The 144179-nt window shown below is 41.9% G+C and overlaps 5 protein-coding genes across 8 annotated transcripts in view; 2 read left to right on the top strand and 3 right to left on the bottom strand.

The window, feature by feature from the left end:
* Positions 1–10335: 10335 nt before the first annotated feature.
* Positions 10336–26000, bottom strand: wfs1b (Wolfram syndrome 1b (wolframin)). The gene is made up of 8 exons (XM_063000874.1): positions 25930–26000; positions 23314–23535; positions 21835–21911; positions 17679–17823; positions 17430–17603; positions 17272–17349; positions 15617–15774; positions 10336–13954 (listed from the first exon to the last, which is right to left on the bottom strand). The coding sequence occupies exons 2-8, from the start codon at positions 23531–23533 to the stop codon at positions 12119–12121; spliced, it is 2688 nt and encodes an 895-aa protein (XP_062856944.1). The 5' UTR covers positions 23534–23535; positions 25930–26000; the 3' UTR covers positions 10336–12118.
* A 24210-nt stretch (positions 26001–50210) lies between these two features.
* On the top strand, positions 50211–81963 carry jakmip1 (janus kinase and microtubule interacting protein 1). 4 transcript variants are annotated; one of them, XM_063000171.1, is made up of 20 exons: positions 50211–50402; positions 50482–50967; positions 51991–52170; positions 54015–54128; positions 54772–54918; positions 55002–55151; positions 58517–58576; positions 62730–62849; positions 62948–63073; positions 65333–65416; positions 67605–67667; positions 68984–69082; positions 71745–71840; positions 73446–73499; positions 73584–73649; positions 75679–75747; positions 75917–75994; positions 78706–78909; positions 79928–79993; positions 81564–81963. In XM_063000171.1, exons 1-20 carry the CDS (start codon positions 50259–50261, stop codon positions 81822–81824), a joined length of 2667 nt encoding a protein of 888 aa, XP_062856241.1. In that variant the 5' UTR covers positions 50211–50258; the 3' UTR covers positions 81825–81963. The 4 variants fall into 4 exon arrangements, with proteins under 4 accessions (XP_062856241.1, XP_062856240.1, XP_062856243.1 ...); XM_063000170.1 differs by having other exon boundaries at positions 73584–73655; XM_063000173.1 differs by having other exon boundaries at positions 81533–81680.
* Positions 81964–91694: 9731 nt separating this feature from the next.
* On the bottom strand, positions 91695–94875 carry rtn4rl2b (reticulon 4 receptor-like 2b). Its single transcript, XM_063000169.1, has 3 exons — positions 94815–94875; positions 92878–93104; positions 91695–92789 (listed from the first exon to the last, which is right to left on the bottom strand). The coding sequence occupies exons 1-3, from the start codon at positions 94873–94875 to the stop codon at positions 91695–91697; spliced, it is 1383 nt and encodes a 460-aa protein (XP_062856239.1).
* Positions 94876–113470: 18595 nt separating this feature from the next.
* On the bottom strand, positions 113471–128835 carry slc43a3b (solute carrier family 43 member 3b). The gene is made up of 12 exons (XM_062999672.1): positions 128649–128835; positions 124743–124872; positions 120910–120956; positions 120419–120495; positions 119545–119637; positions 118590–118729; positions 117866–117990; positions 117305–117448; positions 115386–115493; positions 115101–115287; positions 114868–114991; positions 113471–113599 (listed from the first exon to the last, which is right to left on the bottom strand). Exons 1-12 carry the CDS (start codon positions 128833–128835, stop codon positions 113471–113473), a joined length of 1491 nt encoding a protein of 496 aa, XP_062855742.1.
* Positions 128836–139590: 10755 nt separating this feature from the next.
* smtnl1 (smoothelin-like 1) overlaps positions 139591–144179 on the top strand; it is a 10800-nt gene continuing 6211 nt past the window's right edge. Inside the window, exon 1 of the mRNA XM_063000168.1 lies at positions 139591–139638. Within this exon, the coding sequence (XP_062856238.1) occupies positions 139606–139638 (33 nt within the window). The 5' untranslated portion in view covers positions 139591–139605. The remainder of the gene's footprint in view (positions 139639–144179) is intronic.

Here is a 144179-nt window from a genome sequence, read left to right as displayed (position 1 = left end):
AGAGACTTCGGAAAAGGCTTCCTTCTGGGGTGACAGCCATGCAGACCAATTTGATGTAGTGTGTGGCGTATGGTCTGAGCACTGACAGGCTGACCCTTCACCTTTTCAATCTCTGCAGCAATGCTGACAGCACTCCTGCGCCTATCTTTCAAAGACAGCAGTTGGATGTGACGCTGAGCACGTGCACTCAGCTTCTTTGGACGACCAACACGAGGTCTGTTCTGAGTGGACCCTGCTCTTTTAAAACGCTGGATGATCTTGGCCACTGTGCTGCAGCTCAGTTTCAGGGTGTTGGCAATCTTCTTGTAGCCTTGGCCATCGTCATGTAGCGCAACAATTCGTCTTTTAAGATCCTCAGAGAGTTCTTTGCCATGAGGTGCCATGTTGGAACTTTCAGTGACCAGTATGAGAGAGTGTGAGAGCTGTACTACTAAATTGAACACACCTGCTCCCTATGCACACCTGAGACCTAGTAACACTAACAAATCACATGACATTTTGGAGGGAAAATGACAAGCAGTGCTCAATTTGGACATTTAGGGGTGTAGTCTCTTAGGGGTGTACTCACTTTTGTTGCCGGTGGTTTAGACATTAATGGCTGTATATTGAGTTATTTTGAGGGAAGAATAAATTTACACTGTTATATAAGCTGCACACAGACTACTTTTCATTGTGTCAAAGTGTCATTTTGTCAGTGTTGTCCCATGAAAAGATATACTTAAATATCTGCAGAAATGTGAGGGGTGTACTCACTTTTGTGATACACTGTAACTATATATTTTAGTTATTATTACTATTACTGTGGTCTATTATTACTGTCATTATGGGTAATTAAGTGTAGACTGATAAAAAAATGCAGTTATTTCCATTTAAAATTTAATCCCCATCACAAAAAAAGGTTAAAGTGTCAAAAAAGGAGTCCAAGTGTCTGAATTGAATACCTTGAGGTTCCACTACACGCATATTGTGTACCACTGCTGCTTTGTTTGAAGGACATGAATGAATTTAGTTCCAATCTTGATGCTTTTCTTCTGTGCATATCTGGACATATGTGTTCAAAAAATGCTGGACATTGCAATCTTGAGGGCTGCAAGGTAACCAAAACCAAGTCCATATGTGAGTGTTTAACATCTTACTTTAGTGATATAAATATTCATTAAGAGAGTGGCTCCCAAACCCCCAATTTGTATCTAAGATTACCCCTCATCTGCCACACACAAACTTGTCTTTTGCTTCTAAACAATGTAATCCATACAAAACTGCATCTTCTAATTCACTGTTACAGTGGAATTACTACAAGTGACACGCATTATGTATCTTAAATTACTGTCTAACTCTCACAGACTTGTCCATCATATGTTAGCAGCGTTCTATCATGACCATTTCATTTTCCTTGTTGCGTTCCCTCTGCTATATCTCTGTGCCCCTATTTGGAAACGCTGCATTAGGCTGTCACGGCCGCCAAACTTCTAGGATGATCGATATAAAGGTGGACACCAGTTGATATCATGAATCTGTGCAGGCCAAATACTCTCTCACTCACTTTCTTAACCGCGTATCCAATTAGGATCGTGGTGTACTGGAGCCTATACCAGCTTTTCAATGGGCGCAAGGCACACAGTAACACCCTGGACGGGGCACCAGTCTATCGCAGGGCAGACACACACACACACACACACAAATCCATTCACCTATAGGGCAATTCTGTGTCTCCAATTAACCCGACTGCATGTTTTTGGACTGTGGGAGGAAACCGGAGCTCCCAGAGGAAACCCACACAGACACGGGGAGAACATGCAAACTCCGCACTAGAAACTCAGAAACTCCCCGCCTGGGGAACGAACCCATGACCTTCTTTCTGTGAGGCGACAGTGCTACCCACCGAGCCACCGTGCCGCCCAGGCAAAGTACTTCAACACCAAATTCTGCAAACCATTTGTTCATGGATAGTTCTGTAAGCATATGTGGCCGATTTATTTGTGGCTGAGCTGTTGTTGTTTCTAGATTTTTCCACTTCAAAATACCAGGACTATCTGGTGGAGCTGGAGGAGCTCAAGCAGGACAGAAATGTAACAAACTGACTTGTCAGAAAGATGCCATTTAAGCACAGACCACTTTACATTCTGTACATAAATATACACCGATCAGCCATAACATTAAAGTCACCTCCTTTTTCTACACTCACTGTCCATTTGTAGCCCATCTGTTTCTCTGCATGCTTTGTGTGTTGTGCTGGTATAAGTGGATCAGACACAGCAGTGCTGCTGGAGTTTGTAAACACCTCACTGTCACTGCTGGACTGAGAATAGTCCACCAACCAAATATATCCAGCCAACAGCGCCCCGTGGACAGCATCCTGTGACCACTGATGAAGGTCTAGAAGATGACCGACTCAAACAGCAGCAATAGATGAGCGTTCGTCTCTGACTTTACATCTACAAGGTGGACCAACTAGGTAGTCTAATAGAGTGGACAGTGAGTGGACACGGTATTTAAAAACTCCAGCAGCGCTGCTGTGTCTGATCCACTCATACCAGCACAACGCACACTAACACACCACCACCATGTCAGTGTCACTGCAGTGCTGAGAATCATCCACCACCTAAATAATACCTGCTCTGTGGTGGTCCTGTGGGGGTCCTGACCATTGAAGAACAGGGTGAAAGGAGGCTAACAAAGCATGTAGAGAAACAGATGGACTACAGTCAGTAATTGTAAGACTACAAAGTGCTTCTATATGGTAAGTGGAGCTGATAAAATGGACAGTGAGTGTAGAAACAAGGAGGTGGTTTTAATGTTATGCCTGATCGGTGTATATGTATATGAACCCAGTAATATTGCTGTGCCTGCTCCACTTCCACCAGCAGCACCCACACTACCATGAGCGCTTCACAGCCTGAACAGTATCCGCTCTATAAACGTTTCATTTCTGAATTACAACCTCTGGCTTTCTGAAGGAGTAGCTAAAAGTCTGATAAGCCTTCCAAATAGAAAAAGCAGATGGATGGACCAGGATTCATAAACCCGTATAAACCAGGTTTAGGATCGTTTCCTCAAAACGTTAAAAGGTTTTATTCTCAGAAACCTTCAGAAACCCTCAGAAGTAAAGAAAGCGATCTCGGTAGCGCTGGTGTTTGCCAGCCGCTGACACTCTTCCATTCACTCAGGAAAAGGAAGTCTGGAAAATGTAGGTTTAAACCTCGTCTGTGGCTGTCAAATATAAGTGTTAACCCAGCGGAATTTTGCTCTGCACGTGTTATTTTAACCCTAAACGACGATAAAATGAGCAAAACAGAAAAGAAAATAATAAATGATTTGATGGGGCTTCGTCTTATGTAACACAATTTCCTAAAATTTAGGTGGATGGTTATTTATCATCTTAAAAATCACTCCCACCCCACCTAAAAATGTTATTTTTTACTACTAAAACATGAACATTATTATTATGTAATGGTTTTAATTTGAAGCAGATGAAAAACTCATATACCAAGAATTAATGTACCGAGAACTAGAACGTTTATTCTTATTCACTCACCTGTCTGTTAATAGCTACAGCGTTAGTATCAGAACAGCCTGATGTAGGTATACTGCAGGATTTATAGGAAATATCTTTGCAAGCAGTCACACAGTAATAAAAATAATGCTGCAAAATAACTACAAAAGTCAGAAAAGTTGTTTTCCTTTATTTGGATCCTAGCTATTGTCAGTGACACTGCACAAACACATTACTATTGTTACACCGATCAGCCATAACATTAAAGCCACCTCCTTGTTTCTACACACACTGTCCATTTTATCAGCTCCACTTACCATATAGAAGCACTTTGTAGTTTTACAATTACTGACTGTAGTCCATCTGTTTTTCTACATGCTTTGTTAGCCCTCTTTCATGCTGTTCTTCAATGGTCAGGACCCCCACAGGACCACCACAGAGCAGGTATTAATTAGGTGGTGGATCATTCTCAGCACTGCAGTGACAATGACATGGTGGTGGTGTGTTAGTGTGTGTTGTGCATAAGACACAGCAGTGCTGCTGGAGTTTTTAAACACCTCACTGTCACTGCTGGACTGAGAATAGTCCACCAACCAAAAATATATACAGCCAACAGACGTGGGCAGCGTCCTGTGACCACTGATGAAGGTCTAGAAGATGACCGACTCAAACAGCAGCAATAGATGAGAGATCGTCTCTGACTTTACATCTACAAGGTGGACCAACTAGGTAGGAGTGTCTAATAGAGTGGACAGTGAGTGGACCTGGTATTTAAAAACTCCAGCAGCGCTGCTGTGTCTGATCCACTCATACCAGCACAACACACACTAACACACCACCACCAAGTGCTTCTATATGGTAAGTGGAGCTGATAAAATGGACAGTGAGTGTAGAAACAAGGAGGTGGTTTTAATGTTATGGCTGATCAGTGTACATGCAGGCAGTATAGTAATAATAATAAAATAACTGCAGCATTCCACTTAAGGTGGTTTATTAAGGTGGCACTAATCTTTCTGTTGACAGTGTTCCACCAGCAACAAGCTGCAGGAACAGCCTGTGATGCCGCTCAGAAATCACTTGAATTTTATCGGTGCTATTGACCTTACAGTGGTGCTATGCAGACAGAACTGGCTATGTCTCAGGTGGCTGAAGCCCTGCAATGGATTTTTTGCCTTGTGCACAGTATTTTTCCTGATGAAGCTGGACCTCCCGCGACCCTTTCCAGGATAAAGCGGTTGATGAAAATTAAATGAAATTGGTGGGGTAACAGCTTGAAATTACAGTACAGTGATACTGTGAAACTCAAAGTCAGTTGGTTCTGGGAGTGGTGTTGAGTTTTAAAGGCGTTGAGTTTTAAGGGTTTTTTTTCCACATAAGGATGTTTGGGAAACCTGTTAATGCGTCCATGGTCCCGTGGAACTGCATATATTTTAGGCTTATTTAAAATAATGGGGTTGTTTGAACACTTATACACTGAAAATAACACAAATATAATATAAAAACACTGAAATACAATTAAAAACAGTTACAAAATAATACAAGTACTATAAACACTCACTCTCTTAACCGCTTATCCAATTAGGGTCGCGTGGGAGGGGGGGTTCCTGGAGCCTATCCCAGCTTTTCAATGGGCGCAAGGCACACAGTAACACCCTGGACGGGGCGCCAGTCCATCGCAGGGCAGACACACACACACATACACACACACACATATACACACACACATATACACACACCCATTCACCTATAGGGCTCCAATTAACCTGACTGCATGTTTTTGTACTGTGGGAGGAAACCGGAGCTTCCGGAGGAAACCCACGCAGACACGGGGAGAACACGCAAACTCCACACAATATGTAACACTTTAAATTAATAAAACAGTTTATTGCCTCCCAAAGTAAACAAACAGAAAAAAAGCCATATGACTTTACAGCCCTGGTTTAATACCAGCCACTGGTTGCAATGAGGTTGCAAGTGTTGGGAATTCAGCTTTTACATCTAGATCATGATATCTGCTTTTGTAGCAAAGCTAGAAATACATCAGCATCAGCATCTTCATGTTTTTTTCCACTGCTTTATCCAGGTCAGGGTTTGTCTTCTCTGGAGTCACTGGGTGCAATGCAGAACCACACCCTGGACATGATGCCAATCCATCACAGGGTCTTGGCAACTTTGTGGCATTTCCTGAGCTGATTATCTCTCTCTGTGTGCTATATTCTTTCCAATGTGGGAGGTTCGGAGCTTGGGATATTTTATAGTAACCAAATAAAATCAATGCTTTTCCTGTAGAATTTCCCAAACGTTCACCTTAACTTGACGGTTTTTTGGTCTTGATGTTGTTTGTTTGTTTATATTTACTAACAAATTCAACGTGAGACTTGCACAAATTGCACAAAGATGAACCCTATTCAACTAATCATGCAACTTCCAACAGCAGCTGGTTACACCACAACTAATTTAGGGCTTTTGAAAAAGCAGTGGTTGTGAAAACGTATGCAATCACAACAGCTATATTTTTATTTGTAAATATTTAGGTCAGATATATTAGGTTGACCCCTCCATTTAAATACATTATATTGCCAAAAGTATTCGCTCGTCTGCCTTCACACGCATATGAACTTGAGTGACTCCCATTCCTAATCCATAGGGTTTAATATGATGTCGGCCACCCTTACAGCTATAACAGCTTCATCTCTTCTTGGAAGGCTTTCCACAAGCTTTGGGAGTGTGTTTATGGGAATTTTTGACCATTCTTCCAGAAGCGCATTTGTGAGGTCAGACACTGAGGCCTGGCTCACAGTCTCCGCTCTAATTTATCCCAAAGGTGTACTATCGGGTTGAGGTCATGACTCGGTGCAGGCCAGTCAAGTTCTTCCACACCAAACTTTCTCATCCACGTCTTTATGGACCTTGTGCTTTGTGCACTGGTGCGCAGTCATGTTGGAACAGGAAGGGGCCATCCCCAAACTGTTAACACAAAGCTGGGAGCATGAAATTGTCCAAAATCTCTTGGTATGCTGAAGCATTAAGAGTTCCTTTCACTGGAACTAAGGGGCCGAGCCCAACTCCTGAAAAACACCCCCACACCATAATCCCCCCTCCACCACACTTTACACTCGGCACAATGCAGTCAGACAGGTACCGTTCTCCTGCCAACCGCCAAACCCAGACTCGTCCATCGGATCGCCAGACGGAGAAGCATTGTTCTTCACTCTGGAGAACACGTCTCCACTGCTCTAGAGTCCAGTGGTGGCGTGCTTTACACCACTGCATCCGATACTTTGCATTGCGCTCGGTGATGTAAGGCTTGGATGCAGCTTCTCAGCCATGGAAACCCATTCCATGAAGCTCTAAACACTGTTCCTGAGCTAATCTGAAGGCCACATGAAGCACTCTGTGCACTATGAGCCTCAGCATCCGCCGACCCCGCTCTGTCATTTTACGTGGTAACACTTGGTGGCTGAGTTGCTGTCGTTCCCAATCGCTTCCACTTTGTTATAATAGCACTGACAGTCGACTGTGGAATATTTAGTAATGAGGAAATTTCATGACTGGACTTGTTGCACAGGTGGCATCACGGTACCACGATGGAATTCACTGAGCTCCTGAGAGCGACTAATTCTTTCACTAATGTGTGTAGAAGCAGTCTGCATGCCAAGGTGCTTGGTTTTATACGATTGGAACACCTGAATTCAATTATTTGGATGGGTGAGTGAATACTTTTGGCAAGATAGTGTATCTTGGGCTGTTTTGTGTAGATTCATGACATCTACACAATATAGATGCCCAAAAACATTCCATCCCATGTTCAATTCATTTCTACAGAATGTGGAAAAGTACAAGCGGAGGTAAACGTTAATGCAAGGCTCTCTCCTCTCGCCCCTCTGTGCTTGTGGATCGTGGTCAGATTAAAGGCTAAATGTGCTTTATTTTATGAGGAATCGCTTTTGCAGGCTGGTTGCTTTGGACTCTTGATAGTTTCTGCCAGTAGAACTGAATGACCCTCAGTTACTGGGTCTATACGAGTTATTCATTGGCTCCCTGGCTGGAGAGAGAAGTGAAAATGGGTTTGTCATAGCCTGAAACAATTACCCCTTTCAAAAGAGTCGGACCATCATCCAGCAGGGATTAAACAGAGACAAACGTAGGGACACTTTTATTTGAACCCCTGCTGATTCCTCTGGCCGCTGCAGGTAAATGGAACGAACCCTAGAGGTCAATAAATAGATTACAATGAAAATACAATAGCAAGAAAGCTATCGTTTAGTGTATCAGGGAGTATTAGCAACTTGTAAACGGTAACGTTTCACCATCTGGTTTATGGTTATTGGAATTCTAGTGCAGGCTTTGGCTATAGTGACATCTATTGGGCTTTTATTATGTTATGCACTATTAACCTTGGAAGAACAAAAGTTTAATGGATCTTTCAGGTACAAACCTTGACTGTTTCTCTTTATATAAAGCTATACTGATTGCAAATGCAGTGACAGGAGTGTTCATATCAGACAAGCCAAGATTCTGCCCACCATGCATTCTCTTCAAGGAGATAATGGAAGATTTTGGCCTTACTAACCTTAATCTTACTTTAAATGTCAATTGTTAGCTGCAGGAAATTAAATAATATATTTTAAACTACTATTAGTTACACTCATCCAATTTAGTCCAATAGCTACACTACTGCTGCACTAAACGCACAAATCTGTTAAAAATGATTTTATTATTATAATTTTTTTTTAATGCATTTTCGGGCAGCACAGTGGCTCGGTGGGTAGCACTGTCGCCACACAGCAAGAAGGTCCTGGGTTCGATCCCCAGGCGGGGAGGTCCGGGTCCTTTCTGTGTGGAGTTTGCATGTTCTCCCCGTGTCTGTGTCGGTTTCCTCCCACAGTCCAAAGACACGTGAGGTGAGGTGAATTGAAGACACTGAATTGTCCAAGACTGTGCTCCATATAACCTTGTAAACTGATGAATTTTGTGTAACGATTTTATTATTATTTTTTTATTTTTTTTATTGCATTTTCAGGCAGCACGGTGGATCGGTGGGTAGCACTGTCGCCTTACAGCAAGAAGGTCCTGGGTTCGATCCCCAGGCGGCGGAGTTTGCATGTTCTCCCTGTGTCTGTGTGGGTTTCCTCCAGGAGCTCCGGTTTCCTCCCACAGTCCAAAAACATGCAGTCAGGTTAATTGGAGACACTGAATTGCCCTACAGGTGAATGTGTGAGGTAAGGTCAGGTGAGGTGTGTGTGTATGTGCTTCTGCCCTGCGATGGACTGGCATCCCGTACAGGGTGTTACTGTGTGCCTTGCGCCCACTGAAAAGCTGGGATATGCTCCAGCACCCCCCTGTGACCCTAATTGAATAAGCAGATAAGAGAATGTATGAATGAATAATGCATTTTCTTCCGATTTTTAGTACGTCAAATTTTTTTACCCAATTCACCTGGATCAGCTTTGTGTACGGAGAGCCACATCCTGATCAAAGCATTATTCCTCGACTCAATCAGCCAGCAGAGGTCGTAATTGCATCAGTTATTAGGTCCCTATCCGGCTTTCCACCCTGTAGGAACAACAAGCCAATCGTTGTTCATGTAGGCGCTCAGCCCAGCTGGATGGCAGAGCTGAGTTTCGAACCGGTGAGTTAAACGTGCAAGTCTGTTAAAAATGATTTTTAACAGTTTTAGATATGCATCTAATCCAAGGATATAGCAGAGAAAAAAACTGCCAGCAAATATAAATGTGCTCATAAAAAGTGCAAAGCAATTCCCAAACTATTTACAAAAATATCATGCAAAATTCCACAAATTAAAGTAAAATAAATATTAAATCATTATTTTTCTCAGCCTTTCGGTTCAGTGTTGTAGGATAGATTAATGCATTTGGAAAAGACCAAATTGATAGGACAGGAACCTCATCCAGAGAACCATCAGCTTCTGGCTCCTGGCCATGAATGGTTCAAAACATGGGCACTTAAATGCCATAGATTGTAGGGTAAATATATGTATTTTGTGCATATTGGGAAGTTTTATTGCCCAAACAAATAATAAATAAATAAAGCTGCAATATACAGGTGGAATTTTCCTTTCCATTATAGATTAATCCTTTCCGTTCCAACTTCTACTGCTGTATGATGATTGAGTCCTGTCGACTTCTCCCGATAGGGGGCGCCAAAGCCATTCGTGATCATTCATTTATTCATTGTTTACAGACGCTTTATCCTATTCAGGGTCGCGGTGGGTCCGATTCACTGGGAGAAAGGGAGGAAACACCCTGGACAGGTCGCCAATACATCACATGGCACACACACACACACACACACACACACCTAGGGGAACTTTAGTATCTCCAACTAACCTGACTGCATGTCTTTGGACTGTAAGACAAAACTGGAGCACCCGGAGGAAACCCACACAGACACGAGGAGAACATGCAAACCCCTTCAGATATGGTGGCCAATTAGTTTCTGCTGCAGGCACTGCCAATTATGCCCGCCAGATGGCGCCCAGCTGACCAGCGGCAACACCGAGTTTTGAACTGAGGAGTTCAGAATCTTGGTGCTGGTGTGCTTGCGGAATATCCCACTGCGCCATTTGGGCGCTCCCGGATGGCCTCCTAAATGCAAACCTTCCATTTATCCGGGTTTGGGACCTACACTAAGGGTGCACTGATGTAACTTACATCTAACCTACATATATTTGGACTGTAGGAGAAAACCGGAGCTCCTGTCTTTCATAATTCTTGATGAAGAAGAACATTAGCGACAGGTTTGCATGCAGGTATAATCTAATTCAACCTGAGACGTGACCACTTCATGTTTCTGTGCAGACAAGCACACAGACAATCAGGTTAATAAAATCAGACTCGATTTTATTCATCATAGTGTAACATTACAGTCATAAAGAATCAGTTTATGGAACTGTAGGAAGAGAGACCAGCTCAGTGGGAGTGAGGTGAGCGGTGGGTATTTATAGGTACGTGTAGGTGTGAATGTGGGTGGAATCTGTGCATCTGGATCGAACCCGGGCTGATATTCAGGACATATTCTCACATCATCATACAGTGAGATAATAATCAGAAATAGTGTTTTTGTGTAGAATAATCTGTACTGCACTATTACTCTGTTTATCTGGTTTACTTGTCAAGCATTTATTTTGTTCTGCTGTTACAATAATGCAGTGTTTGTTTTATACACAACAAAAAAGTAATATAATAATAAGTAATATATAATAATGAATAATGTTTATCAAAAAATACACTCTTTTTAAATATTAAACAGGTCGTCTAAGACACACTAAGGTTCATTTAATAATCTATTTATTAATAAGTGAAGTCCTAGACACCAGGCATGACCTAACATCCATAATCTTTGGTGACACGCCTTACAGAACACGTCCACATCTCTCCTGAACTGGTTACGTTATAGGTTCTATGTATTTACACCATCACTTAAAACTTGCAGTAATGTAAAGAAAATAATTGATATTAGTGTATATTATAATATAACTGTGACTTTGATGGTTTAAATGATTTGTAGAAATCTGATATTGATTAGAAAATATTTTTCTAATCAATAAAATAAACCATTTATAAATGCTTGTGCTTAAGGAATGAAAATTCAGCTGCTTCCCATAATAATTAAAATTCTGAATTACACGTCAAACATATATTTTAGCATCTGGTAGATAATTTAACATAATTTATTACTAATGAATAATAAATTCAAAAGAAAACCCAAAAACAATCTGTTACTATGACCAGGGATGCACCGGTCTGACAGAGCCTGACACACTGGATATAATCTGGTGCAGATGGAACGCTACACGTGTACAGTACAATAAATGTTGTTCCTAATATCCCAGGTTGTTCGGAAGCCGGGGTCAGGGCGCAGGGTCAGGCATCGTACGTCGCCCCTGGAGCCGAGAGGGTCCAGCAGAGGCCGAGTGGCAGAGCCAGGATTCAAACCCACAACCTTGAGGTTGGTAACCCATCACTCTACCCACTAATGGTTTCACAGTCCGGACACTTTTAAAGCAGCGCTGATTATATATTAGACTCTCGCATTAAAATTAAATGGTTTCATTTGTATGGCTTTTATCAGCCTGGCCAGCTGATACTGGACAAAAGTATTGGGACGCCCCTTCTAATGTCTTACAGACACAACAGTTGCTAAATTATATACAAGAAATTACACGCTTCCAACTTTGCAGCAACAGTTTAGGGAAGGCTCTTTTTCTGTTTTAGCATGACTGTCTTGCACAGAGCCCTGATCTCAGCACCACTCAACAGCTCTGGAATGAATTGGAACGTCAACTGAGGCTTTCTTATCCAACATTTGACTGAATGGGCACAGACGTACTTCAAAGTTTTGTGAGAAGCCACTCTATCACTCTATTTAATGCAATTTGTTTATGGTCTAGTGTCCAAATACTTTTAGCTGAATAGTGTATTGAGCAAACTTTCAGTAGTATTACTGGACACCACCTTATGACCACATCACTACATGAGAACTCGGCCTAACGTCACAAGTACCGTCATGCAGCGGAAACTAGACACAGGAACCCAATCAGGATTTGGATTAGTAAGTGTACTGCACTGCCTGATGGGAAAACAATGCTAATCGAGTCAACTATCAAACTACCACTTCTGAAGATCCCGCAGCATCTTCTACTTCAGCGGTGAGCAGCGGGCGGAACAGGAAGTTAAAGGCAAAAGCGAATGCGTTACGGGCACCGACCCTCCAGTCCTGCTCTATCTTCACCTGGCGTCGGGTCGGCACCTGAGGCGAGGTACACGTCCTGCAGTGAAGAGCCTTGAGCTCAAACACCGGCCACTTGCTGCCCAGCCTTCCCTCCAGAACCGTGCTGAACTCTACCACGCTCCCGGAACTGAGCGCCAACAGGACGGAACGGAATTCGTTACTCGCCCGCAGCACGATGTCTTTAGTCGCGTCGTCCGTGTCCCTCCCGTTCCCCCTCCGGTCTCCGAGCGGCATTCCCATGGTCACTTCGAACTTGTAGCGGTCAAACCGCTTCACGTGACACCTGTGATTCGTGAGGTCCTTGAGTTTGCACAGCTGTTCCTCCGGCCCCGGCTGGGTGCCATCGCACGCCGGGTACTCCTCCCCGTACAGGCATCGCACCCAGTCCGCCACGACCCCGGGCAAGAGGTTGACGACGGATTGTGCACCGTTTTCAATCTCCGTCACACGGACGTACTTGAAACGACCTTCCCAGGTCACCCGATGGCCCTCAAGGTGGCTGCAGAGGATCTGGGCGTGCGCCATGTTGTGTTCCTTCCAGGCCCGGGGGCCGCACACATCGCTGTACTGCTGCCACGTCAGCGTGGAGTTATAAACCTTCATCCCCTCCGAACGGTACACGTAGAACCAGCTGAAGAGAAGCAAAGCGGAGATCCACACCAGGATGAGCTTGACCATGCTGCTACGCCTCAGAGACTGGAAAACCGCCAGAGGAGAGACGCTGAATCTGGTCCACCATCGCAACAGAACGGGCAGGACGCAAACGCACACCGTGACGACCATCTTGGTCAGCTCTAGCGCCAGGAACCAGTGGATGAGCTGCACCACCAGGACGGCCGCGAGCGCCAGCGAGAGCACAGGTAGGGTGAAGAAGAAGAGGAAGTAGCCCACGGCCGTACGCATGAGTCCGAGCGCGGTGGACTCGTGAACAAGCGTGACGGACAGCTCGCACCAGATGAAGCACAGCAGGTAGGGCAGCAGCATGCTGTAGGACCCCTGCATCCCCCGTGCCGTGGCCATTTGGACGCACAGGTACAGCACGTAAAGATACAAGACGCAAGGTAAACCCACGTGCAGCGCCAACCAGTCACAAATCGGGACGCTGAACCAGGGACCTCCGACGAGTCGGCCCAGCCAGCCGCCCAGCAGCTCGTTAGCGAACGAGAAAACGGCCGAACCGAACTGCGCCAGCAGGGCCAGCCTGGCGTGCTCCTGCGCCGCCGGACGCAGACTCAGGTAAGAGCACACGGTGAAGAAGACGGCCACCGTGGCCAGTTCAGAACACCGCAGCCAGGATTTATCCGCCACGGGGAACGAGAGCACGAGGAACAGTGCGGAAAGCAGGAAGTAAAAGTGAGGCTCCAGGTGCGTCCAGGTGAAGTTGGACTCGGCTTGCTCCAGGTCCAACCCCGGCTCGAAGTACGCCAGCATGGACGTCAGGGTCCTGAAGTTCTCCCAGGCCTTGCTGTTCTGGAAGACTCTTAAAGTGCAGATGACCATGGAGAGGAAGGAGAGGTAGAAGATGACCAAGGGTATGACCACGAGGAAGAACTCCAGAGTGAGGTTGGAGATGATGAAGAAGAAAATAAGGGTGTTGACATGGTGAGTGGGAATCAGGGCGCTGATCCACTGCATTCCAGCGCGGGAAGCCCAGTCGATCAGGACATCCTTCACCTCGGTGACCGCATGGAGAGGAAACTTCAGTATCTAAGGCAACAGAACATTTTAGAACAGTCAGTATTGGTTTGCATTTAGTTGAGGTCAAAAGTATACATACACTTGTAGGTCAGACAACAAACAATGCATCTTACTTTCTTATCTGATCAATCGGACAATCTGGTCCCACTGTGGTTTACAAGATATAACATAAAGCCTCCACAAGTGGGTGTCCACGTACAAGTGTATTTAATTATTGGGTTTGAAAAACCCTGATGTAGGTCATGAATTAGTGAAACAAAGACTCACTCACTTTCTTAACTGCTTATCCAGTCAGGGAGGGTGCTGGAGCCTATCCCAGCTTTTCAATGGGCGCAAGGCACACAGTCACACCCTGGACGGGGCGCCAGTCCATCACAGGGCAGACACACATACACACACCCATTCACCTATAGGGCAATTCAGTGTCTCCAATTAACCTGACTGCATGTTTTTGGACTGTGTGAGGAAACCCACGCAGACACGGGGAGAACATGCAAACTCCACACAGAAAGGACCCGGACCGCCCTGCCTGGGGATCGAACCCAGCAGGCGACAGTGCTACCCCCCGAGCCACCGTGTGAAACAAACACGTGTATTGAAAATTTTAATTAGCTTGTCAGACATCCTTGTTCATAAACAAATGCTATAAAATACATAAAAGCATATACTTTTATTTCTATAATTGATTTATTAGTAATTGTTGCTGCTGAAACACATGTATTCAGTAGTAAGAAGGGACGTACAGTATATACACACTTTATGGTCAAAAGTATGTGGACAACCCTAACAATTGAGATTAGGTGTTTCAAGAGGAACTCCAGTGGTCAACACAAAGCCCTGACCCTAACCCTATTCAACCTGTTATGGAGAGTTTAGACCATCAGTTACAGATCAGGTCTTTCCCGTCCAACATGGGCACAAATGTCAACAAACACATTCCAAAATCTAATGGAAAGCATTCAGATAAGAGTAAAAGTTTAGAGTTACAGGAAGAAATAAACTCAATATTTATGCTGATGGATTTGGACCAACCAGCTCATGGTCAGCTGTCTACATTAATCTGGACACAGTGAATGTCTTTTAGATCTTTTCACCTCAAACAGCCACGTTACCAAAGCATTACCATTACCGTGACACTAACATGATCATGTGTGCTGTTCTGCATCTCAGTATCAATCCTGGGACAAGAATAGAGCTCTAACCAAAAATATAAAGCCAACAGCGTCCTGTGATCAAAACATACATGCAAAAAGGTCCTAACAGGGTACGTGTTCCTAATAAAGAGGCCTATCCCAACAACACTGCTGTACCTAATACACAGATACCAGAACAACACAGATGACCAGGTGCTGAAAATGGTCTAGCACTCAAATATCATCTGGTCAGTGGGGGTTCTGTAGGCGACATAATGTACGACTACTAATAGAGTGCTTCTATATGGAAGATGTAGCTCATAAAAGGGTCAGTAAATGTAAGTACAGGTGTTCCTAATAAAGTGCTTGGCAATAGTATATACAAATGTATTCTAATATGCTTTTCCTCATGCCCATAATTAGATATTTTACTAAATTTAAAAAACATTAGAGGTGGATTTCTGCATTACAGCGATATAATAAATAAGGTAAAGGTACATGAACAAGTACCGAGAAGTTTTCCTCCCTGTTTTCGTACCTTTTGATGTAGCGGTAGCTCATCCGGGTTCTTCACCGACTCCTCATCATCATCGTCGTCATCAACAGCTGCTCCATCCAGAGCTGGTGATGGTGAAAAACCCTGAGCGTATCGTTTAGCGTTATCTACAAAGTCCTCAACATCAACGTAGTGCGGCCCTAGAAAGCAACGACAACAAGTTTATGTAGGGTGACCATATTTAGGTTCTCAAAAAAGAGAACGGAGGCCAGGGGGGTCGTTGGATTGAAGTAATTTCATGTAATTGGTGGCACCATGGCGATGTGTATAAAGTTGGGGTTTAAATATTTGACAAATTCATCAATAACCATCCAACTATGTTATTGAGCTTTAATACATAAACAGCTATTTTTTTGTAAACAAGACAACTAACAAATGCATTTATGGTCAGATAATCAAATCTTATTACTTTCAATTCAATGTACAGCCCAAAACAATAATATTAACAAATATAAATAGAGTTATTTCAGAATGTGGTGCTATCACTGCAATATAATAACCTCTATCTTAGTGCTTCCCAAGGATCCCGACCGAGACAAAAACACAGATTTTTTTCTGTAACTCGTCTGTGAATGTTTCTTTTTTGCGCTTGGGCATTTTTTAAGAGAAGTGCGAGAAGGTGGGCTCTAAAGAGAAAGGTGAAATCAGTGCAAAAATACACAAATAGTAGAGCACGCAGACTACAAAAGCCGAATCCTGGACATCTTTGGTAATTTAGAAATCCCGGTCGGACGCATTATTTAGGTCCAAAAAAAGGTTCATGTCCGGCAAAAAGAGGACGTATGGTCACCCTAGTGAAGGGGTGCCCGATACGTCGATAGCGATCTACCAGTCGATGGCACAGTGCACGCTGGTAGATCGCGCCTCATTCAAACAGGTCAACGTGATCGACTTGAAATGTGGCCACTGCTTCTTTAATTTGAGGTTTGTTACCAAAGCTTACCTCAGCCCGCCTAAAGCACCGCTAATATAGAAAGTTTTCATTCATCAGTAGCCAGTAGCCCCCACTCTTTACAGTTTGCGCCAGTTTGCATTTTTCCTTTTGTAACCTCCACTGTTTGTCAAGATGAGTGCGCAACCAAGCACAAAGAAACCAAAAACGCTTAGATTCGGGCGAGACCACTGCAGAGATGCTGTTTGGTTCATATGTGGAAGAAGCTGACGGATACATTTTTACCCTACAATCTGACACTCATATGGAGTCAAGCGCCTCTGCTGGACAATTTAGGAACTCGCTGGCTGAGGAAAAACATCCAAACAGGAAAATGTGAAACAATTTTGACTATTTTTGGATCAACCTACTTGTGTGAATCAGCCTTTTCCCACATACAAATAATTAAGTGTAAATATGGGTCCACCCTTACTGATGAACACTTGGAAGCCTGCTCAAGAATTGGCATCAGCAGCTACTGTCCATTCTACATAAACCTGACCGACACCATTTAGTACAAATCATCAGAATAAGGTCAGTGTGATTTTCACTCGCTCGCCCTGTAAAGCTGAACATCAATATAGGAACTGAAGCAAATTTTAAAAGAGGCCAACCATAAAAAGTAGATCACGATGACCTGTCGACTGAAATAGTAGATCTCAAGCCACTTAAGTGTGGGCACCCCTGCCCTCGTGTATGGTCGTACCATTGGACGAGACAAGACTTTCCAGGATCTTCCTCTGCTTCTGAGCTGATCCTGAGAGAGGGCTGCTACTGGCACCATCTACAGGAGCAGAAGGAACACTGTTCGGTCAGGGCAGAAGTCGCCGCGTCTGGAATTCGACCGATATGCCAGACACTTACCTGTCTCTGTGTTTACATGACTGATGTTTTCCAGCAGTTCCGATGCAGTCACCTTTCTTTTCCTCTCTGGATTGAGTTTCCAGTACATGCACAGAGCTGCTTTCCTGACCGCTCGCTCGAAACGCGACTCGGACGCCAGGGCACAAACTTCATCTCTGTTCTCAGCTGTGATGCCTGTCGGATACACGGGTTCTTTAGTTACCCGCTCGGTCCCGAACGAAAGTCCGAGCGGGCGCTGATGGAGCTTACCTTTGCGTTCGTGCAGGCAGAACTGGAGCAGCTTTACAGCATCCCTACGACCATTTCTGGCTGCTTGAAGGAGCCAGGTTACCGCGGTGACACTGCTCACCTCCTCATCTTCGTGCTCAGAGAGTCGTAAGTAGTACCTGCCAACCTGCAAAAAATTTAAGGCCTCGGAAATCATTCATTCACTATCTGTTTTACCACTGCGTTATCCTGGTCAGGGTTGCTATGGTGCAATTAATTGGGCGAAAGGCAGGAAACACTGCGGACAGGTCACCGGTCCAACTCCAGTTGACCTGACTGCATGCGTTTGGACTGTGGGAGGAAACTGGAGCTCCCGAATGAAACCCACACAGACGCAGGGAGAACATGCAAACTCCACACAGAAAGGACCTTGACCGCCGGGCTGAGAAATCGAACCCAGGCTCTTCTTCCTGCGAGGCGACAGTGCTACCCACCGCACCACCCCCACTTATTTAATCTCATTGACATTTTCAGCATTTTGCAGACGCTTTTATCCAAAGCGACTTACAGTACTGTGACAGTATGTTGTCTAAGCAATTGAGGGTTAAGGGCCTTGCTCAAGGGCCTAACAGTGGCAAACTAGTAGTGGTGAGGCTTGAACCAGCGACCTTTCGATTGCTAGTCCACTACCCTAACTACTAGGCTACAACTGCCCTAATTTTCCATTTTTTTACCATGGCTTTGTACTGTAAGGCAAGGCAAGGCAAGTTTATTTGTATAGCACCTTTCATACACAGTGGCAATTCAAAGTGCTTTACATAAGGAAAAATTAAAAATTAAAAATTAAAAGCATTAAAACATTCCTGAGATCTAGAACCTCAGAAAGACTTCTTGCAAACATTTAGTTACAATTAAAAACATGAAATTCAAACAAGAGAGATAAAAATTAAGAACTTGAAAAATTAAAAGAAAATATTGTAAAATATACCCTACAAATTGGTAAATACGAAATTAAAACAAGAGAAATAAGCAAATAAAACATAAAAACTAAAAGAAAATATAGTAAAATATACCTTACAGTTTAGAGAATATGGAATTAAAACAAGACTAAAAGAAATATGGTAAAATGAGGGTAATAGTAAAAATATCGAGCTCAATCATAGGCACAAGAAAAAAGAAAAGTTTTTAACCTGGATTTAAAGATTTCTATGTTTGAGGAACATCTAATATCTCCTGGCAGTCTGTTCCAGTTATATGCAGCCCAACAGCTAAATGCTGCTTCACCATGTTTAGTTTGGACTCTGGGCTCTACTAGCTGACCTGAGTCCATGGATCTAAGAGATCTACTGGGTTTATATTCTCTGAACATTTCTGAGATGTATTCTGGGCCGAACCCATTCAGTGATTTATAGACCAGTAGCAGCACTTTAAATTCTGTTCTGTAACTAACCGGAAGCCAGTGTAGAGATTTTAGAACTGGAGTGATGTGCTCAGTTCTCTTCGTCTTAGTTAAAACTCTTGCAGCAGCGTTCTGAATGAGCTGTAACTGTTTAATGGTCTTTTTGGGAAGTCCAGTTAAGAGACCATTACAATAGTCCACCCTACTGGAGATAAAAGCATGGATCAGCTTCTCTAGGTCTTGTTGGCACACTAGACCCTTGATTTTGGCTATATTTCTAAGATGGTAGAAGGCTGTTTTGGTGATGGTTTTAATATGGCTGGTGAATGTAAGATCTGAGTCTATTAGAACGCCAAGATTTCGGACTTGGTCTTTGGTTTTTAGAGCCCGGGAACTGAGGTGTTCAATGACACTAGACCTCTTTTCTTTGTTGCCAAACACGACAATCTCTGTTTTGTCCTTATTTAACTGTAAAAAATTCTGGCTCATCCATTTATTGATGTCCTCTAAACACTGACACTGAATCTATTGGGCTGTAATCATCTGGTGAGAGAGCCAGATATATCTGTGTGTCATCTGCATAACTATGGTAATCAATGTTGTTAGCCTGTAGCATTTGGCCTAATGGCAGCATATAAAGATTGAACAGGAGAGGTCCGAGAACTGATCCCTGGGGGATTCCACATGTCATAGCCACTCTGTCAGATTCATAGCTGCCAATAGTGACAAAGTAACTGCGGTCTTTTAAGTAAGACCTGAACCAATTAAGGACTGTTCCGGAAAGTCCAACCCAGTTTTCCAACCTGTCCAGCAGTATTCTGTGATCTACAGTGTCGAAGGCTGCACTAAGATCCAGTAAAACCAGAACTGATATTTTACCTGAGTCACTATTCAGCCGTAGATCATTTAACACTTTTATGAGAGCCGTTTCAGTGCTGTGGTGAGCTCGAAAGCCTGACTGAAATTTGTCAAAAGAACCACTGGAATTCAAAAAACTGCTGACTTGATTGTAGACAACTTTCTCAATGATCTTAGCTGTGAAAGGAAGATTTGAGATCGGCCTGTAGTTGTTTAACACAGACGCATCCAGAGTTCTCTTTTTTAGGAGTGGTTTAATGGCAGCTGTTTTAAGTGATTTTGGGAAAACGCCTGATGATAGTGAGCCATTAACTATTTGTTGCAAATCAGTTTTTACAGAGTTAAAAATAGTTTTAAAAAATTCAGATGGCAGTATGTCGAGACAACATGTCGATGATTTAAGATGCTGAACTGTTTTCTCCAGAGTTTTTTGGTCTATTGTATTAAATTGTGACATAATAGTCATGTTATTTTTAGGTGTCTGTAGGGGCAGCATGGTTTTATTGTTTGACTGAGTGGAGTTAATGGTCAGTCTAATAGTTTTGATTTTTTCACAGAAGAAATGAGCAAACTCATTACATTTCTCTGTGGACAGAAGTTCTGTAGTGGGTTCTTAGAGCAGAGTATTAGCTGAAGAACAAAGAACCTGTGGGCCTCCCTGTACAGCGCTCTAGTCACGTTACAGTTTCAGCGCTCCCTCTAAAGCTTGGGAGTAAAACATTCTCTGGTAACCGTTGTTCCTTATCTGCAAACAGCATCTTGCAAAGGCTTAAGACAGACATGTTGCTTATCTCTGTACTTTCCACTCCAGCTGCACTTCAACAAGCAATAATATGACTGTGAGGATTTACTACACGAGCAGCGTAATACTAATATTCAGATACTGTGTTCCACTACAGTACTGGTCAGGGTGGTAGAGGGTTCGGATGCCAATCCATCGCAGGGCCCCAGTGGTTTGTTTGTCTGACCTTAAAGTACTTTTAATGGGTGCAGTCAAATTAGCCTTAATTATGTGAGCACAGAAAATAATAATTGCTGTAGTTAATTATAGCCGGTAACAAGGACTGAGAAAGCCATGCTACACAGAACGTTCTGTGTCGATCCTTTGGAAATTATACACTGATCAGCCATAACATTAAAACCACCTCGTTGTTTCTACACTCACTGTCCATTTTATCAGCTCCACTTTGTAGTTCTACAATTACTGATTGTAGTCCATCTGTTTCTCTACATACCTTTATAGCCTGCTTTCACCCTGTTCTTCAATGGTCAGGACCCCCACAGGACCACCACAGAGCAGGTATTATTTAGGTGGTGGATGATTCTCAGCACTGCAGTGACACTGACATGGTGGTGGTGTGTTAGTGTGTGTTGTGCCGGTACGAGTGGATCAGACACAGCAGCGCTGCTGGAGTTTTTAAATACCGTGTCCACTCACTGTCCACTCCATTAGACACTCCTACCTAGTTGCTCCACCTTGTAGATGTAAAGTCAGAGACGGTCGCTCATCTATTGCTGCTGTTTGAGTCGGTCATCTTCTAGACCTTCATCAGTGGTCACAGGACGCTGCCCACGGGGCGCTGTTGGCTGGATAAAAACTCCAGCAGCGCTGCTGTGTCCGATCCACTCATACCAGCACAACACACACTAACACACCACCACCATGTCAGTGTCACTGCAGTGCTGAGAATGATCCACCACCTGAATAATACCTGCTCTGTAGTGGTCGTGGGAGAGTCCTGACCATTGAAGAACAGCATGAAAGGGGGCTAACAAAGCATGCAGAGACACAGATGGACTACAGTCAGTAATTGTAGAACTACAAAGTGCTTGTATATGGTAAGTGGAGCTGATAAAATGGACAGTGAGTGTAGAAACAAGGAGGTGGTTTTAATGTTATGGCTGATCAGTGTATGTAGGCATGTGTGTGTGTTTTCTGACCTCTGTCTGTGCTTTGGAGTCTCCGTTCTTAGCCCTGTGTTTAAGCTCGTCTATGTTCAGCTGCTCTGGAACGTCCCCTGTGAGATTAGAGACAGAACAGAATGCAAAACGCAGAACGTTATCACCCACCCACGTCAGCCTGGTGATTGTGCCGCAGGGTCACGGTTATTTCTGGTTTATAACCTTGAGTTGTCATACAAATAGTTCCACATGATAATAGAATTGTATTTTCTGGTCACTTTATAGGCTGCATGGTGGTGCTGGGATCCTGGAGACCTGCTCAGGAGTCTCAGGATGTTTGCCCCTGGACTAAACTGCTTTTCCTTCCTGCTTCCAAAAACGTACAGAGGGTGTGTTGGCTGCTGTGAATCCCCTCTGTATGAGCCAGTGAATGGATGAGTGTGTGATGTGAGTCGCCTGCAGAAAGCCGGTGACCCGTACAGGACATTCCCACACTGTACTCGGTGTTCCTGGATGGCACTAAACCTATAACTTTTGACTTTATGGGACCCTTGTTTTATATATATATTTTAGCTAACAGCTTCATCTTGATCTGGGTCACAGGAACATCACACACACACACACACACACACACACACACACACACACACACACACACACACACACACACATTTTCACTCCATTGATTACATATACGTAGAGAAAATTTCGGTGCACAAAGCAAGAACACATCCTGTACAGGGTTAAGGCCAGATCATTGCATGGCATTACACACTCACTCATTTACTCACACGTACCTAGGGTGAATTTAGAGTTGCCAATCCACTTTATGCTTGTTTTGGAAGGTGCAAGGTAACCCACATGGACCAATATGGAGCAGAGGTCACCAAGACCTGCTGCAACTTTGTCCCGAAAATGATTTTGTGATGCCAGGCCATCACATGGCGTCACACACTCATTCACTCATACACACCCAGTCAGTTTGGAGCAGCCAATCCACCTTATGCATGTTTTGGAAGGTACAAGGTAACACACATAGACACAAATGGAGCAGAGGTCACTAAGCTAAAGTGATTTAACACTGTGCTTGGTCATGCTTATACAGTGACTCTTTGCTCAGGAACTCGAGTGTGTGAGTGTTTGAGTGTTTGAGTGTGTGAGAGTGCAACCTGGGGCTTGTCCTAATTTAAATGTCCTTTTTGCATGCGCGCTTGACAGTGTGGCCACACACGCAGTGATTGGCCCAGCCAGGATTTATGCAAAGGTTCCATTTAGGGTAATGGCAGGTCCAGGGTCATCTGGAAATACTGGACACGAAACCAGTCCATCTCCTGGCAATGCACGCTTACCCATTTAACCACTCACTCACACATAAAAGCAGTTTAAAACAGTCAGCCCATTTTCTGCACGTTACTAAAGGCGAGGATCAAACCCAGGTCTCTGGAGCCATGCTGCTGCACCACTTTGCTGCATGGATCAGCTCAGGTGTGTCATTTGCCTGTCAGTGTGTGAGTGTACCTGCAGGGGGTGAAGCGCCTTCGGAGGTCACATCGCTAGCTGCGTTCAGCTGAGCACGACCTCTCTGTGGGGTAGACTGAGGGGCTGGAGACACCCTAGCTGAGGTGTTGGGCGTGGAAGAGCAGGACGCTGTACAAGGGGTTTGTTCAGATATAAGAGATGCTAGAGAGATGCGAGCAGCAGGGGTAGAAGGTGGAGACCCTTGAGGACATGAGTCCATTTCTAATAAAAAGAGAAATACAAATAAAGAACAAGATATAGAACGGGTTAAATTGTCTGTCTATACATAATACCTCTCTGTACCCATCCCAAAACCCATCTGCTTAAAGTATGTGTCAGGTGTGTATCAGGTGCAGCATTGTTGTTGGGATTTTTAAGCCTCTCAGTGGCAATGATGAGGAGAGAAGTGCTCCAATGTATTTTAGGCTACTCGTTTTTGCAAAACTGCTTTAAAACAGAAGAAGAAATATTTATAAATATATAAATTGAGGGATGGATGGATGGATGGATATATAAATTGAGGGATGGATGGATGGGTGGATAAATATATAAATTGAGGGATGGATGGATATATAAATTGAGGGATGGATGGATGGATGGGTGGATAAATATATAAATTGAGGGATGGATGGATGGATATATAAATTGAGGGATGGATGGGTGGATAAATATATAAATTGAGGGATGGATGGATGGATATATAAATTGAGGGATGGATGGATGGGTGGATAAATATATAAATTGAGGGATGGATGGATCGATGGATATATAAATTGAGGGATGGATGGATGGGTGGATAAATATATAAATTGAGGGATGGATGGATGGGTGGATAAATATATAAATTGAGGGATGGATGGATGGGTGGATAAATATATAAATTGAGGGATGGATGGATGGATGGATGGATATATGAACTGAGGGATGAATGTATAAATGAATGGATGGATACATAAGGAATGGGTGGATAAATATATGAACTAAGAGATGAAAGAATGAATTAATGAACTGAGGGATGGATGAATAAATGAATTGATAATTTTATAAACTGACAGAAAAAAGATGAATGAATAATGAATGAATTAATGGATGATGGATGGATGAATATATTTATGTGGAATGGGTGGACAAATATATATGAACTAAGAGGTGGAAGAATGGATATATGAACTGATGGATGGATGGATCGATAGATGTATGTATATGTAAATTCAGATGAATATATGAATTAAGGGATGATGGATGGATGAGTGGGTGGGTGGATGCGTAAATGAACTGAGGGATAAATGAATGAATGAATATATGGATTGATGGATGAATATATGAACTGGATATGAACGATGGATAGATGAATTTGTTTGTTTTATTAGGATTGTAACGCCATGTTTTACACTTCTGGTTACATTCATGACAGAAACGTTAGTTACTCATTACACAAGGTGATATCGAACACAGTCTTGGACAATTTTGTATCTCCAATTCACCTCAACTGTACGTGTTTGGACTGTGGGAGGAAACCGGAGCACCCAGAGGAAACCCAATAAGACACGGGGAGAACATGCAAACTCCACACAGAAAGGACCCGGAACGGCCCACCTGGGGATCGAACCCTGGACCTTCTTGCTTGTGAGGCGACAGTGATACCCACAGAGCCACCGTGGATAATTATATGCACTGTGGGATGGACAGATGATGAATGGGTGGGTTGGTTGGTTAAATAAATGAGGAACTGATGGATGGATGGATGGATGGATGGATGGATGAATACATGAACTGAGGGATGGATGTATATATGGTGATCTCAGCTAATCACCAACAGTCGGACAACAATGTGTGTAAAGTCCTGGTACCGATATAGAGCACAGGTTCAAATATCACTGGCCTCAAAAACCCCCTCAATTCTCTCTCTCTCTCTCTCTCTCTCTGAGTGTGTGTGTGTGTGTGTGTGTGTGTGTGTGTGTGTGTGTGTGTGTGTGTGTGTGTGTGTCTGTGTGTGTGTGTGTGTGTAAGAGTGTTACACTGAACTGACTGAAATAAAATATTAAAAGAGCATCACAAGATTTACCATCATTATTTATTATTATATTTTGGGCTACTTGAGTTCTTTCAACCTTCTCTTGATCTTTGAAGATCGCCTTTGATGTTAGATCACACAAATCACCCGCCGTCATAAAAACACCGGTATTTCGTACAGCATCAGTGTTCCGTACGACTGACCATGATCATGAATTTGGCTCATCTGACCTGTTTAATTTGGGGAAATACTAATGAGGTATTTTATAAACAGTGAGACAGCAGTATTAGAGGATTTAATGATGGAACACTGACGCTGGACGGATGTCTGTTACCACCACCAGCCTTCCAGACCGCACTTCAGTCAGTACATACAGGCTTTTGGGATTAAATTGACTAACCGAAACTGAAACAAATTAGGACTGGGATTTAGGATTAGACATTATCTTGGTTAATTTGACTTTCAGACAAGCGGCATTGTGTTTACACTGGTGTGTGCGGAATACCGTGAACTAGGGTTATATATGTGAACAGTGCACAGCTGCGCAGCTTTTACATGATCGACAACAAAAATACACACAAACACAAATTAGATTCACTCACCTAGCTCTGATCTGTCTAATCACAATCAGACATGCATCTCAGACTCCTAATAAACACATCGAGTCCTCATTGTCTCGTTGTCTGGTGGTATAACTGGATTAAAAGCTCTACAGTGTTGATAAAGAACAGAAAATACAGAAAGGTGAAGCTGTCCAGCTGTTGCTCTCCTCCTCCTTTCACTGCTGGATTGGACACCAACGCATGACGCTTTAGATCAGACTTCCTATGAGCTCACAGCCTGCCAAAATAAAAGCCCTATACAAGCCAAAACATCTACCATGTGACGAATGGGAATCCCATTCCAAGTGTTCGCCACTGTCTTTGCGATGGTTGGCTGCACAACTGGTTAGCTTTCTCAGGCGCCCTTGTCTCGTAGTGTCTGATAATGCAATCCACATCGTGATGTTGTCAATCCAGCTTATTCTTGGTCTTCTTCGTCTTGAGTCTTTCCACAAGCCTATTACAAAACCCCTGTTGCAGCTATAACAGTCTTCACGCTTTTGAATATCACTTCTTAATTACAGATTTTCATTAATGAAGCATTGAGGAATTGATTTGAGTCTTTTACTCACTTTTCTCTGATGTACCTTGAGCTGTTGTAATATATATCTGTCTGTCTGTCTGTCTATCTATCTATTTATAATAGTATCTATCTGTCTCCAAGCTTTAGAATGACGCTTCTTAATTACAGATTTTTCATTAATGAAGCATTTACATTTTTGGCTTTTAGCAGACGCTTTTATCCAAAGCAACTTGAGCAATTGAGGTTTGAGAGTCTTGCTCAGGGGCCCAACAGTGGCGACTTGGCGGTGATGGGGGCTTGAACCGGCAACATTTGGATTACTAGTCAAGTACCTTAACTACTGAGCTACCACTGCCACTGAAGCACAGCCGTAACATTTTATTTGGCATTGTCAAGACTATACTGGTTTTACACGACTGTATATTCTTAGCAGAGTACTTTCAACATATGGCTGGCAGTGTGGGTGCCATACAGCTTTAGAATCCTTGGTTTGAACAAAAGTTAGTGTTTGTGTGTATTTTGGTGATCTGTAATCACCCCACGTTTCTCCAGGTTGTCTGGTTGGTTGGTTGGTACTAGGTAGGTAGGTAGGCAGGCAGTAAAGGAAGTAAAATGTATGCAGGTAGGTACATTGGCTACTTGCAGCCAGTTATAAATAAGCGCATTTAAAAGTAAGTGTATGGAATCCTGCAAGTCCACTCCAGGACTCCAGACACACCTCACAATGCGCATTTCTTGCTTAGGGGTTCTAATGTTTTGGCTCATCAGTATATGTTTAAGATACAAACTGATCCATGGAACTACTCTACATTACTTAATCACATCAAAAATATTGGGTTGTGAGATTTATATCCAATTTATTTCTTAAAACAGCAGCAGTGATAATAAACCAAAATCCTAATCAGTGTTTCATTTGCCAATGTGAAGAATAGAGGGCGCTGTAACCACTGAAATGAAGGAAATACACCAAACAGCCATATCATTAAAACCACCCTCTTGTTTCTGCCCTCACTGTCTATTTTATCAACTTAAAGCATTTACCACATAGGATGACTTTGTAGTTCTACAGCTACAGACTGTAATCCATCTGCATATTTTGTTAACCCTCTTTTCACCCTGTTTCTTAATGTTTAGAACAGCCACAGGACCAACCACCTTGATAGGAGTGTCTAACAGAGTGGACAGTGAGTGGACACGGTGTTTTCAGTGTATTTCGAAATGCACATGAACTTAAACTGTTGTACAAAGACTTGCTAGATGTAAGACAAATGGCAGACAAGCTGTGATGACCCAGTCTACAAGCTGCTTTATTGAGAAGTTATTGTCACTGTACACATCATTTGTAGCTGCTGGCTTGTTTATTCTGACGTAGTTGTTGAAAATCCAGTTTAACTGGATTGAAAAATTGAGCACATAAACTTTCTACTTCATGGGTGTTTAAACAACATAAATTTTGGAGTCCCAGAGACCCTTCAGCTGCTTTACATTGATAAACAGATTCTATTTCAGCTTTGCTCTCATGGTACAACAGAAAATATACACTGATCAGCCATAACATTAAAACCACCTCCTTGTTTCTACACTCACTGTCCATTTTATCAGCTCCACTTACCATATAGAAGCACTTTGCAGTTCTACGATTACTGACTGTAGTCCATCTGTTTCTCTGCATGCTTTGTTAGCCCCCTTTCATGCTGTTCTTTAATGGTCAGGACTCAGGACCACCACAGAGTACGTATTATTTGGATGGTGGATCATTCTCAGCACTGTGTTAGTGTGTGTTGTGCTGGTATGAGTGGATCAGTTTTTAAACACCTCACTGTCACTGCTGGACTGAGAATAGTCCACCAACTAAAAATATCAAGACAACAGCGCCCCGTGGGCAGCATCCTTTGACCACTGATGAAGGTCTAGAAGATGACCAACTCAAACAGCAGCAATAGATGAGCGATCGTCTCTGACTTTACATCTACAAGGTGGACTAGCTAGGTAGGAGTGTCTAATAGAGTGGACAGTGAGTGGACACGGTATTTAAAAACTCCAGCAGCGCTGCTGTGTCTGATCCACTCATAGCAGCACAACACACACTAACACACCACCACCAGTGTAGAGGTGGTTTTAATGTTATGGCTGATCAGTGTAATATTCAGTTTTCTGCTCGAAGGAGCAGTGTGTGCATTATCCTGCAAACACACTGACTTACTTAACTTGACCACATGTGCAGTGACCACGTGGCTTGCAACTTTCACAGACAATAAAACCAGGTTTACCTCATGAAGGCTGAATGGCCTATTATATGGCATTATTTGCTATTGACTACAATTAACTGGTTTCCTCTGCTGTAGTCAATGAGTGTGGAGTATTTTACTGGAGTTCAATGCTCAGTAATAGTTTTAGGCCATTTCTACAGGGAGGTGGGGTGTTCGCACCCAGTGATTCTGGGGAAACTGGACACACTGTGACCCTGACCAGTAGTGGTAAAAAATAAAAATGACATACAGTGATAAAATCTACACCAGCTAGACCTTAAAAGCTTTCTTATTCAGAGCGCTCTATTGTAATAAAATCTAGAGCATCATCTCTCCATTAGTCAGTCATTCCACTTAGAAAATGTTCAGCTCCACCCTGCAGCCTCTTTCATAAACACCAGCTCATGGACCACGTGTTTGCTCCAGCTAATGCATTATTTAGTCTGAAAACCACTCCAGCACTGGCTGCTCTTACATTCAACCCAGAGAGAGCCATGCAGGGAGGGAGTGATTCAGTCCTGGTCTGGCTGGTAGTGTAACTAGATCAGGGTTGAGCTGGAAAGAAGTTTCATTTTCACCTACACACACATACAGTGCAATACAGTACATCACAGTGTAATACAGTATAATACAGTTTATTACAGTACACCATAGTACAATACAGTAGAGTACAATACAGTGCAGGACAATATAATATAGTGCAGTACATTACAGTACAATACAGTACAACACAGTGCAATACTATATAGTACAGTACAGCACAGTACAGTACAAAACAATACAGTACAGCACAGTACAATACAGTACAACGCCGTACAGTACAGTACAGCATAGTACAATACAGTAGAGTACAATATAATGCAGTACAGTAATGCACAATAGAGTACAGTACAATACAGTTAATACATTTTCAGCATTTAGCAGACGCTTTTATCCAAAGCGACTTACACAATGAGCAACTTAGGGTTAAGGGCCTTGCTCAGGGACCCAACAGTGGCAACTTGGTGGTGGCAGGGCTTGAACTGGCAACCTTCTGTTTACTAATCCAGTAGATTAACCACTGAGCTATCACTGGCCCTTTTATATACATTTATAGACTGTACTTTAATACAGTACAGTACAGCATAGTACAATACAATATATTACAGTATAGAACAATACAGTACAGTATGGTACAATACAGTACAATATAGTACAATGCAGTACACATCTTTATTATTAATAAGTAGATTGGTCGCTCTAATATGCATCTTAATGTGACTGACTGAATGCTTAGGTGTGTCAGAGCCAGGCACCCTGTCCAGGGCCTTGTGCTCAGTGTTAATGGGTGTGTTCCAGACCCACTAGGATCTAGATCAGGATAAGCGTTTACTAAAAATGAATAAAAATGGAATGTAGTTACTTTGATCTGCATTGGCACATTATCCATGTCGGAACACACCATAAACACGCCACTAAAAGTCCTGAAAACCAGGGTTTAAATCTGGTTTTGGGTCTGTGAGGAATCTGGCACGTTTTCCCCTTGTTCACATGAGTGTTCTCTGATACTCTGGGTTCCTCCCACCTACCAAAAAAATACCATGGCTATTTTATGGGAATAAATGGGACTGACTGAGTGGGTGATTCCCTCTGAAGGGGTGGTGCCTTGGGGAATGTCTGTGTGTGTACTAGTGAATAAGAGACGAATGTGTGTGTGTGTGTGTGTGTGTGTGTGTAAATGGGAGAATCTGGGTCACACTCATGCCATTACAGTGGTGTTTCTGAGGCTGATTTTCCACATCACTCAATACGGAAACATCCTCCTCCTCTTATTGCCTCTCTTCCATCTGACAAACATTTGAACTTCACTTACGTTCATTCATCCACATCTTCCTGCACTCTTATTACATTCCTTCACCTCATTTACTTTCCCTAAAGTGGTGCTAATACTGCTGCATTTTAATTGGTGGGGCCAGGCTGGGTCCAGCTGTGTTTCTGGGAGAAAGGGGGATGGGGACGTTGGTTTATTTACATTGACTTTTTCATCATATATACAGTGTATCACAAAAGTGAGTACACCCCTCACATTTCTGCAGATATTTAAGTATATCTTTTCATGGGACAACACTGACAAAATGACACTTTAACACAATGAAAAGTAGTCTGTGTGCAGCTTATATAACAGTGTAAATTTATTCTTCCCTCAAAATAACTCAATATACAGCCATTAATGTCTAAACCACCGGCAACAAAAGTGAGTACACCCCTTAGTGAAAGTTCCTGAAGTGTCCATATTTTGTGTGGCCACCATTATTTCCCAGAACTGCCTTAACTCTCCTGGGCATGGAGTTTACCAGAGCTTCACAGGTTGCCACTGGAATGCTTTTCCACTCCTCCATGACGACATCACGGAGCTGGCGGATATTCGAGACTTTGCGCTCCTCCACCTTCCGCTTGAGGATGCCCCAAAGATGTTCTATTGGGTTTAGGTCTGGAGACATGCTTGGCCAGTCCATCACCTTTACCCTCAGCCTCTTCAATAAAGCAGTGGTCGTCTTAGAGGTGTGTTTGGGGTCATTATCATGCTGGAACACTGCCCTGCGACCCAGTTTCCGGAGGGAGGGGATCATGCTCTGCTTCAGTATTTCATAGTACATATTGGAGTTCATGTGTCCCTCAATGAAATGTAACTCCCCAACACCTGCTGCACTCATGCAGCCCCAGACCATGGCATTCCCACCACCATGCTTGACTGTAGGCATGACACACTTATCTTTGTACTCCTCACCTGATTGCCGCCACACATGCTTGAGACCATCTGAACCAAACAAATTAATCTTGGTCTCATCAGACCATGAGACATGGTTCCAGTAATCCATGTCCTTTGTTGACATGTCTTCAGCAAACTGTTTGCGGGCTTTCTTGTGTAGAGACTTCAGAAAAGGCTTCCTTCTGGGGTGACAGCCATGCAGACCAATTTGATGTAGTGTGCGGCGTATGGTCTGAGCACTGACAGGCTGACCCCCCACCTTTTCAATCTCTGCAGCAATGCTGACAGCACTCCTGCGCCTATCTTTCAAAGACAGCAGTATGATGTGACGCTGAGCACGTGCACTCAGCTTCTTTGGACGACCAACGCGAGGTCTGTTCTGAGTGGACCCTGCTCTTTTAAAACGCTGGATGATCTTGGCCACTGTGCTGCAGCTCAGTTTCAGGGTGTTGGCAATCTTCTTGTAGCCTTGGCCATCTTCATGTAGCGCAACAATTCGTCTTTTAAGATCTTCAGAGAGTTCTTTGCCATGAGGTGCCATGTTGGAACTTTCAGTGACCAGTATGAGAGAGTGTGAGAGCTGTACTACTAAATTGAACACACCTGCTCCCTATGCACACCTGAGACCTAGTAACACTAACAAATCACATGACATTTTGGAGGGAAAATGACAAGCAGTGCTCAATTTGGACATTTAGGGGTGTAGTCTCTTAGGGGTGTACTCACTTTTGTTGCCGGTGGTTTAGACATTAATGGCTGTATATTGAGTTATTTTGAGGGAAGAATAAATTTACACTGTTATATAAGCTGCACACAGACTACTTTTCATTGTGTCAAAGTGTCATTTTGTCAGTGTTGTCCCATGAAAAGATATACTTAAATATCTGCAGAAATGTGAGGGGTGTACTCACTTTTGTGATACACTGTAAGTTACAGTGTATCACAAAAGTGAGTACACCCCTCACATTTTTGCAAATATTTCATTATATCTTTTCATGGGACAACACTATAGACATGAAACTTGGATATAACTTAGAGTAGTCAGTGTACAACTTGTATAGCAGTGTAGATTTACTGTCTTCTGAAAATAACTCAACACACAGCCATTAATGTCTAAATAGCTGGCAACATAAGTGAGTACACCCCACAGTGAACATGTCCAAATTGTGCCCAAATGTGTCGTTGTCCCTCCCTGGTGTCATGTGTCAAGGTCCCAGGTGTAAATGGGGAGCAGGGCTGTTAAATTTGGTGTTTTGGGTACAATTCTCTCATACTGGCCACTGGATATTCAACATGGCACCTCATGGCAAAGAACTCTCTGAGGATGTGAGAAATAGAATTGTTGCTCTCCACAAAGATAGCCTGGGCTATAAGAAGATTGCTAACACCCTGAAACTGAGCTACAGCATGGTGGCCAAGGTCATACAGCGGTTTTCCAGGACAGGTTCCACTCGGAACAGGCTTCGCCAGGGTCGACCAAAGAAGTTGAGTCCACGTGTTCGGCGTCATATCCAGAGGTTGGCTTTAAAAAATAGACACATGAGTGCTGCCAGCATTGCTGCAGAGGTTGAAGACGTGGGAGGTCAGCCTGTCAGTGCTCAGACCATACGCCGCACACTGCATCAACTCGGTCTGCATGGTCGTCATCCCAGAAGGAAGCTGACGCACAAAAAAGCCCGCAAACAGTTTGCTGAAGACAAGCAGTCCAAGAACATGGATTACTGGAATGCCCTGTGGTCTGACGAGACCAAGATAAACTTGTTTGGCTCAGATGGTGTCCAGCATGTGTGGCGGCGCCCTGGTGAGAAGTACCAAGACAACTGTATCTTGCCTACAGTCAAGCATGGTGGTGGTAGCATCATGGTCTTGGGCTGCATGAGTGTTGCTGGCACTGGGGAGCTGCAGTTCATTGAGGGAAACATGAATTCCAACATGTACTGTGACATTCTGAAACAGAGCATGATCCCCTCCCTTCGAAAACTGGGCCTCATGGCAGTTTTCCAACAGGATAACGACCCCAAACACAACCTCCAAGATGACAACTGCCTTGCTGAGGAAGCTGAAGCTGAAGGTGATGGACTAAACCCAATTGAGCACTGTGGGGCATCCTCAAGTGGAAGGTGGAGGAGTTCAAGGTGTCTAACATCCACCAGCTCCGTGATGTCATCATGGAGGAGTGGAAGAGGATTCCAGTAGCAACCTGTGCAGCTCTGGTGAATTCCATGCCCAGGAGGGTTAGGGCAGTGCTGGATAATAATGGTGGTCACACAAAATATTGACACTTTGGGCACAATTTGGACATGTTCACTGTGGGGTGTACTCACTTATGTTGCCAGCCATTTAGACATTAATGGCTGTGTGTTGAGTTATTTTCAGAAGACAGTAAATCTACACTGCTATACAAGTTGTACACTGACTACTCTATGTTATATCCAAGTTTCATGTCTATAGTGTTGTCCCATGAAAAGATATAATGAAATATTTGCAGAAATGTGAGGGGTGTACTCACTTTTGTGATACACTGTATATGAGGAGACATTGCAACAAAAAGGCACAAATATCACAGTTTTCTAGACAATGTACTTGTGAGAGCACTGTCGCCTCACAGCAAGAAGGTCCTGGGTTCGATCCCCAGGCAGGGCGGTCCGGGTCCTTTCTGTGTGGAGTTTGCATGTTCTACCTGTGGCTACATGGGTTTCCTCCGGGAGCTCCGGTTTCCTCACACAGTCCAAAAACATACAGTCAGGTAAATTGGAGACACTGAATTGCCCTATAGGTGAATGGTGTGTGTATGTGTGTCTGCCCTGCGATGGACTGGCGCCCCGTCCAGGGTGTTACTGTGTGCCATGCACCCATTGGTTAAGCGGTTAAGAAAGCGAGTGAGTGAGTGAGTGTACTTGAGAGCCATGTCTTGTCACATGTCATGGCAGGCATTTCCTAAAAATGTTATACAAAATGTGCTGTGGGTGCACGGGTGGCACAGCATTCTATTATGCCGACCCACCACCGCTGGGATTCGAACCCGGAATCGTACAGCCGGGTGTCTACACAGACATAGCTAAGTCTGAGAAAGGGTGGATGGCCACCCAAGTCCTGCGATGGAACTTTACCAAAACAACTAAGCAATATGAACGTGGTAGGACTGTGTTAAATCTGTAGATTCATTAATCATGGAAGGTCTGGTGCCACCCTGTGCCACTGAGCCCAAGACAGGAATGCAGCCTGGACAGGGCGTCAATCCATTGCTCTCATTTATAGTCATACCAATGCGCAATTTACCAAAGAGCAGTAATTACAGAAAATGACTGGAGGCGTGGATCAAACCCAGGTCTCCAGCACCCATATGTGCATCTGTGCTGTCCCTATGTACATATTTAGAGGGCACGGGTGGCACATTTAAGAGGTGCTCGATTACTCCTTGCTTTCCACCAGCATCCTGCGCCGGTGTGCAGCTTCTCTGACCCCCGGTAATTCATGTCAGGTTTCCGTTCTGTGTGACGTGTCCACGGTGGGCGTGGGGAAGGTTAGTGTGCCCGGTGTGTATGCATGTTCTCCCGCCGGTGCATGTGCTTTCGGGTATTCCTGGTACCCTGTAGGATAATGACAGCTTCTTTTGTGTAAATGCCAGCACACAGTGGATACTGCAGACGGTAAATACAGCTGCATCAGCACCGGATAACAAGCTGGACCTGCTGACGGCTCGTTCATCCCGACAGAGCCTGGAACACCGGCCTGACCGGACTGCATTCTACCACTGTCTAAAGGTACTAGATTAACACATATCAGATGGTCTCAGTGAGGTCCAGTTAGGACCATTTATGCGGTGTAGGACTCTTTAATAAGGGTTCGGATCGCTGCGGTGCGTTAGTTGCTTTGGTGCTGAGTGCGCGCCGCCGCCCTGCGTGTTGCGCTTATTTTTATTTCTTTAAATAAAGCAAAAGCAGATTCTTTTTTTGCAATTGAGTTTAAATAAAATGCACATTTTAGAGTGCAGTTCGTGTCTGTGAATTCTAACACAACCGGGCGTGCCTCGTACTGATTCCACCGTATCGATTCTTCTGCTTCAAGATCGCGCTTTTGTGCGTTGCCAGATTGCACGATTTGACTCCGATTGGCACATGCAAGAGCTAGGAGGAATTTTATTGCTGTGCGGCTCAAATGCCCTCAATATACTGATGTAAATATTATAAACATATACAGATATTCCATTTAATAGCTTACCGTAATGCTTATCTGGCAGAAATGTTTTATAATGGCATGACCAGTTTGGCCCCACCAATGTTTAATTCATGACTACGGCCTTGGTTTGCAGTATTCGCAAACTTGTAGTACTTTACAAGTACACTACAAGTTGGGAGGCACATGGTCAGGCATAATGGCACAGCTGGCAGAGCTGGTGCTAAACATATCTGTCTGAGGACCTGTATTTCATCCTTTTGTCTGGTCACTTTCTGTAGGAGTATTTGGCTGTGTGGGTTTCCTCCGTGTACTCCGGTTACCTTCTATATATGGATTATGCTCCTCCTAGGTGTGAGTGGTGCATTGTAGTGGTTCAGCACAAGGGTGTTCCAGACCCACTGTGGCCCTGACTAGGATGAAGCTGTTTGTAAAAAGGAATACGGTACGAGTTATGTTATAAAAATGCCCGTCCACACGGAAGCAGATTCCATGCAATACATTTACATAAACGGACAACACAAAAATAGTTGTAGTATTAACAAAATTGCTCTTTCCAACGCAACCCTCCTTATTTTTGACCAGGCTTGGGACTGGCATTGAAGTGCGGTTTAGCTCTCTGTAAAATCCAAAACTAATATGTGTAAAGAAGTGACCTCAGACTGACCATATATATGTCTGTTCTAGTCTTTGGCTCTCTTTGGCCAGCATGTGGGCAGTTAAGGCAGCAAAAGGAATTGTTATAGGGATTTGTAAGTGACTAAAATGGGAGAAAAGGCGGAACTATTTTGCTACAGGGTTTACAAATGATACAGCAGCTATACACCAATCAGCCATAACATTAAAACCACCTCATTAATTCTACACTCACTGTCCATTTTATCAGCTCCACTTACCAAATAAAAGCACTTTGTAGTTCTACAATTACTGACTGTAGTCCATCTGTTTCTCTACATACTTTTTAAACCTGCTTTCACCCTGTTCTTCAATGGTCAGGACCCCCACAGGACCACTACAGAGCAGGTATTATTTAGGTGGTGGATCATTCTCAGCACTGCAGTGACACTGACATGGTGGTGGTGTGTTAGTGTGTGTTGTGCTGGTATGAGTGGATCAGACACAGCAGCACTGCTGGAGTTTTTAAACACCTCACTGTCACTGCTGGACTAAGAATAGTGCACCAACCAAAAATATATCCAGCCAACAGCGTCCCGTGGGCAGCGTCCTGTGACCACTGATGAAGGTCTAGAAGATGACCGACTCAAACAGCAGCAATAGATGAGCGATCGTCTCTGACTTTACATCTACCAGGTGGACCAACTAGGTAGGAGTGTCTAATAGAGTGGACAGTGAGTGGACACGGTATTTAAAAACTTCAGCAGCGCTGCTGTGTCTGATCCACTCATACCAGCACAACACACACTAACACACCACCACCATGTCAGTGTCACTGCAGTGCTGAGAATGATCCACCACCTAAATAATACCTGCTCTGTGGGGGTCCTGTGGGGGTCCTGACCATTGAAGAACAGGGTGAAAGCAGGCTAAAAAAGTATGTAGAGAAACAGATGGAGGTGGTTTTAATGCAGCATTACCAGCGTGATTTATTCATATTCATATTAATTATTTATATAAGTAAACGATTAATAGAGCTCTTGTACCAAAAGGGAGCCAAAGATGGTTATTTGGTATAGCCATAAAGCAAAACTTTTGGTGGATTAATGATGCCATCAGGACCTGATCTCGGGTCAACTTGGTTTGAATGTTTGTAGGCATATTAGTGTTGCTAGAAAGCTTGATTTAACACCAATCTGGCAACCTTACTCTAGCTCACCGCCTATACTCGACTTCACCCACAATCTGAGCAGAATTTTACTCGATCAGCAAACGTGCACCTTCTACCCTTTATTATCATCTGATCTAATGTGCCACCATCGATGCCAACAAGTAAGTGGCGCCTTTACAACCTCGGTTCTCCTCAGCTGGAACAATCCAGGTTCTTTGGCATGTTATGGCAGAGCTTCTCCATCCTCTCTCTGGCATCCTGCCACCATGTAGAGCCTGATCAGATCAGATAAACTCGTCTCTCGTTTTCTGTGAGGGGAAGGAGTGGACTGCAGAGGTGTGTGAGTCTGAAGTGTAGGTGTAGGGTGTGGCTGTTTGCCGAATGTGGGTCTGACTGCTGCTGAGATCTTCATTCATACACCACACCTCATCCTGATCCAGAAATGCCAGAATGGGGAAGTGTTTTTGGGACAAGGATTATCCGGACTGGGAGGATTTGTGGCTGCAGGTCTGGATTTTGGAACAGAACTGTGGAACGACTGTACTAGGCTCACATTCTGGTCCACAGCAACCTTAAACCTTGTGAGTTCAACCTCCAAAACACACCTGAGACAGGTAGTCACATGACCATGTAGTATACTACTTGATAGTTTTGATACTGCATACTAGATTTACATTTACACTTTCGGCACTTAGCAGACGCCTCTATTCAAAGCGACTTACAGTGGGTTACAGTGAGGGTTAAGGGCCTTGTTTAAGGGCCCAACAGCAGCAACCTGGTTTGTTTATTAGGATTTTAACATCATGTTTGACACTTTGGTTACATTCATGACAGGAACGGTAGTTACTCATTACACAAGATTCATCAGTTCACAAGGTTATATCGAACACACTCATGGACAATTTAGTGTCTCCAGTTCACCTCACTTGCATGTCTTTGGACAGTGGGAGGAAACCGGAGCACCCGGAGGAAACCCACGCAGACACGGGGAGAACATGCAAACTCCACACAGAAAGGACCCGGACCGCCCCACCTGGAGATCGAACCCAGGACCTTCTTGCTGTGAGGCGGCAGTGCTACCCCACTGGTAGTGGTGGTGCTTGAACCAGCAACCTTCTGATTACTAGTCCAGTACCTTAACCACTAGGCTACGACTTGCCCAATAAATGGACTGCACACGTAGAGCTTGTAGAGTGGTTGTCGCATAGCGGCATGGGTCTGGAAGTCCTGGATTTGAGCCTCACCACTGGTCAGTCTGTGACCGGCAGCGACTTTACGCCTCTTGTCACCCAAATCGCTGATCGTTTATCACCCTGTGTTCACACCAAGGGCATCATCATTGCCCTGTGTGTGTTTGGTTGCCATAATTTAACTGACAGGCTGAACTATAACAGCCTCCAACACTTCTACAGTACTTCGGAGTGTGTCTGTGAGAACTTGTGCCCGTTCAGACAAAAGAGCATTTATTTTTATTAATGCATTTTCTCCCCTTTTCCTCCCTTTTAGTGCGTCCAATTGCCCGATTGCGTCATGCTTCCTCTCCACCAATGCCGATCCCTGCTCTGATTGAGGAGAACGAAGCTAACCCACGCCCCCTCCGACACGTGTGCAGCAGCTGTATGCATCTTATCACCTACACTTTGCCAAGTGCAGTGCAGCTTAGCACTGTGTACGGAGAGACACACCCTGAGAGCACTCTTTTCTCATCTCTGTGCAGGCGCCATCATTCAGCCAGCAGAGGTCCTAATTGCATTAGTTATGAGAGAGAGAGACCCCATCCGGCTTAATCCCGCCCATATCCGAACAACAGGCCAATCGTTGTTCATGTGGACGCTCAGCCCAGCCAGCAGGCAGAGCTGAGATTCGATACGATGTATTTGAGATCCCAGCTCTGGTTCCAGTGTGTGTTTTTACCGCTGCGCTACCTGAGCGGCCCAAAAGAGCATTTGTAATGTCAGGCCCTGAAGTCGGATGAGAAGGCCTGGCTTGCAGTCAGCTTTCCAATTCATCCCATAGGTGTTCAGTAGGGTCGAGGTCAGGGCTTTGTACAGATCACTGGAGTTCCTCCACACCATGTGTGCACAGGGGTACAGTAAACCCCCATTCCCAGACTAGTTCACAAAGTTAAAAGCATATGGTGTTTTAGTTTATGATATTTGATTTTCTACACATATGAGTGGCAGAATTAAGGATAAGAATAAGTGGTGTCTGCATACTTTTGTGTTCCAATCATCCAGTTACAAAAATAGAACCGTTGCGTAAAACATCTTAAAACTTCCATCAAGTTCATTTGTTGTTTTATTCCAGGTTTGTGTGTCGTTTATGTTTGGACGCCATGTGTTAATTGGAATGTGTTCTGACTTGCTGTTTGAAGGTGCATCAGGCCCTCATGAGGATCTGCTCTGTGCGTGTGTACGCTTGTCTGTGGTTCATTATTAGGAAATAAAAACTGTATAAGGATGAGAAATAATAAACCTGAGGCTCTTTATATATTTAATTATTTTCTTATTCATTTATTTATCAATGAATGTATTTTAGTAATGGGCGGCTCGGTGGGTGGCACTGTCGCCTCACAGCAAGAAGTCCCTGGGTACGATCCCCAGATGGGGCGGTCCTGGTCCTTTCTGCAAGTTCTCCCCGTCTCTGTGTGAGTTTCCTCCCACAGTCCAAAGACGTACAAGTGAGGTTAATTGGAGACACTGAATTGCCCTATAGGTGAATGAGTGTGTGTGTGTCTATGTGTGTGTTTTTTTTTCCTTATGTAAAGCACTTTAAATTGCCAATGTGTATGAAAGCTATACAAACAAACTTGCCTTGCCTTGCCCTGCGATGGACTGGCACTCCATCCAGGGTGTTACTGTGTGCCTTGCGCTCATTGAAAAGCTGGGATAGGCTCCAGCACCTGCCCCGTGACCCTAATTGGATAAGCGTTTAAGAAAGTGAGTGAGTAAGTGTATTTTAGTAGACATAGTAACCTGGTAGATACTCCAATCCAGGGTCTGTTGTACATATATTTTTATGTTAGGGCGTGTCTGGGTGGTAAGGCCGAGGCCCCCTGATAGATTGGCGTCAGTTAATTATGCTGTACTAACATGGCATTTACGTGATTTGCTTGGCATCAGTTAAATCATGGCAACCAAAACACACACATGCGATGATGACGATGATGATGATGATGATACCAGTGTGAATACGCGATGAGCGCTCAGCAATTTAGACCACAAGAGGTGAAAAAATCACTGCCTCCTGAATGCAGGGTCAGTCTGGAGTTCTTATACTTATCATTATAGGAGAAGACTCAGTGCAGTTATGTTGCCAAAGGAAAGGCCACACAGACAGTAATTACTATTTCTAAATATTTGAGTTCTGTTTTTTTCAGCTCTCTCATCAGTTGACCAATAAAAGACGAAGCTAAACGTTGTAAACTTCATGTTTTCGCTGCCCACAACTTCCTGAAAGCACATCCTGAATGTATTAAGTGTGTTTGCATTTGCTGATCAGCTTCCAGATTGAGTGAAAGAATTTTACATTTACAATAAAAACAAACCCAGTTAAGAGAGGCACACAGCTCATCTTAATAATAATAATAATAATAATAATAATAATAATTTCATTTCATTTCATTTAATTCTCATCAACCACTTTAATCTGGTCAGGGTCTTGGTGGGCCCTCTTTATCAGGAAACACTGGGCACAAGGCAGAAACTTCCTAAGCATAGCCAGTCATGTCTTTGTAGATGCCGGCTGGCTGATAGCACAGCTGAGATTGGAACCCAAGAGGCCAGAACCCAGGCTAGCCCCAATAATAATACAAAAAAAAATAATAATAATAAATATAGTAATATATTGAAAATACTACTACACTACTAATACTAAAAATAATGTAAGTACATTTATTCATTTTCTTATCCGCTTATCCAATAAGGGTCGGGGGGGGGGGGGGGGGGGGGGCTTTTCAATGCGTGCAAGGCACACAGTAATACCCTGGATGGGGCACCAGTCCATCGCAGGGCAGACACACACACATACACACACCCATTCGCTTATAGGGCAATTCAGTTATTTGTCATTTATACATATACACGTGTACAAAACAATAAAATTATTTTTCTGCATGTCCCAGCTTGTTTGAAAGCTGGGGTCAGGGTGCAGGGTCAGTCGTTGTACGGTGCCCCTGGAGCAGACAGGGTTAAGGGTCTTGCTCAAGGGCCTTGCTCAAGTAATTGCTGGGATATTTAAACTGGACCAACACACTCCACAAGACTGACAATTAATTCCATTAAAACTAATTTGATGAACAGCAGTAAATAATGTTTCCCTGCTCCAGGTATCAGGTTTATACGCCTGTGTTATTAATGTTAAGGGTCTTTAATTAATGAAACATGACTTGGACTTTCTTTAGCTGTACGAGACACATAACAGCTCCTGACCTCACTTATCTTTATTGCTGGGTTTTATTCAAAGCCCAGCCGTTAAAGATATCACGTCTCAAAGGTCGCCAGTGTTTACCGTAGTAGCTTCCTCTCTCTCACCTCCACCCTGTTCCTACCTGCCTGCTTTAGGTTTATGTGTATCCCGAAGGTACGGCAGCTGTTCAGTTTCTTTATTATTCTGGTATACGTGTGTGTATGCAGGGCTCTAGAGTGCGACCAATTTGGTCGCACATGCGACCTAATTTCTCAATGGTGCGACTAAAAAAAATCTCAGGTCGCACCGGTGCGACCAGGCATCCGAGGGAAGAAAAAACAACAGACACACATTAGGCCAATAACATGGTCTAAACCAATCAGAGATAGTGAAGGGCGGGACAATATTCTAGCGGCGATATGTAAGCAACATTCAGCTCAGCCAATCAGAATGCAGCACCCGGTTTATACACGTGCGTTCGGATGTTCTGCAGTAAGTTTAGTTTTGTATATGAGACTCGCCGGATGTCCCCAGCATGGAAGTTGGGGTTCTGGAACTAGGCAGTCTAAAGTGTTGTAATGCTCACCGAAGTCCTGACTAAACAGTTAAAGTGACTCGACCCTGCCGTGTGCCTTTATTCCCACACCTCCACCACCGCACAGCAAAAGACCCGCAGCATCCCCACCGGACAGCGGCTAGGTGAGCCGACCCTCTACAGTAGCAAGGGGCTAATGCTAGCGGTAAAGTGCCGCGATAGTGAAAGTAAAAACACGACAATATTTTCGTTAATAAAATATAAAAATAACTAAAAGACCAAAATATATTACAATACATGTAGTCAAAATACGCAGTGAGTGCACCGCAAGCGATTTTGGGAATCTGTGTAAAAGATTCAGTAAAGCAGATAATATAATGCACTGCATTTAAGATTACACTCTAACACTCTAGAGCCCCATACACACACACACACACACACACAAATATATATATACATATAATTTTAAATATACACACACACATATAAATAGATATACACACATACAGTGTATCACAAAAGTGAGTACACTCCTCACATTTCTGCAGATATTTAAGTATATCTTTTCATGGGACAACACTGACAAAATGACACTTTGACACAATGAAAAGTAGTCTGTGTGCAGCTTATATAACAGTGTAAATTTATTCTTCCCTCAAAATAACTCAATATACAGCCATTAATGTCTAAACCACCGGCAACAAAAGTGAGTACACCCCTACTGAAAGTTCCTGAAGTGTCAATATTTTGTGTGGCCACCATTATTTCCCAGAACTGCCTTAACTCTCCTGGGCATGGAGTTTACCAGAGCTTCAGAGGTTGCCACTGGAATGCTTTTCCACTCCTCCATGATGACATCACGGAGCTGGCGGATATTCGAGACTTTGCGCTCCTCCACCTTCCGCTTGAGGATGCCCCAAAGATGTTCTATTGGGTTTAGGTCTGGAGACATGCTTGGCCAGTCCATCACCTTTACCCTCAGCCTCTTCAATAAAGCAGTGGTCGTCTTAGAGGTGTGTTTGGGGTCATTATCATGCTGGAACACTACCCTGCGACCCAGTTTCCGGAGGGAGGGGATCATGCTCTGCTTCAGTATTTCACAGTACATATTGGAGTTCATGTGTCCCTCAATGAAATGTAACTCCCCAACACCTGCTGCACTCATGCAGCCCCAGACCATGGCATTCCCACCACCATGCTTGACTGTAGGCATGACACACTTATCTTTGTACTCCTCACCTGATTGCCGCCACACATGCTTGAGACCATCTGAACCAAACAAATTAATCTTGGTCTCATCAGACCATAGGACATGGTTCCAGTAATCCATGTCCTTTGTTGACATGTCTTCAGCAAACTGTTTGCAGGCTTTCTTGTGTAGAGACTTCAGAAGAGGCTTCCTTCTGGGGTGACAGCCATGCAGACCAATTTGATGTAGTGTGCGGCGTATGGTCTGAGCACTGACAGGCTGACCCCCCACCTTTTCAATCTCTGCAGCAATGCTGACAGCACTCCTGCGCCTATCTTTCAAAGACAGCAGCTGGATGTGACGCTGAGCACGTGCACTCAGCTTCTTTGGACGACCAACGCGAGGTCTGTTCTGAGTGGACCCTGCTCTTTTAAAACGCTGGATGATCTTGGCCACTGTGCTGCAGCCCAGTTTCAGGGTGTTGGCAATCTTCTTGTAGCCTTGGCCATCTTCATGTAGCACAACAATTCGTCTTTTAAGATCCTCAGAGAGTTCTTTGCCATGAGGTGCCATGTTGGAACTTTCAGTGACCAGTATGAGAGAGTGTGAGAGCTGTTCTACTTAATTGAACACACCTGCTCCCTATGCACACCTGAGACCTAGTAACACTAACAAATCACATGACATTTTGGAGGGAAAATGACAAGCAGTGCTCAATTTGGACATTTAGGGGTGTAGTCTCTTAGGGGTGTACTCACTTTTGTTGTCGGTGGTTTAGACATTAATGGCTGTATATTGAGTTATTTTGAGGGAAGAATAAATTTACACTGTTATATAAGCTGCACACAGACTACTTTTCATTGTGTCAAAGTGTCATTTTGTCAGTGTTGTCCCATGAAAAGATATACTTAAATATCTGCAGAAATGTGAGGGGTGTACTCACTTTTGTGATACACTGTACATACACATTTACTCTATTATTATTTTTATAATTTTTATAAAAAAATAATTGCTATAATTAGACTATAATACTATAATTAACTGTAAAGAGCATGGGAAGACCATGGCCGGCAATAGTGTATTTGTGACTGGTTCTAATACATTTTGAATTGAAAGGCTGGAAAAACCCAATGCATCTATAAAACACATTACATGCGGCGATAAATGCACTGCTTGAGTGTCCCCCTCTCCCCACTGCCTTTCAGCGGCAAGCAGCAGCAAACAGATCATCAGACGAGGCCATGTTGACCAGATTGTTAGTTAATTACAAGTCAATATTGCCTGTATGGACAGTGATAAAAAAAAAAAAAAAAAAGTGAACCTGTAAAACTGCGGTGTTAAATGCGATGCAGTCGAAAATTTGGGTGCACCTAACTTTTGTGCTGGTGCACCTAAGAAAAAAAGTTAGGCGCACCAGTGCAACCAGTGCAAAAAGTTAGTCTAGAGCCCTGGTATGTCTGTATTTATAGACGAGGGTCTTTTCAGTGTGGAATTATCCTGCTATTAAAGCTCACTCATTCATTTCCACCAACCGTTTCATTTGTTTTATCAGCAGGCTTTGTGGTGGGAGAGATAACTAAAGCAGGGCAACACACACACCTACACCGATCAGCCATAACATTAAAACCACCTCCCTGTTTCTACTCTCACTGTTTATTTTATCAGCTCCATTTACCATATTACCAAATTACTAGTTCAGTAACTTTAGTTCCTACTTTATTGCAAAGGGGGTGACATGGTGGCTCGGTGGGTAGCACTATCGCCTCACAGCAAGAAGGTCCTGGGTTCGATTCCCAGGTGGGATGGTCTGGATCCTTTCTGTGTGGAGTTTGCATGTTCTCCCCGTGTCTGTGTGGGTTTTCTTTCACAGTACAAAGACATGCACGTGAGGTGAATTGGAGATACAAAATTGCCCGTGACTGTGTTTGATATTGTACTTAAACTGATGAATCATGGGTAATCTGTTACTACCTGCCCTGTCATGAATGGAACCAAAGTGGAAAATCCAAAAATGACCCTAAAATCCTAATAAATAAATTAATAAATACTAGTTGGTTTACTAGTTCAGTTACTTGAGTTCCTACTTTATTGCAAAGGGGGTGACATGGTGGCTCAGTGGGTGGCACTGTTGCCTCACAGCAAGAAGGTCCTGGGTTCGCATCCCAGGTAGAGCGGTCTGGATCCTTTCTATGTGGAGTTTGCATGTTCTCCCCATGTCTGAGGGGTTTCCTCCCACAGTACAGAGGACTGTGTTTGATATTATACTTAAACTGATGAATCATGGGTAATCTGTTACTACCTGTCCTGTCATGAATGGAACCGAAGTGGAAAACCCAAAAATAACCCTAAAATCCTTATTGGTTTACTAGTTCAGTCACTTTAATCCCCACTTCACTGCAAAATACTTTAATCTGGTTTCTTTAAAGGCGTGCAGGCGTTTAAGCTTTTTCTTAGTGTGTTGAAACTATGTGGGTTTGCATGCATGCAACATGTGGCTGGTAGTCTTATCCCTATAAAAATGCAAGGATTTTATAATGCCAGTAAAGCTGCTTTAACGTCTTGCAGCTGTGTGTGTGTGTGTGTGTGTGTGTGTGTGTGTATGTTTGCATTGAACTTTAAAGCTTCAAGTTCCTACACCATTCTGTGCTTCATATTAAGTAGAATTTGATGCCTTCAGTATAATAATGTGTCTTTATTTCTGGAAGAGTCCGTGTGGGTGTTGTGTACATACAGGCTGTTGGATACACAGATGGACGAGCAGGAAGAAACAGCGACACACAGCCTGCGATTGTTATGTGCACTTTTACAACCGAATCCACTTCCTTTGGAGCCAAACACACATGGTGACGAAGTGCACTAAACCCTCTGAGCGTGGGGTGTAGGGTTACTTCTGTTCCAAAGATTAAAGGACTTTCTGCTGGTTTGCACATTTCATAAAAGTCTAACAGGACAAATGAAGCTCTGACTACACATCCTTATGAGAACATACACCCATCATCCATAACATTAAAACCACCTCCCTGTTTCTACACTCACTGTCTATTTCATCAGCTCCACTTACCATATAGAAGCACTTTGTAGTTCTACAATTACTGACTGTAGTCCATCTGTTTCTCTACATACTTTTTTAACCTGCTTTCACCCTGTTCTTCAATGGTCAGGACCCCCACAGGACCACCACAGAGCAGGTATTATTTAAGTGGTGGATGATTCCATGAGTTTTTAAATACTGTGTCCACTCACTGTCCACTCTATTACACACTCCTACCTAGTTGGTCCACCTTGTAGATGTAAAGTCAGAGACGATCGCTCATCTATTGCTGCTGTTTGAGTCGGTCATCTTCTAGACCTTCATCAGTGATCACAGGACGCTGCCCATGAGGTGCTGTTGGTTGGATGTTTTAGGTTGGTGGACGATTCTCAGTCCAGCAGTGACATTGAGGTTTTTAAAAACTCCAGCAGCACTGCTGTGTCTGATCCACTCATACCAGCACAACACACACCATGTCAGTGTCACCGCAGTGCTGAGAATGATCCACCACCTAAATAATACCTGCTCTGTGGGGGTCCTGACCATTGAAGAACAGGGTGAAAGGGGGTAACAAAGCATGTAGAGAAACAGATGCACTACAGTCAGTAATTGTAAAACTACAAAGTGCTTCTATATGGTAAGTGGAGCTGATAAAATGGACAGTGAGTGTAGAAACAAGGAGGTGGTTTTAATGTTATGGCTGATCGGTGTACACTATATGACCAAAAGTTTGTGGACACACCTACTTATTGAGTTCTAGTGTTTCAATTGATAACACGTGTATGAAATCAATATTTTATTTATTTATTTATTAGGATTTTAACATCATGTTTTACACTTTTGTTACATTCATGACAGGAACGGTAGTTACTCATTACTCAAGATTCATCAGTTCACAAGTTCAATGTCAAACACTAGGGATGTAACGATGCACCACAAGTTAATACCGATTCAAAAATTCCACGATTCAAATCAATTTGACATGTAAAATGAATAGATATTCACTTTAAACAGCAGAGGGCGCTGGCGCTATACACCTCACCTGGTTGACGTCACTGGCGCTATACGCCTGGTTGCCAGATTCGGGGTTTTCCAGCCAATTTGGGCTCAATTAAAAATTGTTTTGCATAGTTTGTACCTACCTCAGAAATAAAAGGATAATCACAATTACAGTATTTTATTGTCTCTTTTTAAGAGAAATAATAAAAGGAAACTTCATCATAATTTGTCTTTGATTTCAGTTTAAAAAAACGGGAAAAAATCGTATTGTGAACCCAGTATCGTGAAACGCATTGCATCGTGGGTAGAGTGTATCGTTACATCCATATCAAACACAGTCATGGACAATTTTGTATCTCCAATTCACCTCACTTGCACGTCTTTAGACTATGGGAGGAAACCCACACAGACACGGGGAGAACATGCAAACTCCACACAGAAAGGATCTGGACCACTCCACCTGGGAATTGAACCCAGGACCTTCTTGCTGTGAGACAACGGTGCTACCCACTGAGCCACCGTGCCGCCCCTGCATTTCCTTATAGTCTAATAGGAAAATGAAGCTCAGACTAGACATCGTTATAAGGAGAACGTACACTATATGACCAAAAGTTTGTGGACACACCTACTTTTAGTAGGTGTTCTAGTGTTTCTATTGCCAACACGTGTATAAAATCAAATAAATAACATAAATGAAGTTCTTCCAAATACGCAGCAGCAGTTTGTTCAGAGAAAGATCCATTCTGGTTCTAGCATGACTCTGCAAGGTCCATAAAGACAAGAATGACCAGGGAATTGGACTCCAGTAGTCTGACTTAAGCCTGGCTGTTTTTTTTTTTTCTGGAATATTGATTCTTGGACCTAAATAATAAAGTGTGGCCATACACACATTACTTTCAAAATCTTGTGGAAAGCCTTTTCAGAAGAGTGGAGTCTGTTATAGGTGCAAATACAGTATATAACAGTATATAATACCCTTGGTTTTGGAATCGGATTTCCAACAAGATCGTGGATAGGTGTCCACATACATTTGTACATATAGTGTGTATAAGAATGAGATATGATTCGATGTTCACTCGTTTTAAACACTGTTATGAAGATCATCGCTGTATTAATATCGGATGCATTAGTTTGTTCTCCACTAGATGGCGTTATTGTCCTTCAATACATCACACCAGATTTCCAACACCATCAAATTGTACAGAATACCAGTTCAATATTATCAACATTACATTTATATTTATGGCTTTTAGCAGAGGCTTTTATCTTAAGTGACATACAAGTGTGTCCGAATACAATTCAAGCAATTAAGGGCTAAGAGCCTGTGGGACTTGAACCAGTGACCTTCTGATTACTAGTTCAGTACTTTAATCATTAAGCTATCACTGCCCTATATTAAATACCAATTACACAAAAAAGATACAAACCAGCAGTGGTGTGACACACCATAAATTGATACACCATCAGGAAAAAAGTATTGGGACGCCCCTTATATTACTGAATTACATTTACATCTTAAGCATTTAGCAGACGCTCTTATCCAAAGTGACTTACAGTACTGTGACAATATACACTGATCAGCCATAACATTAAAACCACCTCCTCGTTTCTACACTCACTGTCCATTTTATCAGCTCCACTTACCATATAGAAGCACTTTGTAGTTCTACAATTACTGACTGTAGTCCATCTGTTTCTCTGCATGCTTTCTTAGCCCCCTTTCATGCTGTTCTTCAATGGTCAGGACCCCCACGGGACCACCACAGAGCAGGTATTATTTGGGTGGTGGATCATTCTCAGCACTGCAGTGACACTGACATGGTGGTGGTGTATTAGTGTGTGTTGTGCTGGTATGAGTGGATCAGACACCGAGCAGCCCAGTATGATGGTTTCAGAAAAATAGCAGGTTTGCCAACAACGGAGCTGGCAAGTCTGAAAGAGAAACCATGATGTATAGAAGAACGTCCACCTGGAGCGAATTAAAACTTACTAGATGCTGCTGACTGTCAATCAAAAGCAACTGGCATTGCAGTCATATGTGCCTCTGTGCCCCGTTTGCTGGCCAAAAATGGCAAAGCAGAAGGGCCCAAACTCATTTAGCAGCTGAGCCCAGCATTACATTTTTCTCCTTATCTTCAAAATAGCCAATTGAGACTGTTTATATTTAATAACCAGCCTGGAGACAACTTGGAGCACCTGCTCTATACCTCATAGCCTTTATGTCTGGCTTTATTCACCCCTTAGAACTCAAGACGACGGGCATCAAAGTGTTGGAATGAACTTCCTCTTTTTGTAAACACTGTCTGTAGGAAATTATGTTTGTTGCCATATTAAACTATTATGACCCTATGGCCACATATGGGGACGTTCCATTTCGGCTTTGTTATGTCTTATATCTCGTTCTGCTTAACTTAGACCTGTTATCCCCGTTAGTGGACACTTTTGTCTGCCATCTAGTGGTAGCAAAAGTACTAGACAATAAATAAATAAATAAATAAATCAAAGCTTGAGTATAAAGAGGGTATAAGTTGTACTTGTCTTTGTTTTAGCTAGCCGGCAACGAGGATGAAGCGGAAGATACAGATACCGCGGTCCAGCCTTATAGCAACCAGCAGCTTTGTGTAGGAGGACGAAGACTCTTCACATCCGTTCACAGGATCGCCAGAGAAGAGCCGAGCGGAGAGGATGTCTGCTAGCACTCCTACATCAGGCCCGCCCTCTAAAAAGAGCCGGGGCAAACAGGAGTCGGAGTCTCTGCAGGCCGCCAACGAGGAGCTGAAGGCCAAGCTAAGCGACTTGCAGAATGAGCTGCTGCAGGAAAGAACGAAGGTCGGTTCATTATTTTGTGTACGAATTCTTAGTATTTTATTTCCCATGTTCATTTCCACATTTCACTTCTTACTTGTAGGTGTGTAAGCTGCGTGAGCGTCTGCAGGAGCTGCGGGCGCAGCGGGAGGCCGAGCAGCACAGGCACGCAGTGGCGCAGACCGAACTGCGTGTGAAGCTGCGCGAGGAGAAGCAGCGTGAGGTCACGGCGGTCAGAGACTCTCTGAGCCGGCAGCACGAGACTGAGCTAGCCCGCGCCGCCCGGCTGCGCCACTCCGAGCTCGGGCGTCTGCAGGGGCTGGTGAACGTCCTGCGTAACGGCAACGGCGCCGCCGAACTGAGGGAGGAGGCGCGCGAGGAGGCACGGAGGAACCACGAGGCCGAGAGACTCAAACTGACCCAGGAGCTGCAGGAGGCCAAAGGCGCGCGCAGACAGGCGGAGGAGGCGCTGGCACACGCCGTGCAGGCTGATAAAGCTAAAGCGGCCGATCTCAGACTCGCTCATCAGGCTCATCAGGAGGAGATCCAGAGGATCAAACGGGAGAGTGAGAAGGATGTGCGCCGACTGGTGAGTGACAAAAGCAAACGACGCTTAGAGTCTCGGGTTTGAGTCTCAGGGGTGCTACCGGCCAGGCCAGGCACTCATCAGGCATAATTGGCTGTATCTGAGGGAGAGAAGGTCGAATGATGCAAAAATGCGACCTCTGCTGTCTGTTCAAGGCGCCAGAACAAGTGGTGGAGAAACACATAAAGCATAGTGTGCCACATAGTGTGCCAGCGACTGCACATGTTGGTGGTTGTGTGTGTTTGGGGGGGTGTATGTCTCTTAAAGAACAGTCTTAGGATGTGTGGGTGGTGCAGTGGTCAGACACTCTGTGGACACAGTTGGGTGTGACTGAGGGAGGGCCGGGTATGGTGTCGCCCACTTGCCCAAGGTGCAGAAAGAATACGTCAGTATAGCGGGTTCATCCGTGCATGTGACGGCTCTGAAGGTACCATGTAGACATTACATGTGTTCAAGGGTCCTGTGCTAGTCTTCATTCATGCTTAGCCAGCGGAAAAGGGTCGTCATGCCATTTCTGGGGCAGTCCGCTCTCCCAAACCGACACGGGGTGGGTTCCCAGAAAAAAAATGCCTGTTGGCATCACAAGGCAGCAGAAAAATGGACTGGACCGAGCAGCCCAGTATGACGGTTTCAGAAAAATAGCAGGTTTGCCAGCCGAGGAGCTGGCAAGTCTGAAAGAGAAACCGTAATATATAGAGGAACTTCAACTTGGAGCGAATTAACACCTACTAGGCACTGGTGACTGTCAATCAAAGGGAACTAAGACATCAGTCATATGCACCTCTGTGCCCCCTTTGCTGGCCAAAAATGGCAAAGCTGAAGGGCCCAAACTCATTCAGCAGCTGAGCCATGTTGCACTAAAGGTCTAGCATTACATTTTGCTCCTTATCTTCAAAATAGCCAATTGAGACTGTTTATATTTAATAATTCGAACAGGACAGATTCACCTGATGCCCAAGATGGTTCATATGAAGCACGCAGGTTCAAATGCTTACTGGTGTGTGTGTGTGTGTGTGTGTGTGTTAGATGGAGGAACTGAGGGGAAGAGACCGTGTCATTCAGACTCTGGAGAAGGAACTGGGTATACAGGCGGGTCAGACCCGACGTCTACTCCTGCAGAAAGAAGAGGCCGAGCGGCACCAGGGCAGCCCCAAGAGGGAGGTGGTTCCTGCTCTCGGGGAGAACCACGACTCCATGATCAACCAGGTCATCCTTTACCTTCTAATCCTGATCTCCACTGCCGGAAACACCCCCCCCATACTGAAACTCAGAACACACAACACCGAGCTGTCGGATTAAAATCACATATAAACACGTCAGGATGAAATAATGCAGCATGTTTCTCTGTGCTGGGAAGTTCAGTTTCTCACTACCTTCCAGCACGAGTGGTGGTGGAGGAACACAGAGGACGTAGCGTGTTCCTCCACACGGGGTACGGCGGTCTATAAGAAGTGGCTGCTGACTTCAAGCGACCCACATTTTGTCCATGATTTTTACAGCGACCCAGACAACACAAATGATGCATCAAAACGGAACACGAAACGAAATGTACGTAACTAATACAATTGGTGGCAATCTGGTCCTACTTTGGTTTACCGGATGTAACGTAAAGCCTCCACAAGGGGGCGTTTGTGTACAAGTTTATTTCATGTTTATGTGCCTGTTAAAATTCGTATATTTAATTATTATCATTTTTCTCAGCGACCCATTTTTCTAGGTTAAAAAACTCTCACTCACTCATTCACCCACTCATTTACTCACTCACTCATTCACTCACTCACTCGCTTATTCACTCACTCATTTACTTACTCGCTCACTCACTCATTCACCCACTCATTTACTCACTCACTCATTCACTCACTCACTTGCTTATTCACTCACTCATTTACTTACTCGCTCACTCACTCATTTACTCACTGATTTACTCTTTCACTCAATCATTCACTCACTCACTCATTTACTCACTCACTTATTTACTCACTCACTCATTTACTCACTCACTCATTCACCCACTCATTTACTCACTCACTCATTTACTCACTCACTCATTCACTCACTCACTCGCTTATTCACTCACTCATTTACTTACTCGCTCACTCACTCATTTACTCACTGATTTACTCTTTCACTCAATCATTCACTCACTCACTCATTTACTCACTCACTCATTCACTCACTCACTCATTTACTCACTCACTCACTCACTCACTCGCTTATTCACTCACTCATTTACTTACTCGCTCACTCACTCATTTACTCACTGATTTACTCTTTCACTCAATCATTCACTCACTCACTCATTTACTCACTCACTCATTCACTCACTCACTCATTTACTCATTTACTCACTCACTCATTCACCCACTCATTTACTCACTCACTCATTCACTCACTCACTCGCTTATTCACTCACTCATTTACTTACTCGCTCACTCACTCATTCACCCACTCATTTACTCACTCACTCATTTACTCACTCACTCATTCACTCACTCACTCGCTTATTCACTCACTCATTTACTTACTCGCTCACTCACTCATTTACTCACTGATTTACTCTTTCACTCAATCATTCACTCACTCACTCATTTACTCACTCACTTATTTACTCACTCACTCATTCACTCACTCACTCATTTACTCATTTACTCACTCACTCATTCACCCACTCATTCACTCACTCATTCACTCACTCGCTTGCTCACTCATTTACTCTTTCACTCACTCATTCAGTCACTTGCTCATTTACTCACTCGCTCGCTCACTCACTCACACACTCATTTACTCACTCATTTACTCACTTATTTACTCACTCATTTACTCACTCACTCACTCACTTACTCACATACACTTAGGGCTAATTTAGATCGGCCAGTCCTCCTTCTGCATGTCTGAAGAAGGTGTGAGAAAACAACAGGCATGCAGTCATGGGGAGAACATGCAACTCCGACTGTAAGGTACAGTAAGGGTTGAAGGTTGTAATTCGGGTCTGTGTGCTGTGTGTGTGTGTGCGTGTGTGTGTGTGTGTGTGTGTGTGTGTGTGTGTGTAGGACGTTGATGAGAGGGACACTCGCAGGTTCCAGCTGAAGATCGCTGAGCTGCAGGCCGTCATCCGGAAACTGGAGGATAGAAACACACTGCTGTCAGATGAGAGGACTGAACTGGTATAAACACACACACACACACACACACACATAATTGCAGCTCTTTTTCATGATTATATTTTCATGTTTTACCACCACTTCATCATGGTCAGGGTCATAGTGGGTCCTGCTTTCATTGAATCACTGGGTGCAATGCAGTAATACACCCTGGGCAGGACGACTATCGCTGAACCTCAGTCATCCCTCATCAACCCTCAAACACAGCCAATCATATCAGTATGTAGACGCCCGACCGGCCGATAGCATAGCAGGGAATGTGCATCATATATTCCAGCGGTTATGGGCTTATGGATTTATCGCTGTTTCGCTGTGAGCAGCATTGTTGGCACTGCAGTCTCGAGTTGCAGGATTCAACCTCGAGTTGTTTGTTTAGTTCGAAAAAACTAATCAATCTAGACTTGAACATTGAGACGTGTCCGAGTCCCAGACAGAGGCAGGGAGATTATTCCAAAGTTGTGGAGCTTTGTAAGAAAATGCTGTTCCACCAGCCGTGATCTTTTTAATCCTAGGAACTATAAGTAACCCTGCATCTTATCTGTGAAGATGTAACATTCGATTACCAATAAAGGAAATGAATCTAAATCATCACAGTTAGCCTGAAGTGGTGAGGAGCTGTAAATCTGTCGCTCTCCTCCTCGCTCAGCTGAAACGTGTGCGGGAGACGGACGGACAGATGAAGCCGCTGTTAGAGAAGAACCGACGGATGAGCAGAAAGAACGACGAGCTTCTGCAGACCCTCCAGCGCATGGAGGACAAACTGAAGACCCTCAGCCGCGAGAACGCAGAACTAGTGAGTAGCAAACACAGCGACGTGTGGTAGTTAATAAGAACCTCAGTTTAATCCCGAGGTTTTCTGGATTCTTCCTTGTACAGAAGGAGAAAGCAAACTCGGAATCCCAGCATGCAGTGCTGAAGAGGACCAGCTCGCTGACTGATCTGAGCTACGCCCACGAGCAGCAGGAGGTAGAGTTCCTGCGCCTGCAGGTCAATGAGCAGCGCGGCGTCATAGAGGAGCTAACACAGGTCCAAACATACATACACACACACACACACACACAGAGCACATTTCGCTAACGCACCAGCGCCGAGATTCTGAACACCCCGGTTTGAAACTTGGCGTTGCCACTGGTTGGCTGGGCGCCATCTAGCGGGCATAATTGGCAGTGCCTGCAGCAGACATGGTTCTGCTACAGCGGGATGACCGGACTATGTGGGTGTGGTCTTCAAACACTGTGTAAGGACCCTGATTAGCAGATAGAGGTGCCTATGCAGAGTGCATGGGTGAAAAAGGGTTCCGCTAAGGGCTGTGCGACTGCAATCAGGGATCCCCAGCAGCGGAAGACAAATTGACTACACTAAATTGGGAGAAAATAGGAAAAAATGCATAAATACATTAAAAAAAAATCTACTACAATTACTGCTGTGCCACAATGTGGATTCACCGCTTTGCCACTTTATTTTTACAGCTTGCCGCTGTGTTTAAAGTTAAATCTGATTGAGTTCAACCTCAGTAAATCTGATTGAGGAGAAAATTATTTACATGACATAGTCGGGCACAGCGCACAAACACAGGATTTCAGAATCCTGACTATTTAATTCAGCTTTAAAACTATGCGTTGATGTATGGCGTTTAAAGTGTTTACCTCGACTGTCTGATTAAATTAATAGAAAGCCATTTATTATTTAATTCTTTTTTTTTTTAAGAGATAGAGAAGTATTCTTTAAAATACAGGTGTAAAAAATGTCTATATTAAGAAAAACTGTTTGGCAGACAGTGACACAATTTTAGACACAGTTTGTGGTGGAAGGGCGGCAACTTGTAAGGCCATGTCACCAACATAGCAGCTATCTTTAGTTTTTTTTACTGCAGCTTTCCTAAAGGCAAGGTAATTGTGTGAAACATCAAACTGCTTGAGAATTTCACCAGAAAAACAACGGCATGCTTCATTTTTATGTAACTTTATTGAAACTGTTCAGCTATTTTATGAGACTACAGCACTAAACTGCTGGGCTGGTTGTCCACCCACTCCCGCCCTCCACATCATTTCCTAGGAAATGCAAGAGTCTAGTGAAAGGCTCTTAAACAATTAAGCACAAAAGACCGGTTTGTTGGGTCAGGTGAGGTTGTGCGTCAGTGCTGCTTAATTGCTCTCATTATCTGATTATTCTGATTGAGAAATCAGTGTTCAGTCTGATAATTACAGTGCTTACCTGATTCATCTCAGGCATAATAACAGTGTGGTTAATGCTTTTATTTTTTTGCCAATTTCAAGTAGATAGATAGATAGATAGATAGATAGATAGATAGATAGATAGATAGATAGATAGATAGATAGATAGATAGATAGATAGATAGATAGATAGATAGATAGATAGATAGATAGATAGATAGATAGATAGATATTTTATTTATCCCAAAGGAAATTATTGGCCTCCAGTAGCTGAATGAGAGCATATATAGAATATACAATATGCAAATAAATGCAGAAGATGTGCAGGTACGCATCTGACACTATGGCTTGAAATACAACTAAAAGTATTGGTATTGTATATTACAACAGAAAAATGTCCTGTTGTTCGTTTATTGTCCGTTTTACCACCGCTGTATCCTGAACCCACTACATCAACCAAATGCAGAAGACACCAAGATTTATACCTTCATCATTGAGCAATACCTCCTGTCATCCTCACTGAAGATAGATAGATAGATAGATAGATAGATAGATAGATAGATAGATAGATAGACTGTAGATAGATAGATAGATAGATAGATAGATAGATAGATAGATAGATAGATAGATAGACTGTAGATAGATAGATAGATAGATAGATAGATAGATAGATAGATAGATAGATAGATAGATGGATGGATGGATGGGTGGGCGGGCGGGCGGGCGGACGGACGGACGGACGGACGGACAGATAGATAGATATTTTATTTATCCCGAAGGAAATTATTGGCCTCCAGTAGCTGAACGAGAGCAAAGGAAAAAAATAACTAATACAAATGTATGATGTGCATATATACAATATGCAAATAAATGCAGAAGATGTGCAGGTATAGATAGATAGATAGATGGATGGATGGATGGTTCAATCGATAGATAGATAGATAGATAGATAGATAGATAGATAGATAGATAGATAGATAGATAGATAGATAGATAGATAGATAGATAGATAGATAGATAGATAGATAGATAGATAGATAGATATTTTATTTATCCCGAAGGAAATTATCGGCCTCCAGTAGCTGAACAAGAGCAAAGGAAAAAAATAACTAATACAAATTAAGACAATTAACACATGGTCTTTGTACTGTGGGAGGAAATCCACACAGACACGGGGAGAACATGCAAACCACACACAAAGGACTGGGCCCGCTCCATCTGGGACTCTAACCCAGCAACTTCTTGCTGTGAGGCAACAGTGCTACCCACCGAGCCACTGTGCCACCCAGTGCACTGTTATTCCAGAATAGTTAACCAGTTGCATTGTAATAAATGCATTACAAATGAACTTAATTAGGAGATTTGATTATGGAAATGATTTGATGACCAGATTTTGTAAAAAGTGTGAGATCTTTACCCCCTGTGTGAAATGGTGGATGAGAAGGCATGGATCAGTAGTAGTTTCCATCCCTCATCGCTCAATGATGAAGGTATAAATGTTGGTGTCTTCTGCATTTAGTTGATGTAGTGGGTTCACTTCTGGTGAACTGGTGGCAGGAGCTTCCTCACCTGGGTTCACTTTATTGGGACCTTATTCGTAGTCGCCATCTGTTGACCTTTGTCTATTCTCAGACATTTACATTCACGGCATTTAGCAGAAGCTTTTATCCAAAGCGACTTACAGTACTGTGACAATATACAGTCTGAGCAATTGAGGGTTAAGGGCCTTGCACAAGGGCACAACAGTGGCAACCTGGCAGTGTTGGGGCTTGAACCAGTGACCTTTCAATTACTAGGCCTGTACCTTAACTGCCTCTCAGAGACCCACCAAAAGCTATAGGTACTTTAAAATAAATCTATATGACATCACAAGAGATCTCCCTTCCATCACATGAGATTAAATGCAATAGGACCTTCTTCTAGACTCAATGAGGGCCCTCTAGTGGGCCCTGGGCTACTGCCCCCTGTTGAGAACCACCGGGCTGGCGTGATAGACTGTTATGCCAACCGAGCGCTTGTGTATTCAATGTGATTCAATGTGAAAATGTCTTTTTGACTCTCTTTAGACGACCACTTGAGTAATCAAGCATTTGCATAAGTGTGTGTTTTGTTGTGTGTGTGTGTGTCAGTAGCAGTTTTGCTCTGGTGAATGACTGAAGGACATTAATAAAATAATAATAAATAATAAAGCTGCTTTTTTGTTTATGTTGGTTGTAGGAGCGAGACCGGCTGATGGTTAACAAGAAGATCAAGAGGAAAAATATCAAACTGCCAAAGGTGAGAACGAACATCTGTGGGGAAAAGTGGCACAGTGGGTACACACCAGAGATGGGCCCTCGAGTCTGAGTCGTACGCAAGTCGCACAAACGTCGCACACACAGCGACTTCAGACTCGACTCGGACTCGTTTCAAATTACTTGGACTCGACTCATGACTCGTAAAAAAATGACTTATATTTTATTAAAGATGAATGAAACGTCGATCCGACATCATTCTGATCGTGTCATTTTCTGCTCTCTAATAACGCTCCGGCCATCTTAACCCGCAACGCACGCAATGGGTAAATGTTCCATCCAGCTTCCGGCGTAGTGATGAAGCGTCGCTCCCAACTCCCTACACTTCATTTGAACATTTTCGTTACCTTTGGATTGGAATCTCACTTAAAATGGTGGAATACCCTACGTAGTGCACTTCACAGGAACAACTGGTGTGAATGGAACGCTCCTACAGAATCGGCGCTAATGGTTAAAAGAGCGCTTTCTGAACCAATCAGAGCTTCTGATTGTAATTGTTAGTAAGAAATGCTGTTATTTGCATTTATTCAGTTTGCATCACACAGATGACGTGGTAATGAAACGCTCGATTGGCTTTCTAACGACTTCCTGTTTTACTTCACAACCGGGAAAAGTTTGGAGGTTTTTAATCATAAGCACATTTACAAAATAACGGATTCTATTCCTAATGGGACGCACGCTTATAATTGTAATAGCATCTGGAAGAACAGAAGCTAAGGTAAGCAGTGGTTATGATTTTTTTTGCTGTGTTTGGGATTTTGGCCGCTGTGCCGTGATTTATCGAGCGCTTTTGTTTAGTAATGAAAACAAAATGTATCAGTTGAAGCTTTTAACTGGAACCTTCTTGTTACAGAAATTACATTAATTTACACAATGAGGAGGAAAGTAAAGGCACGAAGTAAAACGGCTAAATACACTTGCTAATCTGTTGTTGTTTTTTATCTGAACTTACACATAATTTCTTTATTTCTACGCTACATTTTCAATATATGTTTTGTGTTTATTATAAAGACTCGTGACTTGACTCGGACTTGTATTTTGTGACTTGTGAACATCCCTGGTACACACACACACACACACACATAAATATTTTATTATTGCGAGCAGTGAAGTAACTCGGCACACTGTCTGATTTCTCCTCATCAGTGTGTATGTGAGCTTAGCCACTTTAGGTTCAGTCACTTAGCAACTGCCTCCTTTGAGGGGTATGTGAGTGTGTGTGTGTGTGATTTTGGGTGGGGTTGGATGGTTCATCCCAGTCTGTTGCTAAGGAGAAGTCAGCACTGCAAACTCAAACATTAGACATTACCAACACCACCCAGTACACACACACACACACACACACACACACACACACCTGTGCAGGAGAACACACTTCACAATTGGAGAACGCTACAGGGATGAGGATCACACACACCTTGGTTTGACGGGAATCTGGACTTTGGACTTTGGGGATTGTTACCGTTATTGGATGTGAATTTGAACCTGGACTGAGCGTGTGCACACACACACACACACACCTACGCACCGTCAGTATGATGTACGATTATTTCCTGCTGGTTCTCTACCTGTCGTCCTTCATCTGTCTCTGCGCTCTGGTGTGTCTGTATTTCTCTGGATGTCAGGAGATGACCTACAAACACGATGGTAAGATCAGAGAGGGTCTCTGAGGGGCCCACAGCTCAGACTGATGGCGTGTTGTTTACATTTGGTTTTAGTGTCTGTTGTATGGTGTCCCTTAGGGATCACTAATGAGAAAAACTATGTGAAGAGCAAAATCTGTAGCTACGGTTTAGTAATCTGTATTCTCGGGGTATAAACTGTACCCACCGATTCACAAACTGTAACCTCAACAGTGCTCACGGTTTTGTAAATCATCCTCTCAGATTTAAGATCCGTGTCCTGGTTTTTCTAAGATTTCAGTGCATCCGTGGCCACATACATACGTACCATAACATTAAAACCACCTCCTTGTTTCTACACTCACTGTCCATTTTATCAGCTCCACTTACCATATAGGACTTTTTAAACACCTCAATGTCACTGCTGGACTGAGAATAGTCCACCAACCAAAAATATCCAGCCAACAGCGCCCCGTGGGCAGCATCCTTTGACCACTGATGAAGGTCTAGAAGATGACCGACTCAAACAGCAGCAATAAATGAGCAATCGTCTCTGACTTTCCATCTACAAGGTGGACCAACTAGGTAGGAGTGTCTAATAGAGTGGACAGTGAGTGGACACAGTATTTAAAAACTCCAGCAGCGCTGCTGTGTCTGATCCACTCATACCAGCACAACACACACTAACACACCAGCACCATGTCAGTGTCACTGCAGTGCTGGGAATGATCCACCACCTAAATAATACCTGCTCTGTGGTGGTCCTGACCATTGAAGAACAGTAATTGTAGAACTACAAAGTGCTTTTATATGGTAAGTGGAGCTGATAAAATAGATAATGAGTGTAGAAACAAGGAGGTGGTTTTAATGTTATGGCTGATCAGTGTATATTTATATTTAGTCGCTTACATATTTACTAAAGTTAGTCTGATATAACCACCATGCCAACCTTAGAATTGGTGACACGTCTTAAAAAGTGCAGGGTTACAGAGACTCCGTACTGTTGTGTTATCAAAACTCCAAGTTTACATTTATATTCTAAGACTGCGACAAATTATGTTGTTTTATTTCATTTTCATTAACTGCTTGATCCGAGAATCACTGGCTGCAAGGCAGGAATAGTCAAATCAAGTCAAATTTATTTGTATTTTATTTTATTTATAGAATTGACATTGTCTCAAAGCAACTTTACAGCATCCAGGACTAAAAACCAAAAAAAGAAAACCCCACTGAGCAGCCGAGGGGCGACAGTGACAAGGAAAACCTCCCTTAAAATAACAAGGAAGAAACCTTGACAGGAACATTTACCTTAAATTTACATGTGCAGCATTTATCAGATGTTTTTTCCAATTATGACTGAGTACAATTCAAGCACTTGGGAGTTAAGGGTCTTGTTTAGATAGACGGAACACCTTTATTTGTCATATATACATATACAGTCGTACAGTACAACGAAATTCATTCTTCGCATATCCTAGCTTGTTTGGAAGCTGGGGTCAGAGGGCCTTGCTCAAGGGCCCAACAGTGGTTGCATGGCAGAGCTGAGATTCGAACTCTCAACCTTTCGGTTGATAGCCCAAAGCTCTACCCACTAGGCTACCACTGTCCCCTCTCTCAGGGGCCCAACAGTGGCAACCTGGCAGTAGTGGTGCTTGAACCGGCAACCTTTTGGTTACTAGTCCTGTACATTAACTGCTGAGCTACGGCTGCCCTAGGAACCAGACTTAACAGTAACCCATCTTGTTTGTGTGGCCTAGAATTAGAATAAAATTAAACATATACAATAAAATTATTTCTTAAAGAATAAAAAGAATTAGATTAGAGTTCTTAATCATTTAGATCAGTCTGTGGTAGAGTACAGTCTACAAGGGAGTTCTGGACACTGTGTATGCAGACATAGCAGATTCCTGTCAAATCCAGCAAAATTTAATGTTGGCATGGCAACTTGTGACTGAATGGGCACAAATTCCCACAGACATACTTCAAAATCTTGTGAGAAGCCTTCTCAGAAGAGCGGCTGGTGTCCTAGCTGAAAAGGTCACACAGAGGTCACTCTGTTTTAATACCATTTGTTTTTCAAATGGGACGTACGACAAGCTCAGGGTCAGGTGTCCACATACTTTTGGCCATATAGTGTGTATACTGATGAGCCAAAACATTAGAACCACCCACCTATGGTGTTGTTAAATCAGCTTTGAGAGCTGAGACTGTGGTATTTGGTACCAGGATGTTCCCAGCAGGTCCCTTAACTTCTGTATGTTGTGAGGTGGATTGTCCTGTACGCCCATAGTTGCTTTATCCTGGTCAGGGTTGCGGTGGGTCTAGCTTCAATGCAGTAACACACCTTAGACAGAGCTGCAATCCATCGTGTGGCCTCGGCCATCCTCCTCAGACACAGCAAATGATGTCTGTATGTAGACGCTCACTCGGATGACAGCACAGCTGAAGATTAAGTATTAAATCTAACTTAAATAATGTTAATATTTTATTCTTCTTTATTCCTCTCTGTATCAGAGGCATGTTGTGGAGACATATTTTGGATTTGACGAGGAGTCCGTCGATTCAGAAACGTCCTCCCTGACATCATACAACACAGACCAAACCCCGGCCACCCCAGAGGAGGAGCTCGAGGATGTAAGTTTACCTTTTTTTTACCACCACAGAGTTTTGCACAAACCTGAAGCCGACCCGCACTGTGTGATGTGTTTCTTCTGTGGACTTTAATTCGTCAGGTCTTCTCTCGAGAGGAGGCAGAGCTCCGTTTCCGCCAGCTGACACGAGAGTACCAGGCCCTGCAGCGGGCCTACGCCCTTCTCCAGGAGACGACCGGCCCTCTGGACCCCGAGAGACACTGCAGGGTAAGAACAAAACACACACGTACAGTACACACACTCCACATCGATCACATTGCTTTTCGTTTACCCACACCAGTGATCATTCTGTCATACCCACCCGTGCTGCACGGTTAGCATGTTATGTTTAGTTTAATGCCTTTTAATTTATTTGTTTATTATGGTTCAAATCACCAGATCGTTCTCTAGGCGGACCTGTAATATTCAGATTTAGATTTACTTTACATTTATAGTATTTAGTCAAAGATTAGGTTTAATAAAATCATGTGCCAATTTAAAAGCTTTGTAGTTCTTAGCAAAGCTGTTTTTTTTGTTTTTTTCATCTGAACAATACATTAACCATTCATTGATTTACAATAACCAATCTATAGAAATACCTATGAGTATGAATATGAAAAAAAAAACAACATACTAAAATAACTCTTGACATGGACTATAGATTGATATAACAATGACTACTACCCTTCCTGCTTTGGAAAACATCTAAATAAATAAATTTACAATAACCCAACATTATGCTGCCTATTGGAAACACTGGACACAAGGCAAGAGTCACCCTGGAAAGGGGCGCTGGTCAATCACAGGGTGGCATCAGTGTACAGATTTACCCACACACACTTTGGGCTAATTTAAAGCACCGAAGAGCATCTGATCATGCACATGATTCTGCTTAGGGCTCGGCGATATGACTAAAAAACTCTTATCTCGATATGCTTTTGAGAAGTGGCGATATACGATATGATACGATATAATGTAAACTTAAAGTACAGTGGCAGGTCACTGCCCGTATTTTACCTTATATTGTTATTTATGTTATCTTAAAAACACAAAATATTGTAGTTCTGATCAATTCTGACAATTACAGTGTTTATATTTTCTATTATTACAGGCTGTATTTGTATTCATATTGACAATATTTATATCAAACAAACCAGCAGAATCTCACAATCACATTTCTGCTCCGTTTTACTTCAAATTAATGAGCATAAAAAATCCCGAAAAAGTTTAATATTTGATGATGCTTTTCTATTATTGCAAATGAAAGCGCGGTAAACAGCAGCACCGCGACCCAGATCAAGCACACAGCAGCATAAAATCATAACCGCTGCTTACCTGAGGATATAATCCACTTGTTTTTCTTTTTAAAAGCCACCTTATATGTTTCCAGAATATTTGCAGAATATACTGCATAAAACGGCTTTCCTGTTAAAAAGCTGAAACTGGTAATTCGTTCACTAAACTGTGACTTATGCCTTTACAACCAATCAAGAGAGGGATTGAAATTCCACCCAAAATCTGAATTCGGAAGCTCTGATTGGTTTATGAATCTGTTTATCAAGGCTGGAACCACGAATGAATCTCTTTGCCCACACAAATGAATCAGTTCATCTGCGAAAACGAATGAATCTTTACCATAGATAAGAGCACAGCTCCCTGATTCAATTCCAATGAATAATTCGTTTGAGAAGAGTCGTTTCGGACAGTGATTCGGTTTGTATGTGTGTGCGTGCACGCGCCGACCAGCTCATGCACGAAGGAAAGAGTCCAGCTTAGCGCCTTTGTGCTCTGTTTTAAATGCACTTAAATGGTAACCTGTGTATCCTAGACATACACAATACATCGAATATGGCCATTTTTATATTTCGATATATCGATATTCGCGATATACCGCCCAGCCCTAATTCTGCTGTATTTCAATCATCTGAGATGAGCTTAGACCCAGAGAACTCATCACAAAATCGATTTTGGCATTCTCTTTGAATACTAGAGTTTCAGATTGCATTTCTTGATGCAGTGGCGGACTGTGTTAAATGACAACAGTTTTCTGGAGTACTCCTGAGCCTATATGGCTATATTTATTACAGTAGCTAGATGGTTTCTCATACAATGCTGTAGAAGGCTTAAAGATCAAGCACATTCAACAGTAGTTTCTGGTCTTTCTCCAGATTCCCTGAATCTGTTCATAATATTAGGTACAGTAGTAATACAGTATTGTAGAGAATAACTGGGTTTTACTTAGAAAATCAGCAAAACATGCAAATAGACCAGGGGTGTCCAATCTTTTTACGAAAGACTGATATGTCTATATCGTCCATAGTGAAAACTGTCCAGAAGTGACCCATCAACAGTTCACAGATTATTGAAGACAGGTAGCTCTAATGTATAGAATTATACTAGCATTAATCACGCTGGTGATGAGAACACGTTTAGAAATCCTCGACACGAATTGATTCTCTCTGATTGGCTGTGTATTCTGTCCGTCAGACGCGGGAGCAGCTGCAGGCGGAGCTGAGCGCCTGCCAGGCGAGGAACGCTGACTTGGAGAGAAGCCTGGCAGAGAAGGGGCAGGTAAAGGAGAAGGAAGGCGCAGGGCTTCTTGCTGCTTGTATGTCTGGCATCTGTGCTGGTTTGCTGGCGCCATGCACAGACGATCTGCCACAGATTAAACCGATGCTCCGCCATCCGCGAGTGCTACGATGTTAGACATATTTAATTAGGCAAAATAAGTACAGAACACATCTGCAATCCAGTGCGGTTGACTTTCTATCATGCTTGGTCATGAACAGTTCAGTTTTTATTGCTTCTGCATGTTTAATCATTCTGCACGTTTCTTTGTTTTTTTGCATGATTTTGCATAAATATACACTGATCAGCCATAATATTAAAACCACCTCCTTGTTTCTACACTCACTGTCCATTTTATCAGCTCCACTTACCATATGGAAGCACTTTGTAGTTCTACAATTACTGACTGTAGTCCATCTGTTTCTCTGCATGCTTTGTTAGCCCCCTTTCATGCTGTTCTTCAATGGTCAGGACCCCCACGGGGCCACCACAGAGCAGGTAATATTTAGATGGTGGATCATTCTCAGCACTGCAGTGATGTTGACACCTCACTGTCACTGCTGGACTGAGAATAGTCCACCAGCCAACAGCGCCACGTGGGCAGCGTCCTGTGACCACTGATGAAGGTCTAGAAGATGACCGACTCAAACAGCAGCAATAGATGAGCGATCGTCTCCGACTTTACATCTACAAGGTGGACCAACTAGGTAGGAGTGTCTAATAGAGTGGACAGTGAGTGGACACGGTATTCAAAAACTCCAGCAGCGCTGCTGTGTCTGATCCACTCATACCAGCACAACACACACTAACACACCACCACCATGTCAGTGTCACTGCAGTGCTGAGAATCATCCACCACCTAAATAATACCTGCTCTGTGGTGGTCCTGTGGGGGTCCTGACCATTGAAGAACAGGGTAAAAGAAGGTTAAAAAAAGTATGTAGAGAAACAGATAGACTACAGTCAGTAATTGTGGAACTACACAGTGCTTCTATATGGTAAGTGGAGCTGATAAAATGGTTTTAATGTTATGGCTGATCGGTGTATAGTGTCTGTGCACTTCTCTAACTTTTAGCTTTCTTTATTTGTCCCTGTGTGTGCATGTGTGTGTTTATGTTGGAGATATAAAAGGTTTGTATTCGGTAGCTTGCTGTTTTGATATTTGAATGTGTGGAATTAGCTGGAAAAAAAAAGATTGTTTATGTACTATGGTTGGGCAGTATGATTTTCAATAATACAGTACTCAGACTGGTTGGTGTTTTGATCTGAGCCATCATCTGCTGTCCTTGTTTTTATACTTTTCACTGTTACTCACCAAAAGTGAAAAGATTCAGCAGTAAAATTTACTAATTTTCAATGTTTTTAATTCCGTTCATTCCGTTTTTAATTCCAATTTAGTCGTATCCAATCCAGACTCCGACCCTGACCCTGACCGAGGAGGGTCGTACCTAACACTACCCCATCCGACACATGTGCAGTTGCCACTTGCTTCAAACAGAGAGTCATGCACTGATCTCCGTTATCCCCCGTCTCTGTTTAGGCTCCATCGACCAGCCGGCAGAGGCCCTCCCACTCAGCAGACATTAACCAATCGTGTCTGTGGGCAGTTGTAGCCTATTGCTACCTTTTTGGCAGCACGGACCGGTTTCATATAATATATAATTTCATTCAGGATTTTAAATATAACTATAGAATGGAAAATCAGTGTGAATTCTTAGCTTTTTACAATGCAACGAGACGCTGCTCCCACCTAGTGGTGACTGGAAACAATAACAGCTGAAAATTTTTGGAAATTTAATTGCTCTTGTAGCGAGCTCTAATAATTTATTCTCTCTGTGCGACCAGTACAAGTCCGCTGCCCGGTGGTTGGGGACCACTGGCCTAGTGGTTAGGGTACTGGAGTAGTAATGGAAAGGTTTACACCCCACCACTGCCAGGTTGCCACTGTTGGACCCTTGAGCAAGCCTCTTAACCCTCAATTGCTTAGACAGTATGCTGTCACAGTTCTTTAAGTGGATGAAAGCGCCTTCTTTATCACATGTCATTGAAGTTTAATTCATCACTGTATATTTTTGCTTTGTTGCTAACTTACATGTCTGGAATTAATTGTGATAATTGCATGTGTGCAATTATATGTGTGTTGTTAATTAGTGTGTGTGTGTGTGTGTGTGTGCTTGTTTTTGTGATACAGGACTCAAAGTGGGTGGAGGAGAAGCAGAATCTTGTCAGGGTCAATCATGAACTTAGAGAAAAGGTACAGCATATTCCGCTCTATCTTGTACAAACACTATAGGCATAGGCGTTTGTATATACTAGATCTAATTAACGTTTGTAGCTCGTTTCTTTTTTGTCCACACTGCACATTACACGTGACGAGGTTTGTCTGTAATTAATGGAAGTGGTGGAGGAGGCTTTTAAATTGTTCACTTGTCAGATCATCACTCAGAATTAAGGCGCCTCAGAAGGAGCATTTTAAGGAATCTAAGAATTAAGACACGCCCTCTTCTCGGGAGTGTAGGACGATGTAAAATGCGTCTGTGTAGAGAGAGCGCTAGGTTTTAAGACAGACCCCTACTGTACATTGAAAAGATTGCAGAATAACCTGAAAACAGCAAGAACAGCACTTAGAATGAAAAGAAGCAATGAACTGCACCACAATCTTTTCTTCTCGATTTAATACAATTAATTCAATAATACTTAATAATTCAATTTAATAACAGCAGTTACCTTTTGTAACCGTAACATTCTGTGTACTCCACTTATCCTAAGGGTAAAAATGACCCACCTTGACTTCACAAACTGGCGCACAATTTTAAACCCTAAATATACTTTGCATAAACAAAAAACCTGTTGTTCATCACAAACTTTGTGAATATCTGGGGTCACTCAAGAACAGTCATCAAATCGAGGTCTGTATTCATTAGCATCATCGTTCAGCAAATATAACACTAGGAACAAAACCAAATTGTTCTTACAAAATTAGGTGTTCAGATGGCACAGCAATAAATAGCGCTTGCTCATAGGGGTGCTATTGGCCGGTTAGGTGTCAACATAAAGACATCCTTGTCCTGGGGTTAGCCAAGGCCTCGTGATTGATTGGCATCGTGTCCAGGGTGTGTTACAGCATCATGCACAATGATTCTGGGGAAACAGTCAGTAATGGTATACCTATGTTGTATACCTTTGTGGTGCATTAGTGTAATTCAGTAGTTCACTACAGCTGAGATCTTAAGCTCTCTGAATTTGACTCTCAGCTGTGCTGTTAACCTGGCCGGGTGTCCAACAGGTACAATTGGCTGTGCCTGAGAAAGGGAGGTTTTGACTGGCTTCCTCACTGAAGGACTCACAGAAGGGTATGGCATGTCTCTCCACATGTGGTGCAGCTGTCTGTGAGTCTGCCTGGACAGGGGTGGTGTAAATGGTGAAAGAGATACAGTTGGGAACTGGAAATGACTAAAATGAGGGGACAAAAGAAACTTTTATAATACATCTATACAAAATAAATACAAAACGTAATGTTATTAGCCATTATTTTTATTTTTTGACCTCTTCTGGATGTGTTTATGGTAGATAGAGTTCCTGGAGCAGGCTGAGCTGCGTTTACGCTGTGAGGTTCGTGACACACAGGACCAGAACGAGCTGCTGGAGTTTCGCATCCTAGAACTGGAAGTAAGAGAATGCCATGTTCCCACGGCAACAGCCCGAGCCATCCACCCCCAAGTTTTATCTGCATGAGATATTCACGAACGTCTACACACACACACACACACACACACACATGCATGCAGACGAACAACGTTGCACTGCATCATTTTTGTTTAAATATTCATCCCTGTCATTATTGTAAAGTTTAAATATTGTACATTTATTCTTTTATTTTGTTAAATGGACGTTGGAATAAAGTTTATTTAAACGACGATCCTCATCTTTTTTTGTCCTCACTTCCCGCATGTTATTGTGTGTGTGTTTGTGTGTGTGTGTGGATTTGTATTTGTGTTTATGTAATTGTCCAGCACATCATTCCTAAATCACCCATGTCATCATTTTACCGGGGACAAGCACACCTACCGCATGCATCTGTGAAGCTGTTGTGGATTCAATACTTATACTTGAACTCAATATTTGGAAGGGGTGTCCCAATACTTTTGTTTATATAGTGTAGGTGTGATTATAAAATAAGTCTATCAGTTTTACATTAGTTTCTTATTGCATTTACGTTAGGTGGAAGTATTTTGTTTTGATCTGATCTATTTTTGAGTTTCCTTCAGTGTTCTCCCAATATCCAGCTGTATGAAATTTACTGATGTCTCTACTGCACACGCCCTTCTTTTTGTGGAGATCAGTTTCGCATATGTAGAGTCATGCACCGACCTCCATTATCCTTCTATTCATTGTGCAGGCATCTTTGATCTGCCAGCAGAGGTCGTAATTGCATCAGTTTATGAGGTTTTCGCTCCTGCATTCCCACCCTGCAGACAAGCCATTCAGCGTCCGTACAGGCGACTGGGAGTATTGGCACCCCACCTGGCCTTCAAATCTTAACTCTCGAACTCACAAATTTGAATCTGTGAGTTGTGCACCATCCGAGCACCTGGAGAAACAATTATTTAACCATTCAATGCATAGGTCTACTTTAATTTTACACAATGTTCTTACTTATGAATACAAAGTCAACAGACAAGTCCTGTATATTAAAAATACTTTGCAAATTGCACTCAGTTTAATTATAAAGGACACTTAAAACAAGCAAAAACTGTAAATAATTGTCCATGGACAGGTGCTTCATGAAGGATTTCAGTGAGTGCGCTCAGACCAGTGATGAAGAACATTAGAGAGAAGCAAGAACAAAAGGGTCTGTTCGAAAACCTAGTGAGCTGCCTTGCTGTGTACGCCTTACCTGATCAGCTGCCTAAGTAGAGAGGATTCTAATAAGACCTGGAACTAATAAGGCAGATTATTTAGACGCAGTACTTGGACAGAGATTACCGTTATTATGTCACCGCAGTTTTAGCTAAGTTAACACAGTTAGCCTCAGGCTATTCAAACCAGTGGGCTGAGACGGCACAACCCGCTAGCACGCCAGCTAACGTCTCCCTCTGTGTACCGAAAACAGTTAAATTGTCACTGATGAGCCCGAATTTGTAAATAAACGACACTCGTAAACGTGTGAGATTATCACTCAGAATTAAGGCGCCTCAGTAGGAGCATTTTAAGGGATCTAAGAATTTAGACATGCCCTCTTCTCGGGGGTGTAGGATGATGTAAAATGCGTCTGTGTAGAGAGATCACTACTGCACATAGAAAAGATTGCAGAATAACCTGAAAACAGCAAGAACAGCAGTTAGAATGAAAAAAGGCAATGAACTGCATCACAATCTTCTCCACTCCCAACAAAAAAGAAGCACAAAGAAATCTGCACATAAACGTCTAGACTAATCAGCTGAATTGTCAAATTAAGCAAAAATAGATCTTTGGCAATAATTAAGCTCGTTATTTTTAAAGAAACAAGTATACCATTACAAGAACATCCAACCCACAATGATGTATGGAAGTGGGAGCATCATGATATACAGTATGATATACTATATTTTCTTCTCATAGTACATTATCTTCTCAGAGTCATTATACAGGACTAAATGAAACTACATGAATTTAGTAAATGTACCAGCTGATATTTGAGATAATCTGGAGAAGAAAAAAAATATTTTAACAGGACAAGAAGTCTGATTTCTAAAGAAGAAGGTGCTTACATAACCAAGAAAACGGGGGTCAAAATATAAAGCAGTAATTAGAATCTGCTAAGGTGCAGTTTTACTCTGGTTCATGGTCAGGCAAAAATAAATAAATAAATACATTTCATTGATACAATATTTAATTAACATAAAAATACATTTAATTCAATAATAAAGAAGTTCACCAATCACCAAATAAGCTGGTGATTCTAGGTGTCCAGGTTCTGGGAGTGTTTTATTAACAGCACTGTTACCTTTTGTAACCGTAACATTCTGTTTACTCCACTTATCCTAAGGGTAAAAACGACCCACCTTGACTTCACAAAGTGAATTTTAAACCCTAAATATACTTCACATAAACTAAAAAACTGTTATTCATCACAAACTTTGTAAATATCTTGGATCACCATCAAATCGAGGTCTGTATTCATTAGCATCATCGTTCAGCAAATGATATTTTATGATGTCATAACCTGGAGGCCGTTCATGAACGTCTGCTGGTATAGAACATAGACTATAACACTAGGAACAAAACCAGGACAGGGGGCTGATCAGGGAATGCCTACCATCTCTAGATCGATTCTGTTTTTGACTAACAGGAGAGGGAGCGGCGCTCACCTGCCTTTAACCTGCAAATCTCTGCCATGGACAATAACAGCAGCCTGCAGCTACACTGCCAGCGCGAGGGCATCAAGGTACAACCACCAACCATGCATACGTGTTATGGTGACTGCTACTGTACATACATGCACACAGGCCAGTTTAATGATCCCCCAAATCTATGACAGGAGTGAAATACCCATCAGGGATGCAGAAAGTGGGGGTGCTAAGGAAAATAGGGGTAATTTTATGGGTGAATATTGAATGTTGTGGGACAATGCCTGCAGCACCCCCTCTGCAGGCATTACATTGTTACTGCACCTTACATAAATATGGTCAATGTATTGACTCTTCACTTGTTTATTTTTTTACTATTATCTTTATTATATAATTTATTATTATTTATTTAAACTCTATGGTAAGGAGAAACTCATTAAATGAGTGGTTGGGCCACAGCTTGGTACCAAAAACTAAAGACAGAGGATAAATTTGTTTGGTTGTTGAATTTCATAGCTGTTAGCTTCAGCTGAAACTAGTTAGCTTCCTCAAAAGTCATAGATTCTCACTCTAATGTGCTATTAACCTGGCCAACTGATCCTGGTCAGGCAGGTCCACTTCCACCATACAGGAATACCCTGGACAGAGTGCCAGTCCACCACAGAAGCAGTTCCCAAATCCCCATCCCAAACCTTCGCAGACCAACAGTAAGCCAACAGCACCTTAGAGATTCATGCCTATTATTATAATTATTTTATATTTATTTATTTACTAAAGTAACTACTTCATCCTGGCCAGGTTTGCAATAATAATACTGACATATACAGTTCATATACCAGGTATAAGGCAGGAACACACACTGAACAGGGCACCAGTCTCACTAGTATTTCTCATTTTTTGTCCCATGTAGTTTTGTAAAATAAATAAACAATAATTAAATAATAATGATTCAGTCTGGTGAAGAGGTACTTGTCTTAAAGGACTATTAAAGCGGGATAAGTCACTAGCAAACCAGTGTCGAGATTCTGAGCTCCCGGGTTTGATTCTCGGTTCTGCTACCAGTCGGCTGGGTGCCCTCTAGCAGGCACAAATGGCTAGTGCCTACAGCAGACAAATTTGGCTTCCAGTCTGCTGGGTGGGAAAGACCGGACCAAGGGGTGGGTAAGGACCCTGGTGGCACCATCGCTGTGTAATGACCCTGGTTGCCCAGGGCACCTGTACAGAAAGTGAAGGAGCACAGAGATCGGGATGTGGGTCTCCGTAAGCAAATCCGACAATTTTTATGTATGGGTGAATAAAAAGGCATTGGTGGACTGCACACATGTTGGAGGGAGTGTGTGTCAGGCGAGTATATACACCCTCCTTGGACGCTCTCGGGGTCCCCAGCAGTGATTTGGCTATGCTATATTGGGAGAAAAAGGGGAGAAAATGCATAAATAAATAATAAGAAAAGGATCATTAAATGGTAGTGTAGTAGTGAAAGGGGGTACAGAAGTGAAAATGGAACCAGTTGTCATTTTTGCAAACCAAAATACTTTCTTGTATTTAAACTTAAATCATTTAATTTTACACACTACAACAATCTCTCAATATCTCTCTCTCTCTTTCTCGCTCTCTCTAAAACACACACATACACACACCTCTGCATGAACATCTGTACAGTGTTCTTGCGGTTGTAATTCTGTTCTGTTTTGCAATTGCAGGACGTCATTATTCCTGAGCTCATGAAGAAGCTGGACATACTGGGAGACAACGGGGTGAGACGGCCTCTCAGTTCTGGCTCCAATAATTATCACATTATTATTCTTAACTCATTTTTTTTTTCATTTGCTTACTTTCAGAATCTGAGGAATGAGGAGCAGGTCACGGTGATCCAGGCGAGCACTGTATTGTCTCGATGTGAAAAGGTATCGGTAATTACAACACTGCACAAAAGGAAATCTTATTATTTTAAAAAGATGTTTTTATAACAGCAAAACAAAAGGGTTATGTCTGAATGTATGATGTATGAAGGTTTATGTGTGTGCTACCCGCTTTTAATCATGGCAGTGACTACATAAATGTTTATTAGTACAATCTAAAGGTGATTATAAAAGGTTTTCATTGAAAAACTAAAGAATTTACCAACCCACCTGCCTTAACTATCTACAATAACTACTTTACCTACCTGCCTTAACTATCTACAATAATTACTTTACCTACCTGCCTTAACTATCTACCTACCTAAGCATAGAATATAAGAATATAATTTCTATTCATCATACAGTACAATTAAATTTGACCCTGCACTCTGACCCCTGCTTCCAAACAAGCTTGGATGTGTGGACAGTCATTGTACAGGACCCAACAGTGGCCGCATGATTCGAACCCACAACATACCCACTGAGCTACCACTATTTCTTATCCACCTACCTTATCTTACCTACAGCTAAAATCACAAGTTTAAATACTTTGATTGGGAATAAATAATAAAACTTGAGATTTCAATCATTTCTGTGACTATTAGGGCGGCACGGTGGCTCGGTGGGTAGCCCTGTCGCCTCACAGCAAGAAGGTCCTGGGTTCAATCCCTAGGTGTGGCGGTCCGGGTCCTTTCTGTGTGGAGTTTGCATGTTCTCCCCGTGTCTGCGTGGGTTTACTCCGGGTGCTCCGGTTTCCTCCCACAGTCCAAAGACGTGCAAGTGAAGTGAATTGGAGATACTAAATTGTCCATGACTGTGTTAGATATAACTGATGAACCTTGTGTAACGAGTAACTACCATTTTTGTCATAAATGTGACCAAAGTGTAAAACATGACGTTAAAATACTAATAAAACAAACAAACTTACAAGAACTACTTTACCTACTTACCTTACCAAACTACCTATTTAAGAATAGAATGTCTTTTTTTCATCATACACACTTAGACACATAAGCAGTACAATAAAACCTTGTCCACATATCCCAGCTTGTTTGGAAGCAGGGGTCAGAGCACAGGGTCAGTCATTGTACGGTGCCCCTGGAGCCAAAAGAGTCAAGGACCCATTAGTGGCCGCATGATTCGAACCCACAACATACCCACTGAGCTCCCACTATTTCTTATCTACCTTATAATTTCTGCAACTACTATTTTTCAGTGACAAATCCTCTGCAACACAAAACTTTATTATTGTATAAAAAAACAGTTTTATTTTGCTTTGTATTAATTAGGGATGTAAATGGTCCAGCACCACCAGGGAACATTTACATTTTTGGCATTTAGCAAACGCTTTTATTTAAAGCGACTAACAGTACTGTGACCGAGGGTTAAGGGCCTTGCTCAAGGGCCCAACAGTGGCAACCTGGTAGTGGTGAGTCTTGAACCAGCGACCTTTCAATTACTAGTCCAGTACCTTAACCACTAGGCTACAACTGCTTTGGAAGCACTGGGCTTGAGGCAACTAATCCATATCAGAACTCACACATTTACTAATCTATCGTTTATTAAATATTTAATTTCATTTTACCTTCATTAACCACATTATACTTGTCAGGGTCAAGGCAGGTCCGCTTTTATCATGAAACACTGGATGCAAAGGCAGGAATACCTTGGACGCCAATCCATCACAGTGCTTTGGCAACCCTCCTCCCAGGAATAGCCAGCTATGTCTGTGTAGATGCCCAGATGGATGATATGACTGCATAACAGACTGTTGCACCACCTCTCTAATGTGTTTAGAAATATAGAGATGACCTGGCTTCATAAACTTCCTTTGCTAAGTAATGGACACAACGGTTTGGTTAAAGTTAACTGTGACCCTGACCAGGATGAGGCAGATATAATTATAGTTATAATAATAATGAATGAATATGCAGTACATTAAAAAATAAATAAAAATACAGCTGTGCATCAAAACATTTCATTCTGGCTGCCAGCATCTTGACTTCTCTGTCTGTCTCTGTCTGTCTCGGTTTAGTGGTTGAAGCAGATCGACAGCACTGAGGCGGCTCTTACGCAGAAGATGATCGATCTGGAAAATGAGAAGGTCAGACGGTCCATAGGGTTTCTTATCTAATAAAAAACTGTATTGTCTGATATATTTAAGCTCTGCTAGATATCATGTTCCATCTTCCCTCAGTTTCAAAAATATCTGGTCTACACTAATGCAGCTGATCATTGTAGTGAAACCTGACTCAGTTCTCTTATCTGGACAGGAGCTGTTTAGTAAACAGAAAGGCTTTCTGGAGGAAGAGCTGGACTACAGGAAGCAAGCCTTGGACCACGCCCACCTGGTATGGATGTTATTCTAGATGTAATTTCAGAATATTGATGGACAGGTATGTGGACACCCTGAATTCAGGCATTTGAGCTCCACCCATTGCAAACAGGTCTATAAAATCAATTTTACACTTTGCAGCAACGGTGTGGGAAACTCCTTTTCTCTTCTAGCAGGACTGCCCCCCCAGTGGACATACCAAAATCTACATTCATAACAACCCTGAAGGTGTGCTGTTCTTTAACTCCTGTAAATTGTGAGGTGGAGCCTCCATGGATCGGACTTGTTTGTCCAGCACATCCAACAGATGTTTGATTGGATTGCGATCTGGGGAATTTGGAGGCCAGACTGGTTGTTGTGCTCCTCAAACCGTACCTGAAGCATTTTTGCTTCGTGGCAGGGCCCATCATCCTGCTGAAAGAGGCCACAGCCATCAGGGAATACTGTCTCCATGAAAGCATGAACATGGTCTGCAACGATGCTTAGGTAGGTGCTACGTGTCAAAGTAACATCCACATGGATGGCAGGACCCAAGGTTTCCCAGCAGAACGTCGCCCAAAGCATCACACTGCCTCCGCTGGCTCGCCTTCTTCCCACAGTGCATCCTGGACCACTGCAGGCCAGGAACACCCCACAGGAGCTGCAGTTTTGGAGATGCTCTGACCCAGTCGTCTAGCCATGACAACTTGACCCTTGTCAAACTCGCTCAAATCCTCACGCTCGCCCATTTTTCCTGCTTCTAACATCAACTGTGAGGATAAAATGTTCACTTGCTGCCTAATATATCCACCTACTAACCGGTGCCGTGATGAAGAGATAATCAGTGTTATTCACTTCAACTGTCAGGACCTATCTACAGTGCCTTGCAAAAGTATTCAGCCCCCTTGAACTTTTCAACCTTTTGCCACATTTCAGGCTTCAAACATAACGATATGAAATTGTAATTTTTTGTGAAGAATCAACAACAAGTGGGACACAATCGTGAAGTGGAACGAAATTTATTGGATATTTCAAACTTTTTTTTGAAATAAAAAACTGAAAAGTGGGGCGTGCAATATTATTCAGCCCCCTTGCGTTAATACTTTGTAGCGCCACCTTTTGCTGCGATTACAGCTGCAAGTCGCTTGGGGTATGTCTCTATCAGTTTTGCACATCGAGAGACAGACATTTTTGCCCATTCTTCCTTGCAAAACAGCTCGAGCTCAGTGAGGTTGGATGGAGAGCGTTTGTGAACAGCAGTTTTCAGCTCTTTCCACAGATTCTCGATGGGATTCAGGTCTGGACTTTGACTTGGCCATTCTAACACCTGGATACGTTTATTTGTGAACCATTCCATTGTAGATTTTGCTTTATGTTTTGGATCATTGTCTTGTTGGAAGATAAATCTCCGTCCCAGTCTCAGGTCTTTTGCAGACTGCAACAGGTTTTCTTCCAGAATGGTCCTGTATTTGGCTCCATCCATCTTCCCATCAATTTTAACCATCTTCCCTGTCCCTGCTGAAGAAAAGCAGGCCCAAACCATGATGCTGCCACCACCATGTTTGACAGTGGGGATGGTGTGTTCAGGGTGATGAGCTGTGTTGCTTTTACGCCAAACATAACGTTTTGCATTGTGGCCAAAAAGTTCGATTTTGGTTTCATCTGACCAGAGCACCTTCTTCCACATGTTTGGTGTGTCTCCCAGGTGACTTTTTATAGATATCTTTGAGAAATGGCTTTCTTCTTGCCACTCTTCCATAAAGGCCAGATTTGTGCAGTGTACGACTGATTGTGTCCTATGGACAGAGTCTCCCACCTCAGCTGTAGATCTCTGCAGTTCATTCAGAGTGATCATGGGCCTCTTGGCTGCATCTCTGATCAGTCTTCTCCTTGTTTGAGCTGAAAGTTTAGAGGGACGGCCGGGTCTTGGTAGATTTGCAGTGGTCTGATACTCCTTCCATTTCAATATGATCGCTTGCACAGTGCTCCTTGAGATGTTTAAAGCTTGGGAAATCTTTCTGTATCCAAATCCGGCTTTAAACTTCTCCACAACAGTATCTCGGACCTGCCTGGTGTGTTCCTTGGTCTTCATGATGCTCTCTGCGCTTTAAACAGAACTCTGAGACTATCACAGAGCAGGTGCATTTATACGGAGACTTGATTACACACAGGTGGATTCTATTTATCACCATCAGTCATTTAGGTCAACATTGGATCATTCAGAGATCCTCACTGAACTTCTGGAGTGAGTTTGCTGCACTGAAAGTAAAGGGGCTGAATAATATTGCACGCCCCACTTTTTAGTTTTTTATTTCTAAAAAAAGTTTAAAATACCCAATAAATTTCGTTCTACTTCACGATTGTGTCCCACTTGTTGTTGATTCTTCACAAAAAATTACAATTTCATATCGTTATGTTTGAAGCCTGAAATGTGGCAAAAGGTTGAAAAGTTCAAGGGGGCTGAATACTTTTGCAAGGCACTGTATCTATCTATCTATCTATCTATCTATCTATCTATCTATCTATCTATCTATCTATCTATCTATCTATCTATCTATCCATCCATCCATCCATCCATCCATCCATCCATCCATCCATCCATCCATCCATCCATCACAAGCACATCCTTTAAGTTAAGAACCCCCCATATCCTGCAGAAGGTGTGATGTGTCTCATTTACTGCAGAAGAGGGTCTGATAAGACTCAATCAGTGGCACAGTGATAGTAACCATACGCGTCTTCTTTCAGAGGGTCCAGGAGCTGGAGGCCACGTTATATGCCCTGCTGCAACAGGACCCGGACGGCCGACTGGGTGAGAGTTTGAGCGACAGACAGAGGGCAGATTTGGAGAAGTCCATGGAGGCGGTGAGAAGACAGATCCTCAGACAGAGCCGACACGCTGATACAATGATCTTACAGCAGCGCATGGAGCTGCTCCAGGCTGCACAACAGGTGTGTATGAGGGGGGCGCCGTGCATGTTTAATAATAATGAGACGATTAGCCGTGTTTTGTAGTTATTAACATCTGTTTGGTGCCATCATGCCATGTATACATAAACCTATATCGTGTCGCCTTACAGCAAGAATGTCAACACCAGTGCCTAGCTGTACAAATGGGCACAAATTCCCATACACAGACATACTTTAAAGTCTTGTGAGAAGCCTCCTCAGAAAAGCATCTGTTGTTCTAGGCAGATAACATACAGGTTGCTCTATTTTAATACCATTTCTTTCTGATATGGGACATCCAACAAGCTCATGGAACACCAACAGAGGCTTTCTTGAGCAACTTTAGTGCCCAGCCATACAATTCTGACTGAATGGGCACAAAATCCCACAGACATACTTCGAAGTTTTGTGAGAAGCCTTCTCAGAAGAGCGGCTGGTGTTATAGCCGAAAAGATCAAATAAAGATCACTCAAGTTCAATAGCATTTGTTTTAGAAATGTGATGTCCAACAGGGTCATGAACAGGAGTCCAAATACTTTTAGACATATAGTGTACATTTATGTAGTTACTCATTACACAAGGTTATATCGACACAGTCTTGGACAATTCAGTCAAGTTCTCCTTGCACGTCTTTGGACTGTGGGGGAAAACCGGGGCACCCGGAGGAAACCCATGCGGACAGGCGGAGAACATGCAAACTCTGCACAGAAAGGACCCGGGCCGCCCCGCCTGGGGATCGAACCCAGGACCTTCTTGCTGTGAGGCGACAGTGTTACTCACTTAGCCACCGTGCTGGCCCACAGTCATGATGAAAAACTTGAATGTAATAACTAGAAATGGTGTCCCAATACTTTTGTCTATATAATACATGTTTGTGCATTATAAATATTAACTTTCAGGGTTTTAAATCATTAGACCAAATAAATACAATCAGGTAATTATTAACTTGTCTACATTATTATTATTATATTATCACTTCGTTGATGCAACATCCTGTTCCTGTTCCTGTCTTCTCTCACAGAGGATCAGAGATCTGGAGGACAAGATCGACATGCAGAGACGACAAATCAAAGAGATTGAAGAGAAGGTTTGTACTCACGTGGTTTGTTTCTCGGTTTATGTGGTGAGATGATGTACCGAGTCTATGCTTTTATAAAAAGCTAAGAACTGACCCATGGTCAAAAATATGTGGACAGTCTTCCTAATGATCAAGTTCAGATGTTTTAGCCACACCCACTACCGACAGGTGTATATAATCAATCCTATAAATAAATAGCAGGTGCTTTTGGCCAAACAGTCAATGCTTTTATAGAGAGCTAAGATCTGATCTCCATCCCACTACTGCTGGGATCCAGGGGCCGGTTGAGGGTCACATACAGACGTGATTGGCTGTGTCTGAAGGGGATGGGCCTTATGATGGAAGGGAGACCTGTCCAGGGTGTGTCCTACCTTTCTCCCAGTGCATTAGACCCCCTGCAACCCAGAATAGGCTAAATCGATGGTAAAACAGACAGTGAATGATAAATTGAGTGAGGTATCTGAGGCGTGGGTCCGGCGCCACCCATTCACACTGGGAGCAAGAAAGGAATGAACCTCGGACCAGGCGGTCATCATTTATCAGGCAATCAATCATTTACTCACTCACTCACTCACAAATCAGAGCCGCAAATCCACCTCCTGCTTGTTTTTTGGAAGGTACATTTGAAGAACATGCCAAACTCTTTACAGGTGAATTGGTTGCTTTTAATTGGTCCTAACAGTGAGTGTGTAAGTGAATGGATTGACAGTCTGTGCAAGACGTGTTCATGCCTTTCAACCAGGATTAAACGATTAGTAAAAATTAATGTATTTATTTTTATTAATTAACATTAAAAAGTAATTAAAAACATTACAAATGAAAATACATTAATAAAAATAATAAATACAAATCTGTCAGTTTTTATTTTAATAGTTTAAGTACTAATATTAAAATCTAACTGTATTATGACTCTTGGATCTTTGATCAGCATGTGTGTATAACTACATTTCTTTAACTACACTCTACGGTCAAAAAATATGTGGACACCCTTCCTAAATTATCGTGTTCAGCTGTTTTAGCCACACCCACTACTGACAGGTGTATGAAATCAATCCTCCAAATAAATAATACACTTTCATGTTAGTGCCAACAGTTTGGGGAAGAGCTCTTTGGCACAGTGGTCTGTTATGTTGGCTAACCACCACAAAGACCTGGATATGTTGGTCAAGTTCTTCCCTAAACTGTTGGCACCTACTTTAAAGTGTATCTTTTATGTATAGGGCTGTATTCATCCCAGCACCATCAAACACATTTGGGATGAATTAGAACATTGCTTGCAAGCCAGACCTTCTCATCCAACATCAGTGCCTGACCTCACAAAATGTTCTTTTTTATCTGAATAGGCACAAATGCATACAGACACATTCCAAAATCTTGTTGAAAGTCTTCCAGAAAGAGTGGAGGCTGTTATAGCAGCAAAAAAGGAAACAAGCTTACGGTCAGGTGTCCACATACTTTTGTCCATGAAATGTATATACTTTAATAAAGTGTATATTATCTAAAACGTCTTCTTTCTCTCTTCTCTCTCTTGTTTGTTATGATTTACAGTTTTTATTTTTGTTCTTGTTTTTCTCTTTAGCTTTTATTCTCTGGCCTTAAAACACACACACACACACACACACACACACACACACAAACACACACACACACAAACACACACACACACACACACACACACACACACAGGTGTATACAGGTGCAGAATCTGAATGGAAACGTGGACTCATCCTGCCACTACAGATCTGAGGTCACACACGCGTTCCTCAGTCATGATTTTATTCTCTTTTTGATATTTTTATGCACTTCTAATGACGAGTATCAACACCACACATCCAGGTAAACAAGCTGCTCCGCTCGGTCTCTCTCGATTAAATATATAAGTCAAAGAATTTTAACATGGATATTTGTTATAATGACTATTTAAACACATCTACACGTGTCTAAAGCTGATTTTAATTTCAATAAAGTTGTATTTTTCACATTTTTGCTGTCTCGTATTTCAAAATACACCTGTCGAGCTAATCTTCTTTATTTTATTACTCCTAGCAAGCAGTTTGTGTTTATTTAGAACGACATTAGGCCAAAATATTCCTATTTATTTAACAGTTACTGAGCCCAGAGCGGCCCTGACCAATGTTACGCACCAGACAAGATTTTGGCTCATGTCCTTCACATCATTCATTCATCAACCATCGTGTTTATGCACCGATCAGCCATAACATTAAAACCACCTCCCTGTTTCTACACTCACTGTCCATTTTATCAGCTCCACTTACCATATAGAAGCACTTTGTAGTTCTACAATTACTGACTGTAGTCCATCTGTTTCTCTGCATGCTTTGTTAGTCCCCTTTCATGCTGTTCTTCAATGGTCAGGACCCCCACAGGACCCCCACAGAGCAGGTATTATTTAGGTGGTGGATCATTCTCAGCACTGCTGTGACACTGACATGGTGTCAGACACAGCAGTGCTGCTGGAGTTTTTAAACACCTTACTATCACTGCTGGACTGAGAATAGTCCACCAACCAAAAATATCCAGCCAACAGCGCCTCGTGGGCAGCGTCCTGTGACCACTGATGAAGGTCTAGAAGAAGACCGGCCTTAAACAGCAGCAATAGATGAGCGATCGTCTCTGACTTTACATCTACCAGGTGGACCAACTAGGTAGGAGTGTCTAATAGAGTGGACAGTGAGTGGACATGGTATTCAAAAACTCCAGCAGCGCTGCTGTGTCTGATCCACTTATACCAGCACAACACACACTAACACACCACCACCATGTCAGTGTCACTGCAGTGCTGAGAATGATCCACCACCTAAATAATACCTGCTCTGTGGTGGTCCTAACAAAGCATGCAGAGAAACAGATGGACTACAGTCAGTAATTGTACATTTACATTTACATTTTCAGCATTTAGCAGACGCTTTTATCCAAAGCGACTTACACAATGAGCAGAACACGATGAGCAATTGAGGGTTAAGGGCCTTGCTCAGGGCCCCAACAGTGGCAACTTGGTGGTGGCGGGGCTTGAACCGGCAACCTTCTGTTTACTAGTCCAGTAACTTAACCACTGAGCTATCACTGGCCCCATTGTAGAACTACAATGTGCTTCTATATGGTAAGTGGAGCTGATAAAATGGACAGTGAGTGTAGAAACATGGAGGGGGTGTTAATGTTATGGCTTATCAGTGTATACTTCTGTTAAAAATAAAGATGAATGACAGTTGTGTGTAAACAAATGAACAGAAATAGTTTGATGGACAGGAGAGGAGGGTTTTACTTTAATCAGGCTGGTTTACACGATTAAAAGCTGGATACGAACACAGAGAGAGCGAGATTAAGATATTACAGATTCTGGGCACGAACGTGAATGAAAATCACAAAGCCAAGTCTGGATTTAGTTCCAAAAATTCTCACCATTCACACAAACTTCCAAATTCTGCCACAAATATGCCCGCACTTCACCGTTACCATCTGCCACGTGTATATTTAGTACTGAACAGAAGTCTGGGCGAGAGAGAAGAGCGGGTGTAGACCCCCACGCTGGTGATGCCACATCTTAATCATCAGATCTTCTGTCCCAGTCACACGTTCATATAATGCATAATTCATCACCGAGTCCTAACAGCTATTTCTCCACATTCTCCACACTTCATCTATTTACTTGTCCCAGTTTGTCCTGATTTATTCAGAACATGTTCCCGCTTGGGTAGGCGTGCTGACACATGACCACGGCAGCAGTCTGTCCGGGCTGTAAGGTCACGGCTCGCTGTAGCGAGTATGAACCCTGCCACACGCGCCTGATTGACTGTTATCTCACATAATAATGAGGACACTGCTAACTGGGACCAGCATTTACAGAGAGATTTATTAATAAATCCTTTTAGATACTTTTATATACACTTTGGGTGTGTTCGAAAAGCTAGGGAGCTGTCTACATAGGCAGCATTTTACGTCATCCTGTGCGCGCTCCCGAGAAGGAGGCTGTTCGAAATCCTAGATGCCTTAAAATCCTCACTTCTGAGGCATCTTATTATTTCAATGTTATTTTGGCTCAAGAACGAGTGAGCATCGAACGCTGCCTTAGTGATCGAGACAATCCCAGCATTCATGGCTGACGGGGCGGAGAAACGAATGGAGTTATTTTCAAACGTAAATAAAATATTACTGATTTTTAACTTGTATAAACTTGTACCGAGTGTTTTTATTTGCAAGTTCGGCCTTGTCAGGAAATTTAACCATTATCGGTACGTGAAGGGAGATGTTATTGACGTTAGCGTGCTATGCTACCTCAGTTTATTGGTTTTAATGGCGAGATGCTAAATGCTAAACGCGAAATGCTAAACCCGATGGAATCGCTGTCTAAGTAGTGCGTTCGAATAACCTGCCTTTTAAGTCACTAACTTATTAGAATCCTCTCTACTGAGGCAGCTGCCTATGTAGACAGTAAGACAGCAAGGCAGCTCCCTAGGTTTTCGAACACACCCTTTGTTAAAGCAATAAGCCACGAGAGGCCGTACGTTACTGTGATTTTAGCACGGGGAATGACGTTTTTGGCACGACGCGAAGCGGAGTGCCTAAAACTTCTTTCCCCGTGCTAAAATCGTAACAGTAACGCACGGTCTCGGGTGGCTTATTGCTTTTATAAAACGGCGGTCAACATAAAATATAATAAGTACAACAATGTTTAATCATAAATGTATTTATTGTGTATAAACTTACAATAAAGCATTCTTCCGCGACGCAAGGTAATCCGATTAACAGTGTTGCTAGGCAACGTGAGGGCGAAAATAACATTAACTTTCTCTATTCAGTGGCGTATTAATATGGAATGATGTGAGGTGGTCCTAGGTGTGCGTTTATCGGGGATTTTACAACGGCTTCGAACGCGGCTCAGCCAATCAGATTTTAGGACCGGAACTATCCGTTTTTTAAATAGATATTTTGAGGACTGAGTGTGTTTTAGTATGTTTATGTGACTGTGTATGTTTCCAAGGAGTTTTACAGCAAATTTTGTTGTATTTTTTCCCACTAACATTTATTTCCTAACTCTAAAAAATTTGGGACAGTAAGACAGTGCAATCGGAAATATTTACCCCCCCCAGCCCCCAAAGAAAAGAAGTAGAACTCTAACTGCATAGCTCGATTTTGCTTTAAATTAAATCTTTATAAGTTAAATGTTGCAGTAAATTAACAAACAAAATTAACAATGTAATATGGTATTGTAGTATTAGACTATATTTTAGGGTGTGTTCGAAAACCTAGTGAGCTGCCTTGCTGTCTTACTGTCTACACAGGCAGCTGCCTCAGTAGAGAGGATTCTAATAAGTCATTGACTTATAAGGCAGGTTATTCGAATGCGCTACTTAGACAGCGATTCTATCAGTTTTCGGTAACTAAGCTAACACAGTTAGGCGCATGCCATTCAAACCAATGGGATAAGGTGGCACAACGCACTAGCATGTAAACTAACATCACTCGATCTTGAGGATGACGTAAAATGGACTAGTATATGCCAGAAGGACTTTGTGACTCCCTGTCCATTTTATAGAAGCACTTTGTAGTTCTACAGTTACTGACTGTAGTCCATCTGTTTCTCTACATACCTTTTTAACCTGCTTTCACCCTGTTCTTCAATGGTCAGGACCCCCACAGGACCACCACAGAGCAGGTATTATTTAGGTGGTGGATCATTCTCAGCACTGCAGTGACACTGACATGGTGGTGGTGTGTTAGTGTGTGTTGTGCTGGTATGAGTGGATCACACACAGCAGCGCTGCTGGAGTTTTTAAATACTGTGTCCACTCACTGTCCACTCTATTAGACACTCCTACCTAGTTGGTCCACCTTGTAGATGTAAAGTCAGAGACGATCGCTCATCTATTGCTGCTGTTAGAGTTGGTCATCTTCTAGACCTTCATTTGTGGTCAAAGGACGCTTCCCACGGGGCGCTGTTGGCTGGATATGTTTTTGGTTGGTGGACTATTCTCAGTCCAGCAGTGACAGTGAGGTGCTGTGTCTGATCCACTCATACCAGCACAACACACACTAACAAACCACCACCATGTCAGTGTCACTGCAGTGCTGAGAATGATCCACCACCTAAATAATACCTGCTCTGTGGTGGTCCTGTGGGGGTCCTGACCATTGAAGAACAGCATGAAAGGGGGCTAACAAAGCATGCAGAGAAACAGATGGACTACAGTCAGTAACTGTAGAACTACAAAGTGCTTCTATATGGTAAGTGGAGCTGGTAAAATGGACGGTGAGTGTAGAAACAAGGAGGTGGTTTTAATGTTATGGTTGATCAGTGTATGTTCCAATAAATACTGAGGCTGTGTGTATTATAATATTGCACTTGGGCATATCAAGAGAACTACATGTTTTTCATTTAGACTCTAAAAGGTTGATACTTGGGTAATTTTAGTAGCTCTAGGATTAGATTAAAGTTTAAAGGATTGCAGGTTTTTGATTTGGCCCGATCACCTCTTCTTTAAACCCAGTCATAATCATTCCCATCTGTATCACACACACACACACACACACACACACACACAGCTTGATACAAACACACATCTAGCTTCTCACTGAAAACCCTTATGAATGAATGCTAACGTCACTGCCACGCCAACTGAGCCAAACACTACCATCTGTGGCTGGGAGAAAAGACAGTTCTAAAGATAGAGAAGTGCCGAGGGAGGGCGTCACCAAAAACGGGGATGAAAAGATTCTGATGTTGAAGAGATAAACAAACTCAAACAGAGTAAACAGCTTTTGTTTGAGTTTTTGACAGCAGAGAACAAACAGCTTTAGAAGGAAGAAACGGAAGTAGTTCATCAGAAGTGAGGACACACGACTAATATGTCAGGAGGAAACACTTCCGGCTGTTTTTCTTCTTTAATGATTACGTGTAAATGTACGTGTTAAGATTGTGGGGGGTTCGTCCATTACCACCAGTGAGGAGTTTCTCACTTTTATTCACTGACTCAAGTTATGATCTTTGCTGCCAGCCAACACACACACAAACACACACACACACACACACACACACACACATTTAGACGTTAAAACAACCTCATGCAGTTCAAGTTCCTGAAACCTTGCCATGTCTGTGGTGTTCCTGGTAAGTGCTTCTGAGTTGGCTCTGTAGCATCACAACTCTATCACAAACAAACAAATAAATAAATAATAAAGTAATAAGATGTACTAATGAATGGATGAACGGTTGAATTAATGCATGGGTGGGTGGATAAGAAGATGGCAAAGACAGTATAAGAATAAATGTAATACACTATGTATGATTGCAGTTGGATGAATTAATGGATGGATAGATGGATGGAGGAATAGATGGATGGATGGATGAATGGTAGAGGAATGTATGGATGGACAGAGGAACAAATGGATGGATGGATGGGAGAGGAATAAATCTCAAAAGGAAAGCTCAACCAATCACAAAGACTGTCAAGATATGGCCTGAAGGAGCTTCCTCACAGCTGCAGGACTGCTTTGAAAGGACCACCTGGGATGTCTTTGAGGACCAGGACCTGGAGGAGTACACATCAACTGTACTCTACTACATTAAGAACTGTGTGGATAATGTTACAGTTGACAAAAACATCAGGGTGTACCTGAACCAAAAGCCTTGGATGACAAAGGAGGTCAGAATTCTTCTTGATGATCGCAACACCGCCTTCAGGTCTGGAGACAGAGACTCATACAGCACGGCTAGATCCAACCTGAAGAGAGGCATCAAGGAGGCTAAGACTGCCTACAAGAGGAAGATTGAGGACCACTTTGTCAACAACGACCCACGACAGGTATGGAAGGGCATCCAGCACATAACCAATCGCAAGACCAGGAACTGCACGATGGTTCAAGGTGACGCCTCACTAGCAGAGGAGCTTAACCGTTTCTTTGCTCGCTACGAGGTAAAACCAGCGGAGACAGACACAAGACCTCCACCAGTCTCCAACAACAACATCCTCACGGTGCAAGAACATGAGGTGAGACGTGTGCTGAGAGCAGTGAACCCCAGGAAAGCTGCTGGTCCTGACGGTGTGACAGGAAAGGTGCTGAAGGTATGTGCAGACCAGCTCTCTGTGGTCTTCGCCAAAATCTTCAACCTGTCCCTATCCCAATCCATCATACCAAGTTGTCTGAAGTCGGCCACCATCGTACCACTGCCAAAAAGGACAAACATCAGCGACCATAATGACTATCGCCCGGTCGCACTCACTCCAGTCATAATGAAGTGCTTTGAGAAACTGGTTGTACATCACATCAGAGCCAGTCTTCCATCCACCTTTGATCCACACCAGTTTGCCTACAAAGCTAATAGATCCACCGAAGATGCCATCAACACTGCTCTTCACACAGCACTCACACACCTGGAACACCAGGGGAGCTATGTGAGGATGCTCTTCATAGACTTTAGTTCTGCTTTCAACATACCGAGCAGACTGGTGATCAAACTCGCAGATCTTGGACTTTCTCAACCCACCTGCCTCTGGATTAAGGACTTTCTGACAAACCGCACCCAGTCTGTTAGATTAGGCCACCTTCATTCCTCCAGCATCACACTTAGCACTGGTGCTCCTCAGGGATGCGTGCTAAGCCCACTTCTCTATGCTCTGTACACTTACGACTGTGCCCCCACCCACTCCAGCAACACCATCATCAAGTTCGCGGATGACACAACGGTAGTTGGACTTATCTCGGGAGGAGACGAAACCGCAAACAGGGGTGAAGTTCAAGGACTGTCTGGGTGGTGTTTACAGAACAATCTCACCCTGAACTCATCAAAAACAAAATAACTAATAATTGACTTTAGGAAAAAGCATGCAGACCCTGCACCTCTAATCATCAATGGAGACTGCGTGGAAATTGTCCCTTCCTTCAGATTTCTGGGCACATACATCTCTGAAGACATCTCCTGGACCACCAACACCATGGCAGTAGTGAAGAAGGCACAGCAGAGACTCTACTTCCTGAGAATTCTGAATCTGCTGGTGTTCTACTACCGCTCCGCCATTGAGAGTGTGCTGACATACTGCATCTCAACATTCATATATATAGCACCACTAATATAGCACCCAGTGTTGCTTTTAGATGGTTGAGCATTTACATCCAGATACAATTTGTCATGTCTGAAGAGGAAGGGGATGGCCGAAGCCCCATTATGGATTGGCTTCTTTTCTGGGGTGTGTTACTGCAGTGGTCCCCAACCACCAGGCTGCGGACCGGTACCGTTCCATGGGTCATCTACTACCGGGCGGCACAGAAAGAATGAATAATTAGAGATTTTGGGTGTTATTGTATCCGATCACCACTAGGAGGGAGCAGCGTCTCGTTGCAGCGAAAAAGCTCAGGATTCAAACTGATTTTCCATTCTATAGTTATTATATTTTAAATCCCCCCCACCCCGCCGGTCTGTGAAATTATATCTTATACGTATAAAACTGGTCTGTGGTGCAAAAAAGGTTGGGGAATGCTGTGTTAATGCATTATGCCCAATAATCCAGGGAAAACTGAACCCACTGCAACTCTGACCATGAAATGTATATATTACATTTCAGATTTGTGAGTACATGGGTGAGTAGGGCAGCTGTAGCCTAGTGGTTAAGGTACTGGTCTAGTAATCAGAAGCTTGCTGGTTCAATTCCCACTAGTGCCAGGTTACTACTGTTCCTGTTCCTCAGTTGCTTAGATTGTATGTTGTTAAGTCACTTTGGATAAAAGCATCTGCTAAATGCAGTAAATGTAAATGTGCATAACATATGCCTGTAATAAACTGGTGCCCACTCCTGGCTTAAGACCAGTGATCCTGGGTGGCATCAAAGTCACTACAACACTTGATCAGAATGATAGGCTTATTAAAAATGAATACGCTTTGCTCTGCCAAGTTGCCCCTGAACAGGAACCTAAACCCTTAATTGCTTTCATTGTATTTGGTCAACGGGCAGTTGTAGCCTAGTGGTTAAGATACTGGACTAGTAATTGAAAGGTCACCGGTTCAAGCCCAACCACTGTCAGGTTGCTATTGCAAATTATATGGTGTAATACAGTACAAATAATCAATAAATAGAGTCAGTAATTCTAAAGACACCTGCTCAAGTTTGTACAAATGATATTTATTGAGATTTTTATTACAAGAAAATGATACGTGTTAGTTTGCTCTGTGTACAGTGGAACGTCTTCTTGAACATCTACATTAAAAGCCCACCGGCTACCAACCACACAATACCAGCGTAGTTTAGGTTACATTCACTGCAGGACAGACATCACAACTTACATATGAGTAGAGACAGAAAGAAACAGAGTCCATCCTTCAGTTCCCCATGAAGGGGTGCATATAGAAACAGGAAAAGAGAAACTGTGGCCACGATTTAACGGATGTTCAACTGTACTGTAGAGTAAAAAATATTCGGACACAAGACCATGAGCTTGTCGGAAGTTTCATTAAAAAAAAAAATGGTATTAAAATAGAGTGACCTCTAGTGATCTTTTCAGCTATAGCAACAGTCGCTCTCTCACAAGACTTTGAAGTATGTCTTTTTTTAATGCATTTTCTCCCTTTTTCTTTCGATTTTTAGCGCGTCCAATTTTTTACCCAATTGTGTTATGCTTCCTCTCTATGAGAGCTGATCCCCATCTCGATTGAGGAGAGCGAGACACACGCGAATCACATGCCCCCTCTGACGTGTGCAGTAGCCGACTGCATCTTTTCACCTTTTCACTAGGCAAGTTCATGTGCTGATCAGCTTTGTGTATGGAGAGCCACACCCTGATCAACATTATTCCTCGACTCTGTCAGCCAGCAGAGGTCATAATTCGCTCAGTAATCAGGAGTCCCTATCCGGCTTTTCCTACCCTATGAACAACAAGACAATCGTTGTCCATGTAGCCGCCCAGCCCAGCCGGATGGCAGAGCTGAGTTTCAAACCGACGAGTTCGAAATGTCAGCTCTGGTGTGCTAGTGTGTTTTACCGCTGCGCCACCTGAGCGGTGATTTTGATGTATTTCTGTGGGAATTTGTGCCTATTTAGTCAAAGGATGGACGCATTTGTAAGGCTGGGCACTGATGTTGGTCAAGAAAGCAACAATTGATGTTCTAGTTCATTCCAGAGCTTTTCTTCATAGACCGTGATTTGAAACAGGAACTGTTGCTGCAAAGCTGGAAGCATAGAATTCCCTTTCTGTCACTGATTTGTTACAATTACTATGGCCGAAACACATGAATTCCAAAATTTGAATGGGTGACCCAATACTTTTGTCCATACAGTGCATGTCCTGTTCCCGAGATGTCTGTGATCGGTGTTTTTGGTGAGGGTGCATACGCAGGGATGCTTGCTGTGCAGGTTAGAGAAGCATTATTTACATTGTCTTATTATTTCAGATTTGACCTCATCCTTTACTTGTGGTCACACTTCTCCCACCTTGCCCTCGTCACCATTGGTTTTCGAGTCTGATGTGGCGTTGCAAGGTCTGCTGGAAGTTGCAGTCCATGTCATACAGCCGACAGACTAGCGTTTTAGGCAGCACCATTGAGGGCACTGTCTTCCAAGTATGTATGCATCTTGTGTGTTCGCATCTGTTTACGTGTGTACCAGCTTCATTCTTGAGGTCTACGTGGCGTATGTTGTCTGCCTGTCAGTATCAGGCGAATGCAAAGAAAATCGGAAAAAGAACGAAAGAGTTTAGAGGGCACTCAACCAAACAGCAGGTGAATTGAGAGCGCCAGGGCAGAGAAACAAAGAAGAGACAGATACGACGGAGAGAAGGAGGAGGTCGAGGAGAACGCTAGCTCGTCATCGCATTCCAGCTCAAAGCATCGGACTGAGGCATCTTCGTTGCCGTAGTTGGCCCAGTACTCTTCCGGCTCCAACTTGGGCAACGCAGCCTCCTCCGGTGCCAGCTCATACTTTGACGCTGAAGCTGCAGCCGCTGATACGGCCGCGGAATGTGCATTCTTTACCGACTTGAATGGGAAAGCCTTGGGCAAGTCAGCACCCTTGTGGTAGACACCCTTGGCTGAGGCAGCTGGTTTGTTCTTGGAGAACCACCAGCGCGTCTTGGTGCTGAACGTGGTAGTGGTGGTGCCGCTCAGCGAGCCGGGGTCAGGCAGAGGGCAGGTCGCAAAGTCAAGCTCGCGCATGAAGCGCAGATCTTGGCCCTCGCGTGATGCCGGTGAGGTGCAGACTACCTCGGAGCTGGACACACGTGCATCACGGTACCACTGCCAGAGCGACCTTGCCTCACAGCCGCATGCCCACGGGTTGTCGTTGAGGCGCAGGAACTGCAAACCTGTGGTGTCTTTGAGCGTCTGGCCCGGCAGCTCACGCAGCGCGTTATTAAACAAGTAGAGGATGGTAAGCCGGCCCAGGTCTCGGAACGACCTGCGGTGCACCTGCCGGATCTTGTTGTCATGCAGCAGCAGCCGGTCAAGGTTGACCAGGCCACGGAAGGCATTCTCAGAGAGTACGCGGAGCCGGTTTCCATGCAGAAACAAGTGTGTTAGATTGACCAAATCAGAAAAGACACCATCTGGCAAATTGTTTAACTGGTTTTCCTGCAGGTAGAGGAACTGCAGGCTGTAGAGCTTGTAAAAGAGGTCAGCGGGAAGCTCAGTCAGGCCGCACCGATGCATGTGCAGGCTCTGAAGGCGCTCGAGACCCCGGAAGGCACCACCCTCTACAAGCCGCAAGGATGGGTTGTCTCCAAGATCAAGCTCTTCCAAGATGCGCAGGTTGCTAAAGGCACCTGCCTCAATCCATGAGATGTTGTTTGAATATAACCATAGGACCTGTGATGAAAAAAAGAATACAAAGGGTCAGTAAAAGCACTAAATCTTGGGATACTCCAATGCCAATGTCCAAAACGTCCTGGCATACCTGTGTCTCGAAGCCGAAGGAGTCAGCCCTGAGTTCTGTAATGCGGTTGTTCTGCAAGAAGACGCGCTGGGAGTCGTAGGGCACACCAGCCGGGACAGAGGTGAAGTTCTGAGACTGGCAGCTGACCGTCAGGGGTGTATGGTAGCACACACACAGCTTTGGACATGCCTTCCCAGGGGCACAGCGACATGCCAACAACCACACCACCAACCACAGAGACAGACCACCTGTACAGGGATAAGAAAAGACACCATTAAGAACTCTAGAACTTTCAAGACTGGACACCAGCATCCTAAAATACCTACCAGTAACTTGACTGGATTTACGTCATGAGCATGTAACAGGAGCGGCTCTAATGAAATTTTAAGAGGGCACCTAAGGGGGCTCCAGTGACACCACACAATAACCGGCTGCCTAAAGTAGCGCAGGGTGTGAATTAATAATGTTGCCCATTCATCCTGTGTGCGCAGAATTTTCCTATTACCTGACCAGATGACCCCGTCACTGTACGGTTCAGTGGATGAGCACCGCCCGTTACGCATGTAAGGACGTCACATTTAAAACGAGCATGCACAGAGACACGCACTATTGCAAATAATGCCTTCATTAAAATGAATGGGGATGCCACCATCTAAGAGATACCAGTGCATAATCCTTCCCAAACCAAGTTACCAACTTCTCATGTTGCATTTTAACCTTTTAAAGCCTTCTTATATATTTTACTAAATGAATAGCTGGGTAGTGTTTGCCACGTTTTTGCATGTTCTACTCTAACTGTGTAGGCTTTCCACAAGTTCTTAGTTTTTCGCCCACCTCTCAAAAACATGCCAGTAGTAGGCTGGCAACTCTAAACTGCAGCTAGTTTTAAGTGAGTAAGAATGAAGTGTGTGTGGTGCCCTGTCCAAAAGCAAACACTGCTGTCCAAATATTTACTTCATACAGAAATCATTTAGTAATTGTGTTTGGTGGTGCCGCAATGTATTACTCTAGCCCACCACCACTGAGATCTGAGTTTGGTTGGCTAAGTGCCCACACACACGATTGGTTATGTGTGGGGGAATGGCTGAGACCCTGCAATGGATTGTATAATGGATAAATCAAGTAAAAGTAGATGAATGACAATATACAGTATAGAAAAGAAAAACTGCATCAAAAGGGCTTCGTTTTAAATGTCATATCATCTTGAATTTATAATCTAAAAAATTAATAATAACAATAATAATAACAACAACAAAACAACAACAACAACAATAATAATAATAATAAAAAGAATAATAGTAATAATATGATAATAATAACAATAATAAATGATAATAATAATAATAATAATGATAATAATAAAAAGAATAATAGTAATAATACTAATAATAATAATTGTGATAATAATAATAATAATAATAATAAAAAGAATAATAATAATAATAATAATAGTGATAATAATAATAATAATTAATGATAATAATAATATGATAATAACAATCACAATAACAACAATGATAACAGTAATAATGATAATAATAACAATAAAACTAAAATAATTATAATAATAGCATTTATAATAATAATGGTATTAATAATAATTATAATAATATAATAATATAATGATAATAATAAAAACAACAATAACATCAACAATAACAGTAATAATAATAATAATAATAATCCTTATTATTTAAACTTTTTGGAAAATGAAAAATGTTCTCTGTACATTATAACATTAGTTTAAGCTCATTTGTGCATCATGCATGTTGTAATAAATTAAAAGAAAAAGTTGTTAGTAATAGTAATACATTTTGAAACAGAGTTAATTGTAATAAATGAAGAAACAGAGTTGATGGTAATAAATTAGAAGAGAAGAAGATGATGGTAATAAATTAAGAAACAGAGTTAATAGTTATAAATGAGAAGAGACAGTGATGTTACTTGTTGTTACTCACTCTTGAAGTTGAGAGAGGTGCGAGAGGCGCGAGAGCTGCGCGCGGCTGCACGACCTTCCATCCCGAACCGAAGCCTAGATGCGAGTTAGCCTGAGCGCGTGAAGGTGCCGCTATCTCCGCTTCTGACGGGGTTCAGGGGCTCGAGCTCGGTGCCGCCGGCGTCTGAGGCTGAGAGCGAACCGGTCGCGCGCTTTATAGTGAGAGCGCGCGCGCGGAGGCGGGTGTGAGAGGAGCGCGTGGCTACGGGATTTCTGGTACGTAATGAGCGCGAGGGCGGAATGGAGTGAGAGAGAGAGAGAGAGAGAGAGAGAGAGAGAGAGAGAGACTGATCCCGACAATTCTCACCTACCAGAAAAGTACAAGGATCTCATCCAGTGTTCCTGTGTATGACATTTTTATAGTATGGCTCGGTGGGTAGCACTATCACCTCACAGCAGGAAGGTCCTGGGTTCGATTCCCAGGTGGAGCGGTCTGGGTCCTTTCTCTGTGGAGTTAGCATGTTCTCCCCGTGTCTGTGTGGGTTTTCTCCCACAGTCCAAAGACATGCAGTCAGGTTAACCGTATATACTAAATTGCCCTAGGTGTGTGTGTGTGTGTGTGTGTGTGTGTGTGTTTGCCCTGTGGACTGATGACCTGTCCAGTTTACTTCCTCACCCAGGGGGGTGGGTAGCACTACACAACAAGAAGGTCCTGGGTTCGATTCCCAGGTGGAGCGGTCTGGGTCCTTTCTCTGTGGAGTTTGCATTTTCCAGTCCAAAGACATACAGTCAGGTTAATTGGAGATACTAAAATGTGTGTGTGTGTGTGTGTGTTTGTGATTGTGTGTGTTTGCCCTGTGGACTGGTGACCTGTCCAGAGTACCTCCTAATCCAGTGTTCCTGTCTTTGACCTACTTATAAGGTACAGCTAGGTGGGTAGCACTATCACCTCACAGCAGGAAGGTCCTGGGTTCGATTCCCAGGTGGAGTGGTCTGGGTCCTTTCTGGGTGAAGTTTGCATGTTCTCCCCGTGTCTGTGTGGGTTTCCTCCGGGAGCTCCGGTTTCCTCCCACAGTTCAAAAACTTGCAGTCAGGTTAATTGGAGACACTAAAATGTGTGAGTGTGTGTGAGTGTGTGTGTGTTTGCCCTGTGGACTGGTGTCCTGTCCAGGGTACTTCCTCATCCAGTGTTCCTGTCTTTGACCTTTTATTAAGGTAGGCTTGGTGGGTAGCACTGTTACCTCACAGGTTTGATCCCCAGGTGGAGCAGTCCCAGTCCTTTCTGTGAGAAGTTTGCATGTTCTCCCTGTGTCTGTGTGAGTATCCTCCCACAGTCCAAAGTCATGCAGTCAGGTTAACTGAAGATACTAAAAACTGCCCTAGGTGTGTGTGTGTTTGTGTGTGTTTGTGTGTGTTTGCCTTGTGGACTGGCGACCTGTCCAGGGTGTTTTCTGCCTTTCATCATATTAATCAGACCCACTTTGACCCAGAATAGGTTAAAGCGGTAATAAACAGACAATGAATGAATGTTTTTGTACAATATTTGCCAGGTACATAAAAAAAAGGTACTGAAAAATAGGCTTTATCAGAGAAATTTACAGTTGTTCTACATTAGTGGACGTGAATTAATCCTTAAAAGGATTAATAAGGATTAATTCACGTCCACTAATGTAGAACAACTGTAAATTTCTCTGATAAAGCCTATTTTTCAGTTTTTTGGCAACCTAAACCCTTTTTGTTTTACTTCTGGCAGTTTACCAATTAGATTATTGGTTTTCAACTTGGTTTTTGGAACTTGGACTGCTTAAATGTATTAAAAATTGGAAGAATAAAGATGTTCTAAAACGTTTGACCATTAGTATACGTACATAATAGTATATGTATGTACATTTTTATGTACACCAATAATCTAATTGGTAAACTGCCAGAAGTAAAACAAAAAGGGTTTAGGTTGCCAAAAAACTGAAAAATAGGCTTTATCAGAGAAATTTACAGTTGTTCTACATTAGTGGACGTGAATTAATCCTTAAAAGTTGACTCAATCCATTCCTACAGGTGTCCCAAATCTTGTTGATTACTTCCAAACTCCTGGTTTAAAAGCAATGTCAGAATAGACAGGGCCAGAGGATTGTCAAGTATGTCTGTGCCCATTTGTGCCCATTTAATCAAAATATAATAAGAAGAAGACCTTTATTTGTCATATATACATATACACGTGTACTGCATATCCCAACTTGTTTGGAAGCTAGGGTCAGAGCGCAGAGCCAGACATTGTACGACAAACCTGGAGCAGACAGGGTTAAGGGCCATGCTTAGGGATACTGCATAGCAAAGTCTGGATTTAAACAGACAATCTTCCAATTCATAGCACAAAATTCTACCCACTAAGCTACCATTTGTATGTCTGGGCACTGATGTTGGTCAAGAAAGCCTCAATTGATGTTCCAATTCATTCCAAAGCTGTTGCGTGGGGCTGAGGTCAGGGCTCTGTGCAGTGCACGTAAATTCAATCATTAGAAGAAGTGTCCCAACACTTTTATCCATATAGTGTACTAATCAGTGTAACTATCAATAAAAATTTAAATCAGTATAATAAATATGAACTGTGCGGCTTTGGTAACATACGATTCCCCCATCACGCCAATAAACTGCTTTGAATGCGATTATTTTTGAGATAGAGACAGACAGACAGACAGACAGACAGACAGAGCGAGTCGCTGAACACAAAAGCTCTGTCACAGTCCCGTGAGTGCAATTAAAATAAAGAAGACACCATGTAGGCAATTACGGAGGACATTACTCAAACAACAAAGCATGCCAAGTGTGTGGGACTGAAGAAAACACCTCACGCAGCGCTGTACCGGAAGTAATGAATGATGCACAAAGTTGTGATGAGCGGTGATTCCAGGAACTGTGGAATCCCGGGCAAGTCACGCCTGAAGGTTTATTGTCATCACATCCATATACAACCCCAAATCAGAAAAACTTTATCTGATGTCAGACAGGATGAACCTGAGATATTTCATGTTTTATCTGCTCAACTTCATTTCATTTATTAATAAACATCCATTCCTGCATTTCAGGTCTGCTACACATTCCAAAAAAAGGTTGGGACGGGCGCAATTTAGGGCTAGTAATGAGGTGAAAACACTAAATAATGATGTGATTCCAAACAGGTGATGTCAACAGGTGATTGTAATCATGGTTTGGTACGAAAGCAGCATCCAGGAAAGGCTGAGAGTCTTTGATGAGCAAAGATGATCAGAGGATCGAAATGTGATTGAAATGTTTAAAAACAATGAAGCTCAAAGAAAGATTGGAAGGGATTTGCATATTTCTTCCTCTACAGTGCATAATATCATTAAACCATTCAAGGAATTGGGAGGAATTTCAGTGCGTAAAGGCCACTTAAACGGCACTGCATCAAGAACCGCCACTCAACAATAGCTGATATAACCACATGGGTGAGGGATTAGTTTATCAAACCTTTGTCAGGCTCTACAATACAGAGTTACTGCACAAATGATACTTAAAACTTTACTGTGCAAAAAATAAAGCCTTATGTTAACCATGTCCAGAAGCGGCATCGACTTCTCTGGGCTCGGAGGCATCTAGGATGGACCATCACACAGTGGAAATGAAGTTGAGCAGACAAAACATGAAATATCTCAGGTTCATCCTGTCTGACATAAAATAAAAGTCAAAGTAAATGTAAGAAACTCTGTGTTTTTTTTATTATTTGCATTTTCCATACTGTCCCAACTTTTTCTGATTTGGGGTTGTATGAGTATAGAGTGAGACGAAACGTTCTGGTTCACTGTGTAGCATAAAGTACATAGACAATAAATACACTCAGTACTGAAAAGGCAGTGGGCAGGTTAAACTTTTTTCCTCTCTGAATGAAATGAGTATTTTTATTTTAAATTAAAATCTATTTAGAATTATGGCATTTTAGCAGACACTTATCCAAAGTGCCATACAATTATGACTAAATACAAGGCATGCAATTGTGGAGCATAGCACACTGCACATCTGCATAGCACCTTAATCTGTATCACCTTAATCTGCATAGCACCTTAATCTTAATCTGCACCTTAATCTGTGTATTAGGTCTATAGTAATCTATATATCTTGTTTATAGTACATTCAATAATATACTCACCTGTATATCTTGTTCATACCACTACCCGTATTCTGTAAATAATGTATATCGCAGATACTGTACATCCTGCACTTGCTGCTTATTGCACTTCTGGTTAGATGCTAAACTGCATTTCGTTGTCTTGTACTTGTACATGTGTAATGACAATAAAGTTGAATCTAATCTAATCTAATCTAATCTAATCTTATCTAATGAGATTTAAAATGATGGCAGGTGCCATGGCAGCTTAGCAGTGGCAGGGCTGGTATTTTTTTTTTTTTTATCCTGGTCATGAACAATCCACTGCAAGGTAACACATGCTCAATCATTTACTCATTCACTCACACCTACATGCAGTTTGGAGTGGTCAGTCCATGTACTGAAATTTTTGGAGAGTAGGAAAGAAACCTGCGTACCTGGAGGAAACCTGGTCAGTCAGTGGAGGCAGGGTGGCACCCTGAAGGGTAAATCTTGTGTAATATTATTATGTAATTGGTAAAATAGTACATTTAAAGTCTTAGGTAAAAGTTTGCACACCCCAGTCAGCCCATGTCTTGTTGATTTTCCTTCGTTTATTTATTTATTTAGGATTTTAATGTCATGTTTTACACACTTTGGTTACATTCATGACAGAACAGGTAGTTACTGGTTACACAAGACTCATCAGTTCAAGTTTAATGTCAAACACAGTCACGGACAATTTTGTATCTCCAATTTACCTCAATTGGACGTCTTTGGACTGTGGGAGGGAAACCGGAGCTCCCGGAGAAAACCCACACAGACATGGGGAGAACATGCAAATTCCACACAGAAAGGACCTGGACCACTCCAGCTGGGAATCAAACCCAGGACCTTCTAGCTGTGAGGCGACAGTGCTACCCACCGAGCCACCGTGCCGCCCCTCTTGAAGAACATTACTTAAACCAAACACATTTGACCTGGGGTTTCCAAACAAGACTTTTCTTTATGTAAAATACAACAGTGTGTTATTCATTCAGTGGTAGCTCAGCGGTTAAGGTACTGGACTAGTAATCATGAGGTTGCCGGTTCAAGCCCACCATCGCCTCGTTGCCACTGTTGGGCCCCTGAGCAAGGCCCTTAACCCTCAATTGCTTAGACTGTATACTGTCACAATAATGTAAGTCACTTCATTCATTGTCTGTTTTACCACTGCTGTATCCTATCAGGGTTGAGGTGGGTTCAATTCCCTGGGAGAAAGGTAGAAAACACCCAGACAGGAATCCGGTGGACTTAAAGCAAACCCACAAAGACATGGGGAGAACATGCAAACTCCACATAGAAAGGACCCGGGCCACTCCACCTGGGAATCAAACCCAGAACATTTTTTGCTGTGAGGTGACAGTGCTACCCACCGAAACACAGAGTGTGTTATGTACCTCAAAAGAACTTTTACTGGACCTGTGTTCCAGTTTGTTGAATGCCCCCTGCCATGGGCCCCAGTGCCCCCCTGTAGTTACGCCCCTGTACTCCAACCTAGCACTGCTGAAATCTGAGTTCAGGTCTCATATATGCAACCGGCCTGTCTGAGAGAGTAAAGGCCACACGAGGCATCGTCTCGGTGCCACTGCACCAGCTGTCTGGTCAAGATTCCTGCATAAATGGTAAAAAATACTTGAGTATATGGTTCCTCCGTGTGTGTTATGGCTCTACGTAGGAATCTGCCACTGGCTGGTGAAAAGAAGACCCTGATGAACCACTCGGCCAGCGTGGATGCTGTGCATGTGGCAGAGGTTGACGGTGCTGGACAGTGCATTTGGGGGAACCGGACATGTCTAAGTTTCTTTTAACATATTGATTATTGTCTTATTGAGTCAGGAATGTTTGTTAATATCACTGTTATTTATGCTCATTGTAATAAATACACCCCAACATGGTTATGCTTGGTCAGGTTCTTCCATTATAGGACAATAATACACACCCATGAGCCAATCAGAAATATGGATTTTCTATAGTGTTGGTTTATATACAGTATAAATATGACATTATATTCATATACTGTACGTACAGTGCTCATTTATTTATGATTTTATAGTTTACCACCCTGGTAGAATCACAGGGTTCAACCTGCAAAAGGTCTGACCATGTCAGTGGTATGTGTGTGTGTGTGTGTGTTGGTGTGTGTGTGTGTGAATGTGTCAGTGAATATGTGTAGGCTGTATTGAGTCAGATGTGACCTGTTCTGTTTTGACTATGAGTGAGGGCACAGCGTTCTCTGGCAAGATTCACTCTTGTGTATGCACACACACACACACACACACACACACACACCTGTAAGAACGACCATATGCACCACAGACTGTAGGAGCGTTCATCAGGGGCAGGTGCTCACCCGAAAAATGGACATCTTCTCAACCATTTGGTGTGAGGAATAATGAATAATTTTTGTGTTGATAGTGCAGCAATATGGTGCTGGTATCAGTGAGGGCAAGTTTCCATACACGACCAAATTCAGCTGACACAACAACTAGGGTTGCCAGGTACAGTAACTGCCTCTTGTGTCACTCACCCACTTTCTTAACCGCTTACCCAATTAGGGTCACGGGGGGGTTGCTGGAGCCTATCCCAGCTTGGGCGCAAGGCACACAGTAACACCCTGGACAGGGCGCCAGTCGATCACAGAGCAGACACACATATGTGTGCAAACTTCCACACAGAAAGGACCCGGACCGGCCGGTCTGGGGATCGAACCCAGGACCTTCTTGTTGTGAGGCGACAGTGCTACCCACCAAGCCACGGGCCTCTCAGTTGGCGCAGCGGTAAAAAACACACGCTGGAACCAGAGCTGGGATCTCGAATACATCGTATCGAATCTCAGCTCTGCCTGCCGTCTAAGGCTGAGCGGCCACATGAACAACGATTGGCCTGTTGTTCAGATATGGGCGGGACTAACACGGATGGGGTCTCTCTCTCATGACTGGTGTAATTACGACCTCTGCTGGCTAATTGATGGCGCCTGCACAGAGATGAGAAAAGAGTGCTCTCAGGGTGTGTCTCTACGTACACAACGCTGAGCTGCACTGCACTCGTCAAAGTGCAGGTGATAAGATGCATACGGCTGCTGCCCACGTGTCGGAGGGGGCGTGGGTTAGCTTCGTTCTCCTCAATCAGAGCAGGGATCGGCATTGGTGGAGAGGAAGCATGATGCAATCGGGCAATTGGACGTGATCAAAAGGGAGAAAAAGGGGAGAAAATGCATAAAAAATATATATTTACCCACCGAGCCACCGTGCCGCCCTGCCCCTTGTCTGTTACTGCATATTTATTATACATGTATATGTATTACATATGTATTTATAGGTCAACACAACGGACCTGGGGTGCGTTTCCCAAAATGTTCGTAACGCTAAGTACTTCATAACCTCGCAATTAAGAACACTCTTAAATTTACCAGTGTTTCCCGAAACCCTTCATAACTAGTGTAGTACTTAAAATCGTTACGAGAAGAACTCACTTGCCAGTCTACAGTCAAAGAGTCTGGAGTCAGTTAAGAACTAGTAGTAGTAGTAGTAGTAGAACTTTATTGTCACTCATTAGTAGTTGTGGAGACTTAAGAGGGCTTTTGGGAAATGCACACAAAATTGGCGTTCTTAAAGTTGTTTATAATTTGCTAAGATCTGGAAATGCACCCCTGGTCTGCATACCAAACTCGTCACAGTTTTTATGTTGGATGTCCTTTCTGGCGCAACCCTCCTGTTTCTATCTGGGCTTGGGACTGGCATTGAAAGCGCACTGACAAGTGCACCTCCCAATGGCTAGATTGTTTTGGCCTCCCCTTGGACATTACCCGATCATATCTGAAGCCGACTACATGGGCAGTTGGAGCCTAGCCGGTAAGGTACTGGATTAGTAATCAAAAGGTCACTGGTTCAAGTGCCATCACTGCCAGGTTGCCACTGTTGGGCCCTTGAGCAAGGCCCTTAAGCATCAGTTGCTTAAACAATATACTGTCACAGTATTGTAAGACACTTTGGATAAAAGCCGAGAATGTAAATGTAATGTAACATCCATGCAGAAACCCAACCAGCCGATAGCAGTGCTGAGATTCAAACCTTGCAGTGGAGCAATGGCCTATGGATAAATAAGTAGGGAGTTCCCCACAGCCAGCCTTGTGTCCAAAAACAAAAACGCAGGGCAGCAATGAAGGACCAACGCTGTAGCGATGGCTATAGTTTTGGATGTGATGTTTAGGTGTTTGATGTCCATAAACCTTTGGCCGTGTGGTGAAAGTAGCGTCTGGTGGGAATTGAGAAGCGGCACGCTGCCCGTTCATACACCTACACACTGTTCTCTGAGCCCACCAGCCAGCCCAGTCATTGTTGAAAATTCAGATCACTACAGGGGGCACGGGGGAAGGTATGAACACACACACACACACACAAATACACACAAATACACACACACACACACACACACATACAGTTGGCTTCAGAATTTTGGCATTATTGGCATTACTGGCAGATGAATAAACACAGGTCACCAAAAATATGTTTTTCTTTCTTTTTTTACATTTAAGCTTTACTATTTTTAAAGTATAAAACCACTATATATACAATATATGGCCGAAAATATTTGGACACCTGATCATGAGCTTGTTGGATGTAAAAAACAAATGGTATTAAAACAGAGTGACCTCTATGTGATATTTTCAGCTAGAACAACTACCACTCCTCTGAGAAGGCTTCTCACAAGGTTCTGATGTGTGCCTGTGGGAATGAGTGTATGGATTGGACACTGATGTTGATGTTCTGGTTCATTCCAGAGCTGATGAGTGTGACTGAGGTCAGGGCTCTGAGCAGGACACTGGAGATGTTCAAAAAACCAAGCTTTTCTTCACGTCTTTATAAAACAAGCTGGGACAGGAAAGACCTTCCCTAGACCATTGCTGCAAAGTTGCCAGTGTATAATTTCCTTTATATCATTGATTTATTAAACCTGTTTGCAAATGTTGTGGCTGAAACACATGAATTCAAAATAAGAACGGATGTCCCAATACTTTTGTCCATGTAGTGCATATGTAGAGCAAAAAATGTATCTATCTGTCGGTCAGTCCGTCAGTCCGGCCATCCATCCATCCATCCATCCATCCATCCATCTATCCATCTATCTATCTATCTATCTATCTATCTATCTATCTATCTATCTATCTATCTATCTATCTATCTATCTATCTATCTATCTATCTATCTACCTGTTTGTCTGTCTGTCTGTCTGTCTGTCTGTCTGTCTATTTATCTATCTACCTGTCTGTCTCTTTTGTCTGTCTATCTATCTGTCTGTCTATCTATCTATCTATCTATCTATCTATCTATCTATCTATCTATCTATCTATCTATCTATCTATCTATCTATCTATCTACCTGTTTGTCTGTCTATCTGTCTGTCTGTCTGTCTGTCTGTCTGTCTGTCTATCTATCTATCTCTCTGTCTATCTTCGTGCATATACGCGAATCAGCCTTGTGTACTCTTTCCCCTCCTCTGTGCAGGCGCCATCAATCAGCCTGTAGAGGTCATAGTGCATCAGTTACGAGGAGTCCCTATCCAGCTTAATACCCCACCCCTATATACCTTTAATACCTTTTCTCTCTCCTCTCTCTTTCTTTTTAGCTGAGGCCTTAAATCTAACGCTGCATTATTGATTAGCATTGTTAGTTAGGCTGAGGGCCTAACTAGACCCACACTAAACTAGTGCATATATACGAATCAGCGTTGTGTACGGAGAGACATCAATCAGCCAGCAGAGGTCGTAGTGCATCAGTTACAAGGAGACCCCACCCCTATATGAACAACAGGCCAATCGTTGTTCATGTGGCCGCACAGCCCAGCCAGATGGCAGAGCTGAGATTCAATACGATGTATTCGAGATCCCAGCTCTGGTGTGCTAGCGTGTGTTTTTGCCTCCTTAGCTTACCATTGTTTTAATAATTAATTCGCTTTCTTTTTTATAATGACATTGTTTGCTTTACAAAGTTATTACTTCATTTCTTTATTTTCTCTTTTTATTGTGATCTAGGCCTGTGTTTTATTGAATACATCTGACTTAGCATTGTTATACCTTTACTCTCTCCTCTCTCTTTCTTTTTGACTGAGGCCTTTAATCTAATGCTGCATTATTGATTAGCATCGTTAGTTAGGCTGAAGGCCTGCGGAGGGGAGGTTGGCCGCCCTTAAGCTGCAGATGTATAGGCGTGTATCGTGATGGTTTTCACGACGTCTGCTGATTAAGTGCTTATCATTCCTTCTCGTGTGTGTGTGGAGCATGTGTTCGTGTGACCTCTTGACACCATCTCCTCGTCGAGCTGGTGAGTCTGCCTTCCTACTGGTCATTTCTTGGCCAAGATGACTGGTTTTCTTTATTTTCCTTAATTTATTCTTTTTTGTAGTTTATTGGACTAGTGCCAGCAGCTAAGAGTTGTTTTTTGGGTTGAACTTTGTTTGATCTTCTTTAGTTTAACAAATGACTGTAATGTTGGATTGGAGTCACGTCTCTGTCTTTTCTCTGTATAAGAACCCTGTGTGGCCTGTTGGCTTTAGTGGTAGTAGTGTGTTCTCTGAGAGTAAATTCCTGGTGTGGCGCCACTTTTGCTTAAATGTCAATTTTCAAATTATGAGCAGAGAAAATAAAACTAGAACTAAATGCTTATTTATTTTATTTTATTTATTTATTTTTATGCATTTCCTCACTTTTTCCTCTCAATTTTAGCACGTCTAATTTATACCCAATTGTGTTATGCTTCCTTTCACTGGTGCTGACCCCCGCCCCGATTGAGGAGAGCAAACTGACACACGCCCCCTGTGTCAGAGTGTGCAGTAGTTAACGAGTTCATATGCCGATCAGCTTTGTGCACAGAGAGCCCCACCCTGACCAGCATTATTCCTCGACTCTGTGCAGAAGCCATCAACCAGCCAGCAGAGGTCGTAATTCGCTCAGTTATGAGGTCCATATCCGGCTTATCTTACCCTATGAACAACAGCCAATCGTTGTTCATGCAGCTGGATGGCAAAGCTAAGATTCAATATGATGTATTCAAAATCCCAGCTCTGGTGTGCTAGTGTGTTTTACCCCTGTGCCACCTGAGCGGCTTATACTTTATTATTATATCTATTATGTTCAGAATATCTGTGGCCCTCATGAACAAAACATAACAATTCCCATTAATATTGTATATTAAGTTCACTTTAGTGTTTAGGAGCAGTAGTAAATTATGGTAGGCTCCAGGGTTCGAATAATCAATAGCGCTTTTGGCTGGTTGGGTGAGGTGACGCCCCGCAATTGAATGACAACTCGACCACTTTACATTTACAGTTTTGGCATTTAGCAGATGGTTTTTATCCAGACAGTATATGGTCTAAGCAACTAAGGGTTAAGGGCCTTGCTCAAGGGCCCAACAGTGGCAACCTGACAGTGGTGGGGCTTGAACCAGCGACTGTTTGATTACTAGTCCAGTACCTTAACCGCTAGGCTACAACTGCCCATTAGTATATCTGTTATTTTTTAGAATATCTTAGACCCTCTTTGAGGTCCTAGAGGTTCCCTTCTGGTTGACATTCTCACTCACTCACTTTCTTAACCGCTTATCCAATCAGGGTCGCGTGGGGTGCTGGAACCTATCCCAGCTTTTCAATGGGCGCAAGGCACACAGTAACACCCTGGACAGGGCGCCAGTCCATCGCAGGGCAGACACACATACACACATTCATTCACCTATAGGGCAATTCAGTGTCTCCAATTAACCTGACTGCACGTTTTTGGACTGTGGAAGGAAACCGGAGCTCCCGGTGGAAACCCACACAGACACGGAGAACATGCAAACTCCACACAGAAAGGACCCGGACCGCCCCGTCTAAGGAGCGAACCCAGGACCTTCTTGCCGTGAGGCAACAGTGCTACCCACCGAGCCACCATGCACACTGTCTTAGATAACCACTATAGTGAACTTACTATGTGATCTTAGGTGAATGAATATTGGTTGGGTATTAAAAATTATGATTTATAATTTCATAAAAACAATATTTGGCTAAACGTTTGCAAACATCTAACGATAAGCTGTCTGTACATATCATCCCACAACCATGTGCATTAATATGTAGTTTCCCTCACTCCTCTCCCAGTTGTGATCACACCAGCCTCCACTCCTCTGGGAAGGCTACTGTAATAGAATTTCTGTATTTCTAGGAATTTGTGCCCATTCTATCAAAAGTCAAACTCTGAAGAGCCTGGTTCGCAACTCAACACCCCTTAACATTCAGAGCTCTACGGGGGACCGTGGGGTAAGATAGACACCCGCGGGCGTAAACACACAAACACAAACTGGCACACATGAGGCAGTGGGATCAGCAGATGACCGCACTCCCCCTCACCACTTGGGACACTGACACACTCATTAAAGAGCAACAGACGGCACGCTGAGGAGTGGGTAGCTGGTGTGTGTGTTCGTGTGTTCCAGTACGGGTGTTTGTGTGTCCACACATGTTGATGTGCATGCTTACACATGTGCATGGCCTTTGAAATGGCAATGAGGTGTGACCCACGCAACTCTGACTGTTGGGGACATGTGAGTGTACATATAGTACGTTTGTGTGTGTTTGTGTGTGTGTTTGTGCACTGTATATTACTGCAACTGATGAAGCGTTCCTGTTTTAGTTTAGAGCAAATCAAAGGTGAAGTTGGTCATAAATGTACATACACTTGAATAGGACACGATTTCTGCAACTCTTGTTTTTACAACACAAACACTATTCATAATTTAGATGGTTTGAAGGGTCGTAAGCTCCAGTGAAGGTAAGTTTTGTCTATAATAAATGATAACGTTGTGCTGCTTATGCAGGGTTCGAATCCCCAGTGGTGCACTTGGCTGGTTGACGGAGGTGACACCCCGTGATCAACTAGTGTTCTGTCTGGGGTGTATTATTGCACTGCACCCAGTTAATTTTAGGAAACCGAACCCACTGTGACCCAAAAGTGGTGGTAAACATGACGATAATATCGTTTACTACAGATAATTCTAAAGAACCAGACTGACTTATGCATAGCCTGAGCACAGTCGAATCCAATATCTTCCACTGAGATGTGACTGTCATAGCAATTTTGGAATTTCAATAATTTCTACATCCATATACACCGATAAGCCATAACATTAACACCACCTCCTTGTTTCTACACTCACTGTCCATTTTATCAGCTCCACTTACCATATAGAAGCACTTTGTAGTTCTACAATTACTGACTGTAGTCCATCTGTTTCTCTACATACTTTTTCAGCCTGCTTTTACTCTGTTCTTCAGTGGTCAGGACCCCCACAGGACCCCCACAGAGCAGGTATTATTTAGGTGGTGGATCATTCTCAGCACTGCAGTGACACTGACATGGTGGTGGTGTGTTAGTGTGTGTTGTGCTGGTATGAGTGGATCAGACACAGCAGCGCTGCTGGAGTTTTTAAATACTGTGTCCACTCACTGTCCACTCTATTAGACACTCCTACCTAGTTGGTCCACCTTGTAGATGTAAAGTCAGAGCTCATCTATTGCTGCTGTTTGAGTCGGTCATCTTCTAGACCTTCATCAGTGGTCACAGGACGCTGCCCACGGGGCGCTGTTGGCTGGATATTTTTGGTTGGTGGACTATTCTCAGTCCAGCAGTGACAGTGAGGTGTTTAAAAACTCCAGCAGCGCTGCTGTGTCTGATCCACTCATACCAGTACAACACACTAGCACATGACCTATGCTAAGCTAAATGCTAATACTAACACTAATCTAAACACATGAACAATGCTAAAGCTAAACTATGCTACACTAACAGCTAACGCTAATCTAAACACACAAAAAAACCTGACTAAACTATACTAGACCCTAAGCTAAGGATAAACATGATCTTAGACCTATACAAGACATGAACAAGACATGAACAAAACTAACACTGAGCATGGACTAGACAAGAGCATGGCAAAACCAAACCAAAATCATAACAAGTCAAAGTCAAAATGATCTCAGCTGAAGGATCCACAGATCATTAGCGTCATTGACCTATCACAATTGAGGAGGCTTAGACCTAAACAATAGCCTCCTTAACCATGTGCTCCCAGAGACATGGGCGTGGCACCTACACACTCAACACCCTGGACAGGTCATCTGTCCATCACAGGGCAGACACATTCACACACACACACACACACACACACACACACACTCACACACACACACACACCTATAGTCCAGTTAGTCTGACCGCATGTCTTTGACTTGCTGTGGAGTGACAGCACTACCCACTGTGGCACCGTGCCGCCCATAATTTAAATTGCTGTATGTATCTTTTGAAATGGCAAATCTTTTAGAAATTACTAAACAAACTTATGAAATAAGTTTTTAGACAAAAATTCCAATCATTTAATTACAGAAAATCATTGAAATCTGAAGCATGTCATTAATATCAACTTTTTATTCTTTGTATTCTTTTTTCCTTCTCCTCCACTTCTTGTCCTCCTTTGCATTGTTTGTGGGTGGAGGTGGAGAAAGACTCATATACACCACAGCACTGGTCGGAAGTAGAGAGGAGGAAGACTGAGCCACGTGGAAGAAGATACAAGAGTATAAAGAAACTTTGAAGAAAGGCTGAAAGCTGTTGAGGCGTTTGTATGTAGGAAACCCTTCTTCTGCCCAAAATAGGACGATTACGTACAAGTTTTTATTATTGCTGTTCTGATGACGAAGTGTCTGCGTCTGATATCGTTTTAGGGTTGGGTGTATTGTGTAGTCTTTCTTCATTCAGTCAGTCCTCACGTTCTTGCTCTTTCCTCCGGTTTCCTACACACATCATTGTATAGGATGACGGAAATGCTGTCAGTCATTCGTCTGCTTCCCGCCCCGCTCTTCACGAAAATAATCACAGGCCTGTCATCTGTTTTATTCAACTTTTTTTAGACCTACTCGCAGTTCCACATTGCGGCCTCCTTCATTTATTTCTGCCACCCGTTTATTCATCTGCCTCTATTTATAAATGGTGGCGATCCAAGTCATATCCCAAGCCTTTTTGACGCAGATGGGATGATGCTGAGTGACTGAGAGATAGAAAGAGAGAGCAGCCAAAGACAGGCATGTTGCGTTTTTCATTCTTTGAGTGGGTGTCGCACAGTACCATAGGTCCTGTGGACCTGGGTTTTTACCTGGCTATTTTATTTCTTCCATCTTGCAAAAAGATGTACGTAGATGTTTGATGTTCTGCCTAAAGATGAGAAAAAGCGCTTTGGAAAGTGTGTTTTGTCCTAAAATGGATTGGCACTCTGTCCGGGTGAATTTCTGCCTTGTGTTTGTGTCTCTAGGATCTGCCAGACCTACTTCAGTCACAAATGTATGAACAGGGAAATAAATTATTATAATTTCTAAACATAATCTTCATTTTTTTAGTATTACTTATTTATTAATTAGGATTTTGTTGTTGTTTATTAGGATTTTAACATCATGTTTTACACTTCATGGAACGGTAGTTACTTATTACACAAGGTTCATCAGTTCACAAGTTTATATCAAACACAGTCTTGGACAATTTAGTTTCTCCAATTCACCTCACTTGCACGTCTTTGGACTGTGGGAAGAAACCGGAGCACCCGGACAGTTAGTGAGAGAGAAGAAGGAATTTGCTGAGTAAAGTATTTTATTTTGTGCAATTACACCTACAAAATACAACACTATTAAAATAAAGAAGGAAATAATAGAGAAATATGAGAGTTATTGTTGTTTCTGGTAGATACATTTTATATAAAAAGAAGGAAATGTATTATGGTGTATGGTACAGCACATGTACTGTACTGAAATGTGGTGTGTTTTTTATGTACAGTACAGTACTACTGTGTATTGTTGTTTATTGCAGTAATGTCTATTCTATAATTTAAGATTTAAGGGAAAATACACTTGTATTTATAACAAAAAAGACCATTAAGACATTAGAAAGGTTAGGGGTAAGGGGGGTTTGAGAGGTCTGGCACAAATTAATTCTGTTTACATTATTTCTTATGGGAAAAATAGGTTTAACTAACGAACACTGACTTAAGAACAGCCCTTCAGAACCAATTAAATTCGTAAGTCAAGGGTCGACTGTACTTTATTATTTATTTGTGGATTATTTGTGGATCCATGAATTTCCACTTGCAGATTTTTAAGCCAGATGTACTGACACGGATGTTTGAGGCATTGCTATGGCTCTTGTGGTACATTTGTTAATGGCAAACTGTTTAAACAGTTGTTAAAAGCATCCCTCATTCCCTCAAAAAAGGGAATATAATTTTTATTAGATAGTCTGTCCATCTTGTTTATTTACTGTGGGCTGCTTCACGACTTAGCCAGCAGGGGGCGCAAGCTGTACTGTTTACTGTACATAAGTCTGCTAAGAGCACATTAAGAACACCTACTAGCGGACTTAGCTCATGTGTTAGCATAGTGCAGCAATTCCAAGTAGAACTGTATTATTTTATATTTATTTATATATTTATGTAGGTGACCTAACAATGAAACTAAAAAGCAGCAGATCCGAAAATGTCAAAACTCTCAATCAACACAACTTGTTTTAATAATAAACTTTTTATTTATTTATTAGGATTTAAGGTCATGTTTTACACTTTGGTTACATTCATGACAGGACAGGTAGTTACTGGTTACAGAAGATTCATCAGCTCAAGTCTTTTAATCGCAAACACAGTCATGGACAATTTAGTATCTCCAATTCACCTCACTTGTGTCTTTGTACTGTGGGAGGAAACCGGAGCTCCCGGAGGAAACCCACGCAGACACAGGGAGAACAAACTTCACACAGAAAGGACCCAGACCGCCCCACCTGGGAACTGAACCCAGGACCTTCTTGCTGTGAGGTGCAGTGACAGTGCTACTGAATGCTTGCCAAATTTCAACTTCTCACGTTTTTTATTTAGGTTTAATGTTCTGAAAGAACTGCCCACCTCACTTAAATGCGATCTGTGGGCAAAATATTTCCAATTAAAACCAGTTCAGTGTAATTTGAACAAAGGTCAGAGCAACCTTGAACTCATGACAGGCATTAATAGACTGTTTTACCAGCAATGTAAACTTCTGGTGCCTTCTAGTGGTGTAATTGCATGTCATTCATCTAAAATTTGTGACCCTTTACATTTTATTCTAACACCAGAATTCTTTAAAATGCTTTCAGGTATGATACTGTATATTTGGCCACAAATATTGGCCACTCTATTATGCAACCTTTCTTTTTTTTATTATTTATGTTTTATACAACCTTCTTATGGTTATTTTGGTATTAAATATTTTTATTGTTTTGACAGTGTGTCTGCATGGAATTTCAATGTTACATGACATTGTCTTCGTTTTGTAGTTGTTTACTAAACCTGTAACATGACCTAGTTTCTCTCCTCATGACCTTACAGCGCCTATGTTCTTTATGACAATTTTCCTTATTCCAGATATTAAAAACTCTGAAACATCACCCTTACCAACAAATCTACAGAGCAAAATGGTTCACATTAAAAAAAACAGCTTGACGTAAAACTAGATAGGTTAGCTGCCAGTCAATCAGATGGAGAAAATTCTCCAACAGTGGAAAATAAGGGTCCAGTAAAGACATACAGCAAAATAAGCCCTATAGACAGCAAAGTGGGTGACAGAAAAGCCTACAAAAAGGTCACCCTAAAGATAAAGAGGAGGAGAAGTGTAGCTCTGTTAGTCCTGCTAAGGTAATGGTTGTCAAAAGGTGTCTTAAAATAAAAGGGGTCAACCAAGAAAGCAAGCAAAAGAGATACTGATGACCCCAGAGCAAGAATCCAGAACTGGTGCTGATATGAAGGGAAAGATTAGAAAGCAACCAAAAATTGATCAATGAGTCTGTCCAAACAGAGACCAAGTATGGGCCTGAAGAAAAGGTTATCTCTTGCCTACAAAAAAAAAAAATGGAAACACCCACCCATAAAACACCAGTGCCAGTCCAGTCTAGAACTTCTAGAGATCTGATTGCAGCTTGATGTAGAGGACACAGACGGGAGCTCAAAAACCAAAAGGAGGTCCACAAAGTGACCTAAGTTGGACAGTGAGGGTCATGACAACGATGATAACTGGATGAGTTGCAGTTGTGGAAAGTGTGAGGTCCAAGCAAACTGATGAGGATGAAGTAAAAGCAGACTTGAAAAGCAACTTCAAAACCTAAGACTTCCAAAAGAAAAGAGGCTTAGCTATTCTGAAACTTTCTATAAGGCGGGTGCAGAGAAGCAGGTGATAAAGCAGCACAATAAAAAAAAAAACTCAGAAATGTGAAACAAATGCTTTGATAAATGTACCTAGTGAGCCTGAAAGTCTCTTTTAGGCCACAAATAATAAAAAATTAAAAGACAGGTCTGGAGTAAAGAAGGTCCAATTCGGTGTGAGACATGCAGCTCCCGGATGAAGAGGCACATGCTGGATGCACACCGGTGCTTTAGCATTTGTGTTCTAATAAAGAACAAAGCAGACATGAAACCACTGTAATCTTTGTAGATTGAACTGCTCTGCTCCTAAAAGGTGGTGGTGGTGGTGGTTGTGTTGGCTTTGGTCCGTGCAGCAGCCTGTCGCCTGCAGTGCAGATAAACGAAGAGTGGATGGATAAAGGCCACGCAGATCAGGATGGTCAGAGCGATGTTCACCTACAGTAAAGACAAGCTGTTAGTTGAAGTCTTTCAGTGATCCGTGCAACTGTTTGAATAAAACACGTTTTGTCCAAATTATCATTCAAAGGTTTATTGTGGGTTTTTTAATGCCTCACAGCAAGAAGGTCCTGGGTTAGATCCCCAGGTGGGGTGAACCAGGCTAATTGGAGACACTGAATTGTCCCATAGGTACCCAGCCGCTAGTGCTTTGTAGTGCCGGTTCCAAGCCCGGATAAATAGGGAGGGTTGTGTCAGGAAGGGCATCCGGAGAAAAAACTGTGCCAAATCAGTAATGCGGATCACAATCCGCTGGCGACCCCTAACGGGAGCAAACCGAGGAAGTAGATTGTGGGTTTTTTCAAAGATATGCCAGAATCGTCTTGATTTTATTTAAATGGTACACTTAGGGTCTTAGGGTGTGTTCGAAAACCTAGTGCGCTCTCTACATATACGCTTTTACGTCATCCTTCACATGCTCCAGAGAAGGAGGCTGTTCGAAGTCTTAGATGCCTTAATATGCTCCCTACTAAGATATCTTAAAATTTAAACTGTATTTTGAGTGGAGAACGAGGGAGCAACCGATGCTTCCTTAGCGCTGAAGGCAATCCCAGCATTCAGTGCAGCATGACTTATTTTTAAATGTAAATAAATTATCATTGGTTTTTAATTGGTATAAACATGTACAAGTGTCGTTTTGCAAGTTGTGACTCGTCAGGGACAATTTAACCGTTTTCGGTACATGGAGGGAGACATTAGTTGACATGCTAGTGCATTGTGCCACTTCATCCCTCTGGTTTGAATGGCATGATGCTAACTGTGTTAGCTTGGTAAGCGAGTCCTCTCTACTTAGGCAGCTGCCTGTGTAGGCAGTAAGACAGCAAGGCAGCTCACTAGGTTTTTGAACAAACCCTTTATGTTTGGATTTATGTCCCTTTGCTCTTTTAAGGTTGATCCGCTGCTTTTGATAGTGAACGACAAGTGACTGGCATGACTCTGCTTATTTCCTTGACCTCTACTTAAGTCAGTTTAATTATAGATTTGAGGTCCGGATTTTGGAACCATCATTAAAAAGGCTTATTGTAAGTTTATTGTAAGTCTGTCCTTTTTTTTTCTCACAGGGAATTTGCACCCAGTTACTGCATTGTGCCCAGTGATTCCAGGGATTCTGGACCCACTACAAACCCTTGCAGAATTTGCATTATCACAGTGTGTAAAGTGTGTGTGTGTGTGAGTGATTGAGAGAACAACACTGATATCTGACTTACAGCTGAAGGGTTTCCATGCAGAGCTCCACTGATTAGAGCAAAGCAGGGATACTGCAGGAGTGCCACGAAAGCCGAGAGAGCCAACACTGTCCCATACAGCTTCCCAAAATGTTCAGAGGGGAACCTGCACACATAGATTACAGCTGAACTTAAAGTATGTTTACATTACACTCGCAGAAAGGAACCGGTGGCTTCTGGTATTGTTCTGTCTGTGGGTGTGAGTGGGCACTCACGCCACGCTGAGGAAGGCCGCGTTTCCTCCGTACAGGAAGGATCTGTTGATGACCTGCAGGACGAAGGTGAGGTACTGCAGGGGCAGCAGAGGGACGGTGGCACACAGGGAGAAGAGCAGACACTGAACGACGGTCAGAAACAGAGATAGTATAGTTGCCTTCAGGTCGGCCTCGCTCTCACTCTCACCTGTAAGGTTACACAGAAAGAGAAATCGTCTTAATGGCTGTGTTTTTTTTATTAATGGAGGTTTATTAAGTGCATGTATGAGAGTCTTTAGTTTAAACCTTTTTCTCTGGGTTTTCCTTTGTGCCGGTCCATAATGAGCCCGTTCCAAGGGGCGCACAATATTCCACACAGCTGGGTGAAAGCAAACGCATTTGTGTAGCTACTCACTGTGGAAAATAATACATACAAAATAAAACCATGAACAGAGTCAACATCCACACTGTCACATATATCACAATGTTGCTGGTGATTTCCAAATAGGAGTGGGGTTCTTTCAGGTACTGTGATTTTACCCAAGAAGGGCCTGGGGTTGATTCAGAGATGTTCAAAAGTCACAAAATACGAGTCCGAGTCAAGTCACGAGTCTGAAGGCTTGAGTCCGAGTCAAATCACGAGTCTGTAGGCTAGAGTCCGAGTCAAGTCACGAGTCTTTAGGCTAGAGTCCGAGTCAAACTCTTTGCCCAGGGGCCCAGACTATCCTTAATCCGTCCTTGCACTAGAGTGCAAGTCAAGTCACGAGTTTTTAGGCTAGAGTTTGAGTCAAGTCACAAGTCAATATAATCTACACAAAACATATTGGAAATGTAGCGTAGAAATAAAGAAATAATCTGTAAATTCAGATAAAAAACAACAACAGATTAGCGAGTGTATTTAGCCATTTTACTTTGTGTCTTTACTTTCCTCCTCATTGTGTAAATGAATGTAATTTCTGTAACAAGAAGGTTCCAGTTAAAAGCTTCAACTGATACGTTTTGTTTTCATTACAGAACAAAAGCGCTCGATAAATCACGACACAGCGGCCAAAATCCCAAACACAGCAAAAACTATCATAACCGCTGCTTACCTTAGCTTCTGTTCTTCCAGATGCTATTACATTTATAAGCGTGTGTCCCATTAGGAATAGAATGCGTTATTTTGTAAATGTGCTTATAATTAAAAACCTCCAAACTTTTCCCGGTTGTGAAGTAAAACAGGAAGTCGTTAGAAAGCCGATCGAGCGTTTCATTACCACGTCATCTGTGTGACGCAAACTGAATAAATGCAAATAACAGCATTTCTTACTAACAATTACAATCAGAAGCTCTGATTGGTTCAGAAAGCGGTTCTTACAATCATTAGCGCCAATTCTGTAGGAGCGTTTCATTCACCCCAGCTGTTCCTGTGAAGTGCACTACGTAGGGTATTCCACCATTTTAAGTGAGATTCATATTCAAAGTAGGGAGCAACGCTTCATCACTATGCCGGAAGCTGGCTGGAACATTTACCCATTGCGTGTGTGGGTTAAGACGGCCGGAGCGTTATTAGAGAGCAGAAAATGACACGATAAGAATGATGTTGGATCATATATATATATATACGTATATATATATAAATAAAATTGTCACACGTAACTAATGTTATCACATGTTGCTGACTTTTGTTGTCCACAAGTCATTTGAAACGAGTCAGAGTCAAGTCTGAAGTCGCTTTGTGTGTGACTTACATGCGACTCGGACTCGAGTCCCCATCTCTGGTTTGATTCTCTGGAGTTTGCATTTTATGTATTTTGTGTAAAAAGGCATTAATCAGTGAGAAAATACTTCTGATTTTAATATTTAAATATATATATTTCATTATACAATCCCAGTCTTGTGCTTGAGGTATCAAAATTATTAGATACAATTATTATATTTTTTTTAATTCTATTTTAATTATATATTTTTTCCATTTTATTTTTTTTAACAATCACAGTGGCCATGTGTTGTAGAAAACTAATGTGGCACAATGGTACTTTTGTTTGGTACTTCACTGTACTTTTCCCCTTTAAAACAAATGCAGTTGGGAATCACATGTAATCTTGTCCAATTATTTAGTGAGTTAAAAATCTGCACACACCTCCACAATTCTTACTGAATGTAGAAAATAAGTTCTGAAATTAGACTGGAAAAACTTCACACTACAAATTGTTCGTGTATGAATAGGTGTGTAGATGTTGTACCAAGGTGGTGGTCTCCAGCTGCAAGGTGGTAAAGCGTGGGGTTCAGGGTCCCAATGAACAGCAAGTGTCTAAGCTGCATGACTGACAGCCACAGCACGTGCCACAAGAAGAACCAAGAAAAGACGCAGCTCCTAAAGCTTTGTTCTGAAACAACACACACAGGATCCAGTATAACAGAGGATTTTAAATAACACACAGCATCATCAACTACAGAGCTAATCAGACAGCCAGGCTACATTCCTTTAGGATAAAAATTACTACAGACAAAAACTAATTGTGCACTGCATAAAACGTTAATATCTTTTAATCTTGCTTAAAAGTCTTCAAATGTGCACCCTGAAACCAAATCTGCTAGATTTCCCATTACTAGTGATTAACTAAACCATTTAGCTAACTGGTTGGCCACTTAGACATCACTCCTGACCTTTCGAATATCTACAGTTGACTGTCTGGCTTCTGTTCCAATGCAAATTGAGAACTGAACTCTATTTTTAGTGCATTTTTAATATTATGATTTAGTAGCAGTTGGTAAAGAGGTTAGAATTTAGAGTTTCTTCTCACTTGGCTTCTCTGAAGTGGCTAGAGGAGAACTCTTTCTTCCAGCTAACAGTGCTTTCGTCTCCTGGGAAGTCTGGAGGTTGCCGTTCTCTGTTGCAGTTGAGGTACGAGACTTCCAACATCTCAGCCTGGAGTTGGACAAAAAAGACATGAAATGGTTTAAACATTGATGGCGTATTCACATGATGTTCAAGTAATCTGTGAAGATTTGGGAAGACTTGGCAGGCAGTGCTTTGTTTCAGCAGAAGGGGTGTGACATTATCTATAATAATATTAATGACCTTGGTACTTTATGATTAAGCTCTAAACTGTATCTGTGGATCTGTGGGTAACGTTTATTTACAAAAAAACTGATGTGGATATTTTGCATCATGAAGCCAATATGAAGGTACAAATCTTATCGTCTTATAATAACTACAGTTAAGAATCTCTTATTAATATTTAACTGGGGGAGAACTGGTGACCACAACGGCCATAGCTTATGATTTACATAATTTATTTATTCATTAGGATTTTAACGTCATGTTTTACACTTTGGTTGCATTTATGACAGGAACGGTAGTTACTCATTACACAAGATGCATCAGTTTTAATGTCAAACACAGTCTTGTACAATTTTGTATCTCCACTTCACCTCACTTGCACGTCTTTGTATTGTAGGAGGATGAAACCCACACAGACACTAGGAGAACGTGGTATAGAATAAGACATGAGATTTGTAGTTTACCCGTAGGTGTAGTTCTCAGGAAGAGGGTAAGGAATGTGTTTGAGAGGCATCAGCAGAAACGTGCGGAACAGATGAATCACGCTGCCGCAGGACAGGAAGATGAAGGAATGATGGAAAGATACTCCAGTCTGATAAAGCAGCTGAAGAGAAATAAATGCAACGTCAGCTTTATCATCATCATAACCAAATGAATTTAATTTTTTGGTGTTGTTTTATTGTTTGACTTATATACAACTATTACAATAGAAAAATCTTCTCTTAGTACCAGTCAGGTACAAAAAGCAAGAGATTTTATTTTGTAGTTAGTCATTGAATGTTGACCTATCAGAGGGTTTTATATCAGAGAACTCAACAAACAACAAACAAACACAAACAAACAACAAGAATAAATCCTGGACGCCCTTAAATGTAAGTTTTAATTGTAAATATTAACGATTTGCTGATTAAAATGTCAATTAAAAACCCGCCCCAATGTAGTTTATCTCCTATTCACTGCCCCTTGCACCACCCCCATTCTAGCCGAAGTGAGCCCCATACCCGACCTTTCGGACACATGTGCAATCACCACTTGTTTCTTTTCACCAACCAGTGGCAGGTTCTCACACTACTGTACACTATGTAAATCCTTTACCACTCATGGGAGCCTCAAACAGGGAAGGAGAAACCCTGTCCGGCCTTCCCTTACTCAGACTCACTCAGTTTTGTCGGTTGGAAGCACTGCTGAGATCTGATCATTACTATTAACACTATGAGGTTGGATTTTGACTGATTATTAATTTGAAGGATTATTATTGGTGTATTGGTTATAAACCTCTATGAGTGACTGTGGGAGTACAATTGTGTCCCAAAAATACACTAATTGTACCACCATGACATCCATACTGACAGAACCAGAACTTTGTATGAACGTTTATTATATAATACAAAATAATACTGAACTGCTTCTGTTTTTCACCTTGATTACAAGAAATACAGCAGAAGAAGAATCAAATGCTCCGTTATACACCGTGATGACAGTAGAGCGATGAGCTCCGAACAGATTCCCCACCTGCAGAACAAGAAGACAGAGCAGAACTGCTGATTATTATAATATAACAGGTCTTAAATCATAAAATAAGACAATACAATGATCAGCCATAACATTAGAACCACCTCCTTGTTTCTACACACATTGTCCATTGTATCACTTTGTAGTTCTACAATTACTGACTGTAGTCCATCTGTTTCTCTACATGCTTTGTTAGCCCCTTTCATGCTGTTCTTCTATGGTCAGGACACCCACAGGACCACCACAGAGCAGGTATTATTTAGGTGGAGTATCATTCTCAGCACTGCAGTGACACTGACATGGTGGTGGTGTGTTAGTGTGTGTAGTGCTGGTATGAGTGGATCAGACACAGCAGCGCTGCTGGAGTTTTTAAACACCTCACTGTCACTCCATGTCAGTGTCACTGCAGTGCTGAGAATGATCCACCACCCAAATAATACCTACTCTGTGGTGGTCCTGTGGGGGTCCTGACCATTGAAGAACAGGGTAAAAGCAGGTTAAAAAGCATTTAGAGAACAGATGGACTACAGTCAGTAATTGTAGAACTACAAAGTGCTTCTATATGGTAAGTGGAGCTGATAAAATGGACAGTGAGTGTAGAAACAAGGAGGTGGTTTTAATGTTATGGCTGATCAGTGTATATGATACGATAATGGGAATGCTTTAATAAAGAAACCAATTCCATAACATCAAACCAACTCCTAGGGGATAATACATAATACATACAGACTAAAATATACTCATATTTGTACAGGACCTTAATTAACTGTAAAAGACCTACCTGCATGTTTGTGACTAAGAAGATTAGTCCTCCAAGAGCAATGAGGGTGAGAGCAGGGTAAAGAAGGACCGACAATGCTGTGAAAAAAAACAGAGGTCCTTCTCTTACCCCAAACAGCAGAAAATGACATTACAATACCACTATAATTCATGAAATCCAAAACAAAAAGGACATTTGATTAAGCAGTTCTCAACTTTGTGGTCATCTGAGATGCTGACATCTTTGTGTTGGGGTCACAAAAATTGAAGCCTTAATGTTAAAGTTTTTACATATTGTACACTAAAGTAAAGGATTTATAAAATAATAGTTGCATACTGTTTATATAGTATGTATGGGTATATTTTTGTTTATACAATTATTTGGAAAAAGACTTCATACTACTGTATATAACTGGTGGTAGAAATCCTGCTTGTTGGTATGCTTGGTGTTGTGGTGGTTTGTAAGTTGCAGGAAATTAAACAAACCCTGAGAAAATAAACAAGATGCCTTACCAGCACTTGAGAACGCTATCAAAAAGGTACCAGTGGTGTAGAGAGAACTAAAAGGAAAGAAAGTGTAATAAATCATTAGAAAAAGTGGAAAGTACAATCGGAGTTGGTAGTAAATCAAGGTCTTAATTATGATATATACTGGGGGGCGCATGTATTTAAATATGCTCAAAATGATCAATCACTAGCTTTGTGTAATGTTAGAACCCATCAGTCTTCCCATCAGTTGTTGATATGGCTGGAATGTTTTAGAACAGCGGTCCTCAACCTTTTTTGCACCGCGGACCAGTTTAATATAATATATAATTTCATGGACCAGCAGGGGCGGGAGGATTTAAAATGGAATAACTATTTACAAATGAGTTTTTTTCGCTGCAACAAAACGCTTCCACCTGGGGGTGATATGAGATGATAAACACCCGTGTGTTGGAAATGGAAGCAGTGTTTTCATTGCTGATGTAGCGATCTCTAATTATTTATTCTTTCTGTGCGGTAATAAATGACCCTTGGACTGGTACCGGTCCGCGGCCCGGTGGTTGGGGACCACTGTTTTAAAATGGGATGAATAGCATGCACTCTGATATTTACTGTCCACTCTTGGAAGGAACCGGCTAGGAACCTTATTTTGTTCATGTGAAGAGTAAACGTTCTGTCCTTTACAATGGTTGCCTCGAGTTGTTCAGACATTTCTTTTTTAATCTTTTTTACTGCACCCCCCCCCAATTTTCCTCCCAGTTTAGTCATATCATGCTACGCGATTTGTATTTCTGCCTCTAATGCTGCAAACCTCCACTCCTGACCAAGAAGTGCCGTAACTAACACACACACACGTTCCGACACACGTGCAGTAGTTTTCTTCTTTTCACCTGCACAAGGTGGATTCACGTGGGGATCCGTATTGCACATGTAGAGTCTCACACTGATCTCCATTATACCCATCATGCAATCACTAGCATTGTCTGATTGTGCAGGCTCCATTGATCAGTCAGTAAAGATCGTAATTGCAGCAGTAATGGGGATTCCCTGCAGTCCTTCCTTGCTCAGATGAGCCAATCATTGTGTAGACACCCGGCCGGCCGCTAGCAGAGCTGGGTTTAAACTCGTGAGCTTGAAGTAAGAAATTAATGTTGTTGGCGATTAGAGTTTCTTCTCTGAGCAGAGATGAGGTCTGGGACATCGTTTCACACACACCAACACACATAAATGAAAGAATCATCCAGCAAGCCCCCTGAACGTTATGCAAGCATTCTCCCGTTCCCATTTCTCAGCATGAGAGGATCCGTTTCACTTTTCTGTAGAGTTCCATCACTCTCTCTTATCAGATTCAGCAAAGTAAAATTCCCAAATTTACAATGCTCTGCCAAACTACCCCATCCCCCTGGTCTCCATTCCTGCCTCAGGCTAAACATTTGATCAACCTTCCTCCCTCTCATCCACTCCCACGGCCGCGTTATTGACGGTATCTTATCACGTACGCTGTGTCCACTGATTACACCGACAGCCTGTAAGATGACGTTCTCATGATTCAAATGCAGTTTCAGGTGTAAAATCATCACTTTCAGTACACTCATAACAGATTTATCCTGGTCCAGTGCCACCTAGAAAAACTGTGCCAGGCAGGAATACACACCGGGCGAGGCGCCAATCTATTGCAAGGAGTTGCACACTCATATACACCTATTTCATGGGAGGTGGAAAAAAACCACAAACCTGGTTACCAGTTACCGGCAGCGAGTATCGAATCCAAGTCCACAGTACTTATGTTTCTGTGCTGCACCTACTATACCAGCCGAGCCACCGTGCCACCCGGCAGACATTAACTGTATTATCTCTATCTCTATTTAATTTTCCATCATACACTTTATACTTGAAACTGCACCTCCCAAAACTTACATTAAATTATTATTTTATTCAATTCTCTCCTCATTAATAACTGCATGGTAGAGATTTGCTGGATTTGCTATTGCTATTGTGCAATATATTGTTAAAGTTATTCAATATAATTAAAGTTCAGATAGCTTTCAATCTTGATTGTTCTGGTTTTTTAAATTTGTACTGTTGAATTTTTATAATGTGAACCTTCATTGTTGTATAATGCTAGCTATCTGTTCTTATTTATCTATCTATCTATCTATCTATCTATCTATCTATCTATCTATCTATCTATCTATCTATCTATCTATCTATCTATCTATCTATCTATCTATCTATCTATCTAATATCTATCTATCTATCTATCCTATCTATCTATCTATCTATCTATCTATCTATCTATCTATCTATCTATCTATCTATCTATCTATCTACTTATCTATCTATCTATCTATCTATCTATCTATCTATCTATCTATCTATCTATCTATCTACGTATTTACTTATCTATCTATCTATCTATCTATCTATCTATCTATCTATCTATCTATCTATCTATCTATCTATCTATCTATCTATCTATCTATCTACGTATTTACTTATCTATCTATCTATCTATCTATCTATCTATCTATCTATCTATCTATCTATCTATCTATCTATCTATCTATCTATCTATCTACGTATTTACTTATCTATCTATCTATCTATCTATCTATCTATCTATCTATCTATCTATCTATCTATCTATCTATCTAATATCTATCTATCTATCTATCTATCTATCTATCTATCTATCTATCTATCTATCTATCTATCTACGTATTTACTTATCTATCTATCTATCTATCTATCTATCTATCTATCTATCTATCTATCTATCTATCTATCTATCTATCTATCTAATATCTATCTATCTATCTATCTATCTATCTATCTATCTATCTATCTATCTATCTATCTATCTACGTATTTACTTATCTATCTATCTATCTATCTATCTATCTATCTATCTATCTATCTATCTATCTATCTATCTATCTATCTATCTATCTATCTACGTATTTACTTATCTATCTATCTATCTATCTATCTATCTATCTATCTATCTATCTATCTATCTAATATCTATCTATCTATCTATCTATCTATCTATCTATCTATCTATCTATCTATCTATCTATCTATCTATCTATCTAATATCTATCTATCTATCTATCTATCTATCTATCTATCTATCTATCTATCTATCTATCTATCTATCTATCTATCTGTTTATTTATCTACGTATTTACTTATCTATCTATCTATCTATCTATCTATCTATCTATCTATCTATCTATCTATCTATCTATCTATCTATCTATCTATCTATCTATCTATCTATCTATCTACTTATCTATCTATCTATCTATCTATCTATCTATCTATCTATCTATCTATCTATCTATCTATCTATCTATCTATCTATCTACGTATTTACTTATCTATCTATCTATCTATCTATCTATCTATCTATCTATCTATCTATCTATCTATCTATCTATCTATCTATCTACGTATTTACTTATCTATCTATCTATCTATCTATCTATCTATCTATCTATCTATCTATCTATCTATCTATCTATCTATCTATCTATCTATCTATCTATCTATCTATCTGTTTATTTATCTATCTGTTTATTTATCTATTTATTTATTCATCTATTTATTTACTTATCTATTTATTTATTTATCAATTTATTTATGTTTACTGATTTTCCTATCTTTTATTTATTTATTGATCTATATATTTATTTATCTGTCTGTCTATCTATCTATCTAAACATGTTAAAATAATAGTTTCAGGAGGTAATAAACTGCATTTATTATTATTGTGACCGTGCAATATAAATTCACAGCAATAAATAACAAATAAAAATTTTTTTGCCAGAAAAACAGAGAAAAAATGCTGGACTCACATTCCCAGTAGTCTAATCACCGTGGTACCAAAATGGTCAAACAGGAAGCCGATGGGCAGCATGAAGAAGTTGTTTGCAGAGGAGGCGATGGTGAAGATGGTTGAGAGCTGCTCATCCTGTTTACTGCAGTCTGAATCAAACACATCATAGTTTACACTGCACTATTACAGTTTTTCTCAGTCGATTTGGTTCATTTCTCAGATCAGAATTGAAATTCTCAGAACTGTTCATTCAGTCTCCACATCTCCTTGTCACTTGTGCACATCATAATAGCATTTCTCATTGTGTTTCACATTTTGCAAATGCGTTTGTACATTCATGCAAATGGTCATGTACAATTGTCTGCTGTTTTTTGCATTATCAATTGCTTATGTCATGTTTATCAAAATGTGTTCTACTGATTGTCTGTTGAATTGTCTTACCCTCTAAAACATTTAGGCCTTGGGTCATTGCCTAGGTCATTACATGCAAAAGTGCTGAACATGTTGTCATAATCTCTCAGGCATAATTTGTACATTTCTATGAAACTTTTTTGGTAAATTTTGGTAATTTATCCTAAATTGATTAAATTGTTCTCAGGTGAATCTTGGCTTTCAGTTAAGAAGAGGAATTTGTGAAGGTTTAATCAACCAATAGACAAACAGCTCTCAACCATAGGTCAGAGATGCATCTCATGAACCTTCAATTGACAAACATATATAGACACAAAACATTGCAGTGTCACAAAGTCTCACAATGGAAAGACAAGGGTGAACAGCCAAGAAAAGGGGTAAGGCTGCGTGGTGGAAGGTTGAGGGGACAAAACAGAGGAAGAGGTAGGAGAGTCCATGCCCATAGGTTTGTCCCAGATGAAATAAGGGCAACAATTGTGGACCATGTTTTAAATCATGGTCTTACAATGGCTGAAGCTGGTTGCGGGGTACAGCCGAATATTGGAAGAACAACTGTGTCTTCAATCGTTCAAACGTTTAGTAGAGAAAACAGGTATGTAATTCAGAAATGTGCACTCTGCTGTAATGCTGCACATTGACATACATTCTGAAATGTTATTCAATCTTATGTTTTGCATTTTTGCATTCTTATACCATATAGGACTGCAAGACTAGCTCATAGGGGTGGCAGAGGTCCCATTTTCACACCTCAACAAGAGGAGGCTATATGTGCTATGGTCATAGCAAATAATGCCATTAATGTCATTTTGGATAATGTGAGTTTTTACCACTCTAACACCATCAGGCAATGGTTTGCCATTCATCATAGAATGCTGATAGAATTCCTCCCACCCTACTTCCCATTCCTGAACCCAATTGAGGAATTCTTCTCAGCCTGGAGATGGAAGGTGTACGATTATCAGCCGCACACCCAGATGAACCTGCTGACTGCCATGGATGCAGCTTGTGAGCATATCACAGCAGATGCCTGCATGCTGCATTGCAAGGGAAGATATCCAGTGTGGCGTGGATGAAAACATGTGGCCCAACAGAGAGGAGTGTCAGGATGTATAGAAAAGAAAGCACTATAATTCCTTAAGTTGTTGTCTCAGGTTGTTTTGAATATTTAGAGTAAGTTTCTAATTTTGTAGTTTTTCCTTTGTGTTATAGAGTGCTGCCAAACAGTTGTCTGTCTTTCCTGAATTTCTATCGGATTTTTTTGTCAACAAATTGCCGTACGAACAATACAGTAAAATAATATTACAGTATAAATTTGATTCCAGTCCAATTTCTTACTGTCAGTCTCCCACATACAGTCATGTGTAACTTTGTGTTCTGTGTAAGTTTGTATTTTGTGTGTAACACGTACCGTTTCAATTAATATGCCACAGAATGTGCAGCGTTCTTGTAATCAAAAGCTTAGCTAGTTTCCATCAGAATATACTTACAGTGTACACTGTTGCACTGACATGACTAAGTATTTTGACTGCATTGTTCATAGGCAATGACACACAGACTAGACATTCTGATGGCACTGACAAGTTGATTAACATAAATATTTGCTTTTGAGGCAAAAACAAAGAATTCTGAGCGAGGTACATGCTTTTGCAGGTATTTCATTGAGTTTTGCTGTTTGCACTAACTGTTTTGAGAAATGCACTTGTTGTGATGCCAATGTAAATCATGATGTGAGAAATGTACCAAATCAACTGAGAAAAACTGTAATGTGTTAACAGGAAGGTGTGTGTGTGTGTGTGTGTGTGGCACCATGAATTTCAGTATTTGAATAATAATAAAAACAATAATACATTAACATGTATTTTAAAGTTAAAATCAATTTTGAAGCACAAATTCATATTTAACAAATGCAATCACAACTACTGCTTATTTCTTTATATTTGTTTCACCTAGATTGTTTTCTCCACTTTAATAATAGGTGATATGGTAAGTGGATTCATGACGTAATTTTACTGTTGCACCACTGAATAAAAATAAGAATAAACTCATTTTAACCACTTTTTGCAAGAAATAAAAAGCAGAATATCACATTAAGGAACTGACAACAACAACTGCTCATTTTCCCAAGAAATATCTGTATATATTAAATAAGGAGAGTAAAAAATAAAACCATTAACATATGGGAAAAAAATAAAGAAAATAAATACTGGACCTGGTCATTCAAATTATTCTCCAGGCTAAATAAGAAGGATGGAGGTCCCTAATGAGTCTGGTTCCTTTCAAGGTTTCTCTCTGTAATTTTAAGGGAGTTTTAATTTGCCATCATCGCCCTCGGCTGCTCAACAGGGAGTTTTTGGTCTGTTGGTCCTGGATGCTGTAAGGTTGCTTTGAGACAATGTCTATCGTAAAAAACGCTATACAAATAAATTTGACTTGACTTGGTAACAGTCTCCGTGATCCTAAAAGTCATTTCTAATCTCTGTTAATGGTACATTTTTAGGTAAAGTTTCTGCATATCAGTAGCCACCACCATGTAAAAGCCAGCTGAGGTAAGAAACTGATTTTAAACTTCACTCTTGCCATATTACTCATTTATGTGGAAGTTTAAAACCTTCGTTTTTAACATTGCCAAGTGAGATATTTTATTTCTGTTCTTCTATAAAAGAACATTAGGCTGGATGTTACCTCTTACTTTATATATTTAAATGCATTTAATATTGGATTGAGGTGCTTAGGTGGCGCAAGGGTCTATTATACTAGCCAGTGTTGCCAGATTGGGCGATTTTCCTCTGAATTGGGCGGATTTTGTTGGAAATTGGCGACAAAATTTTGTCTGGTTTGTAATCATTTTGGCGGCTTAAAATATAAATAAAAAACTATTGCTTTCTAAAGTAGCTGGAATATAAATATTCCTACCTTCACATCCAACTGGTTGTCAAAAGTTTGATTGACAGGTTATTCTTTCCAGTCCAAAAGACACAGTTGCCATGCCCATCAATACAGTGATTCATATGTTAGACGGCAACGGCACAGGCTTTAGTTAAGTTTATTCTTATTGACTTGCACAGGGTTGTGTGTCCTATCATAAATAATGCATTTCAAAAACTTGGTAGGCTACTTCAAAGACATGCAATCTGTCCTTTATAATTTATAATTACTGATCTGTACATTAAGACATGAATTTTTAGGTCATGGTGGTTTAACTGGTTTATTATTTTTAAATTGCTAAACATCATCTGCTTATCCTGTGTTGTTTTGGGTGGTGTTTCATGCATTTTGGCTGATTTTGGCTGGAAACCACTGATGCAATCTGGCAAGCCTGATACTAGCTCGTGTTGCTATTGGCCGTCTGAAGGACTACACAGACATCACTTGCTGTGTCTGAGGGGACTGGCTGAACCTCTGAGATGATTACTGACTTAAAGCATGACCTGTCGAGACCCTGACCAGGATAAAGAGGTTGATGAAAATGAGAAAAGGAAATATTGGATTAAATTTGAATATACGTGCATCTTACCTGTAATGTCAGTGCCGTTGACTGTGTTGTTGACACACAGGTAGCTGAAGTAACTGTCGCTCTTGAGCACGAAGACCAGCGAGGCCCATCCGAACATCACCCCGGCAAAACATAAACACTCCAGCAGGCCTGAGATCAGTGTGAGCCAGTAATGCACGCTCAGCCTGCCACTACGACACACAGACATCCTCTATTATCTCTACAGTATTATACAAACTTACTGTGCACTAACACACTAAAAAAAGACCGGTCACATAAAAAAGAAAATTAAAATTAAATGTTAGATATTAAAACATCACTGTTTTTCAATTTGCACTGTCAGTTGTTCAGCTTGAGAGAAACACTGATTGGTGCATGCTTTCTTTTTATTGACCCCTTTCACTCCTGCTTTCCCTCCTTTTCCTTTTTTTCTATGTACACTCCCATTTCAGTGACCGTAAAGCTGTGTGTAAAAAATATAGGAAGTTAAAAGCAGCATGACATGTAGCACATGGCCAAGATATGCCAAAATTATCATACTGCATGCATGGTAATAAAAATATCTAACCTTGTGACTATACGGGATATGCTCATGTAAGCAAATATTGACCACAGATATCACATCATAATAACATAATTCACATAAGTGCAGTTATAACAGCCTACATGTTTCATAAAAAGGCTTTCCACATGATTTAAGAGTGTGCCTGTGGTCATTTAGGACCACAGACATATTGGCGCACTATCAGTGTCAATGTTGTAGTTCATCCCGATATCCCAAAGATGTTCACATGTGTAGGACGCTGGGGTTCCTCCACACCTAACTCATCACACCAAGTCTTTATGGACCTCAAATTGCATCTTCTTCCATCTGCTGTTACAAACCTGGAGGCAAATTATTAAATGTATATGATTGATTTGATAATTGCACCTGAACTGCACCTATATAGCACCGTATTATTAAAGGGCAACGATGAAGAGAGAAGAACGACGACTGGTGATGGCGCTGAGGGCCGTGGAGAGATGTATGCTGGGAATATCGCTGCGAGATCACATCCGGAACGAGATGATCAGAGCTAGAAGTGTAGTGATGGTCGTTATCGCAGAGTACAGGAAGAGCAAGCTCAGATGGGCTGGACACATCGCACGGTTCACCGATGACAGGTGGACCCGTGCAGTTGCTCAGTGGTACGACGATGGAAAGACAGAATAAGAATACGGATGGGACCAACATGGAGAAGACCAGCAAGATCAAGGAAGGAATGGAGGAAATGCTGTAACCAGCGGTGCCAAATGGTACCTGATAGTCTGGTCGGTCAAGTGGTCATTATTAGAGAAAACAGTAGAGAAAGTAAAGAAAACAATATAGGTAAAAATATACAAATAAATATTAGGGGTTAAATATAAATGTGTGCTTCTAAATTGATTTTAACTGAAAATTAGGTTAATTCTATTATTACTAAACTGAAATTTATGGTGACACACACACAAACACACACCTTCCTGTCAATACACCTGAAACAGCAGGTGTGGCTGAAACATTTGTAATTAAGAAGGTTGTCCACATACTTTTGGCTCTATAGTGTAACTTAGGATTCCTCTAAATCTATTTTTTTCTTCTCTGTAAGTCCAGCAGCCTTCTGACATTGCAGATTTTATTCCTGATCACACGGTAAAGATCATTTAGAGCAGGGGTGTCAAACTCATTTTCACCGAGGGCCACATCTGCATCATGGTAGCCCTCAAAGGGCCGATTGTAACGTATCCTGCTGTGATTGCAGTCTGCTTTAAATTTTTGGACAATTTGTTGGTTATCTTGGCTGAATTCTATGTTTGGTGTCAAAATGCCAAATTTATTTTGTATATTTATAATGTATATGTACATTTATATTGTCCTCCTTTACCACAGACACGGCCTCATAACACAAGAGACCTACCGGATTTTATTCCTGAAGCACAAACTTGTTTTCACTTCCCATCTTTCATTAAATGTCCTTTCCTCTGCTTCAGTTTTCAAAAATATTTGTAAATATTTCTCAACATCACTTGTTGGAAAACCGCCTCAGTTAAACACTGATGTGGAAACACTGCCATCTAGTCACAAAATCGGCATGCATTGTAGGAGATGCAGTTTATGTACGATTTTACAGTGCATTTTAAGATGATCATGCGTCTTTTAAGATTTGGCCCGTGGGCATTGAGTTTAACACGTGATTTAGAGATTCATACATTAGCTTACTGGTTTCAATCTCTACTTTAAACTGACATAATAATAATAATAATAATAATAATAATAATAATAATAATAATAAGCCTTTTTTTTTTTTTAAGTGCACTTGAATCATTCAGTTTTTTTTTGGAATATAAATCAGTTATAAGCAGTTAAAGTGGATTTCATGGACTCAATCACTAGATGTAAACACCACTGAACCTTTATGTGAAGATTTTGGACACAGCAGATCTCCACCTCCTTTATAGCTCAAAGATTTCTAAACGGTCTTTTTGTACAATTCTACAGTGTCTGCTCTCATACAATCCAGATGTTTGTAGTTTGTAGTGAGTCAGGAAGAGATTTAAGCTCTTGTAAAGACAAGCATGACCATAATCCTTTTCAGCTACTTTATTTATTAATACGGGTTTCCAAATTTTGTCCACCCTGTATTATAATGACTTAAATATTAAAGGTAAACAACATTATAATATTAAACATTGTTAAGAGGCATGTGCATGTGTGAAATTCAGCAACTTTTTTCTGGAAAAGACGTCACATCTTTATCAAACATGCAATGATTCTCATGGACCAGATTGCAAAAATAAATAAAGAAATATGTGAATTAAAAAATGAATATTTGCAATTCCACTGAATTTAGGAAGAAAACGATATAAAAAATTGAAAGCCTTTGAAAATAGGCCCACATTCACTTTTGTATCATCATTTCTTGCTTAATTTGCATTTTCACTACTTCCCCTTTCACTCTCTATTTATGGTTTACGGCTGCCACAAGACAAGGTTACTCAATTATTTCACGGGTTTCCGTTGACCACAACGGGATCAAAAGCAACTGCCCTTTCACCCTGCTCATCACAAGACCACTAAATGGTTTCCCCAGTGTGACCAGCTACGTGACATACTACAATAACAAATACATTCATGTGTGCACATACAGTGTATCACAAAAGTGAGTACACCCCTCACATTTCTGCAAATATTTTATTATATCTTTTCATGGGACAACACTATAGAAATAAAACTTGGATATAACTTAGAGTAGTCAGTGTACAACTTGTATAGCAGTGTAGATTTACTGTCTTCTGAAAATAACTCAACACACAGCCATTAATGTCTAAATGGCTGGCAACATAAGTGAGTACACCCCACAGTGAACATGTCCAAATTGTGCCCAAAGTGTCAATATTTTGTTTGACCACCATTATTATCCAGCACTGCCTTAACCCTCCTGGGCATGGAATTCACCAGAGCTGCACAGGTTGCTACTGGAATCCTCTTCCACTCCTCCATGATGACATCACGGAGCTGGTGGATGTTAGACACCTTGAACTCCTCCACCTTCCACTTGAGGATGCGCCACAGGTGCTCGATTGGGTTTAGTCCATCACCTTTACCTTCAGCTTCCTCAGCAAGGTAGTTGTCATCTTGGAGGTTGTGTTTGGGGTCGTTATCCTGTTGGAAAACTGCCATGAGGCCCAGTTTTCGAAGGGAGGGGATCATGCTCTGTTTCAGAATGTCACAGTACATGTTGGAATTCATGTTTCCCTCAATGAACTGCAGCTCCCCAGTGCCAGCAACACTCATGCAGCCCAAGACCATGATGCTACCACCACCATGCTTGACTGTAGGCAAGATACAGTTGTCTTGGTACTTCTCGCCAGGGCGCCGCCACACATGCTGGACACCATCTGAGCCAAACAAGTTTATCTTGGTCTCGTCAGACCACAGGGCATTCCAGTAATCCATGTTCTTGGACTGCTTGTTTTCAGCAAACTGTTTGCGGGCTTTCTTGTGCGTCAGCTTCCTTCTGGGATGACGACCATGCAGACCGAGTTGATGCAGTGAGCGGCGTATGGTCTGAGCACTGACAGGCTGACCTCCCACGTCTTCAACCTCTGCAGCAATGCTGGCAGCACTCATGTGTCTATTTTTTAAAGCCAACCTCTGGATATGACGCCGAACACGTGGACTCAACTTCTTTGGTCGACCCTGGCGAAGCCTGTTCCAAGTCGAACCTGTCCTGGAAAACCGCTGTATGACCTTGGCCACCATGCTGTAGCTCAGTTTTAGGGTGTTAGCAATCTTCTTATAGCCCAGGCCATCTTTGTGGAGAGCAACAATTCTATTTCTCACATCCTCAGAGAGTTCTTTGCCATGAGGTGCCATGTTGAATATCCAGTGGCCAGTATGAGAGAATTGTACCCAAAACACCAAATTTAACAGCCCTGCTCCCCATTTACATCTGGGACCTTGACACATGACACCAGGGAGGGACAACGACACATTTGGGCACAATCTGTGGGGTGTACTCACTTATGTTGCCAGCTATTTAGACATTAATGGCTGTGTGTTGAGTTATTTTCAGAAGACAGTAAATCTACACAGCTATACAAGCTGTACACTGACTACTCTAAGTTATATCCAAGTTTCATGTCTATAGTGTTGTCCCATGAAAAGATATAATGAAATATTTGCAGAAATGTGAGGGGTGTACTCACTTTTGTGATACACTGTAAATGCACAAAAACACTTGACTCTCTTTTCTGTGCAAAAATACCCTCAGGTGTTGTAATCAAGGACCAATTATTTACCTACATTTGTTAGCATGTTAAATATACTGCACCATAAAGCAATCAGCTCACTCATGGGTCACCAATATCCCAACCGGCAGTTTTACAAGAATTGTTGTTATCAATGTAATCGTTGTTACAAGTCAGGTAGCTACTGGTTACACAAGATTCATCAGTTCACAAGTTTAATGTCAAACACAGTCATGGACCATTTTGTATCTTTAATTCACCTCATTGCACGTCTTTGTACTGTGGGAGGAAACCGGAGCTCCCAGAGGAAACCCACACAGACACAGGGAGAACATGCAAACTCCACACAGAAAGAACCTGGACCGCTTTACCTGGGAATCTAGCTGTGGGGCGACAGTGATACCCACGGAACATATACACACCAAGAACTTTATCAGGCAAACCCATCTTCTACCTACATTCATTGCCTATTTTATGAGTTGCACCCCCATACATATAAACATTGAGGGTATACAATTACTAACTGTAACCCACTTGTTGCTCTGTACACTTTGTCACTCCCTGAACCCCAATAGGACCCCCACTGACCAGATATTTAAATAATTAGCAGAGGCCTTGTTTTGGGGGATATTTAAACACCACAGTGTCAATACTGTGAGGAAAGTAGAGCTCCAACCAAAAATATAAGGAGACATACATTTAGGGTTGCCAATCGTCCCATAAAATATGGAATCATTCCTGATTTGGAAACTAAACATTGTGTTTCATATTGAACTGATACGGGACGCGCTTTGTTCTGTATTTTTATCAATAGGAGAGAAATGCTGCAGATTAGACTGAGACAGGGTGATGTGTATGAAACAGAAGGAAACTGCCGCTACCGTGGGAATTAGAAAGCGTTTGGTTATTATTTTAACTAGTGTTCACGTTTAGTCTTAGTAACGCCGTGTGTGCGCAGGCATATCAGCATAACAACCTGATTATGACTCTGCTGCTTGAGTAGCGCAGTGGGCAGAGCGCATCGTGCATATTCTTCCACGCTAAGTCCGAATCTGGCTTAGGGCGAAACTAAAGTAACACAAGCAGAGCTGGTGCTATGGGGGCGCAGATTTTCTCACTGCCCCCCTAAGCAACGCAGTCCGGGGCTGCATGTCAGTGTGAAGATGGATTATGTAAAAATGTTGTTTGCACTGTTGAGAAAATTTTTTACATGATGTTGTTTATGCACGTTGTTTAACCTGAAAATATGGTTCTGATTTATTATTATAAACAATGAAAATAATGTATGTTAAACAACCTAAATTAAAGCAATAAGCCACGAGAGACCGTGCGTTACTGTGATTTTAGCACGGGGAATGACGTTTTTGGCACGACGCGAAGCGGAGTGCCTAAAACTTATTTCCCGTGCTAAAATCATAGCAGTAACGCACGGTCTCGAGTGGCTTATTGCTTTTATAAAACGGCGGTCAACATAAAATACAATAAATACAACAATGTTTAATTCATAAATGTATTTATTGTGTATAAACTTACAATAAAGCATTCTTCCGCGACGCAAGGTAGTTCGATTAACAGTGTTGCTAGGCAACATAAGGGCGAACATAACATTCACTTTTTCTTTTCAGTGGCGTATTAATATGGAATGATGTGAGGTGGTCATAGGTGTGCGTTTATCGGGGATTTTACAACGGCTTCGAACGCGGCTCAGCCAATCAGATTTTAGGACCGGAACTATCCGTTTTATAAAAAACATTTTGATGATGTTCCTATGGCAGTGTAAGACCCGTTATATTTTTTTATAGGTGCAACCCTAACCGCCTACCCACCTTGCTCCCGCTCAGGTAAACACCCTCCATCCCACCCCCGACCCTATGCCTTCCGCCAACCCGCCAGCCCAGGGTGTTCCTTATTTCCAGTTCTGAAAGTTGGCAACCCTATTGTAACGACTCAAATGTGCCTAAATAACACGGTTGAGTGTATTGTGTAGTAGTTTTGGGGATTTTTAAACACCACAATGTCAATGCAGTGGGTCAAAAAGAGCTCCAACCAAATATATATGGACACATACATTTTTTGATGAGAAGGTTCACATATTAGCACACAATGTGCATTATGAAAGGTCTGTATAACCATAACAAGTGTTAATGGGTATGCATTCCTAATAAAAAGGCCAGTAAGTGCTTAGTGAACACATGGCTGTGCGTCTAAAACATGTTTAAAATTAAATATCTTTAAAACGAACTGATTTTAAAGCAAATAAAAGTTACTAACACAAACAAAACGGTTTGCTAACGTTTTCTTCTGACTGATTCAACTGCATACAGCAGTAATGGCTGTATCAGTACTGTGCTAAATTAACATACTACACATGCGGGTTTGGGACCTTAAAATTAAAAATATTATAATTATTTTATTTTAAATTACAGTTAAAAACTATATAGATTAAACGGGGTGTGTGTGTGTGTGTGTGTGTGTGTACGTGCGTGTTTGTGCTTGGCGCCCTCTAGCGTCAGTCTCTGTTTCGACATCACCAGTGTGCAGAACATTTATTCACGAATCTTTAGTATCATCTTTATTCTGGTCAGGGTCGTGGCGGATCCTGTGCAACAAGGCACAAGCACATCCTCACACATTCACCCTTATTTACTCATGCCGATTTTACATGAACAATTTAAAACATCCAGCATGTCAATGCCATCATCAAATGCCCCGTCCCTTCAGATAGCAAAATGCACACGTTTTATTTTTAGAATTTAGGACTCCCCCTCCTTTCCCCCCTGTAGATTTGGTCCCCCAATTTTTAGTTCATGTCTACGGCCTTGGAGAACGTGGATTGAACGGCCCTCTGTGGATGGAACTATCTTAATATTGCTTTGGCCGAGGCCCCACGATGGATTAGCGTCCAGTCCGGGACGTGTAACTGCATTGCACCCAGTGATTCTGGGAAAACCGTACCCAGTGTGACCCTGACCAGAACCAAGCACTGGTAAAACATTTAAATAGGATGGAAAAATGAGGACTGGCTTCCTATAACTGCCCTTTGGTAAGAGTGAGAGATTGCTGTCCTGTCCAGATTGTAATGCCATGCCTCTAGTGTTTTCAGGTGGCACTGGACCCAACCTTAACTGGGTAGAATTACTGATACACGAAAGTAAGGGTGCTTGAGGTTACTCTTATTTCATCACCACGGAGAAGAAAAGGGGCACGATGGCAGCCCGAGAAGAAGAGAGCCAAGATATGGGTTTATTTTTAACCTCATCTGCTTTGTGTTGAAGGAAAGGATGCACCATTAGAGGATAAACGGCAGGACTGGACATTTATAGATATCAGACTGGGGGGTGGGGTGTTAACAGGCAGGCTGGCATTTACAAACCAGAGTGTGTTTGCTCTTGGAGTGTATGATTTGTGGTTGGATAGCAGGCTTAGGTGAACAGGCAGGATTAACATGGTGCAAAGACATTTCAGATACACAACACACTCAAATACACACAAAACTAGGCCTGGATAACGCTGTACTTCAGCAAAGCTGTTAAAATCCTACACCACATTCCCAAAAGTATCTGGAGTCATGTGAATGCTGAACAGCTCCTATCAAAACTATTGGCGGTATAATGGAGTTCACCCATCATTTGATGCCATTATAACCTTCACTCTTCTGAGAGAGTTTTCTACTGGAGTTTGGGACATGACTGCTGGGATTCACGATCATTCAAAACACAATGGCTCACAATCAGTGTTCTATTTTATCTTGAAGGTATTAGATAGAGCTACGGTCAGCTGAGGTTTGAGCCTCACTGTAAGCATTATTTACCTTTTTTGGCATTTTAATTGTGGTATTAAATTTGTGAATTCTTTGTAATTAAAATAAAAACAACATTTTTGTGCTTTGTTCAGTGTGTGTGTGTGTGTGTGTGTGTGTGTGTGTGTGTGTGTGTGTGTCTATATAACATTGAATACGATCACAAGAGTAATAAGTATATGATTTATTATAAGTCTTCTTTGACATCGAATGTATTTGGCAGGTAGCAGATTGACTGCAATATCATAAAGCATGATTTATTAATCCAGAGAACATGGTTCCACTGCTCCAGAGTACAACAGTGGTGTTCTCTACACTACTCAAATCAACACTTTGACTTGATTGTTATATTGTGGATCTTAAGCATGTACACATTAATATGCTGTCTATTCTTTTTGTGAGCTTATGATGCATATACTTTCTCTGTGGCTGAGCTGTTGTTGCTCTTAAACATTTCCACTTCACAGATGCAGCACTTTCATTGGACCAGTTTAGCTCTCACTGTGAAAAAATTGGGATCCTTTGACAGTGCAACGCTTTTTTTTAAAAATCACTAGGCCCTTCATTGCAACCCAGTCTGATATACCCTGGTTTTACTATTAAGATCTTCACATTCTCTTGTTTATGTGGTGTTACATGGAAACATTAATTTACATTACATTTTTGGCATTTAGCTGACGCTTTTATCCAAAGCGACTTACGGTACTGTGACAGTAGATGGTCTAAGCAATTGAGGGTTAAGGGCCAGTACCTGCTAGGCTACAACTGCCCATTCATATTTTAGGTAAAGCTTTGTGTAGCAAATTTGTAAGCATTGATGACTCGATCGTTTGTTAGACAGAATAAAAACATTGTGAATATAATTAAAGCTTTGCTTGACTGGAAAGTGATGCTCGGTGTTCCAATAACTAATTTATAGCAGAGCTGTTTTTTACAGACCATAGTTTCATGTTGTTATGGGATGAGGGGGTGGTGGACCCAAGAGCCAAGCTCCTGGTTTATTTTTTTTAGAACAGTAAAACTGTGAAAGTATGAGGTGTGGAGATTTTTACTGTCCAGTGTGTTAGGCTGGATTCGAACCAGCAACCTAGTGAACCAAAGAGCAGCACTTTACCACAACTCTACAGGGGGAATGGGAAAATGGGTGGAAAAAAGCACCTCAAAAGGTGGTAGTAAAAAAAACAGGTGGGAACGGCAAACAAAAGAGATGCTGAAAACGGCGTACTCAAACAAAGGAAGGCAACAGTAATCAAATAAAGTCAAACACAAAACCTTGGGGCTGAAAATTCTCCTTCAACTAAAATAATTGTTTTCTCAAAAGTTAATAAACTTAAAGACTGTGAGCTGAACCCTTTAAGTTCAGCTCACACCCTTCAACCAGATTATCTTTCTGAGTTTAGATCTCAGTTAATCTGTAAACCTTTATATTATTATTACTTTATTTCATTTATTTATTTTCCTTTCTCTCTTTTTTCCACTTGTTTGTTGTAGTTTTCTTTTCTTTTACCTTTTTGCTAATTACCATACTGTCTGCCCCTCTAAAAAGGTGCAACACTGAGCCATGGTTTTAGTGAGCTTTTTATGTAGAGCCCAGCAGGTGTTTCTGATCAGCAGTAATCGGTGCTGGGGCTACTGGGAAATGGAGTTCTGAGAGCTGCTCCCAGTTGCTTTCTTACTGCGCCGCCCAGGACCCCTGCTGGTGACCTACGGTGTGGACCGACCCCTTACACGTACTTTGAAAAGGTTGATTTAGGATAATTTGGAAGAACAAAATGGCATTATAGAAGATAATAAACCACCAGATAGCAGATCACAATAAACCTGTTAGAAAGGGGCGTATTTAAAGAAGAACGATTAAAGAAGTAACTTAATTCCAAAGACATTACATCTAACTACATGTTCCTTAAAGCCGTGTGTAAATTGTATGTATTATTTTGTACATTTTTTCCAGGAATTGGTGTATAATTAAACAGGAATTACAGTATTTATTTTTGTGTTGATAGCTTTCTTTAGATTGTATATCACCCTACGCAGCCATTAAACATGTCATCGTGTGTGCTGATTGGCAGACAGAGGAATGTTTTGGCAGGCAGGGGGTCGTGAACATTAGTGGAAACCAGTGTATCATGGTAATCTCTCTAGTCACAGCTGTTCGGGGGTCTGGACTGGCTGTGCCAATATTACCAGCACTACGCTGCCTTTTTCTGTAGCAGTCTAAAGGTCAGAGAGCGAGAGCGAGAGAGAGAGAGAGAGAGAGAGAGAGAGAGAGAGAGAGAGAGAGAGAGAGAGAGAGAGATCAAAGGGAATTCGAGGAAAGCCGGAGTGCAAAGAAGGAAGACAGAGTTAAATACAGAACACAGAACTCGTCCCGGACCTGAAGTGACTCTGGAATCAGTGAAGAAACCGACAATGGCCAGTGGTGCAGAGGAAAACAACAATAAGGTGAGAATGAATGAGAATGTATGTGCCATTTTTACGGTTTATGTAGAAATGAACACATTTACAGCATGCATTTTTATTGAATTAGTATATGATTATCAAAATAAATAGTAATAAATAATTGCTTATAGCTGGAGCAGAGTTACAAATCATTTATTCATCTACTATTGCAATTATATTAGCTTATAGTTTATTTAAGATAACTGCAATTTATAAACAGCTAAAATCCTTCACCACATTTAATGCAAATATAATTTCTGAATGTAATCACAGTCAAAAGTTTACATGCACATACTGTATATGAGGGACATGTATGTGACGGCAGATTTTAACCTGTGAATTAATTATTTTTCTTTACAGGGACTCAGATCGACTAAACGTTGATGCTAATATCATACAGAATTATATTTAGGCCAATCTAAAGCTTGCTTGAGTGTGGACAGTGTTAATTTTGGTTAATAGCAGACCTGTTTTGGGTTCCAGCATTTATCCAGACAAATTTGCCCCCAGCATGATGTCACAGTTTGGGTTTTTTGCCAACCTCTGTCTTATATAACAAGGACCCCGTTTTTGTAATCATGTGCCATTATAGAACGGTGTAACATTAGGCATACATTGGGTGTTTTGTTCTGATGAAAGTGTTTTTGCCCAATTCATTGGACAAATTTGTTCATAATAGTGGTACCTTGAAACTAAACGTCCATTGGTTCTGCAAGTGGCGTTGAGTTTTAAGGTATTTTGTACCATAATAATGTATGTGAAACCTGTTAATGCATTCCGAGGTCCCGTGGAACTGCATATATTTTAGGCTAATGTAAAATAATGAGGTTGTTTTTGACACTTATACACTGAAAATAACACAAATATAATATAAAAACACTGAAATACAATTAAAAACACTTGAAAATCAATACAAATACAATAAAATCTGCACTTTAGCTTTACTTTTTTATTGTTTCCTTATGCTTCTTAATCGTGGAGATGCCTGATCTTGGAATACCGTATTCCATTCAGTAAAGGCGCATTCACATGAGAAGCGGCACATTAGCTTTTGCGCTGCTTTTTAACGATAAGCGTTTTAGACTCTCTCGAAAAAAAGCTGATTCTCACAATTTCTCAGAAGCTCGAGCTGTAACACAAGTTTAAAAGTGAAACAGTGAGGAAAATCCAGATAAACACAGATACACGTGGAGCTTTCAGACTGACTGTTATTCCACACAAATGCAGATTCGTCTCATATTCACACTTTGATGACGTTTTACTGCACCGCTCAGGGCAAGCGCTGAACAAAGCGACTGTTCATTGTTAATTTAAAATTAAATACATTTTTTTTTTTTAAAGAAACTGAACACGTTGAGTTTAAAGGTACAACGAAGGGTGTTGAGTTTTAAAGATTTTGAGTTTAGGGGACGTTGAGTTATAAGGTATCACTGTACTTATTTTATGCAAACAAGTTCTTCTTTCAATTACAGAAAAACCTATTGCATTTTGTTTTAAGTGATAATCATGATATTGCCTGGACAACATTACTTATGCACTCTACTGTTATTACTTTTGAAATGAGCACAAATCTGTTAAACTGGTTTATATGTGAAAAAATGTCATAAAATAACCACTGTTTCATTTTATAAACTACAGTTTGCAAACCTCTGTCCCAGTCTGAGTCATCATACCTGAATAGATTGTGTTCACAGATCCGACATTCCCTCTGTGTGTTTCCATTCTATAAATATAAAGCTGGCAATTATTTAGGCTTCTGATCACTGAAAAGGGAAGTACAAAATCACCAGAGCCCACAGTCTAACAAAAACTTTTTTTTAATTTGCTCTTTTCCAACATGGGAAATTAAAATGGAGTAGTATTTATATCAATTATTCTTAAAATAAAATGTTAGCTTTACACTGTAATAATCAATTAAAGGCTCTTTGATTTATATCCTGTCTCTAAATGAGCTGTTTACCTAAAAATATCAACTGGTGTCAGTAGAGTAGAGTACAGTAGAGTACAGGAGAGTACAGGAGAGTACAGTAGAGTAGAGTACATCCTGTCTCTAAATGAGCCGTTTACCTAAAAATATCAGAATGTGAGTAGAGTAGATTACAGTGGAGTAGAGTAGATTACAGTAGAGTAGGGTAGATTAGAGTAGAGTAGATTACTGGAGAGTAGGGTAGATTAGAGTAGAGTAGATTACAGTAGAGTAGGGTAGAGTAGAGTAGATTGCAGTAGAGTAGACTACAGGAGAGTAGATTACAGTAGAGTAGAGTAGATTACTGGAGAGTAGAGTAGATTACAGTATAGTAAAGTACAGTACATTACAATAGAGTAGATTACAGTAGAGTAGATTACAGTGGAGTAGAGTAGATTATAGTAGAGTCAAGTAGATTACAGTAGAGTAGAGTAGATTACAGTAGAGTAAATTACAGTATAGTAGATTACTGTACAGTAGAGTAGATTACAGTAGAGTAGAGTAGATTACAGTAGAGTAAATTACAGTATAATAGATTACTGTACAGTAGAGTAGATTACAGGAGAGTAGAGTAGATTACAGTATAGTAGAGTACAGTACATTATTGTACTCTACTCTACTATACTGTAATCTACTCTACTCTCCTGTAATCTACTCTACTGTAATGTACTCTATTGTAGAGTACATTACAGTAGAGTAGATTACAGTGGAGTAGAGTAGATTATAGTAGAGTCGAGTAGATTACAGTAGAGTAGATTACAGTAGAGTAGATTACATTAGAGTAGATTGCATAAGAGTAAAGTAGATTATAGTAGATTGCAGTGGACTGGAGTAGAGTAGAGTAGAGTAGAGTAGAGTAGAGTAGAGTAGAGTAGAGTAGATTACATTAGAGTAGATTACAGTAGAGTAGAGTAGAGTAGATTACAGTAGGGTGGAGTAGATTACAGTAGAGTAGAGTAGATTACAGTAGGGTAGAGTAGATTACAGTAGGGTAGAGTAGATTACAGTAGAGTAGAGCAGATTACAGTAGAGTAGAGCAGATTACAGTAAATTACAGTAGAGTAGAGCAGATTACAGTAGATTACAGTAGAGTAGATTACAGTAGATTACAGTAGAGTAGATTACAGTAGATTACAGTAGAGGAGATTACAGTAGATTACAGTAGAGTAGATTACAGTAGATTACAGTAGAGGAGATTACAGTAGATTACAGTAGAGTAGATTACAGTAGAGTAGATTACAGTAGAGTAGAGCTACACTTGCAGAATCATGATGGCCCTGCACATCACCAACATGTCTTCTCTTATCAAACTGGTTTGTTTTTTGGATTAAACAGATTTAGTGGCCTGTACTGAAGATAGAGGGTAGCTCACTGACTCACGTACTGGACTAGTGATCAGAAGGTTGCTTGTTTACGCTCCACCACCTCCAAATTGTCATTCTTGAGCCCCTGAGCCAGAGGATCTTGCATTGTATTCAGTCATACTTGTAAATCGCTTTGGGTAAACATATCTGCTAAATGCTGCAAATGTAAACAGCTCAGATTAGTTTGGTCTCATCCTACTAATATTTCCAGTAGAGTATAAATCAACGCTAATGAAGGATTGTAAATTTATCTCCTGCTTTTTTGACATATTTCTTTATCAGACACACAACACACACACACACACACACTCTCACACACACACACACAGCTAACAAAGAGGAATGTCTACAGATTTTAACAACTGCTCACGACCCTCGGTGACACCTGGAACTGTTCCTCAAGAGCAGATTAACCACCAGATCAACCCCCACATGCACACACTTCACTTAACTATTTTCATCCACCGCTTCATCCTGGCCTCCACCGGGAAACACTGGGCGCTGACAGGAATTCCCTGGACAGGGAGCCAATCCATCCCAGGGCTTCAGTCAAAGACATAAAAATCATGCCTGTGTGGACAACTGGCTGGTGGACAACTGGCTGGTCGACAGCACCACTGAGAAGGCAAGCAAAATAGGCAACTGATTGTAAAAGTGTGAAATGGGAACATTCTTAATTGGCCAATCTGCTTTCTCAACATATATTTACCAATACATAATAAAAATAATCATTATATAATTATAATAATTACATAGTAATTAAAAATAATTTATTTATCAATCATTAACATGATGTTCGGGAGATGTGGACAGAACATCCAGGCTGTTTAATACAGTGCCTGATCAGGGCAGATAAGTGAAATCTTTAAAAATGAGAACTGGTTTACAGAAGAGTGCTTGGGTGGGGCAGTGGTAAATAACTAGCTGTGCTGTCGGCTAGACGGGCACCATGCATACATACATACATACATACATACATGACTGGCTATGTTTGGGGGGAATGGCTGAGGCTGTGCAATAGCAGCCTGTCTGGGGTGTGTAATTTCATTGCAACCAGTGATGCTGGGAAAACTGGACCCACCATGGCCCTGATCAGGATATAACAGTAATACAAAACATGATAGTTATCCAAATCGACTTACAGTTGTGACAGTATACAGTCTAAGCAATTAAGGGTTAAGGGCCATGCTCCATTTTTTTTAATGCATTTTCCC

This window comes from Trichomycterus rosablanca, chromosome 8 (assembly GCF_030014385.1).
Source record: "Trichomycterus rosablanca isolate fTriRos1 chromosome 8, fTriRos1.hap1, whole genome shotgun sequence".
NCBI lineage: Eukaryota > Metazoa > Chordata > Actinopteri > Siluriformes > Trichomycteridae > Trichomycterus > Trichomycterus rosablanca.
Note: the sequence above shows the minus strand (reverse complement) of the source record. Positions and strands in the feature narration are given on the sequence as shown.

What these genes read in the sequence shown, in the direction of transcription:
- wfs1b (XM_063000874.1), bottom strand. Translation starts at nt 23,533, where the DNA reads ATGGACTCATGTCCTCAAGGGTCTCCACCTTCTACCCCTGCTGCTCGC. An exon ending in TCATGTAAACACAGAGACAG is followed by an intron (nt 17,350 to 17,429) that starts GTAAGTGTCTGG and finishes CTGCTCCTGTAG; the next exon opens with ATGGTGCCAGTAGCAGCCCT. An exon ending in AAGTCTTGTCTCGTCCAATG is followed by an intron (nt 15,775 to 17,271) that starts GTACGACCATAC and finishes GTTGCTTTCTAG; the next exon opens with GGCCGCACTACGTTGATGTT.
- jakmip1 (XM_063000170.1), top strand. Translation starts at nt 50,259, where the DNA reads ATGTCTGCTAGCACTCCTACATCAGGCCCGCCCTCTAAAAAGAGCCGG. An exon ending in CAGAGGAGGAGCTCGAGGAT is followed by an intron (nt 62,850 to 62,947) that starts GTAAGTTTACCT and finishes TTAATTCGTCAG; the next exon opens with GTCTTCTCTCGAGAGGAGGC. An exon ending in ATCATGAACTTAGAGAAAAG is followed by an intron (nt 67,668 to 68,983) that starts GTACAGCATATT and finishes TGTTTATGGTAG; the next exon opens with ATAGAGTTCCTGGAGCAGGC.
- rtn4rl2b (XM_063000169.1), bottom strand. Translation starts at nt 94,875, where the DNA reads ATGGAAGGTCGTGCAGCCGCGCGCAGCTCTCGCGCCTCTCGCACCTCT. An exon ending in CACCTCTCTCAACTTCAAGA is followed by an intron (nt 93,105 to 94,814) that starts GTGAGTAACAAC and finishes ATCCCTGTACAG; the next exon opens with GTGGTCTGTCTCTGTGGTTG. An exon ending in CCTTCGGCTTCGAGACACAG is followed by an intron (nt 92,790 to 92,877) that starts GTATGCCAGGAC and finishes TTTTCATCACAG; the next exon opens with GTCCTATGGTTATATTCAAA.
- slc43a3b (XM_062999672.1), bottom strand. Translation starts at nt 128,835, where the DNA reads ATGTCTGTGTGTCGTAGTGGCAGGCTGAGCGTGCATTACTGGCTCACA. An exon ending in GTGATTAGACTACTGGGAAT is followed by an intron (nt 120,957 to 124,742) that starts GTGAGTCCAGCA and finishes CTTTCCTTTTAG; the next exon opens with TTCTCTCTACACCACTGGTA. An exon ending in AGGAAAACCCAGAGAAAAAG is followed by an intron (nt 115,288 to 115,385) that starts GTTTAAACTAAA and finishes GTAACCTTACAG; the next exon opens with GTGAGAGTGAGAGCGAGGCC.